The sequence below is a fragment of the Medicago truncatula genome, chromosome 7, assembly GCF_003473485.1.
Source record: "Medicago truncatula cultivar Jemalong A17 chromosome 7, MtrunA17r5.0-ANR, whole genome shotgun sequence".
Lineage (NCBI taxonomy): Eukaryota > Viridiplantae > Streptophyta > Magnoliopsida > Fabales > Fabaceae > Medicago > Medicago truncatula.
The window spans coordinates 46092732-46232211 of NC_053048.1; the positions used below are offsets into that span (position 1 = coordinate 46092732).

The 139480-nt window shown below is 33.3% G+C and overlaps 15 protein-coding genes, 1 long non-coding RNA gene, 1 other non-coding gene and 1 pseudogene across 25 annotated transcripts; 7 read left to right on the top strand and 11 right to left on the bottom strand.

Annotated features, from left to right (window-relative positions):
* Nucleotides 1–1076: 1076 nt before the first annotated feature.
* Nucleotides 1077–4261, bottom strand: LOC120575765 (protein NRT1/ PTR FAMILY 5.3). Its single transcript, XM_039828154.1, has 4 exons — nucleotides 3961–4261; nucleotides 3496–3713; nucleotides 1758–2326; nucleotides 1077–1649 (listed from the first exon to the last, which is right to left on the bottom strand). The coding sequence occupies exons 1-4, from the start codon at nucleotides 4091–4093 to the stop codon at nucleotides 1100–1102; spliced, it is 1470 nt and encodes a 489-aa protein (XP_039684088.1). The 5' UTR covers nucleotides 4094–4261; the 3' UTR covers nucleotides 1077–1099.
* Nucleotides 4262–6149: 1888 nt separating this feature from the next.
* On the bottom strand, nucleotides 6150–6954 carry LOC112416758 (uncharacterized). Its single transcript, XR_003007178.2, has 2 exons — nucleotides 6718–6954; nucleotides 6150–6356 (listed from the first exon to the last, which is right to left on the bottom strand). It is a non-coding gene; the product is annotated as an uncharacterized lncRNA (long non-coding RNA).
* Nucleotides 6955–7620: 666 nt separating this feature from the next.
* Nucleotides 7621–11345, bottom strand: LOC11440456 (protein NRT1/ PTR FAMILY 5.2). Its single transcript, XM_003625297.3, has 4 exons — nucleotides 11059–11345; nucleotides 10594–10811; nucleotides 9376–9944; nucleotides 7621–9266 (listed from the first exon to the last, which is right to left on the bottom strand). Exons 1-4 carry the CDS (start codon nucleotides 11189–11191, stop codon nucleotides 8369–8371), a joined length of 1818 nt encoding a protein of 605 aa, XP_003625345.1. The 5' UTR covers nucleotides 11192–11345; the 3' UTR covers nucleotides 7621–8368.
* A 5181-nt stretch (nucleotides 11346–16526) lies between these two features.
* On the top strand, nucleotides 16527–22829 carry LOC11444771 (BRCA1-associated RING domain protein 1). The gene is made up of 13 exons (XM_003625298.4): nucleotides 16527–16732; nucleotides 16822–16875; nucleotides 16971–17041; nucleotides 17857–17952; nucleotides 18055–18365; nucleotides 18493–18831; nucleotides 18968–19068; nucleotides 19282–19468; nucleotides 19572–19678; nucleotides 19946–20036; nucleotides 20992–21157; nucleotides 21718–21836; nucleotides 22252–22829. Exons 1-13 carry the CDS (start codon nucleotides 16629–16631, stop codon nucleotides 22567–22569), a joined length of 2064 nt encoding a protein of 687 aa, XP_003625346.1. The 5' UTR covers nucleotides 16527–16628; the 3' UTR covers nucleotides 22570–22829.
* An 883-nt stretch (nucleotides 22830–23712) lies between these two features.
* On the bottom strand, nucleotides 23713–27493 carry LOC120575761 (protein NRT1/ PTR FAMILY 5.2). The gene is made up of 4 exons (XM_039828262.1): nucleotides 26711–27493; nucleotides 26094–26311; nucleotides 25185–25756; nucleotides 23713–24933 (listed from the first exon to the last, which is right to left on the bottom strand). The coding sequence occupies exons 1-4, from the start codon at nucleotides 26835–26837 to the stop codon at nucleotides 24039–24041; spliced, it is 1812 nt and encodes a 603-aa protein (XP_039684196.1). The 5' UTR covers nucleotides 26838–27493; the 3' UTR covers nucleotides 23713–24038.
* Nucleotides 27494–29568: 2075 nt separating this feature from the next.
* On the bottom strand, nucleotides 29569–33796 carry LOC11425214 (protein NRT1/ PTR FAMILY 5.2). Its single transcript, XM_003625301.4, has 4 exons — nucleotides 33641–33796; nucleotides 32110–32327; nucleotides 31009–31577; nucleotides 29569–30732 (listed from the first exon to the last, which is right to left on the bottom strand). The coding sequence occupies exons 1-4, from the start codon at nucleotides 33759–33761 to the stop codon at nucleotides 29832–29834; spliced, it is 1809 nt and encodes a 602-aa protein (XP_003625349.2). The 5' UTR covers nucleotides 33762–33796; the 3' UTR covers nucleotides 29569–29831.
* An 8052-nt stretch (nucleotides 33797–41848) lies between these two features.
* LOC11437945 (protein NRT1/ PTR FAMILY 5.2) lies at nucleotides 41849–44427 on the bottom strand. The gene is made up of 4 exons (XM_003625303.4): nucleotides 44137–44427; nucleotides 43667–43884; nucleotides 42989–43557; nucleotides 41849–42899 (listed from the first exon to the last, which is right to left on the bottom strand). The coding sequence occupies exons 1-4, from the start codon at nucleotides 44258–44260 to the stop codon at nucleotides 42014–42016; spliced, it is 1797 nt and encodes a 598-aa protein (XP_003625351.1). The 5' UTR covers nucleotides 44261–44427; the 3' UTR covers nucleotides 41849–42013.
* A 702-nt stretch (nucleotides 44428–45129) lies between these two features.
* On the bottom strand, nucleotides 45130–48531 carry LOC11421681 (protein NRT1/ PTR FAMILY 5.2). The gene is made up of 4 exons (XM_024770565.2): nucleotides 48382–48531; nucleotides 47483–47700; nucleotides 46601–47169; nucleotides 45130–46151 (listed from the first exon to the last, which is right to left on the bottom strand). The coding sequence occupies exons 1-4, from the start codon at nucleotides 48500–48502 to the stop codon at nucleotides 45269–45271; spliced, it is 1791 nt and encodes a 596-aa protein (XP_024626333.1). The 5' UTR covers nucleotides 48503–48531; the 3' UTR covers nucleotides 45130–45268.
* Nucleotides 48532–52132: 3601 nt separating this feature from the next.
* On the top strand, nucleotides 52133–52217 carry TRNAM-CAU (transfer RNA methionine (anticodon CAU)). Its single transcript is given in 2 exon segments — nucleotides 52133–52170; nucleotides 52182–52217. It is a non-coding gene; the product is annotated as a tRNA-Met (tRNA).
* A 1118-nt stretch (nucleotides 52218–53335) lies between these two features.
* On the top strand, nucleotides 53336–55123 carry LOC11429914 (MDIS1-interacting receptor like kinase 2). Its single transcript, XM_003625305.1, has one exon. It carries the CDS (start codon nucleotides 53336–53338, stop codon nucleotides 55121–55123), a length of 1788 nt encoding a protein of 595 aa, XP_003625353.1.
* Nucleotides 55124–57262: 2139 nt separating this feature from the next.
* On the bottom strand, nucleotides 57263–63913 carry LOC11430828 (protein PHOSPHATE STARVATION RESPONSE 1). 2 transcript variants are annotated; one of them, XM_039827317.1, is made up of 9 exons: nucleotides 63701–63913; nucleotides 62761–62824; nucleotides 62016–62667; nucleotides 61705–61918; nucleotides 61538–61614; nucleotides 61419–61458; nucleotides 60597–60654; nucleotides 59229–59298; nucleotides 57263–58082 (listed from the first exon to the last, which is right to left on the bottom strand). In XM_039827317.1, exons 3-9 carry the CDS (start codon nucleotides 62658–62660, stop codon nucleotides 57717–57719), a joined length of 1470 nt encoding a protein of 489 aa, XP_039683251.1. In that variant the 5' UTR covers nucleotides 62661–62667; nucleotides 62761–62824; nucleotides 63701–63913; the 3' UTR covers nucleotides 57263–57716. The 2 variants fall into 2 exon arrangements, with proteins under 2 accessions (XP_039683251.1, XP_003625354.1); XM_003625306.3 differs by having other exon boundaries at nucleotides 62761–62831; nucleotides 63701–63912.
* An 8315-nt stretch (nucleotides 63914–72228) lies between these two features.
* LOC11446467 (cytochrome b561 and DOMON domain-containing protein At3g59070-like) lies at nucleotides 72229–73018 on the bottom strand (annotated as a pseudogene).
* A 2252-nt stretch (nucleotides 73019–75270) lies between these two features.
* LOC11437946 (60S ribosomal protein L23) lies at nucleotides 75271–76477 on the bottom strand. The gene is made up of 4 exons (XM_003625311.4): nucleotides 76357–76477; nucleotides 75978–76262; nucleotides 75837–75878; nucleotides 75271–75525 (listed from the first exon to the last, which is right to left on the bottom strand). Exons 1-4 carry the CDS (start codon nucleotides 76367–76369, stop codon nucleotides 75443–75445), a joined length of 423 nt encoding a protein of 140 aa, XP_003625359.2. The 5' UTR covers nucleotides 76370–76477; the 3' UTR covers nucleotides 75271–75442.
* A 4279-nt stretch (nucleotides 76478–80756) lies between these two features.
* LOC120575748 (pleiotropic drug resistance protein 1) lies at nucleotides 80757–89449 on the top strand. 2 transcript variants are annotated; one of them, XM_039827720.1, is made up of 24 exons: nucleotides 80757–81269; nucleotides 81378–81498; nucleotides 81616–81704; nucleotides 81800–81884; nucleotides 82003–82162; nucleotides 82563–82639; nucleotides 82748–82801; nucleotides 82897–82987; nucleotides 83070–83371; nucleotides 83477–83758; nucleotides 83991–84307; nucleotides 84611–84771; nucleotides 84860–84963; nucleotides 85166–85322; nucleotides 85406–85531; nucleotides 86039–86196; nucleotides 86705–87037; nucleotides 87117–87407; nucleotides 87512–87595; nucleotides 87715–87848; nucleotides 87939–88166; nucleotides 88246–88417; nucleotides 88521–88775; nucleotides 88976–89449. In XM_039827720.1, the coding sequence occupies exons 1-24, from the start codon at nucleotides 80959–80961 to the stop codon at nucleotides 89240–89242; spliced, it is 4359 nt and encodes a 1452-aa protein (XP_039683654.1). In that variant the 5' UTR covers nucleotides 80757–80958; the 3' UTR covers nucleotides 89243–89449. The 2 variants fall into 2 exon arrangements, with proteins under 2 accessions (XP_039683654.1, XP_039683655.1); XM_039827721.1 differs by having other exon boundaries at nucleotides 88986–89208.
* A 2612-nt stretch (nucleotides 89450–92061) lies between these two features.
* Nucleotides 92062–104263, top strand: LOC11441484 (pleiotropic drug resistance protein 1). Of its 3 annotated transcripts, XM_003625315.4 has the most exons (24): nucleotides 92062–92538; nucleotides 92646–92766; nucleotides 92885–92973; nucleotides 93068–93152; nucleotides 93281–93440; nucleotides 93826–93902; nucleotides 94010–94063; nucleotides 94160–94250; nucleotides 94327–94628; nucleotides 94734–95015; nucleotides 95255–95571; nucleotides 95888–96048; nucleotides 96156–96259; nucleotides 96465–96621; nucleotides 96705–96830; nucleotides 97215–97372; nucleotides 101547–101879; nucleotides 101959–102249; nucleotides 102356–102439; nucleotides 102555–102688; nucleotides 102759–102986; nucleotides 103065–103236; nucleotides 103342–103596; nucleotides 103784–104263. In XM_003625315.4, exons 1-24 carry the CDS (start codon nucleotides 92240–92242, stop codon nucleotides 104048–104050), a joined length of 4347 nt encoding a protein of 1448 aa, XP_003625363.2. In that variant the 5' UTR covers nucleotides 92062–92239; the 3' UTR covers nucleotides 104051–104263. The 3 variants fall into 3 exon arrangements, with proteins under 3 accessions (XP_003625363.2, XP_024625543.1, XP_039683656.1); XM_024769775.2 differs by lacking the exon at nucleotides 95255–95571 and having other exon boundaries at nucleotides 96160–96259; XM_039827722.1 differs by lacking the exon at nucleotides 92062–92538 and having other exon boundaries at nucleotides 92737–92766; nucleotides 92920–92973.
* Nucleotides 104264–106492: 2229 nt separating this feature from the next.
* LOC120575719 (pleiotropic drug resistance protein 1) lies at nucleotides 106493–116862 on the top strand. Of its 2 annotated transcripts, XM_024769774.2 has the most exons (24): nucleotides 106494–107114; nucleotides 107214–107334; nucleotides 107445–107533; nucleotides 107625–107709; nucleotides 107826–107985; nucleotides 108392–108468; nucleotides 108554–108607; nucleotides 108704–108794; nucleotides 108878–109179; nucleotides 109285–109566; nucleotides 109822–110138; nucleotides 112705–112865; nucleotides 112963–113066; nucleotides 113267–113423; nucleotides 113507–113566; nucleotides 113676–113845; nucleotides 114057–114389; nucleotides 114539–114829; nucleotides 114937–115020; nucleotides 115158–115291; nucleotides 115360–115587; nucleotides 115659–115830; nucleotides 116040–116294; nucleotides 116529–116862. In XM_024769774.2, the coding sequence occupies exons 1-24, from the start codon at nucleotides 106804–106806 to the stop codon at nucleotides 116793–116795; spliced, it is 4305 nt and encodes a 1434-aa protein (XP_024625542.1). In that variant the 5' UTR covers nucleotides 106494–106803; the 3' UTR covers nucleotides 116796–116862. The 2 variants fall into 2 exon arrangements, with proteins under 2 accessions (XP_024625544.1, XP_024625542.1); XM_024769776.2 differs by lacking the exons at nucleotides 116040–116294; nucleotides 116529–116862 and having other exon boundaries at nucleotides 106493–107114; nucleotides 115659–115894.
* A 1147-nt stretch (nucleotides 116863–118009) lies between these two features.
* LOC11437947 (probable inactive histone-lysine N-methyltransferase SUVR2) lies at nucleotides 118010–124784 on the bottom strand. 3 transcript variants are annotated; one of them, XM_003625321.3, is made up of 11 exons: nucleotides 124602–124783; nucleotides 124188–124492; nucleotides 124067–124099; nucleotides 123485–123914; nucleotides 122833–123008; nucleotides 121871–122683; nucleotides 121452–121714; nucleotides 120179–120245; nucleotides 120013–120063; nucleotides 119661–119757; nucleotides 118010–118570 (listed from the first exon to the last, which is right to left on the bottom strand). In XM_003625321.3, exons 2-11 carry the CDS (start codon nucleotides 124368–124370, stop codon nucleotides 118542–118544), a joined length of 2142 nt encoding a protein of 713 aa, XP_003625369.2. In that variant the 5' UTR covers nucleotides 124371–124492; nucleotides 124602–124783; the 3' UTR covers nucleotides 118010–118541. The 3 variants fall into 3 exon arrangements, 2 of the variants coding, with proteins under 2 accessions (XP_003625369.2, XP_039683657.1); XM_039827723.1 differs by lacking the exon at nucleotides 118010–118570 and adding an exon at nucleotides 119063–119180; XR_005643055.1 differs by lacking the exons at nucleotides 118010–118570; nucleotides 119661–119757 and adding an exon at nucleotides 120384–120488 and having other exon boundaries at nucleotides 124602–124784.
* A 5012-nt stretch (nucleotides 124785–129796) lies between these two features.
* LOC11424582 (plasmodesmata-located protein 1) lies at nucleotides 129797–131396 on the top strand. 2 transcript variants are annotated; one of them, XM_024769822.2, is made up of 2 exons: nucleotides 129797–130712; nucleotides 131003–131364. In XM_024769822.2, the coding sequence occupies exons 1-2, from the start codon at nucleotides 129986–129988 to the stop codon at nucleotides 131128–131130; spliced, it is 855 nt and encodes a 284-aa protein (XP_024625590.1). In that variant the 5' UTR covers nucleotides 129797–129985; the 3' UTR covers nucleotides 131131–131364. The 2 variants fall into 2 exon arrangements, with proteins under 2 accessions (XP_024625590.1, XP_003625371.1); XM_003625323.4 differs by having other exon boundaries at nucleotides 129831–130712; nucleotides 130997–131396.
* Nucleotides 131397–139480: the final 8084 nt, after the last annotated feature.

A 139480-nucleotide genomic window follows, 5' to 3' on the forward strand; every position in this document is an offset into this window, starting at 1 on the left:
GCCTCAAAATTTCAAAAATCCGAACGTACAAGCTTAGATCTACAAATCTTGATTCGTAACAAACTTTTCACATGTGTATATGCGCGAAAACGAGGGAAAAAAGTGTTACCGTCGTCGTGAAACGGAGGAAAAATCCGAGCCTCCTCTTCTCTCCGCCGCGCGCGCGCGTTATGCTCCGGTGGTGCCGCTTTTGCTCGAAAATCCGGTACGGATTTGGTGTTGGTGTGATGATTCGCGGTGGTTTTGAATGATTCCGGTTCGGATTTGTTGATTTTGTGATGATTTGAGTTGGTTTTGAGTGAATCCGGTTCGGATTTGTTGATTTTGTGAAGATTTGTTCTTGGTGTTCTTGGAGAATTTTTGGTGATTTTCTGTTTTGGATCTAACTGATTTTGGAGAGAGAAAGAAATTTCTGTTTTTGTGATGTGACTGATTCTTTTTTTTTTTATTTGGATCTGACACATCTATTTATAGCCTGCCATGTGTATTTGTGGGCCAATGAGAAAATGCCATCTGGACTGGGACTGAAGTGTGCGAAAATTCTGGACAAAAATGCCCCTGGGACCTTTTCTGCAAAAAAAATAATAAAAAAAAGACTGGACAGCAATTAAAAAATGGACAAAAAATAAAAATTAAAAAGTTTTGGACTAAATTGTGATTTAAAAATAAAATTGAACTAAAAAAAGTAATTTTGACAAACGTAAAGTGAAACTAAAATTAAAATCAACAAAAGGACTAAAACGAACCAATTACAAAAATGAGGTATTTTAAAATACCTCTCTGCCGAAATTTTGACAGGAAAAGACCAAAATGCCCCTAGGGACTAAACTGACTCAGACTGACTCAGATGCAATTTTTTTGAAATGATTTTTAAACAAAGACTCAACAATAATTCGTACAGACAAGTTGAAAAGACTCAGAGGCAAACACAGGGACTAAAATGGGTTCCACTGCAGGAAATGACCAAAATACCCTTTTGTATGATTTTTTGAAATAAAATGCAAGAAAAGTAATGCGACGTTTCAGAGAGTTCTTAAATGACTTGTAATGCAAGAAAAGACAGAGGCAGTAAAATTCGTTTTAAAAAGAGAGTAAAGATTCAGAGAAAAATAACAGCGAACCGACAAGTATCAGTGTTTAGAAAAGAAATTTGAACGAGTATTTTTAGGTCCAAAATCAGGGTATAACAGAGGGGAATTGTATCATGTCGGCCAAAGAGGTTGTTTTCTCTTGCAACACTGAGTCTCTTCCTTTCAGCCAAGCATGCAGTGACCATTATAGCGATGTGCAACACTAGGCCAATTCCTAGTCTCTGCAACAGTGTGATCCCTCTGGGGTTCTTTGTGTATCTCCGGATCATTGGCACAAAAGCAAGGTCATAGACTATAATGCTTATAAGCATGAAGATAGTTGTAAATGCTGTGAGACATGCTGGAGGGATATCAAAATGTGGTCCCATTCTTCTGTCTAGCGTGGTGCCTTGTTTAATGAAGAGTGTAGTTGATTGAACTATCAATGTGCTTGGGATAAGTGTTGTAATCAAAATCGGAATCATTTTTGTCATTTGTTTGGTTTCCTCAACTTGTGTCACTGTACAAAGCATCCATTGTGAAGTTTGGCCTGTCTTTGTAGCCGCTTTGTCAAGGAAACTACAAGCATAGAAGAAGTGATGCATGCAAATTAAATGATCAACACCCAATCTGTGACATGAAAAAAGATGGGGAAATTTGAAAGGATATAACTCAATTAGACCTAACCTCAAGGAAGAGCTGCGATCAATTCTATTTCTCCCGTTGCATGCATACTTTTCTATGCTTAACTCATGTAGCTCTCTTGGATTTTCTGGGACCCGTGTCATCCACTTTCTCATAGCTGCCACAAAGACTTGTAGCATTCTAGTCATAGGGCTGCCTGAGGGCAATTTATGCCTATACAATGGAGTTCCTACCAGAAATACCAATACTGAAACCGCAAGTCCAATGGTAGGAAGGCCATATCCTACGGCCCAACCCACTCTGTCTTGTATGTAGATTACGAAAGTGTTGGAGAATAGGGTACCTAGGAAAATACTGAAATACCACCAATTGAAGAAGGAAAGTTTATAGGTGCTCTCTTTGGGCTCGAACTCGTCAAATTGGTCTGCTCCCATTGTAGAAATGTTGGGCTTGGTTCCTCCTGTTCCTACAGCAATGATGTACAGGGCAAGGAAGAAAATACCCCTTTGCAATGGTGACGCTCTGGGGCAATTTTGGTCTGCAACTCCTTGTGCACATTCTGGTGGCCTCAAAGATGTTACTGAGACTGCTAGAGTCAACAAACACATTCCCTGTGGCCAAACAAAAGAATGGTATCTGTTTTTAATCACTTAAATAATATTCTAAATGACACTTTTTTGAAGCCTGAATGCATCGAGCAATAATATCTAGAAAAACACTAAATCTGATAGTAGTAAAAAATGAACTAAATGAGGATAGCATAGGAAAACATGTACTACAATAGATACTGCAAAGATTTCGGGTCTGGTATATTCCCAAGTTTAAGGTTTGAGTATGACCTATTTATCTTTTTAGGGGTAAACATTTGGAAGTCCATTACTTGCTTTTAAGATAATAATCTTAGAGTCCTTTTCATTAAAAATCACAATGCAGTCACAGTTTTATAGTTGTTGCAGTAGTGTGCCAAATTGCATCACACCATATCGAGATACGTTTACCATGGTAACAGGTTGTATCATATTGCATCAGAACTTGAAGTTCTCTAGCAAATTGTTCTTCATTCTTCTCTCTTTAGTAGATTTAGAAGTTCTCATGTGAAGGGTGGTGATATTTTAGGATAATAGTGAGTTGCTGATAAAGAATTGGTGGGATGTGGGACGGGTGAGAAAAAGTGTGGCAACTTGAAGGTGAATCAGCAGGATACATGTCACAACACAATCACAGATCCATAATACACATCACAATAGTACACAACAACAATCACAACAATTTGAAGATGAATCAGCGAGATAAATAGGATAAGTTCATGCCACAGCTCCATAATACACGTTACAACAATCACAATGTCTGCATTTGCAGTGGCTGCAACCGCAGTCACATCTGTAATTGCAGCTTCTGTTTGAAACAAAAGCTTAGCTTATTTAGCAAATAGGCTTAAGCTATGTTAGAAAATTCCTAATTCAAGTCAATTGATACAGCTCCAAGTGATAGCTTGACCATGAACCATTCCTTTCCTTGTGTGAGAAAATGTTAGAGAATCTAAATTTAAGTGAGTCTATATGGTTTGGATTCAGCTAGGATATATTCATTGTCAAGTTTTGGGTTATGATATGTGTCAAATTTGCTATTGTGAATATCTGCTAGTTACTTGTCCTAATATTTCAGCTAGCATATACTTTTGGTCCTAATATCCTTCATCCTAGTATAATGTTCATCCAATAATTTTACCTACCTCTAAGTAGCATATATTCAAATGATGAAAATAAATATCATTACATACCAAGAGATAAATGCATGATGCAATTACAAAGGTCCAATAGCGACCGAAATAAGCATCGGCTATGTAAGCTCCTACAAGTGGCATCATCCACACCAACCCCTTCCAGTTGCTAACGTTGTTTGCAGATTCCACAGTTCCCTCATGGAGCTTGTCTGTTAGATAGATCACTAAGTTTGATGCTATCCCGTAGTAAGCCATCCTCTCAAACACTTCATACCCTATAAATTACACAAAAATGCATAATGATTCATTCATGATGCGATATATGAGAACAATAAAAATGGAAAGAAAAAAATGAAACTATATGTTTAGATTGACGGTGAGTTTATCGAAACCACAGTGACATTATAATTTTGTATAAATTCTAAAGTATATGTCATTCGCCAAAAATGTAGAGGCACAATGTGATTCCACCAATCTCATAGTGTATAGTGTATCCAAATATGCACGAAGCCAAAACTTTACCTACTATGAAGGAGCAAGCTTTCCATCGTCCAGTCTTCGATCTTAAAACAGGTCTACCTTTTAGGTCTACTGTACCATCTTGAGTGTAATCTTCTTTCCCATTTGCAGGGCCTTTTTCTTCAACCACTTCCATGATGCTGGAAAGAAGAACTACGTGTGTTGTTAAGCTTTTATCTTGGAATCATGCAAGGCTGCTAGCTTATTCTTATGAGCTTTTTGGTATATTTAAGGACGGGCAATTTGATCTTAGAAGTTTGTCTTTTACCTAACTAAAATTATACATTGTCCATTTTGCATGACCTAACTAATAGATGAGTCTTGCGTCATAAAAAATAAAACTAATAGATGAGTAAATTTAAGGCCGAAAAAAAAATAAGGAATATGCCGCCGTTCATGTCTCAGTCCTATGTTCATTCTTAAATTCAGTACATTGGCCCTTCTTATTCTAACTTTACTTTGAATTCAGTATCTGCCGTTTCCCATGTGTACAAATGGCCTCAAACAGACAAAGATTTCTTCTATTAAATATGTCTATTCTTTCATTATTAATTTCAAACATTGTGTCACAAATCATACTACATATTTTATTTCCTAACATAGTATTTTCCAAGTTGTCCATTAGTTGTAACTTCTGGTTTTACACAAGTCTATCGTAGGGGTGTATTGAATTAGGATTTTAAAGGACAATTTTTGTTTAAAAAAGTCTTGAGGATTTTAAAAGACTTTGCAAGATTTTGATTACTTTGATGATTTTAAAAGACTATTAAGGATTTCAATGGATTTAATTAATAAGATTTTAAAGGATTTGAAATGATTTTATGGATTTCAAGAGATTTCAACAGATTTTATGAATTTTAAGAAATAATTGAAAAAAATATCATAACACACTCTCTTTCATAAAATCTCAATAAATACTCTTTTATTTATTTTATTTTATTTTTTACAAGAAAGCAAGAGCTACAAAATCTCAATAAAAACTCTTTTATTTATTTTATTTTTTACGGGAGAGCTAGAGAGAGAGAGTGAAGGAATCAGAGAGAGAAAGAGACGGAGAGAGATTTTTTACGGGAGAGCTAGAGAGAGGTTTTTTACGGGGAGAGAGAGAGAGAGAGAGAGAGGGAGAGATAGTAAAATCTTAAAAGAAAAAAACAATCCTAAGAAATCTCATGTTTTTATGAAAGACTTTTTCATGCTAAAATTTCACTAGAAAATCCCACAAAATCCATCAAAATCTGATTTATTAAACAATCATCAAAATTTGAATGATTTTGAATACCAATAGACTTTTTTTAAGTGATTAAGAGTCTTGATTGAATAACACAAGACTTTTTTTTAAATTGGAAAGAGTCTTGATTGAATACCACAAGACTTTTTCATGATAAAAAAGTCTTTTAAAATTCCTTAGAATTATGATCCAATACACCCTCCGTAGTTTCATTCTTGCTTGATTGGGATTTCTGGATCCAATGACATCTGATTTTCCATTTTTGAAATCTTCCATAAATGGCAGAGAATGGAATAGGCCGTGATAAATCTTGGTGGATCAAAGATAACCAAAAAATAGTGGCGCAAGAGTGGTATGGCATAAGTGATTAAAAGTAGGTGCAATCCCCAACTTACAACTCGGATTTTGTGGAGTTGTGTTATGCTGACCATAAATTCTAAAAATTTATTTTCAATTTTCTTTTTCAGTCTCAAATTCTCCGTCTTTTTTAATTCTCTCGCTTAATAATAAATCAAGGGCTTAGATTACACTAAATAATAAAACCAACTTTCTTTGACAAAACAAACCAACTCAACAATGTACCAAAAAATCTCAAAACCAATCAAAAAGGATTTGGTAAATACTGTGCTGAATACCGACTAAATCATCATCAATATTTAGTAATATTGACTATAGGTATCCGAACATCCCATAAAGATTTGCTTCCATGTTTTTTGTCCCTTCACATTTCTACCATACACTTTCATTTACATTTCTCTCTTTTTTCTTTTTATAGAAGAGGAAACACATCACATTTCTCTTGTTCAAGTGTTATTACAACTTCTTAATCTTATTAAACCAGTAAGCAGTTTAAACCAAAAAAAGTACATACACTTCCACTGTACAGAGGAAAAGCTACCATCACATGAACCTGAAAATCCAGCACCCTTGGGAAAAAATTTATGACAAGAACTCCAAAGAAAAATACAATGAAATTCATTCTATAACCGATCATAGTGGTGGGAAAAAATAATGATAATAATAATGTACACTGTCTCAATCGCCAAAAAAAGGAAGTAGGTATTAGCTATCAAGAAAATTGGGTGTCATGAGCCGTATTTGGTGGCAGATGCTATTGCTACTGCCTGTGCCCACACTTTCAGTCATGCCTTCACATCTGTTGGATCATCACCTACATAATAAAAATAAAAAAAAATGTCAAATTCTAAATTAATCCAACGCTTGTAACTTAAGCGCTTATCATATATTATAAAAATAAGCTGAAAACAACAAGTATTTCGAACACTTCGTAGATACACCACTAAGTTTGATGCTATTCCATAGAAAGCTATCCTTTCAAACACTTCGTACACTATAAATTACACAAATGCATACGCCATATTCATAAGTGTTATTAATGCATTATATACTGTATGTGAATACAATAAAATGAAAAAGGAAAAGGTGAAAGGACTATGCTATCCAAAAAATACTGCTGAAACTGGAATAACTTAATCAGCTCCAAAGTAGGCCAGCAAAAGGCTTCATTTTACCTACTATAAAGAAGCAAGCTTTCCCTTTTGCTGAGCCTTTTTCTTCTACCATTGCCATCATGATGCTGGACAAGAAAAACTACTTGGTCACTTGTGTGGGGATCAAGCAAGGTTACTAGTTTTTCTCATGAGCTTTTGATGTATTTAACAAACAAAAAGGAATCGGCCGGATTTTTTGTTTTGTAGTTCTTATGAATTCACATTTTTAACCTCTTCCTTTCTATGCTGATTCGGTTGGTGTTTTACATTTAACTTATCCACCAAGTTATTATTAGATCTTATGAAGCTGACTTGAGATTAGCATAGCAGAAAAAGTCTTGTGCTTATGAAGGAAAAAACAATTTTGTTGGTTAAATTTGCTTTCAGACCTTTCACTGAGTATATTTATATATATGCTTCAATCCCTTTCTAGTCACTGGTCATCTCAAATTCTTTGGCTCTTCTCTCTTGTCTCTATATTTGTTTCATGTTCATTTTCACTTTCAGCACCAGTACCTCTTTATTTTCAACTTGACTTTGAAACCAAAATATGAAAGTTGTCAATTTTTTATGCCAAATAGATAGGTACTAGTATCCATATGCACACGTTACTGTTAATTATTCATTATCGGTAATTAATTAGAATAACATCCTGTCAAATTATATCATATGCACTATGCAGCCGGCAAGCGCATATTTACAGAATATGCTTGTAACTGTTTCACAATTTTAATGTGGAAAAAGTTTAATAGAAAAAATAGATAAAAAAAGGAAAGTAAAACTTTTTTAACATCAGATACAGAAAAGTGAGAATAAAATAAATAAGTCACTAGTAATTGTTTTAATAAAATAAAAAAATTAAAGTGAACTATATTCTACAGTTCAGTTTCCGGTGGCTGCTACTATAGCTTTTCAGTCTTTCATGGCCTTCACATTGTCTGCCGCTGCCATTAGGAATATTCATGGCGAGATTTTTTGACGAAACAAACCTCAAATAGCAGAATTTTCTGGTCAGTCAGACGCCAAGCCGCTGTCCCCTGAATCATGCACTTTCACTCGTCGCTTCATGTATGCTTTCACTTCATCATGTACTAGTGACATGGCATGGAATATACTTAGTTGTTATCTAGGTTGTTAATATTTTGAATTAACTAGATCATAAACATTTTGAGATTAGATCATAAGAAGTCTCTTACCCAAGTCATCTGATAAACTATTAAATTATTATTTTCTTCTCTGCCTAACTTCAAGAGTTATCAGAATTTATTCTACATTCTTGGTTTTTTTTAATAAATATTTTGCCTCTTTTGCTGTAAGTATCAAATTACATACATGGAAGATATTCTAGCATATGCTGGTCCTTTTAACATATAATGGCTGAAGCCCAAAGGTTTTCTAGGAATACTTAAATGCAAAGGATAGGCTGCACTAATGTTCTTAATTATTCTGTGCAATAAAAGATGTCTTTACATAGTTTTTCTCCGTAGAAGTTCTTTATTATTGATGTAAAACTCTTTATGACAATGTTAATGTTTCTAAACAAGGAAAGACCACTGCATTCAAATTTAATCGCGAAAATGGGGATAGCAAGAGATGAACCACGGCAATACAAATATGAAGCTACTTATTTACTAAAAGGCGAATAGAAGGAAGGAATGACGGTCATGTTTCCCTACGAGTTAGCATCTTGTTGTGGAGTATTTTTGCTTATTCTAGCACTATTCTGAGATGTAGCTGGGTTCATCTCCAAACTTGATTTGTTTTGTCTGACATCAACATTATATACAAATAACTTGGCAACAACCAGAAAGCAAAGGAAGTTGAGCAAGCTTAGTACTGCCATGAACATATAATAATAATCTAAACGAGAGATGTTTAGGTTATCCAAAACCCAACCTTTGTGACCATGTCTCTGGGTGATTTTAGCGACGATTGAAAGAAGGAAAGTACTTAGAAAACTTCCTAAACCCAAGCTGGTTGTAAAATATGATGTTCCGAGACTTTTCATGCCTTCTGGTGCTTGATCATAGAAGAACTCTAACTTGGCAATTTCAACAAAGTTATCAGCAATCCCAGCCAAGGCAAACTGAGGGAGGAGAATAAAAATAGTGAGGGGAATTGTATCATGCCGGCCAAAGAGGTTGTTTTCTCTTGCAACACGGAGTCTCTTCCTCTCAGCCAAGCATGCAGTGACCATTATAGCAATGTGCAACACTAGGCCAATTCCTAGTCTCTGAAACAGTGTGATTCCTCTGGGGTTCTTTGTGTATCGCCGGATCATGGGCACAAAAGCAAGGTCATACACTACAATGCTTATAAGCATGAAGATAGTTGTAAATGCCGTGAGACATGCCGGAGGGATATCAAAATGTGGTCCCATTCTTCTGTCTAGCGTGGTGCCTTGTTTAACGAAGAGTGTTGTCGATTGAACTAGCAATGTGCTTGGGATAAGTGTTGTAATCAAAATAGGTATCATTTTTGTCATTTGTTTGGTTTCCTCAACTTGTGTCACTGTACAAAGCATCCACGGTGAAGTTTGGCCTGTCTTCGTAGCCGCTTTGTCTAGGAAACTACAAGCATAGAAGAAGTGATGCATGCAAATTAAATTTTTAACACCCAATCTTTGTGACATGAAAAAAGATGTTGAAATTTGAAAGGATAAAACGCTATTAGACTTACCTCAAGGAAGAGCTGCGATCAATTCTATTTCTCCCGTTGGATGCATACTCTTCTATTCTTAACTCATGTAGCTCTTTTGGATCTTCTGGTACCCTTGTCATCCCCTTTCTCATAGCCGCCACAAAGACTTGGAGCATTCTAGTTATAGGGCTGCCGGAGGGCAATTTATGCCTGTACAATGGAGTTCCTACCAGAAACACCAATACTGAAACTGCAAGCCCAGCGGTAGGAAGGCCATATCCTACGGTCCAACCGACTCTGTCTTGTATGTAGATTACGAAAGTGTTGGAGAAAAGGGTACCAAGGAAAATGCTAAAAAACCACCAATTGAAGAAGGAAAGCTTATAGGTCCTCTCTTTAGGCTCGAACTCGTCAAATTGGTCTGCTCCCATTGTAGAAATGTTGGGCTTGGTTCCTCCTGTTCCTACAGCAACGATGTATAGGGCAAGGAAGAATACACCCCTTTGCAAGGGTGACGCCCTGGGGCAATTTTGGTCTGCAACTCCTCGTGCACATTCTGGTGGCCTCAAAGATGTTACTGAGACAGCTAGAGTCAACGAACACATTCCCTGTAGCAAAACAAAAGAATGGCATGTCTGTTTTCAATCACATAAGTAACATACTAAATGACGCTTTTTTGAAGCCTGAGTGCATCAAGCAATAATATATAGAAAAACAATAATGCATGTGAAATCCAAGTTTGAACAATAAAATTTGACAGTAGTAAGAAATGAACTAAACGAGGATAGCATAGTAAAACATGTACTAGAAGAATAGAACTTGAAAGATTTTGGATCAGGATATATATATATTGTCAAGTATGTTGTTGTGGTTTGTCAATCGTCACACAAACTTCTTCATAAGGGGGAAGATTCTAATCTTGGGATGCACATCTAGGTAAAACTTTTCGTTTGACGAGACCTATCTGTTTCTTAAGTTTAAGACTTGAGTATGACCTATTTATCTTTTTAGGGGTAAACATTTTGGAAGTCCATGACTAGCTTTTAAGATTATAATCTTGTAGTCACTGTCTTTAAAAATCACAATGCAATCACACTTTTATAGTGGTTGCAGTAGTGTGCCCACCCACTTACATCACAAAAGATTGGGGTAAGTATACTATGGACTCCCCCATCCCAATCATAATATGCATCCAATAATTTTACCTGCTACTAAGTAGCATATACTCAAATGATGAAAATAAATATCATTACATACCAAGAGATAAATGCATGATGCAACTACAAAGGTCCAATAGCGGCCAAAATAAGCATCGGCAATGTAAGCTCCTACAAGTGGCATCATCCACACCGAACCTGCCCAGTTGCTAACGTTGTTTGAAGCTTCCACAGTACCCTGATGAAGCTTGTTTGTTAGATAAATCACTAAGTTTGATGCTATCCCGTAGTAAGCCATCCTCTCAAACACTTCATACCCTATAAATTACACAAAAATGCATAATGATTCATTCATGTTGCTATATATGAGAACAATAAAAATGGGAAGAAAAAAATGAAACTATATGTTTAGATTGACGGTGAGTTTATCGAAACCACAGTGACATTATAATTTTGTATAAATTCTAAAGTATATGTCATTCGCCAAAACTGTAGAGGCACAATGTGATTCCACCAATCTCATAGTGTATAGTGTATCCAAATATGCACGAAGCCAAAACTTTACCTACTATGAAGGAGCAAGCTTTCCATCGTCCAGTCTTCGATCTTAAAACAGGTCTACCTTTTAGGTCTACTGTACCATCTTGAGTGTAATCTTCTTTCCCATTTGCAGGGCCTTTTTCTTCAACCACTTCCATGATGCTGGAAAGAAGAACTACGTGTGTTGTTAAGCTTTTATCTTGGAATCATGCAAGGCTGCTAGCTTATTCTTATGAGCTTTTTGGTATATTTAAGGACGGGCAATTTGATCTTAGAAGTTTGTCTTTTACCTAACTAAAATTATACATTGTCCATTTTGCATGACCTAACTAATAGATGAGTATTGCGTCATAAAAAATAAAACTAATAGATGAGTAAATCTTAAGGCCGAAAAAAAAAAGAAAAGGAATCTGCCATATTTTTGTTTTGCACTTCTTGACATCTTGTGTTTTCACTTTTTTTTTTTTTTTTTTGACTCTGCTTGGTGTTTACATTTAACTTATCTTGAAGATGACATGATATTGATTTTGACATGGCACAAAATGGTGTGTGCTATGTTCCCTTTTTCAGTGACATCGTTGATCATTTGTAATTGTAAAATGTAATACTACTACTAGTACTCAACGTTCATGTCTCTATCCTATTTTCATTCTTAAATTCAGTATTGGCCCTTCTTATTCTAACTTTACTTTGAATTCAGCATCTGCCGTTTCCACGTGTACAAATGGCCTCAAACAAAGAAATATTTCTTGTATGATTGACTTTTTTTTTAAGGGCGGTCTAATTGACTATATAAATTTTAATGTATTAGTTGATGTAACAATATTCTAATAATCATATTATTTTCATTTCACTTTTGTATTTTTTTTTCTCGATTATAAATTCTATCAAGAATTCCTTCAATTTTTTTTTTTATCAAGTAATATGATATGAGAGTTTATTCTTTTCAGTCACGTCCCATCATATATATATTTCTAAGGTACATTCGAAAAATTTGAGTGTATCGGTACACATATATTTAAATTAATAGTTTAATGAGTTATTTTATTTTTTAAAATATTTTCTATCTTTTACAATTATAATAATAGTGTAAAATATTCCATTTGAACCGATATTCAAATTAATAGTTTAATGAGTTATATGTGTATCCGTACACATATCATTTGTTATAAAAAAAATATTTTACTTTTTATATTTTTGACGGTTAAAAATTCATATTTAATTTATGTTTTGTTTAAAAAATCCAATTTTTTTATGAATTATTTTTACAATATACTACACATTTCTACACAATTTCTTTAAAAAAATACAAAAATTAGTTTAAAAATGGGAACCAAAAGTAGTGATTGTAAATTTTATAGGGACTAAAAGTTGAAGGAAAATTTTAGAGGGACTAAAACAAAAAGTTGATATATTTATAAGGACCAAAACATATTTAACCCTATATTTTATTTCTCAAAAGTGTCGGCGAAGCAAAATTCAACTTTTTAAATTTTTTTATTGCTCATAATAGTGAATATTGATTATTGTTTTCGATAAAATGTAAAAAAAAATAGTATTATTCTTATAAACAATTAAATGATGTTTGTTCTTATGAAATAATATTTTTTTAAATATAAAAGTCGACAAATAATTCTTTATTACGTAAAAATGATAGTTAATTTATTGATTTATAAAACAGGTGTATAATTTATGGGTATACCGTAGAAACTCCATATATATATATATATATATATACACACACGCACCAAACCAATAGTGTTGGACATAAGGAAGTGTGTTGAAAAAATAAAAAGATAGAGCTTAATTAAAAAATATGAAAGCTTATCAGCATTATTATTGGTAATTTAATTTCTTTCCTGTAACTTAATTAAATAGAAGAACAACATCATATGCAGCCGGCAAGACGGGCAGGTACAACATATATACACTTTTTGAAAGATGGTACAATATATACACAAAACATTGGAATTGGAAATTGAAAAGAAAAAAAAGGGAGAAAAGTGATTTAAGGGTTGGGATGTGAAAAATAAGAAAACATGAGAGAGAAAAATTGAGAAAATCTCTTCTTATATCACACTTGTTGAACCAAAGTCGATTTTAGAATAATGTTTCTAAGGTTTTGAAGATAACAATATATGAAAGAACAGATTGATACTCTAAAGTGTGTTCAAGTATACATGACCATATAATTAAATTATAACTTTAAGATCAAGTTGGTTTTGATACATCAAGTTTTGAGCACAAAAAAAACATTATGGTACTAAAAAAACATTGAAAACTTCCAAAGACTTGGAACATAATTTGAAGAACGGTTAACATAAAGTCAAAGTTCTGATTAGAAGATACGTGAAGACTCTAATGAGAACAAACTCAGATGGATTGAACCTCTGAAGGAAGCAAGCTCTGATGATGTCAGCATTTTGGGTCAACCTCTGATAGTACAATTTGTTTTCTTCTGACCACGTGCAGAAATAAACAAAGAAAATTAAAGACAAGGAGAATGTAACATATCATTATATAAGAAACAAAAGATTTATCAAAGTATTGTTCACCGACATTATCCAATTGTGGCAAAGTTTTCAAAATCTGATCAAGCTTTGTAAGACGATTTTCATGAGTTGGCAAACTTAAAACAACAACTCTATTATTTCTCTCATGTATAAAGAACTAAGTAGTTTGAAGAAAGACATCTGATTGTGAATTATTACAAATGTCAAAACTCTGGCAAATTCAAAAGCCTTCACACACTTAAAAAAAATTCTTACAGGCTTATCTTATAATTTCGTAAGTGTCAGAAGTTTCTTAAACTTTAAGTTAGTTTACCACTCTCTTTAAGTTCAAAGTGTAAACACAGTCAAACTCTTTAATTAATTAAACTCTGATTGTGTAAGTTTTTTTGTGTGAGGCAAGGAAGTCTCTGACTTGTGTGTTGAAGGAATTGTAATCACGTATGGTTATGGTGAAAAGTTTCTTAGAAGTGCAAGGAGACTGGATTAAACTCAAACTGTGAGGTGAACCATGATAATTCCTTGTGTTGTCTCCCTTCTCTATCTCTTTGATTATCTCTTGTCATGCCTTTGTTAAAACTCTTAAAAAGATTTTTAGAAAAACTATCACAATTTAACCCTTCATTCTTGTGTTTTTCTCACCTTCAACACTTTTGAATTTGCTTTTTAATAAAAAAAAACTCTTGCACGTAGAAAGATAATTTAGGAGAAAAATTAGATCGAATAAATAAAAGAAAAACTCAAATAATAATTTTGTATACATTTTTCTTTTAGCTGGATAATTTAGTTTACATATTTCAACGGAGAAAAAAAAAATAGAAAGAAAAGTGTTTGATTAACTAATTATAGAAAAGTGAGAAGGAAGTGGTGTTACGTTGGATTGGTTTATTTTTTAGTTTATGCAGATAAATAATTTTTTTTTTCTTCTTTTAAATTGATAGAAAGATTTTATATATTATTCATAAGCCTGTGAAGATAGCCGGTTCTAATTTTTTAGTGAGAAAAACTTCACATCATCTATAAATTTTCATACTCCTTCATTCATCAAAGGAGGTGATTTTAGGTCATTTTTTGACCTAGAATCACCTCCTCTGCATCTTTTTCTCAAAATTTTTTAATCTAAATAAGTGGTTTTCACACATATCAAGACTTTCATTTTGTGTTTTTTGTGATTTCGTTGTCTGAGTGCGTTGTTGTGTTGTTCGTCGTCTTGTGCGGCGTTAGATTTCGCGTCTTGTTGTGATGTCGTTTGGTTTCTATTGAAAGATCAACTTCAGTCAATTACAGATTCAACCGATGACTTGGGCGTCGACGTTGCAGATCTGGAAGCATGTGTATTTCAGGGACTTAGAATTTATCATATAATTTGTAGGCATTTTTCCGTTGTATGCTTTAATTTGGATGTTGTGAGTTTGCTTGCAGATTCAACGTTTACGTTTTTAACAATGTTGAATATCGTTTTGTTTTTGTCGGAAAAAAATAAAAAAAATGATATAATTTTCATTAGTGAGAACTTATGAATTAACAATTTTTTTTTGGGTACAAATTAACATTTTTTTTGAAAGGAACTTATAAGTTTACAAAGAAGCTTATTTATTTGCATAAGATATTTTTCATAAACTCATAAATAAGTCAACTCAAACGCGGTCATACATAAACCGATATAAGACCTTATTTTGTTTTTAAAAAATACAAGGATTTTTTTAAACGACTCAATCCTAATATTATGTCTTATTCCTTGTTTATTTTTTCCCATAAATCCTCCGCTAGAGATAATTATATTTAAGACATCATTAAAATTAAAAATAAATGTGAATACCTCTCAGTTGAGATTCGAATCTTGATTCGCCTCGTTGATTCCCATGCTCCAATTATATCAACCCACTAAAACTCTCTCAAGTAAAATTGATGATTTTAGTTTTTGTATCTTTTTTTTTTTGTTACCATGATATTGGTACGAAGTTTCCATTGCCACTTAAAAGTGACTAATCTCCGTCGCATAATCTATAGGGCACATAAAATGGATTCTCCTCTCTCAACCGAATTTTATGTGCTAATTAGGGGTCTATTTGGTAAGGTTTATAAACTAGTTTATAAGTTTATATGACCAAAAAAACTCAGTTTGGTAAAGTCATTCCATTAGGAGCTTATAACCTATTTCACGAACTTATAACTTATTTTTCAGATACTATTTTAAATAGTGTTTGAGCTTATAGCTATCCGCTACAAAACAAGCTACAAGTAAGCTATAAAACTTATCATCTACAAGCTATCAGCTATCGATCACTGGTCATTCACTATTTTTACGAAAAAGAACCTAAGTAAGTCTACATATGACTTTGCTCTTGCTTGGACTGGACATCTATTTCATAGTTTATTTATTTTCATTTTTTATCAAAAAAAAAAATCTATTGTTCAATTAAGAAATTGTAAATGCAATATAATTTTTTCTCATCATCAAATCATAAACTACGTGATTTAAAACACCATTAATTTTTTAGTTAAAAAATCTAAATAATATATGCATGGCAGGAGTTCGAACTCAGGATATTTCAATTCTCCACATTTAAGATGTGTGAGCTTCAACCACCATGCTATTTGACAAAAAAAAAAAAATATAAATATGAAACCAAAACCATTTTATTTAAAAATAAGGAAATCAAAATTCATAAAATGATAATGATAAAAGCGGATGGATCAAAATTGCAACAAGAGGAACAACACTTGACTAATGTGCATGCCTCTATGCATGAGCCGGATTAGTTGTCCACTATTGGTGGATCGAAAACCGGTACAAAAGCCAACAAAAAAAAATGTTGCCAAAGCTAAGAAATTCAAACAAAAGCACATGAAAAGGTAGCGGGAAGAAAATGGCGGGACACTTTGATTGACACAAAAACGGCATCGTTTCCAAAGCGCGAATATATGAAATCCATTAAATTCCTCGCGCCTATAGTCTATTTTCAAACAAAATCTGAGCCGTCCACGTCATCTCCCAATACAGCATAAGAAAAACGAATCTACTTTCTCACCTTCCCTCTCTTCACTTCACATCGATTTCTGAGAACTGCAAAAACTCACAAAAATGGAAAATTCTGGAAAATCAATAATGAACAACAACACTAAATTATTGAATCCATGGATGCTTCATTTTCAAAAACTCGCTCTCGAACTCAAATGCCCTCTCTGGTATGTATTCACACTTTTTCCATATTTTTTTTCCTGTTATTTAGGTTTTTTTTTTAATCGTATTTGATTTTTTTTGTTGGATCTTGTAGCTTGAACTTGTTCAAGAAACCGGTTTTGTTACCATGCAATCATTTGTTCTGCAGGTTCGTTAATTCTTCATTATGTTATTCTGTTTTATTTCATTTTTAGGTTAATTTATTAATTTCATAACTTTCTTTGTTTTGTTTATAATTGACAGTTCCTGTTTGGCGGATAGTACTTCGATTCGTTCTGAATGTGCTCTCTGTAACACCAAGTGCTCTCAAAAAGGTATTTTTTTTTTTTTTTTAAGATTCACATATTTTGTTTGATTTAGATTTGTGTTTTAAGAGAACTGTTGATTTTATTCTAAAGTTTATTTATCTATCTAATTAGTTATTATTTTAGATGTTCAATGAGAGAACAATGATATATGTTAAGTTGAATTGCACCAATGATGAGTTTTATAATGTCTGATTTTTTATTATTTTTTGGATTTAAAGAGTAAGAACTGTAGGTGTAAATACTTTTACACTGTCATCCAATGAAAATCCAATATTTGTCATATCACCCTGCTTTTGTATGGTTAGTTTTGAATTGAGGAGTGTTATTTGAACAACTAATTTGGTGACAACTTATTTGACAACCATACTTTACAAAGAAAAAGGTGGTATTGGCACGGAAACCATAGCAATAGAGAGATAAAGTAAAAAATAATGTGAGTATGAGAGAGAAAGTTGTTGCAAAAGTTGTCACTAACTGGATGTTCAAATATCATTTCTCTTTTGAATGAGGATTGGTAGTGTGACATGGACGAATGGTGGTTTCTCGTTGGATGTCACACTTGCTGCGTATGTCCATTAAACTTCTTTTGAATAAAATTTAATTCAATTATGTGTATGTTCCTACTTATTTAATTTTTGGGCATATGGAAGTTTGTTAATTAATAATATGCTTGCTTTGGATTGCTCTGAAACACTTTTTTTATGATCTCAATGGTTACACGTTGATTGTGAATATGATCTTTTTATGATCTCAATGGTTACATGTTGATTGTGAATATGATCTCAATGGTTATGTGTTGAATGTGAATTTATGGGTGGCAGATATTAGGCATTTGCCTTTTGTTGAAAGTATAGTGACAATTTATAAAAGCTTGGATGCGACCTTTTGTGCAAACGCTTTTCAGCAACGTTCTTCTGGTGAGTTCGTTTCCTTTTGCATTTGTTGAGAAATGAGAAAAATCTAGCTTATTGCTTGATGATGATTTGACATGTTTTTTTTTTGTTATTTTATTAATGTAGATAATACGAGGGTTTTGGAGCAGTGCCAAACTCTTCACAATTCAGCTTTTAGTAATAAGGTTGATAAGGTTCTGCAGAATTCATGTATGTCGAATGAAGTTGGGGTTGGCAAGAATCACCAATCTGGGATTAAGATGAATGGTAAAGCCAAGGAGGTTGAAATGTCTTGCAAGAGAGGGGCTGACAACCACATTGCAGAGAAGCCCGATTCAATGAATTTGAATCAAGCGACACAATCAGAACCAGACAGCCCTCCATTTTGTGATACCAAAGGTTCTGACAATGGTTGCAGTGATCTAAACAGCGAGAAGGTAGAAATATCTTATTTATTTATAGTTTGGTCTTGATTATTCATGTAGTTTAAAGCAACTTCCCATATTTAGTAGGACAAATCCTCTTTCAGTTTGGCATCTTATTCTCTTAAATTTTTCATTTCAGCCACTCAGTCTTGGGAGGTCTGAAAGTTCGTCATTTAAAAGATCAAGCACAACAGGAAAAGGTAATTTGAAAGAAAGAATGCCTCATTTCTGGTCTGAAAGTTCTGCCTCTGAAAACGAGGATCTTACGAGAGATCTTAAGAGACAAAAGAATCTTACAAATGAAGATGGTATTGTTCAACAAAGCACCTCATATCATAACAAGCTTGTGGATTCCCGCTGTGACTTGGAAATTAAATCTGACAAGGACACTGGTGCACTCGTACCTTCAAATGCACCAAGTGACTTGTACCCAAGTACAAGCATTTGTTCGTTTTGTCAGTCCTCTAAAATTTCAGAGGTAATATATGACATGCATCAATTTTCTGCACTTAATCAGTGCCTATTGTCACCCCCTTTCCCTGAGAGCTTATTCTCTTATTTGACACTAATCTATTTGATACTATTTCCCTGGTTTTCATGGGGATTTTTTGTAGGCTACTGGGTCAATGCTGCATTATGCAAGTGGCATTTCAGTTACCGGAGAGGCTGCAATGGAACCAAATGTTGTGCATGTGCATAAAGTTTGTATTGACTGGTAAGCTAGCTTGATATCCTGTGTATGCATTGTTTATTATTGTATATTCTTGATGTATGTTTTTGGTGAAATCGATCTGAAAACGGATATTGAATCCTGATTGATCATGGATTGTTCAAATATTTCTTAACATGCATTAGTTGAACATTTTTGTTCTCTTTTAGTTCTGTTAGAATTTGGCTGATGAAGTTGGTGTTAACTTTGGGTACCCAGGGCACCACAAGTGTATTTTGTTGGTGAAACTGTTAAGAATTTGAAAGCAGAAGTGGCCCGGGGAGCAAAGCTTAAATGCACCAAATGCGGTAAAAAGGGAGCTGCTCTTGGTTGCTATGTCAAGTCATGTAGAAGAACTTATCATGTTCCTTGTGCAATGGACATCTCTGCTTGCCGCTGGGATCATGTACATCTTTCTTATATTAGTATTATTTTTTTATTTTTTTTCCTTTTCAAATTTTTGTTTCTGCGCATTAATTTAAACTTATTTGATGCATTCTCTGGTTCAGGTGGATTATCTCTTGTTGTGTCCTAGTCATTCAAATGTCAAATTTCCAAACGAGAAATCTAATCTTGATAAACAGGCAACTCAGAAGCATCCCGTTTCATCTCATCTGTATGTATTTTAAGTAATCTTCTATTTATGTTTGGTAGAATGTATTTGTATAATGGCATGCACAGCTTATTTCACAACATTTGATTAATTTATAATCCGTTTATTTACTTCGAACATTATTTGACTGCTTTTTTCAATTGAAGGTTTATTTACCATAATAGTATATGTACAGACGGAAGCTAATAAAACATTATTTTGTTATTAAAGCACACTCCTTTTTCTCGTCTTGGTTTGATACTGTTTCTAAGGTTATCTCTGGTGCTGTAGGCCATCTCAACAGTCAAACCAACTGGGAGCTGTTCAGGGTGATGGTAAAAAAATGGTTTTCTGTGGATCTGCTCTATCAAATGAAGAAAAGGTCAGTAGGAATGTTGTCTTTTTTCTGTGAAGTCTTCAGTTATCTTCATTATCATAACAGTTCCTCTGATAGACTAACGGGTGTGAGGAGGATTGGGTTATTGAGAATGTTCACGGCTTTATGCTAATGAGCCGCTGCACAACAAATTTCTGATGTGGTTAGTAGAAGGGGGGTAGTCGGCTATAAGAATGATAATATATTTGTAGAATAGTGGAATATAGAGGTATGAAGAAATTCAGGGAATTATTGGCGAGTAAGCTTCTTATAAGGGGCTTAATCTTGAATGGGATAATTTCTTTTGCAATTATACTTTCTGTTCTTGGAATCTGAAGAAATTCCTGAATCCCTTTCCAGTCAAGGAGCCAGCCCCCTTTACCTTATCAGTAAAACTAGCTCCTCACTTTTACTTGTGGACCTCTTATTACATTTCCGTTAGAGTATTACATTACAAAAGCGTAGAATGTATGCTGTGCGATTGTCCAACATGTTGAAGAGATGACCAGGGCACCTAGCTGATACTTCCATTTGGCTGAACATGAAAATGGGCACGTCCCTGCCATGGACTGGGGCACCATCCCCTCACCCAAAAATTTTGTTTAATGATGAGGGTCAACTAGGGAGTGAGAGGCCTTAAATTGATGGATGAATTAAAGGTGAAAGACATAGTTCAATAGTTAATTATCTTGTTTTTGAGGATATTGTTTTTGCAAATAAACAAGGTGTGCAAGTTGTGTAGTGATCTCTCTGTGGTTTCTTGACGAGACTCAATAATTCATTATCATAGGAAAAATGTAACACAAGTTATTTGATATGATGATAGGCATATAAATTGAGTAAAAGAATGATAGATGTATGAATCTTGATTAATGTATTTTCTGCAAACTACCTTGTTGCACCTACGTATGCTTTATCATATCATTAACTAATTAATATATTTCTCCTCTTGATGGTGCAGGTGCTATTGATTAATTTTGCAAGCAAGGTTGGTGCTACAGTGTCCAAGTGTTGGACCTCAGATGTCACACATGTGATCGCAGCAACTGATGCAAATGGAGCATGCTCCAGGACATTGAAAGTTTTGAGGGCGATTCTAAATGGACAATGGATCCTAAAAATGGACTGTATGTAATTTAGGCTTCTAACATTGATTACCTTATTTGATGCCCGTCTTTTATTTTGGTTACTGACAAATATTGATGAATTAATGGCTTCTTTCTTTGGTTTTTTTACTTTGCAAATAATGTCTTCAATTTATATTCATGTTCTTTTAAGAGTTTGGATTTGGAAGAAGACTTTCCATTTGGGGGAATAAAGAGAACTAAGTCAATTATGTTCCATTTATTGTTTTGTTTTCTTCTTGCAAACTATAAATGGGCGCCGCAATTAAATTTTATTAAAACTTGTATATTGGGACAGTGATTTCTCTACTCAGACATATCTTGAAATACTTCCAATATATTATGAAATCTTTGGAGGTGGGTGCTATTTATTGGGCCCTGAGGAATCGGTGAATATGAAATTGGGATGGAGAGCATATGTAGTGTTGAACCCTGTTAACAATATCATCATTATCGTGTGGGCCTTAACATGATTTTCATGTGTGCTTATGCATTTTGTTTTCTTATGTTCATTCATGTTTTTGTATTCATGTTATTATATTTCTACCTATCTTGTACTGTAGGGATAAGAGCATGCATGAAAGCGATGAATCTTGTAGAAGAAGAACTGTATGAAATTGATCTTGACAACCAAGGGTGTCAAGGTGGCCCAAAAGCTGGCAGACTTAGGGCATTGGCCAATGTAAGTATTTTTTCATTACATTTTATGTCCTTGCAAATATTATTTGCATTGTCAATTAGAATATCAAGTGTCTTGCTCAAGGTTTTCAATTACAGTTTACGGTTGTTGTGATTGTTGATTTTGAGAAAAGATTTAGACAAATGGGAGTGACTAAGTTTCTGTTTCAACGTGGTTATGAAAACCACAAACCTAGATGTTGCAATTTCAGTTGTGGAATTTAAAGTCATAGTGTTAATTATTGACATTATTTTCCTTTCCTTGCAGCTGAAATATCTTGATGGATAAGACCATCTTTCTTTTTAGCTCACTAGAACTTGAAATTTAGTTTTTTTTAGCCTCCATAAGTCTGTTGATATTCATTGTTAAATTACTTGGTAAATCTGTTGTGAATTTTTAATTCTGATTGTGATTGTAGGAGCCAAAGCTATTCAGTGGCTTAAAGTTTTATTTTTCTGGTGAATATGATTCGAGTTATAAGAAATATCTTGAAGATTTAGTTGAAGGGGGAGGAGGTGTTGTTTTGAAAAGCAAGGATGAATTGGAAGTTGGAAGAGATGCAAATTTGTTGGCAGTTTACAATCTTGATCCCCCAGAAGGATGTGAGCTGGAGGACGAAGTTTCAATTCTTTGGCATAGATTAACCGAAGCAGAGAATTTAACTGCCAATACTGCTGGTCACACGTGGATTCTGGAGTCAATTGCTGCATGCAAATTGCAGCCTTTTGTTAGCTAAAATGCACTCCGTAGCCGATGTTTTGTCCATCCATCCTTTAATAGGCTGTTCAACTGTTGGTCACATGTGGATTCTGGAGTCAATTAGTGCATTTAAATTGCATGCTTTTGTTAGCTAAAATGTTAGCTGATATGTTGTCCGTTTTAAATAGGGTGTTTATTTGCAGAAGATCTGGTCTATTTTGTACAGGATTTCTACTGAATTTATATTTTGTTTGGACTTTCAAGGTATATATTTTGTTTTGGCATTCAAGATATTAAGGCATGCTATGTAGCACTAATGGTTAATGAAATCCATGTGAAATTAATTAAATTGTGAGTTTTACATTTTATTTCATGGGAATATTGTGAAGTTTGTTTTAAATGAGTGCAGTAGGGAGGATGCTGAGGAACCCTGTACTTAATTGCAGAGAACTTAATGGATTCATGAGTTCTGGTGCTAATGACTGATTAGTTGCAGAAAAATGTTATGAGTTGAGAGAGAAGAGTTTGTTTTGAAATAGTGATTCTTCATTGGACATTTGGTCATGGTATAAGGGCATCTTCCCCACTCACTAGCGTCACATTAGCAGATTAGCTTAATGAAATTAGAACGTACAGCAATAAACAAAAGCATAACAGCGAGTGTCATTATTAATATAAAGTTACTCCAATAGTAACTCTTCAGTTTATTTAGTTCAATGTGGACAAGTAAGTAATATTGCATGTACAAAATCTCATCATATTCAATCTGAACCAGTGATGAGATTTATTGGTCATGTAAAAGTTATCTCTTGTGCACTAAAGAACTAACCTTTAAATTAATCTAAATCTTGACCTTTTAATTAAATTTATGAGCAGTACTATGGACATTTTCTTTCCAACACTCACTCTTTTATTGGGTGAAGTTTATGTGGGTACCACACATTGGAAATGGATCCCATATAAAGTGGTGAGACCCACATGAGTTTAAAATTATAATATATTGCTATGTTATCTAACTATATAATTTATATATAACATAAAAAACTTTTTTTTTGGTTGCGACATAAAAAAGTTTATTTTTTATTTTTTATATATACATAAAAAACTTATTTGAATGTGTAATATAATTTAGAATTTGAAAAACGAACTTTAGAAGTTATGTTAATTAGTGTAATATTTAAAAAAAAAATTAGGTGTCATGATTTCTTTCAAAATATTTTAGTGATTGGATCATACAGTTCAATTTTATAAAAACCGAGTTCAACCAATGATCCAGTGGTTCAACCAGTGACCCATTGACCCAGGGACCTTACCGAGTCAATGACCGGTCCAGTTTTTAAAACTATGGATAATCATATTATTTACATTAATTTACTTGCAGGTGTGACAAAGTTCAAAGCTCTAAAGTGAATCTTCTACTTATAAAGGATCATACACTTGTGAACCTTCCTTATCTTTGCCCACTTGATTTTGTAAACATATGAAGAAATAACAGTTATATTTCCCCTAGAACTTGGTATCTGGTTGTGAAATGCTTTGGCTTAATCCAGCATTTTCCTGAGATGAGGTAGCGTTCATTTCCAAGCCTGATTTGTTGTGTTTTACATCATTATATACAAAGAACTTAGCAACAACCACAAAGCAAAGGAAGTTAAGTAGGCTTATTACTGCAATGAATGCATAATAATAGTCAAAGTGGGAGACGTTTACATTATCCAAAATCCAACCTTTGCGACCATGTCTTTGGGTGATATCAGCAACAGCTGATAGAAAGAATGTACTGAGAAAACCTCCTAGACCATATGAGGCTGTGGAGCATGCTGTTCCGAGACTCTTCATGGTTTCTGGCGCTTGATCGTAGAAGAACTCCATCTTGGCAACTTCGACGAAGTTATCAGCAATCCCTGACAAGGCAAACTGAGGGAGGAGGATGAAAATAGTAAGAGGGATCTTATCATGCATGTCTAAGAGGTTTTTTTCTCTTGCAACATTGAGTCTCTTTCTCTCAACCAAGCATGCAATGACTAATGTAATGATGTTCAACACAAGGCCAATTCCTATTCTTTGTAGTATTGTGATTCCTCTAGGATTTTTAGTGTAGAGTCGGATCATAGGCACAAAAATACAATCATAGATTGCAATGAATATCAACATGAAGATAATTGTAATTGACGAGAGACTTCCTGGAGAGATATTAAAACGAGGTCCCATTTTGTTGTCCAGTGTCATGCCTTGTTTAACGAAGAGTGTGAAAATGTGCATTCCCAAGGTGCTTGGAATAATTGTGAAAATCGAAATAGGAACCAGTTTTGTCATTTGCTTAGTTTCCTCAATTTGTGTCACTGTACAAAGCATCCATGTTGATTTTTGTCCGGTCTTTATAGCCGCTTTGTCAAGGAAACTGCAAGCAGAGAGGAGGATGAGTATGCACAATAGCTAGTTCAAGCCAAATTTTCGTTTCATGTAAAAACAATTAAATAATGTTAGCAGTATACAGTCTTTAACAATCTATTATATTGATTGATATTCGTATGGACGCCACCAAATTTGTAAAAGACCAACAAAATTTAGCGAGACTCGTGCAGTGAAAAAAATTGTGTTGTCACCACACCATGGACACATTTTTAGGAGATAAAAGTAATTAGACTCAACCTGAAAAACGACGTGTGATCAATTCTGGTTCTACCATTACATGTATACTCTTCCATACTCAGCTCATGTAGCTCCTTTTTATCTTCTGGGACACGTGCCTTCCATTTTCTTATAGCAGCCACAAAGACTTGAAGCATCCTTGTTATAGGGCTGCCTGGAGGCAATTTGTGTCTATAATATGGTGTTCCTAATAAAAACACCAATATTGAAAATGCAAGGCCAATGGTTGGAAGGCCATATCCAAGTTCCCAACCAATATTGTCTTGTATGTAAACCAAGAAAGTGGTAGCAAAAAGGACACCAATCAAAATGCTAAAAAACCACCAATTGAAGAAGGACAACTTATCGGATTTCTCTTTGGGATCAAAGTCATCAAATTGGTCAGCTCCCATAGTAGAAATGTTGGGTTTGGTTCCACCTGTGCCTAAAACAATTATGTACAAGGCAAGGAAGAAAATACCCTTTTGCAATGGTGATGCCTTGGGGCAATTTTCGAATGCGACAACACCTATATCACATTCTGGTGGCTTCAGTGATGGTAGCGAAACCGATAGAGTCAACAAACACATACCCTAGAGCCAAAGAAAACAAGGACACATGTCCGTCAATAATTGCATTAGGTAAAATACCAAATCATAACATTGGTTCAAAACAAGTAAAATAAAGATGACATTCATAAAAGAACAATTGCATATACTTGATGTCTTAAATCTCAACGTTAGGAATGAAACAATACATGCTTATTATTTTAAGATTCTGAGTTTAGATACGATGTCAAATTTGCTATTATAATATATGTTACTTGGTCTATCTATCTATCTATATATTGATCTTTTTGTTTCTGAACTACCTTTCTATACCAGTAAAGAGGATATATTCAAATGGTGAAATATTTGTCACATATCATACCATGAGGTAAATGCATGATGCAATTACAAAGGTCCAATATCGGCCAAGATAAGCATCAGCTACATAAGCTCCTGCAAGTGGCATCAACCAAACTGATCCTCCCCAATTGCTAATATTGTTTGAAGATTCCACAGTACCCTGATGGAGCTTTTTTGTTAGATACACCACTAAGTTTGATGATATTCCATAGTAAGCCATCCTCTCAAACAATTCATAACCTATAAATTACACATGCATGCATATGTCACATTCCGGAGCGACTATTCCTTATATGGTAAATGAAACCAAAAAAACAAAGCTAAATAAAGGATGATTGAGGTATTTTTATAATTTCGATTCCTTGCAGTAATCAATTGAACTCATTCATAAGGCCAGCATATCGGTGACCATTGAATTGATACCGAATGGTTCAAATTAGAAACTCAGCATATTTTAGATTTTAAATCTAACAATCACCAATGTGCTGATTGCGTGGATTCATGCAATCGAGGAATTTAGGGAATCTGATAACACGGAGAGTCTGGAAATAGAATAGTTTTTTTTTTTTTTTTTTTCTGAGGGGAAAATAAAATAAGTTTTAGAATGCCTATATAAGGGAGTAAAATACTTCAATTTACCTACAAGGAAGGAACAAGCTTTCCATGTTCCAGTCTTTGATCTTAAAACTGGTCTGCCTTGTAAATCTACTGTTCCATCTTGAGTGTAATCTTCTTCTAGTGGCCCTTTTTCTTCAATGGCTTCCATGATATTGAACAAGAACAGCCACTTGGACTCTTCAGTGTGGAGACTAATACAAGCTTGTTTTTCCAATGAACTTTTGATATATTTAAGGAAACATTTTAAATATTTAGCTTTCCAAAACTAAAGTAGTTATACATCATGCATTTTGTATGAGCTAACATAACAAGACTACTAGGAAAAACAATGTGCCCCGTTTTTATTTTGTCCTTCTTCATGTCATTTTTTTTTTCCTTTCAATTTCATCAATTTTTTATTAGCATATTAGCTGGTGTTTACCTTCTCGACCAAGCTATTAGATCTTTGAAATTGACATGGTACAAAAGTCATGAGATTACAATAGTAAATACATCAAAATGGCTTTTCAGCCTTTTCACAATGTGTTTAATTTGTATGTAATTTTTTTCACATACATTCAATTATATATTACCATATAGATAGGAGTCTTGTTGACGAGTGTTACTGGGGGCCCTTTTAAGCATTATAAATTAAGCAATTATTCTTTAAAAATGTCATACCTTTTCAATTTCCAATGGACTGATTATACTAGCTTTCATAAAAGTTTACCATTTTAGGTCCTTAACCAGTGCCTTGGGACTGGTTAACATTTCCCTATAGATATTTATGAAACTATTTTAAGAACTAACAAAATAAAGTGTATCCTAATGTAATTTAATTGGATGCATGTGTAAAAGAACGTCAAATGCATCTAAAGGTCAAATGCATCTAATTTAATTGGGACTTTTGAAACTTAAAGGATTTGTTTGGGACTTTTGAAACTTAAAGGATCACTTTGGGAAAAATGAAAAACTTAAAGGACCTTTAGATGCATATGTGTGTTACCGTCTACTATTTTGTAGACTATTAAACTAACTTTACTTTTTTTTTAACAATAAACTAACTTTACATATAATATATTTTTTTTTCAATTGAACTGCTATATAATACATAGGGTGATTGAAAATAAATGCAAAGTTTTTCTTATAATAGTGACCAAAGAATGTTTATCATTTACTAAAAGCGTTCAAACAAGTATGCTAGGGTGCTTGACAAGCTCACAATTGACATTGCTCTGTCCAAGTTTGAGACAACAAAGTACTACTGCACTGTCATTGATGATGCCTCTGGAGACAGGGATTTCTTCCTTACCACCATGATCAACAGAACGTCCCAACCTGACTGTGTTGTTCTCGTCATTGATTCCCTACTAGTGGACTTGAAACTGGTCTGGATCGTCAGGGCCGTGCACTTGTTCATCTTTCCTTTGTTTTTGGTGTGAAGCAAAATGATCTGCTGCATCAACAAGTTATTATTTTAATAACTAGTTATCATCTACGTTGGCAGATGGATACAACTATGCCCAAAGATAGGTATATAGAAATTGTGGGGAAACTTTTACCCTTTTTGAAGAAGGTTGGCTATAACCCAGACAAAACTCGATTTGTTCCCATCTCTGGTTTTAACGGAGATAACTTGATTGAGCGCTCTACTAATATTGACTGGTACAACAGTCCCACCCTTCTTGAAGCGCTCTTGACCGATTCAACGAGCCTACGTGGCTTGAAGCTCTTGACGGAATCAACAACCCATCAAATGGGTGCTTGAAGCTCTTGACCGGATGCACGGGCCTAAGTGGCAGCCATCAATAAAGGCCAATAGAAATACTGTTTGGGAAAATGGTATATCTTCAGAGATCCTTTTTTGGAATGTTGAATATCTGGCAGTGCTTAATCTGTAACTAATTTTGTTCATTGACTGTTTCCTCTCCTTTTGTAGCTCTTGCTGTCAGAGCTAATATTGAGTCACATTGCTGGGAGTTACAGCGTCGAAATAAGTGGCTGACGGTATTCTTCTGTTACACCACTACCTCTAAAACTGATTATGTAATATATAGGATGTACAATACCTAATTATATTTTATCTGTCTGATATGCACTTATACGCCTTCATGAGGCACCCGTGTATCTAAATTCGAAAGAAGGGTAGCCTGTCCTGGCCATTTCTCATGCTTAGTTTATAACCAGCTCTAGTGCAAAGCTAACATCCTACTTACATAAGAACATTAGCTTAAGGCCTTGTGAAAGTAAAAATACTTTAGCTCTCTCGACTGAAGGATTTGATTATTATTTTCAGCCCCATTATTAGGTATTTCCCATCCTGCCAAAGTAACATTCGTTGATTTCCCCCTACTTCCTCTTTTCCATATCGTTGATTTATAAATTCTCATTTTTCATCGAAAAGAGGAAATAAACTCCACTATATTAAGGGTATAGTGGAAAACAAAGGTTAGTTTTATCTTGATTTTCTAAAACACTTTGTTTTGAAGCAAAAATGAAATGTTAAAACTACAATAGTTTTGGAATGGAGGGAGTACTTCCGAAATCTTTCTCGCTTCATATTTGCACAACTTTTTAGTTTCTTATTCACTTTTCTAATCACCCAAAAGGTTCCTTGTTGAGACACCTATTTGGATGTCCGATGACTGCCGTGAATTATTTTGACCGAGTAGATGTACTTCAACAAGATGGACTAATGACTAAGGAATAGGCCTATTGGCTTTTGAATATAAGTAATGGTTCTTGTAAAAAAAAAGAATATAACAAATGGTTGAAGTGTTTTCAGTTGTACTTAAAAGAAACTGAGAAAAGGCTACATTATTTATCTTCATATATTTGTATATTTTATATGTTAGAACATAAAGCCGGTTCAAAATAATAATATAGATAAGAAAAACACAGACAAATAACACACGATCTTTAGTAACAAAATTTGACCAACGTACGTTCTTTGTATTATACAGAGTACAAACTTACATTTAAACATTTAAGGTCAAGTTTACAATGTTACCTTGAACCGTAACTTCAACAAACGTTTGAGGCTGATTGCCCACTTATAAGTAACTATAGACCATATAGGCATATACTCAACAAAATATAACATAAGATTTTGATGTGGAAGTCTTTTTTGGAGATCATCCCAATTTTTTGATAATTTTAAGCTCTAGGACTTGACATCTAGTTGTGAGATGCTTTGACTTATTTCAGTCTTATAGCCCTTAGATGAAGCAGGGTTCATCTCTAAGTCCATTTTGGTTTGAGTTACATCATCATTATATACAAAGAATTTGGCAATAATAAGAAAGAAAAAGAAGTTGACAACACTTAACAAGGCCAAAAAAGCATAATAATAATCTAAATGTGAGATATTTAGATTATCTAAAATCCAACCTTTATGACCATGTTTACTTGTGAGACGAGCAACATTTGATAGAAGAAAAGTACTCAAAAAATTTCCCATGCTCAAGGATGTTGTAGCATATGATGATCCAAGGCTTTTCATAGATTCAGGTGCTTGATCATAGAAGAACTCTATCTTAGCAATTTCCACAAACGTATCAGCAATCCCCATCAAAGCGAATTGAGGGACGAGAATGAAAATAGAAAGAGGGGTTGTATCGAGCTTGCCTAAAAGATTGTGTTCTCTTGCAACATTGAGTCTCTTCCTCTCTATAAGACACGAAACAACCATTACGATGACGTGAAACACAAGGCCAATTCCTATTCTTTGTAGCATTGTAATTCCTCTTGGATTCTTTGTGTAGCGTCGGATAATAGGAACAAAAACACGATCATAGATTACAGTGCTTATAGCCAGGAAGATATGTACAAATGCTATGAGACTTGCTGGAGGGACTTTAAAATGAGCTCCCAGTCTCCTATCTAGAGTGGTGCCTTGTTTGACGAAGAGTGTGTTTGTTTGAGCGAAAATTATGCTTGGAATACATGTTGCAATCAATATAGGGATCATTTTTGTCATTTGTTTTGTTTCCTCAATTTGTGTCACAGTGCAAAGCATCCATGGTGAAGTTTGGTCGGTCTTCACTGCAGCTTTGTCAAGGAAACTACAGACATTTGTACATGTTTTAATTATATACTTATGATTTCACCTTAGATTGACATTACGTGATTCACACATGTTAGTATCCAACACTAACACGACATTCACATTACGTGATTACATTCAATCACTTAAATTTTTCAAAAGATCATTACTAGTGTCTTCGTGTATGTGTGTCAGACTTCGGTGGTTGATAGATAATAAATTTATGCGACATGAAAAAACAAACTAATTTATGCAGTGAAACTTTAAGTGGTAAGAAATACTACTAAAAACTAACCTCAATGAAGAACTGTGATTAATTCTATACCTTCCGTTACTAGTATACTCTTCAATGCTCACCTCATGCAGCTCTTTTTGATCATTTGGGACATTTAATTTCCACTTTCTCATAGCAGCAACAAAGACTTGAACCATTCTAGTTAAAGGACTTCCAGAAGGCAATTTATGTCTATAAATTGGTGTTCCAAACAAAAACACCAATGTTGAAAAAACAAGCAATATGGTTGGAATCCCATAACCAAGGGCAAAACCAACATTGTCTTGTATGTAGACTAATACTGTTTCGGCTAAAATGGCTCCAATTATAATGTAGAACACCCACCAATTGTAAAAGGAAAGTTTTTGAGACTTCTCTTTCGGCTCAAACTCATCAAATTGGTCGGCTCCAAGTGTGGTGATGCTGGGCTTAATTCCCCCTGTGCCTGCTGCAATGATGTACAAAGCAAAGAAGAAAATACCAATTTGTAGTGATGAAGCTTTTTGGCAATCCTGTTTTTCTATCCCTACAGCACATGGTGGTGGTCTCAGCGTTGGTAGTGATACTGAAAGAGTCAATAAACACATTCCCTACAGAAAAAAAAAAAAAAGAAGACTTATCACATCTATACTTGCTAAAGTAGAGATATGACTAAAAAGATTTGCAACTGCAATTTGAATGATGCATTGAGATTTTTTATGTCACAATGACTCTAATAACTGAGATATCATGTCCGTGAGATGTCAATTTAGTATTAAGAATTTATTCTTGTCACTTTCAATGACATAATTTATATTCCATCAAAGATGGTTTTAAAATGGATTAATGAGACTATATTAACAGTATTTAATTAAGATTTTCCACAATAACAAATATTGTATAGGAAAATACTATTTATCGCTAGTTGCAGCTTCGTGAATTTTCAGGATCGTGTATTATTTACTCAAACTGCACCATTATCCTCCCTGTTTTCCATTAAGTTAGAGTTGAATGTTTGACTCTTCTTTTATTAAAGCAGCACGTAGCGTTCACATGATATTCGTGAATAAACGTTAACTTGATATAGCAAGGCTCTATTGTATATACAGCGAAAATTCAAAACCTTAGAATTGAATATCTTACCAAAAAGTAAATGCCAGATGATACGACAAAGGTCCAATATCGGCCAAGATAGGCGTCGGCTATGTAAGCCCCAATAACTGGCAGGATCTTAACTGTACCTGCCCAGTTAGTGACATTGTTTGCAGATTTGACAGTACCCTGATGGAGCTTCTTTGTTAGATACAACACTAGATTTGATGATATCCCAAAGTATGTCAACCTTTCAATCACTTCAGAGCCTATAATAAACACATTGATTTTTCATATTTAGAAGTGACAATTGTTCTTTGTGCTACATGTGAAAACAAATGAAGTTGTTGAGCGTATTGTAAAAAATAAGTTACTAATGTACTATACTATATTTGTTGTAGATATTAAAATGCACCCAACTGTAAATATTAACAAAATTATCATTTAGCCCGTTAGATTGCTATATGCCTTTTAGGCGTGACACTCAACGGTTGTGTTCGGTACTAGGTATTCAATTTAAGGAGGACCGACCGTGGAGCAAGGTTGAGGGCTACTAATCCAAATACGCCCAACTCTAGAATGGCCGACTAGGGATCCTAGACCAAGGATTGACCATGTCATATGTTTTCTGAGTGAGACATGAACTGGGAACGAGTTAACCCAGCAAGATCGTATGCAAGCTCATACCTAGCCATGGCTATCATACTCGGTCGGTTGGATAAAGCACGGTAAAAGACCCTCTTCATTCCAATGAGCCGCACATTTGCAGTTTTTGTACTTAACTAATCATTGGCAATCATGAGATCAGAATATGTGAAGGGACCATTCACCCTACTTAGGGGTAGACCCAAACCTTTGACCTTTGAAATGAATTGCTTATAAAAAGAGGGGTAGCCACTGACTTTTGGCGACGGCAGTGACATTAACAAGAAACAAACTTTTGTTAAAAAAAACAAACAAACTTTGTTTAAAAAAATAAAGTTTATAGTTTTCCAATATATATTAATTAGTTTTATTGAAAAAATAAGAGTAATGGACAAAGGGTACAATTGACAAATCATACTCTTAAAAATACCAAAACGACAGTTAAATAGGAACGCTAAATTCGCACTAGAACGACACTTAAAAATGAACGGAACAAGTGTTTGCTTAGAAATAAAAAAAAAAAAAAAGACAAACTTTTGCCTCGAGTTAAAAATTTATATCATTCAAACATAATTTGCTTCACTCCAAATCAAATACAATTAAGTCAATTTATTAATCATTTGATTGACTTCAAATGGATAATGAGTTCTAAATTATTAACTTTTTTTTTTGGTTTGTAGAAGTTGTAGTAAACAGTTAAACACTACTGAAGCTTATAGTAATATTCAACTACAAAGTCTTAAGTTCGAACCTAACAATTTCAGCATTGATAGTTTAGCCGTACTTTACGGATCGATCATTCAACATTTTCTACTTAGAAACAGAGAATTAAGAAGAAAAAAATTGAGGGGTAACTTCACCAAATTAAACACCATTCCAAACATACATAAAAAGTTTGAGTATGGCAATAAGGGACGCAAGAGGTTGTTGTATATACCTACTATGAAGGAACAAGCTCTCCATCTTCCTGTATTTGATCTTAAAACTGGTCTACCTTTAAGGTCCACTGTCCCATCTTCAGTATAATCTTCTTTTCCATTTTCTCCTAACATTGTCATGATGTTTGAGAATAATTATGTGCTGTTTCTAACCTCTGTTGAACGTTAATTTATACATTAACTAATTGTCCAATTGCTTGCAAAAAAATAAAAATAATACTAGTTGCAATGTACGTCTTGTTTTATACTTTTGTCATTTATTCAAAATTTGTCCGTTTCTCTATTCTTTATTGGTAACATTTCCATTAAATTATTAATGTGAGATTGTCAGATCACAAAATGTGTCATAAGTTTTTTTTAACTGTATTATTGGCACGGAATTTACCACATCTTCGTCGAGGAACCTATGGAGAAACAAGTTGAGTTCTCCTTCTCAATTGAATTTTGTTTGCTACGCAAGAGTTAGATATCAAACCCCTAATCACTTATTTTAAGGGTTCAAATTTCTTACCACTTGTAACGATCCTTAAAATCTATCATAAGTTATAAGTGAACAAAAACAAATATGTGCCGATTAAATTGGATTAAGTTTTGGTCCATTATGGATCAATACTTAGACAGGTTCATACTAAACGGCACCTTTAGAGATTAAGGAGGATATGCACGACTTCCGTATAAAACAAGAGAGTAAAAGCATGTAGGGATGACGATAGAGTACTGAAATAATAAATTCATGTATGGAAATTATTATTTTTTGAAAGAAATGTACGAAAATTATTGATGAGTCATAAATTTGGTAATTTAGTCCTCACCATGTTTCATGAACATTTTTTTAATAAATCTTTCACGACCTTGAATTTGTCAAAGCATGACATTTTTCAGGAGTTATATAACTCAAGTTGTTAATAAAAGTTTCGTTAAGATAAATCGTACATGAGAACATGAGTTTGATAACAAAATAGGTTTTACTTACCTCATGTCCATTATTAGAGCCCATTTACCTTGAAAATCGTCTGATTAATAAAAATGAATGACATTTTCTACTTTTAATCACGTCTTTATTTTTTTTTTTTGTCTCTGTTTATTTGTTTTTCCTCCTTTTTTTTTTTTTTTTTTGTCTTTCTCTCTTTACATTCTTTTTTTTTATTTTTTTTTATTTTTAAATTTACTATTGTGATAGCTCTACTCTTTGATTGTTGTTTTCTAAACTTATAACTAAAAACTATGAATGAAGAGAAGTTGGCAAGTTTTGTTTGATTGCGCAAAGCGAGTTGAATTGATTGCAGGAAAATAAAATGTTTTGATTTAGATTCTTTCTTTAAAAAAAAAAATGTTTTGATTTAGATGTTTAGCGTTGATTAGGATTCTTCGAATCTCATGACTCTAAAAAACTTTATAAAAGAAGGTTAATTGTTATGAGACAGTGATGTTTCTATAGAATGCTCTTAGCATTTGTGCCTAGACGAGGGCTATACTAACAATTTTCAAAAGATAAATCATAATCTAACTATCATACTTTAAAATCCCTAATTAACTAAAGATGAGTAAGCAGCTTTCGTATTGTTCTTGTCCAGGTTAGAGCAAGGTCGTCATTCTTAACCTTAACCTAGAGAACAATATAGATACCTAGGTTTGTGAGGCCTAGAGTCGCAAAGCATTATAAAGATCTAAACATATGAAAATTAAATAAGACTTAGAACATAACTCAATAAATATGTTTGCATTAATTAAATCCAACAAATAAATAGAGGTTCATTTTAGAACCCTAATCTTAGAGTGTTTAGTTACTCATGGTAACTGAATACATAAACAAAAGAAAAGATAAACATACTCCATAATAAGTGAGAGGAGAAAATTCCTCTTTGATTCTCTTGATGCCATCCTTGTCTTGAACCATTAGGTTTATGAATGAGTTTAAATTGGAATTCTGGTTTTTTTTTCTCCCAACTCAACTTGAAAAATTAGCAAAAAACTGTTTAAGGTCCAGAGTACAAACTTACATTTAAACATTTAAGGTCCAGTTTACAATGTTACCTTGAACCGTAACCTCAACAAGTAGTCACAACTATGGACTTAATTGAACCTTCCTCAATTAAAGAACATAGAAACTTTGTTTTGTGTTTTCTCTAGGATATGACATCTAGTTGTGAGATGCTTTGACTTATTTCAGTCTTATCGTTAGATGAAGCATGGTTCATCTCTATGTCCTTTTTGGTTTAAGTTACATCATCATTATATACAAAGAATTTGGCAATAACAAGAAAGAAAAAGAAGTTGACAACACTTATCAAGGCCAAAAAAGCATAATAATAATCTAAATGTGAGATATTTAGATTATCCAAAATCCAACCTTTATGACCATGTTTACTTGTGAGACGAGCAACATTTGATAAAAGAAAAGTACTCAAGTAATTTCCCATGCTAATGGTTGTTGAATAATATGATGTTCCAAGGCTTTTCGTTGATTCAGGTGCTTGATCGTAGAAGAACTCTGTCTTAGCAATTTCCACAAACGTATCAGCAATCCCCATCAAAGCGAAATGAGGGACAAGAATGAAAATAGAAAGAGGGGTTGTAGCGAGCTTGCCTAAAAGATTGTGTTCTCTTGCAACACTGAGTCTCTTCCTCTCTATAAGACACGAAACAACCATTACAATGACGTGAAACACAACGCCAATTCCTAGTCTTTGTAGCATTGTAATTCCTCTTGGATTCTGTGTAGCGTCGGATAATAGGAACAAAAACAAAATCATAGATTACAATGCTTATAACCATGAAAATATGTACAAATGCTATGAGACTTGCTGGAGGGACTTTAAAATGAGCTCCCATTCTCCTGTCTAGAGTAGTGCCTTGTTTGACGAAGAGTGTGTTTGTTTGAGCAAAAATTGTGCTTGGAATACATGATGCAATCAATATAGGGATCATTTTTGTCATTTGTTTTGTTTCCTCAATTTGTGTCACAGTACAAAGCATCCATGGTGAAGTTTGGTCGGTCTTCACTGCAGCTTTGTCAAGGAATCTACAAACATTTGTACATGTTATAACTATATACTTATGATGATTTCACCTTAGATTGAACTCAAGTCTGGTGTCCGACACATGTTAGCATCCAACACTAACACGACATTCACATTACATGATTACATTCAATCACTTCAATTTTTCAAAAAATCATTACTAGTGTCTTTGTGTCAGAGTCGTGTTTGATATTTGTGTATGTGTGTCAGACTTTCGGTGCTTGATAGATAAATGTAAGACTTTCGGTGCTTGATAGATAATAAATTTATGTGACATGAAAAAACAAACTAATTTATGCAGTGAAACTTTAAGTGGTAAGAAATAGTACTAAAAACTAACCTCAATGAAGAGCTGTGATTAATTCTATACCTTCCTTTACTAGTATTATACTCTTCAATGCTCACCTCATGCAACTCTTTTGGATCATTTGGGACATTTAAGTTCCACTTTCTCAAGGCAGCCACAAAAACTTGAACCATATATTCTGATTAAAGGGCTTCCAGAAGGTAATCTATGTCTATAAAGTGGTGTTCCAAACAAAAACACCAATGTTGAAAAAACAAGCAAGATGGTTGGAATCCCATAACCAAGGGCAAACCAACATTGTCTTGTATGTAGACTAATCCTGTTTCGGCTAAAATGCCTCCAGTTATAATGCAGAACACCCACCAATTGAAAAAGGAAAGTTTTTGGGACCTCTCTTTAGGCTCAAACTCATCAAATTGGTCGGCTCCAGGTGTGGAGATGTTGGGCTTAATCCCCCCGTGCCTGCTGCAATGATGTACAAAGCAAAGAAGAAAATACCAATTTGTAGTGATGAAGCTTTTTGGCAATCATTGTCTTCTATCCCTTGAGAACAAGGTGGTGGTCTCAGCATTGGTAGTGACACTGCAAGAGTCAATAAACACATTCCCTGCAGGAAAAAAAAAAAAGACTTGTCACTTTTATACTTACATATATGACTAAAAAGATTTGCAACTGCAATTTGAATGATGCATTGAGATTTTTTAAGTCACATCGACTCCAATAAATGAGATATCATGTCCATGAGATGTCAATTTAGTAGTAAAAATTTATTTTTTGTCACTTTAAATGACATATTTTAAAGAGAGCTGCTATATGCAGCGAAGAAATACTTCCCGAATGTATCCTGAAGTGACGTGTACAATATATATATATATATATATATATATATATATATATATATATATATATATATATATATATATATATATATATATATATATTGAGGTGAAGATTTAAATTCCGATTTTTGTGGAATAAAGGGTGGATGGTACTTCAATTAACCAATCACAGCAATTCGCAATGAGTTTGGGAAGCGCTTCTTCGCTGTGTTTAGCATTTTTATATTTTAAATTCCATTGAAGATGGTTTTAAAAAGGATTAATGAGACTATATTAGCCGTATTTAATTAAGATTTTCTACAATATCAAATATTGTATATATGGCGAAAATTCAAAATCTTAGAATTGAATATCTTACCAAAAAATAAATGCCAGTTGATACGACAAAGGTCCAATATCGGCCAAGATAGGCGTCGGCTATGTAAGCCCCAATAACTGGCACGATCTCAACTGTACTTGCCCAGTTAGTGACATTGTTTGCAGATTTGACAGTACGTACCCTGATGGAGCTTCTTTGTTAGATACAACACTAGATTTGATGATATCCCGAAGTATGACATCCTTTCAATCAGTTCACAGCCTATAACAAACACATGGATTTTTCGTATTTAAAAGGGATAATTGTTCACAGCCTATAACAAACACTAGATTAGATTGCTTTATGCCTTCGCCTTTTAGGCTTGACACTCAAGGGCGGTGTTCGGTACTAGGTATTCAGATTTAAGGAGGACCGACTGTGGGGCAAGGTTGAGGGCTACTTGTCCAAATACAACAACTCTAGAAGCCGACTAGGGATTCTAGACCGAGGATTGACCGTATGCAAGTTCATACCTAAGCCATGGCTATCATACTCGGTCGGTTGGATAAAGCACCAACGGTAAAAGACCCTCTTCATTCCAATGAGCCACACATTTGCAGTTTTTGTTGAACGTTAATTTATACAGTTAAGACAGGGAATTATATTTTCGAATGTTAGTTTCTTCAAACTAAGGTTATACATGAACTAATTGTCCAATTGCTTGCAAAAAAAATAAAAACAATACTAGTTGCAATGTACGTCTTGTTTTATACTTTTGTCATTTATTCAAAATTTGTCCGTTTCTCTATTCTTTATTGGTTACATTTCCTTTAAATTATTAGTGTGAGATGTCAGGTCACAAAATGTGCCATAAGTTCTTTCAAAAAAAATAAAATTGTGTCAAGTTTTTTATACTGTATTATTGATATGAAATTTACCACATCTTCACCGAGGAACCTACAGAAAACACGAGATGAGTTCTTCTTTCTCAATCAAATTTTTGGTTGGTGTGCAAGCATTAGATATCAAAACCCTAACCATTTGTTTTAGTGGTTCAAATTTCTTACCACATGTAACAATCCTTAAGATCTGTCATAAGTTATAAGTGAACAAAAACAAATATGTGCCGATTAAATTGGATTTCGCCTAATATATTTAGAGATTTAGGATATGCACGACTTCCATATAAAACAAGAGAGTAACATGCATTGTGTATATGAATAGAGTCTGGGTCGAGTACTAAATAATAAATTCTTAAACTAGTAAGCTTGGTATCCTCCAAAACTTATTTAAAAATTATACATGTCAATTTTGTTTTGCTTATTTTAATTTGAAAAGTATACGGTTTAAATATTCATTTTTAAAAAAAGTCAGAACAAAATCCACGTTTCTTAAACAATTTAAAGTCGGTTAACTGACATTACAATTTTTTTTGAGAAAGAAATAGACATTATAAATTTTTTTAGTGAAAATTGAACGGATGAAATTATTTAATAAGTCTTCTTCTACGGATTATTTTTTTTTATTTAATAAGTCTTCTTCTACGGATTATTGATGAGACATAAATTTGTAATTTAGCCCCCAGTTCTCACCCTGTTCCATGAACATTTTTTTAATAAATCTTTCACGACCTTGAATTTGTCAAAGCATGACATTTTAGAGGAGTCATTGAACTCAAATTGTTAATAAGTTCTATTAAGATAAAGAGAAATGCTAGCAACATTCACTTTTCAACATTCTCTATAGCACTCACTCTTTTATTGAATAAAATTAATGTATGTTTCACCACTTTGTGTTGGTTCAATTTTTAAAATGTAGACCCACAATAATTTAAATCAATAAGAGAGTGAGTGTTAAAGAGAGTGTTCAAAAGAGAATGTTGTTAGCATTGCTCTTAGATAAATTGTATAGGAGAACTTGATTTTGATGACAAAATAGGTTTTACTTACCTTATGTTGAACTCTGCGTTATTAGAGTCCCTTTATCTTGAAAACCGGATGATTAATAGTAATAAATGACATTTTTTATTTTTAATCACATCTTTATTTTATATTTTTTTGTCTCTGTTTATTTGTTTCTCCTCCTCATTTCTTTTTTGTCTTTCTCTATTTATGTTTTTATTTTTATTTTTAAATTTGCTATTGTGATAGCTCTACTTTTTGATTGTTGTTTTCTATTCGTCAATTTACTAAACTTATAATTAAAAACTATGAATGAAGAGGAGTTGACAAGTTTTGTTTGATTGCGCAAAGCGCCCAAAATTTTACATTGGTGCACAAAATACCTCTGAAATTTAGAATAACAAAGCAGATTGGTCCTTGTGATCAACAATTTTTCTTGACTCTATTGTATAAAGTCTAGATAATTGACTTTGAATGATGGTGATGGCCTAAACTCATGTTTTCAAATGAAAACAATATCGGGGACTCGTTTATGGCTCCATCTCTGGTGGGAGATCTGAATAGGCTCCTACGGTAGGAGACATAGTTTTTTTTTTGTGTTTTTGGTAAAAATGAATATGAAATGATTGATCAACCTTTGGATTATAAAAGTCTACGAGTCTTACTATATCCTATCAACCCTCAATAATTTCTTTTATTTCATCATAATTGTCTCTCTCCTATCATCTCTGCATTTTTTCTTTTTCTCTCTTGACAATTCAGATCTGCAGCAACCACCAACAAAGGAGCTTGGATCATCGATGGTCTAGTGGCAAGAAACATGCTTGAATGGAGGGGATGTTGAAAAATCTGCACCAAACAATGTGGGATGAAGAAAAATGCTCTCATTAATTGTTGAAAGATTTGCTTTTTGGTAGTAATTTTTATGGGGTGTGTTCTTGATTGCAGATGTAATATTTTCTCTTGAGTGTATATAAAAGTGTGAATCTTGTTATTGCTTTGTTCTTTATTGGATATCAAAGATTTGTTCTTTTATTTTTTTAATTTATTTATGAAAGTGTGAATCCTTCTTTAAGTTCATGCCATATCTTGTCACTAATTTTTCAGACACATGGACAATTAGTTTAATATAATGTTAGATTGAACTAGAACAGTGAAGGCCAATATTGAATTTACATGACTGATAAATGTGCAGTGAATATTATTGATATTGTGGAGGAAAAAAACAGAGGTGGAGAATGAGATTGGAAGGGGTGAATGAACAGTGATCTGAGAGGGATTGGAATGGAAGGACCGATGTTGTGGCTGTCTCATATAACTCAACTAGTGGGAGACAAAAATAATCAAGTGCATTTTGCTTATAGTATAATCTAGTGGGCTTGATGAATCTAGTGGTTTTAAAAGGTCATGTACCGGTAGGAGATCTATTAAGGTCTCTCACCCTAGACAGAGCCCTCGTTTATTGGTCAAATGTTTAGTTTACGTTTGTCAAAAAAAAAAAAGAGTTTAGTTTACTTATTTTACCCTTTAGAGCGAACTTAAAACACGAGTCATGCTAATAATTAAGAAAAATGTTACATAGACACCCTTTATTATCATACACCCTTGTACATTCTATCCACCGGGAAGAGAGAAGAGGAGATGAAAGAGAAAGTGTTCTTGTGTGGAGTCCACGTGCCACGTGTCAGATTTTTGTATGGGTATCAAGTGGTGTATTGCCACCTAAGGTTGTCTATGTATCATAACTCAACAATTAAGGCACTTGTTAAGGAGACAGACTATAAGTAGAAATTTATTATTGGAAATAACAATTTTTAAACTTTAAAAAAGTTGAATACACACTTTCCAAAAGAATAATACAATATTGGTTTTCCTTAAAACATGATCAATATGAACTCAACAACCATTTCTATTAACTTACCTACAGGAGGACTACATTCCAAGCTCTTAAGTAAATATTACACTTTTGAAGAATCTTAAACCCGTGAACTTAATTCTTTGTCAAGTTCATATTTCCCCTAGGAGTTGACAATTTATTTTAGAATTGTTCTGAGATGGAGCAGGGTTTTTCTCCAAGCTTGGATTGTTTTGCCTTACATCATTATAAACATAGAACTTGGCAACAAATATGAAGCATATGAGGTTGAGTAAGCTTAATACTACCATGAAAGCATAATAGTAATCTAAACGAGAGATGTTTAGATTATTCAAAATCCAACCTTTGTGACCATGTCTTTGAGTGATATCAGCAACAGTTGACAGAATGAAGGCACTAACAAAACCTCCCAAACCCAAGCTTGTTGTGGAAAGTGATGCTCCAAGACTTTTCATGCCTTCTGGTGCTTGATCATAAAAAAACTCCATCTTAGCAATTTCAACAAAGCTATCAGCAACCCCTGCTAAAGCAAATTGAGGAAAGAGAGCGAAAATAGTAAGAGGTAGTGTATCATGCAGGCCTAAGAGGTTGTTTTCTCTTGCAACATTGAGTCTCTTCCTCTCAACCAAACTTGCAATAAGCATCACAATAACGTGCAATGTAAGGCCAACTCCTAGTCTCTGTAGGATTGTGATCCCTCTAGGGTTCTTTGTATAGGACCTAATCACAGGAACAAAAGCACGATCATAGACTACAATGCTTATCAGCATGAAGATAACTATAACTGCTAGGAGACTTGCCGCTGGGATTGCAAAATGGGGTCCCATTCTTCTATCAAGTGTGGTACCTTGTTTAATGAAGAGTGTGAATGATTGCATTACCATGGTGCTTGGAATAATTGTTATAATCAAAATAGGTATCAGTTTAATCATTTGCTTGGTTTCCTCAACTTGTGTCACTGTACATAGCATCCATGATGAAGTTTGGCCAGTTGTTACAGCTGCTTTGTCAAGGATTCTGCAAACACATAAATGGGAGAAATATGTAATTAAAATGAGTCCTATTGAAAACGAAACTTGAATCGATAAAAAGTAATTCGATTCAACCTCAAGAAAGATGTGTGTTCAATTTTGTTTCTAGCGTTACATGCATACTCTTCTATACTTAGCTCATGTAACAGTTTTGGATCATTTGGAACATGCGTCTTCCATTTTCTCATAGCAGCCACAAAGACTTGAAGCATCCTTGTTATAGGGCTGCCTGAGGGAAATCTATGCCTATAAAATGGCGTTCCTACAAAAAACGTTATTATTGAAACAGCAAGGCCAATGGTTGGAAGTCCGTATCCGAGGCCCCAACCCACATTGTCTTGTATGTAAACCAAGATAGTGCTGGAAAAAAGCATGCCGATTAAAATGCTAGAAAACCACCAATTGAAAAAAGAGAGCTTATAGAATCTCTCTTTGGTATCAAACTCGTCAAATTGGTCTGCTCCCAGAGTAGAAATGTTGGCCTTGGTTCCACCATTGCCTAGAGAAATGGTGTATAAGGCAAGGAAGAAAACACCCTTTTGCAATGGTGTCGCCTTGAGGCAATTCTCACCAACGATGCCTTCTGTACATGGTGGTGGGCTCAATGATGGTAGTGAAACTGCTAGAGTCAACAAACACATCCCCTGAGTGAAAAGAAAACAAAAATCATGTCAAGCATAAATAATGCATCGAGATAACATAGAATAAAGTTAGTGATGCATGTATTTCAAAATCCTTATCTCACATTCATACCAAGAGATAAATGCACGATGCAACTACAAAGGTCCAGTATCGACCAAGATATGCATCAGCTACGTAAGCTCCTACAAGTGGCATCATCCAAACTGAACCCGCCCAATTGCTAACGTTGTTTGAAGATTCCACAGTACCCTCATGATGCTGATTTGTCAAATACACCACTAAGTTTGAAGCTATCCCAAAGTAAGCCATCCTCTCAAACATTTCATACCCTATAAATTTAACTTACACATAAATGCATTATAACATATTCATAAGTGTTATAATAGGTAAAAACAATAAAATGAGAAGGTAAAATATTATGTTACTGAAAAAAGCTGAAACTCTGAAACAGTTCATACTTATTTTAAAAAACTGAAAAATCCAACACAATCAAACATATCTTAAGCATTCAAAATTATGTGTTGGTAAAAAAAACACACAATTATGTTAAGTCCCTTAAAATAATGGTTAAGTAATTTTACCTACTATAAAAGAGCAAGCTTTCCATCTTCCGGTCTTTGATCTTAAAACCGGTTTACCTTGTAGACTTACTGTGCCATCTTGCGTGTAATCATTGTCTTGTCCTTTTTCTTCAACCACTTCCATGATTCCCTAGCTAAGGTAGAAATCTTACTAATGAAATTATTTGAGTTTATTCTTGTGAAAAAACTAAGGTAGAATAGAAATCTCAAGGGATATTTGAAAGAATAATCCGCAATTTGTTTTTTGCCTCTTGCTATTTTCGTAATTCGGTGGTGTTTACCTCTTCGACCAGGCTATTGTGGTATTAGAAGTGGACGTGAGATTAATATGGTCACAAAAGGTCACTAGCTTATAAACTGAAATTAAATTATGGATCAAAATGTCTTTTTGGCTTTTGCAAGAGATCAATGTCTTTTTGGTCATTCTATATTGGAAAATAACAAGTGCTCTATGACAAAGTTTAAAATGGAAATTTTATTTTGAAATTTGTGTATTCACATATTCAAACATCAAAAAATAACTTTTTCTATATGAAAGTTATCAATTGTTAGCAAGACCCTTTTATATTCCCTTTCGGATACTCTCAATGCAATTTATGTGGGGTCCAGTTATTGCCACATGGTCATAATGCATGCAAAGACATGTTACATTTGTATATGGTGAAAAATGGAAAAATGCATGTAATAACAAGTTGCAAGATGCATGAAATGCAAATAATGTCTTGTTGCCCAATGATTTATTCATTGTTTGCATGTAACCCTTCAAAGTAGTCGATGGTCATTCTTATTTCTTAATATATGTTTGTTTTTAAGTTAGCTTTTAAATTAAAGCGTCACAATGCAAGCTAGTGTAAGAGTTCACTCCAATTTGTTGTGGTTAATGTTTATACATAATATTCATTAACCACAATTTGTGTTTAAATATATACTTAAAAATTGTGGTTAATGTTTGACAAAAAAAAATTCGTGGTTAATGACGTTTAAAATCATGGTTAATTATGTTGAGTGCATAGTTAATGAGTTGCCCCACAAGTCACAGATATGGACACTGAGGTGAACCTTTATTTGCATTTTCAATAGGCTCTTTACAAGAACAGAGAAACCTTATAGGGTTTTCTCTAGGATTTGGCATCTAGTTGTAAGATACTTGACTTATTTCAGCCTTATGTTTAGATGAATTAGGGTTCATCTCTAAGTCCATCTTGGTCCGTGTTACATCATCATTATATACAAAGAATTTGGCAATAACAAAGAAGCAAATGAAATTGACAGCACTCAACAAGGCCAAAAATGCATAATAATAATCTATACGCGAGACATTTAGATTATTCAAAATCCAACCCTTATGACCATTTTTACTTGTGAGATCAGCAACAATTGATAGAAGAAAAGTACTCAAAAAATTCCCAATGCTCAAAGTTGTTGTGGCGTATGATGTTCCAAGACTTTTCATGGATTCTGGCGCTTGATCGTAAAAAAACTCTAGCTTAGCAATATCCACAAACGTATCAGCAATCCCCATCAAAGCGAATTGAGGGACGAGAATGAAAATAGTAAGTGGTATTGTATCGAGCGGGCCTAAAAGATTGTTTTCTCTTGCAACACTGAGTCTCTTTCTCTCGATAAGGCATGCAACAATCATTACAATGACGTGCATCACAAGGCCAATTCCTAGTCTCTGTAGCATTGTGATCCCTCTAGGATTCTTCGTGTAGCGTCGGATTACTGGAACAAAGACTCGATCGTAGATTACAACACTTATCAGCATGAAGATATTTACAAATGCTATGAGACATGCTGGAGGTATTTCAAAATGAGCTCCCATTCCCCTATCTAGAGTTGTGCCTTGTCTGATGAAGAGCGTGGTTGTTTGAGATATAATGGTGCTTGGAATACATGTTGTAATCAATACAGGTAACATTTTTGTCATTTGTTTGGTTTCTTCAATTTGTGTCACAGTACAAAGCATCCATGGTGAAGTTTGGCCAGTCTTCACAGCAGCTTTGTCAAGGAATCTGCAAGAATTTGTCAATGCTATTGTTATCAGTTCAAAGAATAAAGATACAAGAAACGCAAACAAAGAACATGCAATATTTAACAACGTAGTTCAGTCAATTGTGACTACGTCTCTAATTATAGAGTGGTTGCAGTTCCTTTGTATTATTTTAAACTTAAGGTTTACATTGTATAACTTGTATTTAAATATTACGGTCTAGATTACAGCATTACCTCTATACTACACCGCTTATTAGACACCAATATGTGTCGTACACTTAACCCATCTTCAATCTATGGTGTTGGTGATACATGTGTGATAAATCATATGTCTATGTGTCAGTGCCAGGGTCGTGTCTGATATTTGTGTCTGTGCTTCGTAGTTAATAAGTTTGTGACATGAAAAAACAAATTAGTGCAATGAAATTTGAAGTGGTAAAACTAATAAAGGTTTATGAATTATACTAACCTTAGTGAAGAACTGTGATTAATTCTATACCTTCCTTTACTAGTATACTCTTCAATGCTCACCTCATGTAGCTCTTTTGAATCAATTGGGACATTTAACTTCCACTTTCTCATAGCAGCAACAAAGACTTGAACCATTCTAGTTAAAGGACTTCCAGAAGGTAATCTATGCCTATAAAGTGGAGTACCTAACACAAACACCAATATGGAAACAACAAGCAATATGGTTGGAATCCCATAGCCAAGGGCAAAACCAACATTGTCTTGTATGTAAACCAATATTGTTTGAGCTGAAATGGTTCCAATTAAAATGTAAAACACCCACCAATTGTAGAATGAAAGTTTTTGGGACCTCTCTTTAGGCTCAAACTCATCAAATTGGTCTGCTCCAATGGTGGAAATGTTGGGCTTAGTTCCCCCTGTGCCTGCTGCAATGATGTACAAAGCAAAGAAGAAAATACCAATTTGTAGCGATGAAGCTTTTTGGCAATCCTTGTCTGCTATCCCTTGAGCACATGCTGGTGGTCTCAACATTGGTAGTGATACTGTTAGAGTTAATAAACACATACCCTACATAAAAAAAATCAAAGACATGTCATGTTTACTTGCTAAAATACAAAATAAGACTAAAACAAAAATTTCTAGTGGAGTTGAACAAAGCTTTATTAGAAGGTTGCAACCGGATTCGAGTGTTTCAAAATGATTTTTGATGTCGTTTTAACGTCAATTAATTTGATCTTGTAATTTCAAAGGATGGAATTCAAATTCATAGTTGTAAAATAGATCAAAGAAACGATAATAACCGTATTTAGTTATGATATGTTACAATATCAAAGATCACTTGTACAACAGAAATTCAAAACCTTGGAGTTGAATATCTTACCAGAAAGTAAATGCCTGATGATATAACAAAGGTCCAATATCGACCGAGATAAGCATCAGCTATGTAAGCTCCAATAGCTGGCATGATCCAAACTGTACCGACCCAATTGGTGACATGGTTTGAAGATTTGACAGTACCCTCATGGAGCTTCTTTGTTAGATACAACACTAGATTTGATGCTATCCCATAGTATGCCATCCTTTCAATCATTTCATACCCTAAAATAAACACATGAATTTTCCATATTAAGAAATGATAATCGTTCTTTGTACTAATGTATTATACATTATTGTTCAGGGGAATTATCGAACATTTACTTTTGTTATACATAATAATTTTTTTTATTAAATATAGCTTGTGTTTGGTATCAAGTATTAAGTCACTCAGTTAATTGAAGCGTATTTTGCCTTCACCATTTAGGTATGACGCTCGAAAGCTGTGTTCGATACCCATTCGGACTTTAGAAGGGCTGATTGTCGAGCTAGGTTGATGATCACTAGGGGTCCTAGACCAAGAACTGCCCATATGGTGTGTTTGTTGAGTGAGACATGAACAAGGGGACAAGTTGAGTGAGCAAGACCGATACAAGCTTAGAACTTCCCATGCCTGTCATACCCCGGTCAATTGGATAAAGCTCCAATGGTACAAAAATCTTGTTCATACGTACACAAGGATTCTGTAAATGACTTGCCAATCATGAGAGAATATTTGATGGGACATGCACTGAAAAAGGGATGTGCCCAAATCTTAAAATTGAAATGCTTATAAAGGGTTAAAATAAAATGAAATGACTTGCCAGTCACGAGAATATTGATTTTCTTCATTTCTGCCTAAAGATACTTGTTCACATTTTCTTAAATAAAATAAAATTTTACATGGACTTCAAAATTTGTATATACCTACTATGAAGGAACAAGCTCTCCATCTTCCTGTATTTGATCTTAAAACTGGTCTACCTTTAAGGTCCACTGTCCCATCTTCAGTATAATCTTCTTTTCCATTTTCTCCTAACATTGTCATGATGTTTGAGAATAATTATGTGCTGTTTCTAACCTCTGTTGAACGTTAATTTATATAGTTAAGACAGGGAATTATATTCTTCAAACTAATGGGGTGTATTGGATTGAGATTTTAAAAGACTATTTTGACAAAAAAAAGTCTTGAAGATTTTAAAAGATTGTGGAGGAATGTATTAACTTTCAAAGGATTTTAAATGACTTTTAAGATTTTGAGGGATTTTAGCTCATAGACTTTTAAAGATTTGAAAGTATTTTATGAGAATTCATAAGATTTGAAATGACTATCAAATTTTAGCAATAATTCAAAATCAAAGATTTGCTAGACCAAAAAATAAATAAAAAATCAAAGGTTTGCATGATAAAAAATAAAATCGATACAATTTTTATGGAATTGACTACTAATAATAATATATCATAATAATAATTACTTAATAAAATCAAACTTACTCCTTGAAAAAAAAACTTATTGATAATAATAAAATAAACATGTAAGAGCACGAAAAAGAAAACATGAAGTAATAATGTGATCAACAACAACCAATTCGTGAAGAAAATAAAAATGACGAGAATAAAAAAAATTAAAACCTGGAAAAAGAAAACAAACATGAAATAATGATACTGAGAGAAACAAAAAACTGAAGTGGGAGAAGGAGTAAAAAGTCTCAAGAAATCTCAAGGCTATATGTGGGAGACAAAAAAAGTCTCAAGGTTAGGTGTGAGATTGTTAGTAGGTACATTTTACATTAAAATCCATTACTCACAACAATCTATTAAAATCCTTACAATTTTGAATACCAATAGACAATTTTTAAGTTGTGCAAAATCTCAATTGAATACCACTGGAATTTATTGGACTCATTAAAAAATTCTGAAAATCCTAATTGAATACCACAAGAATGTTTTAGATTCCTTAAAAGTCTTGATTAAATACCTAAAGACTTTTTTAAAACAAAAAAAGTCTTTTAAAATCTTTTGAAATCTCAATTGAATACACCTCTAAGGTTATACATTAACTAATTGTCCAATTGCTTGCAAAAAAAATAACTAGTTGTTATGTACGTCTTGTTTTATCTTTTGTTATTTGTTTAAAATTTGTCTCATTATCTCCTTCCTATCTCTCTGTTTTTTTATGGTAGCATATGTTTCCTTTAAAATATTAATGTGAAATTGACAAGTCACAAAATGTCATTAATTAGCTATGAGTGAGCAAAACAAATTTTGTGGTGATTGGTTTTCAGGAATATATTTAAAGATCAAGAGCATCCAGAGTAGAACATTGTATTTTAGGGGTTTAAGCGAGTCTCATATATACATCAATATTTTAAATCGGATCGATCATCGATCGGTAAAGTCATGATTTATTGGCTTAATAGTCAAAACACTGAGTCATTGGTTGAAATCACATGAATGAACGGAATAAAACCATCTGACTTGGTATAACATACTCCGATCTCTATAATGAATTTGTATGTGGACTAAACCGGATTGAACTAAATGACTAGTGTCTAAAATATTCTAAAAAAAACTCATCACACCTATAAAACATTGATGAGTACACATCATTGATTTTGTAATTTTTTTAATATCAATAACTAATAAACATCAAATTTTTCAAATCCAACACCTTAAGAATACTTATTAAATGAGTTTCACCAATAATTTTAAATCGTTATATTTCAACAAAAGTCATTTATTATATTTAATCAATTTATTAAGGGCAGTTCACAAAAGAGTACTGTCTAATTGATATATGAATATAAATTTGCGAATGACTACTGCATAATGAGGATCGAAGGATTGGAACATGGGGGTGGTAAAGCAAAGTGTATTGTTAGAGTGTAATTTGAAGACTTAGCGGCAACAACATGGAATTGTTTGGTTTATGTTTGATTAATTTATGATATTTGCATTTTTTTGGGAACGATTCAATTTTTTTTAAGGATTAGGTAATGATTGCAAGCTAGGAACAATGGATAAGACAACTAATTTGTATTATATATAGTTTTATGGTTATGTTTTGATTATTACTCTATATAATTTTGTTGCATAGATATATTTTAAATACTGGCTGACATATGAAACAAGTGTATGGTATGGGCGGATATTCTGGATTTATGCAGGGAAAAAAAACATGCTTCTTAGATCGGTTGAAAATTATCTGACTTAAGAAACTCTTTTCTTAAGTCGGGTTTATATTTGATTGAAGTTCCTAGGCAAACACTTCTTAAATCGGTTGTTATTTAGCTGACATAACAAGATATCTTGAGTCGGCTCAAAATTAAACTTTACACGTCAAAACTTCTTATGTCGCAAATGCCTACTATCAAGTCGGTGCAAAATCGACTTAAAGGATATTTTTATATGACTTAAGAAGTGTTTTCTGCACTAATGAGTGAAGAGAAATATGATCTTTTCATAGACACTTTTTTGAGAACCCAAAATATCTACTTCACAATGGAGTTTCTGTTTTAACTTGGTGTTAAAAGATGAAGCACCCACTTTTGTGGAGGTTCAAGGGAATGCACTGTGTGATGTAAATTGTCAAGCAATGAAAACTCATTATTTTATCATTGGTTAAATATATTTTCGATGTCTCTAAATATACCAATCATCATTTTTAATAAAGTCGATTAATTTTCATCAAACTTTTGGTCCCTCTAAATTTATATTGCTAATTTTAACCTCTTCTTTTTAATAATAGTTCTCGTGGCATGTTCAAATGGACTTTATTTCATAATCTTTCATTGATAAGACCTTAAAATATAACTAGTTGATAATTTAGCTATTTAATCCTTAAAATATACTATCTTTTTTTTATTTTATTTTTTTCTCCTTCATTCACCGGAAATAATCTTTGTTATGAGACATACTGAACATTAAATATAGGTATATTGTCTTGTCGAAATTCAAACTCAACCTTCTTAAGAGCTCTTTTTTTGTGTTAACATGATAATGGTACAAAGTTTTCACTGTCGCTTAACAATGACAAATCTACATTCAGAAACATATGGAGCACACAAAGTGAGTTATCTCCTTCCAACCGGTTTTTTCATTATCATGAGATGGAAATCGAACCATTGACCACATGCTTAAAGGACTCAAATGCCTTACTACTTAGGTAAATCCATTGTTGGTTCAACCTTCTTAGCAACTCTTTTATAGTTTTTCTGTAATACCATATTTTAACTTTCTTTAACGTAAAGACATGTCTTTTTTTAATTTTTTTGGTGTACGCATGTCTTTTTATTAGATTTAGAGAGCATATCTATCGCTGCAAAAGGAATATAACTTCAAATATTGTGTGAAGCTAACTTTCTTGTTAAGTAAAATCATTATACCAAAAAATGGCTTTGTCATGACTGGGGTTCGAACCCCGGTACCTCCACTTATGTGTATAAATTTATAATAGCTTTGTCATTTTGTCTATCTATCAAAAAAAAATCATTATACAAAGCCTGTTGTTCATTTACTCAGATTATGAAAAGCCAAGTCATAAGATATTAGAAATTTATTTTGAAATAATTACGTCTGTGCATATGATGCATGCATTAATTATTTGTCAATTTTTCCATTAATCGTTCACTATTTCTTGCTATATAAATTTAGAATAGCTACGGAATTAAACATCAACGGGGTGGTGGCGCAGTTGGCTAGCGCGTAGGTCTCATAGCTTCTGAGTAATCCTGAGGTCGAGAGTTCGAGCCTCTCTCACCCCAAACATTTTTTTTTTTTACTTTTTTTTACTTCTTTTTCTTTGCCAGACTAAGATGCAGCAATTTAAATTAGCTCGTTTTTTTTGTTGATGCAAATATGATATGATCATTTTAATTATTCAACAAAATAACAAGACCATTTTACATTTCTTTCGTGTTATATGCATGCATTAATTTTGACTCTCTTATGTCATCGAAACCTGACTCACGTAAATCTTAATCTTCAAAAGAAAATATTAAAAGTAAACCCGTTCATTTACAATTATTTTTTATTTGGTTCTTTTCACCGTGTACAATATATTAGAATAAAAACTCAATTTTCTTCACAATTTTTCTACCAACAAATTTCATCCCTATAAAAAATAATATTCAAATTGATCACTAACAAGTTTCTATGGAGAACGTATTAGTATCTTTATTTATAATTAAAATAAAAAATCAACTGAGACTAATTTGTACCTGTATATGAAATTGTGAGGAGTGCCAATCATTTAACAATCATTGATCTATTTCCTCCTTAACAATGAACGAGCAAGATCAAGTGGGACACCGTATTCTTAACAAATGAGATGAACCATAGCCTTCTACACTGATAACAGATTTTGGGTGTAAATTCTAGATTTTGTTTGAATGCAAGAAGAGAAAAAATTTCACTCAAGTGTATTATTTTATTGTTTTCTGTTTTTTATATGAATTGAAAAATGTTTTGATTGGTGTCCATATCCTTCATTGTGTTTAATATTGATCTTCATGGAATGATATAGTTATGTTTATGAGAACGTTGTAAACATTTTGACGTCCTTAAGCTTGATGATGGGAGCATGGCTATGACATGGTAGAGTAAGTTTTTCTGAGGGGGTGGTAAGAGTATGATAGATTTACTCTTATTCGATCATTAATTTATCATGATAGATTAAAGGTCAAATACCTTCATGGGTCCTTTAAGTTTCACGTTTGTTTCAGATAGATTCTTTAAGTTTTTAAGGTTTCATATAGATCCTTTAAGTTTCGAGTTTGTTTCGGATAGATCCTTTACGTTTCTAAGGTTTGAGATAGGTCTTTAAGTTTCGAGTTTGTTCAGATAGATCCTTTCTATCAACCTTCACTAAACAAAAGTTGATATGTCCTTTCTCAGTGCTAACTTTTTGAACTCTAAAGTTCCTTCTGAGCTTGGCCTATGCACAAATCTAACTTTCTTGAGCTTAGCAGTAAATAACCTGACAGGTTCTTTGCCTTTGTCATTAGCAAATTTGACTAAACTATCAGAACTAGGATTATCGGATAATTCTTTTTCTGGTCAAATTTCAGCTTCATTGGTATCTAATTGGACCAAGTTAACTTCCTTGCAACTCCAAAACAATAGTTTAACTGGAAAGCTACCTCCACAGATTGGCTTACTGAAAAAAATTATAATCTTACTTCTGTACAATAATATGTTGTCTGGTCCAATCCCTGATGAGATAGGAAACTTGAAGGTAATGACAGGGTTAGACCTTTCAGGAAACCACTTCTCTGGTCCAATTCCATCAACCATATGGAATCTCACAAACATAACCGTCATAAATCTTTTCTTCAACAACCTCTCTGGAAATATTCCAATGGATATTGGAAACTTAACTTCACTGCAAATTTTTGATGTCGACAATAATAACTTGGAAGGAGAATTGCCAGACACAATTGCTCATCTAACTGCCTTAACTTCTTTTTCTGTGTTCACCAATAACTTCTCAGGAAGCATTTCCAGAGATTTTGGAAAGAACAGTCCTTCTTTGACTCATGTCTACTTTTCAAACAATAGTTTCTCAGGAGAACTTCCTTCTGAATTATGCAGTGGCCACAATCTAGTTGTTTTGGCCGTAAATAACAACAGCTTTTCAGGATCATTGCCAAACTCCTTGAGAAATTGTTCATCCTTAACAAGAGTTAGGCTTGATGATAACAAGTTCAGTGGAAACATCACAGAATCATTTGGGATTCATACAAATCTTATTTTCATCTCGCTAAGTCGAAATCATCGTGTTGGCCATCTCTCTCCAATGTGGGGTAAATGTATCAGCTTAACTGCGATGGAAATGAGTGGAAACAAACTTTCTGGAAAAATCCCATCCGAGCTAAGTAAGTTGAGTAAATTACAGTTTCTTAGCTTGCACTCCAACGAATTCTCCGGAAATATCCCACCTGAAATTGAAAATCTCAGTCTGCTCTTCATGTTGAACTTGAGCAGGAACCATTTATCAGGAGAAATTCCAAAGATTATTGGAAGATTAGCTCAACTTAATATTGTTGATTTATCAGATAATAACTTCAGTGGAAGCATTCCTAAAGAGCTTAGTAATTGTAATCGGTTACTAAGCCTGAACTTAAGTCATAACAATCTATCTGGTGTGATACCATATGAACTTGGCAATCTATTCTCCCTCCAATACCTGTTAGACCTTAGCAGCAACAATCTTTCAGGAGAAATTCCTCAAAACCTTCAAAAGTTAGCAACATTGGAGATTCTCAATGTCTCACACAACAATCTATCTGGAACAATCCCACAATCCTTTTCAAGTATGATCAGCCTTCAATCTGTGGATTTTTCTTACAACCACTTGTCAGGTTTGATACCAACAGGTGGTGTTTTCCAGACAGAAACCGCTGAAGCTTTTGTTGGGAACCCAGGTTTGTGTGGTGATGTAAAAGGATTAAGATGTGCCACTGTATCGTCTCAAAAAGGTTCTGGAGGAGCCAACAGAAAGGTACTTCTTGGTGTTACTATATCAGTTGGTGGAGTACTATTTATAGGGATGATTTGTGCTGGAATCTTAATATTTCGAAGGCAAGCCAAAAAACACGGTGAAGAATCCAAAAACATTGAAGATAATGATCAATCTATTTGCATGATAATGATCAACCTAAATAACTAGTAACCTCAAAAAGTGGAATTCGTAGCAGTTATAAAATCACTAGTTGGCGCAAGAGGCAATTGGCTACAATTTAGAATGGAAGTTAAGGATATAGAGAAGAAGTTGTAAAAATCAAAGATGGAGAATGTAGTTGCACAGAAAAGTAAATAAAGATAAAAAGAAGGAAATCATTATTAATGGAAGCACATTGAGTATTATTGGAAATAGCCTTTAGCGTAATCTTTCAAACACGCCATAGAAATGAATCCACATCGACACGGTCTAAAAAGTTGAGAGGCAGATTCTCTATAAATAAAAAGTGTGACAGCGAAACCATACAATCAAACTTGGTTATGCTTGTAAATTAGTCGTAATTCAAGATCTACTCAAATAAACCGTACAATCAAACTTTTGCCCACTAATGAGATGCAGATAGATCTCCGACACCCTAATTATATTAAAATATTTTTGTTTGTAAGAAAGAAGACTGGGGGACATGGTAACCAAGTTAAACCAAGAAGCTAACCAGCCATATGATAATACAATACATGACAATCTAATGGATAAATAAACAAATTCGAATGTATTCGAACTATTTTTTGACTCAACCACATGGTTTGGATTGGTTTATGGTGGTGGCTTGAGGACTATCTCCCGCTGCGAGGGCTTTAATTCTCAAATTACAACGCACAATCGAGAATTTGCATCTGTAATTGGTTTGTTGTTCATGATATTTTGAATTGGATATGTCAACATAACATTTTATTATATGTACCACCAGTACTGGTGTAAATTTTCAAACAAATACATATTTCATTACTTTGGAAAAAGAAATCAAGTTTGAGATACATTCTAATGTTGGCTGGTTATTAAATGCTTGACATTTAACAATATTATCAAAATGTGTTTGTGTCTATGCTTTGCTGCACTTATTAGTAATGGTTTTTCCCAATCTATGTTTATATCCTTCTATATCAGATTACTTGCCAGAAAACAAGTCAGATAATCATCTCAAGCCGTTAGTTTTACCATAGTGAGTGGGAGGGAGAAGAAGAAATATTTAGTGTTGAGTGTGCACTATTAAGATTGGTGAGGTTTACTAAGTTTTTCATGCAATAATGGGATTTCTCAAACTCAACTTCTGACTTCATCAACTCTAATGCCTCTTTCTCTTTGGGCAAACCAGGTTGCTTCATAGCTTATTAGAGTTGAAAAAACAGTTTATTAAAGACAATCATTAAAGAAGCGTTATAGAAGTCTCCATGAATAAGCGTTATATATAGGATCAAAAAATATTCAAAAAAAAAAAAAAATCTTATAATAAGGACCAGGTGTTAGTTAGCTAAATAGTTAGATTTTTTTTTACCAAATAATCCAGTGGTGTTAGTTTTTTATATATCAAATAACAAAGTGATCAGAGTTTCGCCTTTTAAAATGTATAAATGAAAAATATGATGTTTGAACTTTGACCCGACATGTGAAAATGAGTTATTCCTACCAACTAAGTTATATTCATGGAAACAACGAAGCGGTTAGATTGGTTGTGATATAATAAAGATATACTCCCTATGTTTCATTTTAATTTTAACATTTTTCTGTCACAAGATAATTGTCACTTTATAATATCAATGTAGTAATTATATTTTTTTTCCATTAATATATCTTTATCTATTGAATTTCACTCAACTTAACTACTTACATGTAATAGGGGTGTTTTAGTAAATAATATTAATTTTACTATTAAAATCAACTCATCTAATCATTTTCTTAAAAACCACGCACAGTTCTTAAAAGACAATTATAACGAGACAGAAGGTAAAATAATAATGCTTTCTTAATGTGTAGGGTGCATGTTAAGCTACCAAAGATAAAAGTTATGTGCCCGAAATTATGCCAATTTATTTCTAAGGAGATTGAAATTTAATGTTTCTCAATAAATATTTGCTCTTATAAAAACCTTAACATGTGTCCCAAGGATACATGTTAGCATGACCTATCGTTATTAACTGTTTTTATTTAGATAGTTAAATGAGATACAATAAATAAAAATATATTAGCGAGGAATAAAATGATTAATGCTTTATTTTATGCCATCTTGGCTGCTTAGCCTACATGTTATAATGGAAAGATATGACTCTAATCCAACAAACGGACAGTGAATTCAAAACACAAGTATGTCTTCCACGCCATAATTGGTGAGAAAAAACAACTTAAGAACTAGAATTGTACCTTTTTTTATTTTGATACAGTTAAAACAGACAGTTCATATTAGAAATCTAGTACATACCACATTGAAATTTAGGTCGTAGGATGTTGATAAGATATTGTCCTAATAAGATAAGGTGAAGCCATTATCTGCACTGTACACTAGAATCTCATCCTAACCAGGATACCAAATAAGATAAGGTGTTGAAGAATGTCATGGTCAAAACTGACTTAAAACTAAATGAAAGGTAAACATACAAGCCCTCATTGAACACAACAGGACATGAGAAACCCGTTAAGTTATAGAGCTCTAGGCATTAATCAATCAAGCCTTCCTTGCTAAAATTATAACTCAAATGAATCAGTATTGTGTTGTCGGTTCAATGCTGATTCAGAAAGATCACAAGGTTCACTCATCTGTCCTTTGACGCTTAGGGGCTTGAGGGCTATCTTCATTTTCATTTTGCTCAAGATCCTTAGAAGCTTGTTGAGATTTGGAGGTATCCAACTTCTCAACTGCTTCCAGTGAGCTTTCCTCAACCGTGGTACTACCATTAGCTTGATCAGGTCCTGACTTGCAATGGTCCATTTTGGATGCTTCCAATTCATTTTTGGTAGGAGAGTCTTTCATGGTATCAGAAGACACTCCAGATGGATTCTCAATGGCTGACGATGATGCCTTAAATGGTTCAACACCAGATTTGCATTGCTTCTCAAACATCATCTGGAGATACCTGCCTTGCTCTTCTATTCGCAACTGTAGATTTCTTTGAATCTAACACAAAAAGGGGGAGTTATAAGAGGAACAAGTGAAATGCCTTGGACAGTTCATGCATGTGACTCACAGATGCAACATAACCCTAAATGCCATATGCATAAAGCTTCGTATCAAATAATATTACGGAAATTAATTCCATGACCCAAGAAGCAAATAAACAAATCCTAATCAGTATCAGTATAGCCAAAAATGTCCGGATTCCAAAAGGGGAAAAAAGAAAGTATTCAAGGTTTAGATATTTTGCAAAAATAAAAATAAAAAATGTCTTGAAGAGCATAGATCATTCTCTTTTCCAAGTCAAGAAATGGGCATCACCTATAAATTAACATGTTTTGTGTATGGTCGGTATCTGATTTTTAATTCATACTCCACAGCAAAGAGAGACGACCGAATTTCAATTGACAAGTGCAAAAAAGAAAAATTAGCATCAGCTACCTTTGCTCTGAGGTACGACAAGTATCTACGATGATACATGACACTAATCCAACGATTGCAAAGATGTTCATATTTTTGCAGTGCCTGTTAATCTTATCATATATTAAGCTGTAAAGATGCTCCCAGATTAAGTGACACCTTATTTTTCAATAAAACTTGATTTTTATTTAGTTATTCCCCCAAATAAATGCAATGTGCATCGCTCTCAAATCATTATACTTCACTATGCATTTAGGACAATAGTTAACAAGGATGATTTAGAAAAATTGTTACGCTCATCCACTATTTATTGTTTTTATAGATCCTTCTGAAAAAACCTTAAACAGCACTTAATGTGGGACAGAGGGAGCATAATCTTGCCACTAAGACACTGCATTTAGACAACTACCTACCCATTTTTTTATTAAAGAATGAACAAAAGTACATAATAATATTAACTACTTCCTATACAGGCTAGTTACATTCCAATTTCCTTGAATTTCTTCACTAAGCTTATAAACACCAGTTGTAAGTACAGAATCCCAATAAATCCTAAATAGTTTATTCACACTAATTTCATTAAGTTATAGATGAAAATTTTCTAAAAGTCATGGCAATTGCAACAGAGATAGAGCTTGCTTACAAGTCTTCAATTCACATTTCTAATCTTTTAACAATCAAATGAGCATATCAGAAAAAAAAAAATCACAAAAAGAATAAAATTCAAACCTCAAGCTGTTCATGCAACCGTTTCTGGACCTCCATCTGCAGTCGTAGAGCTTCCGTGATCTCAATACCACTGTCAACGATGGAATGGTAAAGTCAGCATACCAATAACTCTATCCATGCCTGTGCATGTCTATGTACGAAATATGACCAAAAGCTTACATAGAGACATTCAATATTAAATCTGCACTTTTGCGTTGCTCTAAAAAAGTACCTTCCTGATCCATATAACTGAGAACCTTGCTCTAGATGGATTATCTTAAAACCCCCTACTTCTCTAGCATTTTATTCATATATTCAATCTTGAAAATATACATAACTTTTTGTTTATCTGTTACCTTATCAGATTAAGAGATGATATATGCATAATTACAAGGTACATGCCCCAACTAGGAAAAGACACATCAGATTGGTCAAGGAGTTAATTAGACACGCTTCTCAGGAAAGTTGTTGTAGTAGTTACTAGTAATCCCTTTAAAGATAGAGACAGAATATAAGAGAAGGCAGTTAGTTGACTATCAGATTTAGTATGGCACGGTTCAGGCTCTTGACTTCCTATAAAAGATACCACTGTAAGATGTTTTTGTTCTTGACCGTGGATACCCACTGATCCAGAGTTGGAAGATGGTGGGTAAGATTTCCTATTTTCTTTCTGTTAATCTCGATACCTGAATCAGTATCTTTCATGATGCCAGCAGATAAGTTTACAGCGCTAATTTTCTATACATGTCAGTGTTGTGCGCGTTAGTGACTTAGTGTCAATATCTACAATGATATTACTAACTAATATAATCGACAGGCAACTTTTTCCCACCAAACAAAACAGATGACCGACATCAATGATGAATGGAAAATATTTGTCCGCATGTCATGTTTCAAAAGCTATATTATCCTTTACCTTTAGATTGATTAGATTAGATGTTGGTAATAGATCAGGAACAATATATAAAATGTTTAGGATTTGACTTCTCTAAAGTGGGGTGCAATTTACTCATCTAACCCACAACAACACAACCAAATATTTTCCCCTAAAAAAAAACACTACTAAATATTTTAGCTGCTGTTGCAAAATTATAACCGTTGATTGGAAAATTAATGGCCTAGATTTTAATAACTTAATTGTTGTTTTTATGCACATACATATGCTTTATCATAATCTTTTATTTATTTCTAATCATCAACAGTTATCACTCTAAAGAAGTCAAATTCAAATATTTCAAATTTGGAGAATATTTGTAATTTTGTATTGGCAAAGTCATATTAGAGAACCAAAAAGTTGTCTAAGAAATTGATGAATCAGTAGTCCTAGAAATACAACAATGCATAACAAAATAGAGGTTAGAATCAAATAAAAGTTTATAGTTTACTTACGTTTTCAAATCTAGAGATGAAATATCTTCAATGGGGCTTAATTTTTTCTCTCCAGCTCCTGCCAAGTGCCAACAGTATTCAACAAATTGTACATCGTGTGATTACACAAAGAAAGGGCATTACTCTATATTTCTAGGAAGATAATAAAGACACGCTACTTAGAACATCAAATGCAGAAAATCAGGTCAATAATAGAGTTCACAGTTAGGTCTCATAACATCTCCAATATGCAAATCTAATAAAAAAATTACAATGAAGGAAATTATAGTTAATACTTAACTAATCATTTGAAAATCCAAAACTCTTTCATCCTCTTCGGATTTCATATAAAGAGATGATTTACATTTAGCAACGTCACAAATAATTATGCAGAATGTACGAAAAATTCCATGGAAACTTGCATCTTAAATGGTTTCCTCTTACATGAGGATGGTGAAGGGACAAAGAAAGGAAACAATGTCATAAGAAAACAGATAACCAAAATATTGTATACAAAGGGCTAAGAGCCATAGACAACAATTTAAGACTTCACGCACTTGCACCATTCAAATACTTTTTTAAATAGGTTCTTATGTTCGAAAAGCATACTTGACATAAATTCCAAGTTTCTTGATATGGAACGAAGTAAGTTTCCAAATAACAGGAAATTTGACAAGAGCCATCTGCTTAATAAAATCAATTCTCCAGTAAACTTTACAGGTCATAGTTCATACTTTAATAAGTTATTTAATAACCAGTGGTCACCTCATCCTAAGTCCTAACTGATATGCAAAAATTTGTCCATACAAAAGGCATGCATAATACAATCCATATCTTATGTACCTTCAGATGACTCTGGTCTATATCTAGCTGTCCTGTATTTCTGCATTTCATGAGGCAACTTATTTGAATATAAATATTCAAGGAAACAATCCTTGGAAGATAAAGCAAATTGTACATACCTGTAAGTGGCTTTTAACATGATATATAGTTAATCCTTCAACTTTCATGAGCTTCAACACACCCTTAGGGGTAGCTCCTGTAGAAAGAAGCACGTAAAAAAATAATTGAGGCAGAAGTTTAACAAATTAAGATTTTACTTTGGAGTGAGAAAGAGAAACTGACATACTTTCACTCCCACCAAGTTGGTTGACAGCCTCCACAAATGCTTCGTGAAGCTCAGGAGTCCAACGCATCCGTGGCTTGGTGGTTGCAGAATTTGCTGAGGAAGATGGAGCGACGCCAACATGGTTTTCTCCAGATAGAGCAGGAAGTTGTTGGTGGTCTTGAGATTGGTGTCCTGCTGGAAATTGTGAAGATGACTTTGAAATGGATTCCACCGCCTAAAGAAACAAAATGAGTTCCCAACATGTTCCTTAAATAAATTGCTATTCATTTACTCTGCAAGCTAATACTGATTTGAGTAATGAAAACCTTAACCTTTGGCTCAAGATCTTGAATATTATCAGCAAGAAGATCATTCCAATTAGAAGTCAAAGTATCGTCATCACTGATTAGCTGGTCAGCCCACTCCTGCCAATCATTTCGCTTAGAAAATTCCTCGGTGGCCATAATATTGCAGGCACCACTCTCTACTTGGTTATTATCAATTGAGGCATTTGCAGAGAAATCAAGAAAACTAGGCAGGGGATCTGCATGCCATGAAGCACTGTTTCCATTGGAATAATGAGTTGATGTTGTAGAAGGTACCGGTCCATTATTTGAAGAATACGGTAATGGCACGGAAGCCATGTTACTCAATGACTGTGAAATAAAATGAGCACTTCTAGAGTGTTTTTCATGAGGTGAAAGGGATGAGTGATGAAGATCGGTTGAGTATCCAGGGGAAGATGAAAACATATGCCCAACTGCTCCACTGGAACTTATATGACTTGAATGATTAAAAGTTTTTGTCTTAAGATCTTTTTCCACATAAGTCGGCTGCGAATCAGAAAATCTGGGGTATGTCTCCTCTAGGGGTGTTGGATGGACAGACAACGATGAAGGAAGTGCTCCAGACATCCCTATGTTATTCAGTTGCTGGGAACTTGATCTTTCAATTGAGAAAGCAGGACGAGCTTCCATTACTTCCCTAAATTGTTAATTGAAAAAGAAAAAGGTATCAGCTGTCTAGTCAACTGATAAAAGCTGAGATTCGCATTATCTATCAGATGGTAAAGCTTACCAGCAAAATACTACAAATGTCGCTTTTTGTTCTTGATGCCCAAACCAGACAAGTTGTCATCAATCTACAAACTTGTGAAAGAAAAATGACCGTTTAGTTTAGTGTCAAAAATTAACCAAAAGAAAGAAGCTCACTTGTGAGAATGTTGCTTCTGAAGGTCATAAAATCCCGTCACGAAAGTAAAAACTATATGAATAAAATGACAAGCTTGAAAACAAGGCTAAACTTGATAGAATGAAAATGTTAACGTCATATAAAAACTTTACAACGTTATAGCTGTTGGTCACACAAATCTCGAAATATACAATGTTTAGCCGACCCCACTTAGTAGGATAAGGCTAAGTTGTTGTTGCTGTAAATATACAATGCCCTTTATTGCAATTTTTGTCCAGAAATACATAACAATCCCTTTATTTTCAAATCAAGAGGTAAGCACAATCAGAGATATGAAAAAGATTAAACATCAAGCTTCACTTTAAATATATACTATTCATGATAAAAAAAAATAAAAAATAAACAGTTCAAAAGGTTTGTATACAAGCATCAAATGCAAGTTCATACTGCAGGAAGCAAAAACCATCATTTTTTCATGAAAACAAAAATTAAAAAAAAAATGGTCAAATACAAATACTTTTCCTTAGTTAATAATTCATTCAAAAAAATGAATAAACACACAAAAATTGAAAAAAAAAAATCATGAAAAAGCAATTCACACTCCATGATCAAATCTTAACATGATATACCTAACAACATGCAAAATATAAATAAATTAAACATCAAATAGCAGAGAAAAAAATTAACATGAACAAATCAATTTACTGAATTAGGTAGGTCCCTACCAAAAAAAAAACAAATAGCGAATGAAATCGACAAGAATCATTAACAAAAAAGAGGAAACACATGAAGAAATCGATTATGAGGTGAATAATCGAATAGTTACCTGAAAAAGGAGAATTTCACGGGAAAATGAGAATTGAAAGTACCGTCACCGGGAAAGGGAAGTGAATTGGATTTGAGGGAGTGGAACGGCAACGAACGGATGCGCTTTGCACCTTCTTTTGGTTATGGACCAAATCTCTTACTTCATATCCTACGCACCATCGCAGCGCGTGAGTGATACTCTCGGTTACGAAACACTCACCAGCGTGTAAGAGTTTTCGTTACGTTGCTGTGATTGGTTTCTAACATTAAATATCTAACGGTGTGCACGTGAGCTTTCTATTTGCACCACATGATTAGGAAAAATGTTCTTTCATTTACCTCAATGTGTAAAATTATGTACTCCATAAGGTTTACAAATCAAAACTAAACAAAAGTTGTTAAACTTTTTTTATTAAAAATTAAAACTGTATGTAAAATTAGTTCAACTGACTAAGTTGATACTACTCATGTGGAGAACTTTATCTAAGTTTGAATATTGAACGTTGTATTTGTGTATATAAATTTTATGAATCTTATTAATGATTATCTCTGGGGTATTCTTTAAGCATTCTAAAATAAGTAATTATTCTTTATTGAAGTCAAATATTTCGATTTTCAAGATAATAAGTACATACATTTTTAAAAATATTTATTGTTTGTGGGTCTTAAAGAGTGCATCAAAGACACTTGTTAAAATTTCTCAAATTTTATATGGTGTTTATCATTTTGTATAGTGAAATGTTAGTGCTCCCAAGTCCTAGGACATTAGTTAAAACTTAAAAACTTTAAATTATAACTTTTTATGAAAGCTTGTGTAACCAGTACAGTAAAAATTGAAAATTTTGACATTATTGAAGAATAATTACTTAATTTAATATGCTTAAAGAGTGTCATGGAAGTACCCATTAACAATACTCTTTTGTCATAGAACAAAAAAATTTCATATTACATATATTTGTATATCAATGAATGTCAACGTCGTGTTCACAAGGAGATAAAACAATCACTTAAACGGATAGTAGAAAGAAGAAAAAACAATACAAGTACATTGTTTGTGTGAAAAAAAGAAGAAAAAAAAATTGCAATAAAATACAACTTGTCCCTAGGCATGGCAATGGAGCGGGGTGGGGATGGGTTTTACCTTCCCCATTCCCATACCCGATTCTCATATATTTACCCGTTACCCTACCCATACCCAACGGGATGAGAAATTGAATCCATTTCTCGTCCCCGACGGGTTCGGGTATCCCCGCCCCATCCCCTTCCCCGCATCGAATATTTTTTTTTAATAAAAAATAAAAGTTTTTTTTGCATCCCCATGAGCAACGTTGTAATACATTATCCACCAATATGCTCACTTTAACATTTGTTAGACGTAATGATTTAATCGATCCTTCAAATATCAATGGTAGTTTTTATTAACATGACAATTATCAAACAAAATAACATGACATATCAACATAAAATAATTTTTTACATTTGAGACGGATATGGGTATGAGTTCAGGATGGATACATATATACCCGCTACCCGTCCCATACCCGTGTTTTGAAATCGAGGAAAACTCATACTCATATCCAAACCCAGTCAAAACGGGGAAAACCCGTCAAATTGAGTTTGGTTCGGGCGGATAACCGCGAGTATGAATTTTGTTGCCATGCCTACTTGTCCTCCAAAGAGTTAAATAAAACCGTCTTTTAGAAAAATATATTTTATTTACATATTTAATTTTAAGTTTATTATTTGTTAGAAAAGCAAGTAGTAAAAAGAAGATTAAATAAATAAATGATAACAAACACGATTGTTATTTGTTCACATAGTCAAATCAATTGTATATGCTTATATGACTATAAAATAGTTTTTTTTTTTTTTAAACATGACTTTAAAATAGTTATAGTTTCTTTTGACTAACCAAATATACAATCAATGACTATTTTAAATTTTTGATGCATTATGGAATTAGATGATACTTCACATGGAAAAGGAGAATCTTTTTCTATTATGATTTTTTTTTTTTAAACTATTAGATTGAAATGGAACATTGATATTACTATATAGACTATCCACACAGTATATTTTTTCTCACTGTCATCAACCTCTCTCTTAATGTTATTGACCGGGGCTTAGCTTTTTGCTTCCATTCCTGCCATAGTATCAATACGACTCAACCAACAAATTCAATGGAAAATGATAGAGATAATAAAATCATCTTCAAGGTTAGGATCAGATCTTCACCATTTACTACAGAAATATAAAATGGACAAAAACATAAATGTTTTAACCTTATAAATTCTATACAGAAATATAAAATGGACAAAAACATAAATGTTTTAACCTTATAAATTCTATTGAAAATGTAATGCAACATTTGATTATCTACGCCATCATGTGTTGAAAGCTTAAAAAAAATTCACTTTTTTTTACTCCATTGATTTGGCCCCTTTTTTTGCAATTCTGAAATATATTTTTTAATAATTAAATGTTGAAGCTTCAGTGAATTCAAGATGAAGCTTGTTGGAATCAGGAATATGGGTTAAAGATAACTCGATTTAGAAAATGGGTTAAAGCTCATTTGATTTTGGGACAATAGCCAAGATACATGCTATTTAACTTTTGGATTTGAGAAGATAATGGAATATTTTTTTTTTTGGGTGGGGGATGAGAATAGGATAAAGATGATGAGCATAAAAGATTTAGGCTGAATTCAATTGTTAAAGGCTAGCTCTTGGAGTCGATGGTGGTGGTTGTGGGTATATTGGTGTCGTATGAGAGGTTGAAGACAATGAGAAGAAAGATAAAATATGGAAAGTCTGTAGCAAAATCAGTGTTCCCTATCAATCTAACTGTTTAAAAAAACATTCCCATTGTGGGAAAGGATTCCCCTTTCCCATGTAAAATGTCACCATGGAACTATTATAACTACTTTTATACATTCAAAAATCAAAATGAATACGGCCCCAATTATCGTAAAAAAGTAAAACTTTGTTGAAAAAGAAGTCAGCAAGCATGTGATACACGATCATGCTTTTGTAGGACACTAGTCGAGACACCTGTGCTACAGCACGGGTAGCTCGGCTTCCCCGCGCCTATTGACAGGTACGTTGCAAAAGTAATTACTTTTATTGTGGATAGTGAAAAAATGAGTTGTATTTAAATGAGAGTATTAATTAAAAAGAATAAATATATAACAGTAGTAATAATAAAAAAGAAAAGGCAATATAAATTTATTGTAAGAAGTACAAGGAAAATATTTGATAGTCAAAGTTACGGAATAAATATAATAATAAGAATAGTAGATTTTTAGTATCGTCTAGTTAATCTAAATATAATAATGATGTTTTTTTGCCATGACAGAGTCACACTTGAATTCTAGAAGAGTCTCAGGAGCAATGCGATTGCATGAGCAAAATCTTCTCCATCCACTTCCAATTATAACAATTGTGGTATTTGTCTGCGGATCATTTATGAATAGCAATTTGCATATTATGACGTTGTTAGCTGTTCCACATAATCTAATATATTCGTGGTTTTTAGATTGTAAAAAGTTCCCAAGATCAGTTGGTAAAATCTGCAACACCAATGAAATTATATAAAATAGTGAAATATTTATAGAGTTGTATAAAATGGAAACTGTAATAAGTAATATTACAAAATTAAATTTAAATATTAAAAGGCTTATCAATTTTGAATTAATTATTGAATTTTCTGGAACTGTGAGTTGAAATGTTACATCTCGTGTAATGCAAGTAGTCAATCTATGGTAACGTCGATATTCATTTTTTGGTGTAGAACCATCGAATATTTTGATTTGAAATTTACTATCAGCTAAATATGTGAAAGACATAAGTGAATTCATTGTGATATGATAAAAATCTCTAAATTGATGCCAACCGGTAGTAAGTATTGGTGTAGTGAGGATTTTGTTAAATTCAGCTTGATGACAATTGCCAATACCATCTTGATGCACATATGATCGGACTAAAAGACAACAAACCAAAAAAGACATGAAAAAGGAAAGGAAAATTGTTGCAAGGTTTTGGTTGATGCCTTTGAGTGGTAAAATGTAAATTTGAGTGTTCTTTAAATTGTTTCTCTATCTTTAAATGGACATTGCTCTTCGCTCTAAAAAAATTCTATAATAAAATCAATGAAATGAATACCATGTGATGTGATGTGATGTGATGCTTTTAAAAAATAGTAAAACTCTTTTCTTCCTCATAAAAGTGCATTTGTTTTGATATGGATGGGGCAATAGAGTAATAAAATGAATATAATTACAAACTAAGTCTTTGAGCTCAGATGAGCAATGACTTTTTTCTATAACGAATTTACTGTCGAACTCTTATTATAAGAATCTCTTTCTTTAGAAATTGAGTTAACTTAATTTTGTTTCCACATGAGCACCCCTAAAAAAATTGAATTATTATAACCTTTGACATCGATGAAGTGCTAGTGGTACCCTTAGACAAAGGAGACATCAGCATGATTGTGGGCATGCTATTCTAATAAAATTAAAAGTACATGTTCATACAATGTAGGTAAACAATGAGAAATGCATGTTATTTAGTACATGGAATTGGGTAGTTTGAATGTTATCTTTGCAATTGTGACCTTCATATAATTGGGTAACCTCCCTCAAAAAAACAAAAAAATATAATTGGGTAACATGGCCTTCATCAACCAATGGTTGTCTCACCCTAGAATAGTACCTCCTCACTTCCATCAATTCATCATCTAAACCCCTGAGAACATATATAATTCAATTATAGCTGAGAGAACTTGTGCTCAAAGAAACCTCAAAGAAATATTTCATGAGTGGAAATTAAAAAGAGGAAATTATATACGTCACATAACCACAATATTAAACCAGTTTCCTCTTATCTTTTTTTAACTATAAATGACAAAAGACGATTTTTGTGCCACTTGGATCCAAGTTGGAGCAATTAAACCTACTCCACATCCTAAAAGAAACAGTCTAGACATTATTCCAATTCCAACTAGTAAACAACAATGTGAGGTTTTTCATATGAAAAAGATGATTTCCATATCATGAGCTAATGCATTATGTGGACACCTAGTCATAAATAATTATATGTAGAACAGCATTAATAATTATAGTTTTGTAGAGGAGTAACAATTATAGTTAGATATGCACTATTGTATAATAAAACAGAAAAGTACGCCATTGGGCACTAACCCAAAACCATGATCAATATCAAAAATCTAGGAATCTTTGCCTTCACCTTTCAAAGTGTAGCATCCACTCAAATAGAGCCTAACCTCTTCCACGTGCTCCACACTTTCTTCAAGCACAAGTACAACAATGAACCCCTTAATTTTTTATTTTTTTTAAGAAAGTGTGGTGTGGAGCAATAATGTGTAGAATGGATGGAATAGAAAGGGTTTCAAAATAAATCCCCTTAATATTTGTTGAGAAATGTTAACGAGTGTCTTTGAGACACTCTTTAAGCACTTTAATTAGTAAGTTTTTTATTAAAAGTTGTGTATTGAATACATTGAAAATTGTAATAGTTGACTTTTTAAAAGAATAATTGTTAAATTTGGTATGCTTAAAGAGTGCCTCATATCTGTTAAGTTTAATTATAGGGTCTTGCTAACCATTGCTCAGGGCAATGGTTAAGGTAACCAAAATTAGTAGCTTTACATTGGAAACAACAATTTATAAACTTTTTACAAGTTGATTTGACTATTTTTTTTATCATTTTCCAACACAAAATTTATATTTTTGTTCCTTTATCCAATGCTGCAATGGTTAACATTTCCCTTAATTATATTGCAGGTATCAATTCAAGATTCTATTACAAAATATGGAAAAGTCTAATTATACATTACCACTTGGATGACATTCTAGTTAGTGATATTGGTCAACCACAATGTCGTATGTGTATAAAAAACTTATAAAAAGAGAGAAGAAAACGACTTGTAACATTGTAGTTGACCAATATCATAAATGTCACCAACATTAAGGATATGTGGCTCGCAGCATATTAATCATGTGTAGAACAATACAAAATATGTTAAATAATTTGGGTTGCATATAAATTTATAGGAAAATGTAATGGTATACTTTTTCCGTCTCAAAATAAATGTATAGTATTATCTACATTGACCTCTTCTTTGGACTACTGTTCATTACTTCCTGAACACAGATCATGGACTTCTTAACATGACATCTTGAAAAAGACAAACATTTATCATTGAAATAGCTAGTTAGCGCACCATTCAGATAGTCTGTTCAAAAAGTTACATTGGTTGTCTTCCTTCTTCTCAACATTTTTGTTATCCCTTCGATTCGGCTTTTGTAATTTAAAATTTGATCCAAGGATAAGAAAAATTTGATTCATAATCTCGTAAACAATCATATTTTTTTTTTTTAACAAATCAAAATGGGATATATTGCTCAAAAGAAAGGTGAATCACCCTCCATAAGATGTGCAAAAGTGAAAGAACACCTAAAGTCTGTTACAAACAAAAGCACCTAAAAGTGATGCCAAAAAAGTATTTTACTTAATCTTGTTCTTATTTATTATTAGCCTCAAATTTATTACTCAAAACATTTTTATGTAAATATATTTAAACCAAAATGAAACACTTTTAGTTTTATTCGTTTAAGTATTATATTTGTTTTTTGGTTAATTGCTTTCAAAATTATATTCTGAAAGGTGTTTTTTTCCTTCTATTTGTTTACTGCTTGAATGTAGCATTAGTTGTTGGTGGCAACGATGACTTGTTTCAATTGTATAATAAACTTAAAATTAAAATATGCACTAGCTAGGTTGATAATTTAGTTGAGTTTAATAATAGTTGATAAACAATTTCCCCTTCAAGAATTTCAAAGTAGCGTATTATATTAATATGCAAATTCCTGTTCGAAAAAATAAAATCATTCACATATTATGGTCAGTGTACAAATAATTTACAAATAAGCAAAAGTAAAGTTCCAGGATGGCACACAGGTACGTAACGAAACCAATTAACCAATAATTAAACAGATAGCAAGAATGAAGTTCACCAAACATAAAACAATCAACACAAATTAAATTCTATATATGAAATTATAATAGTACATTAACATAAAATTATTTTATAAATAAACAGATAGCAGTTGTTTTCTTCCAATAAATAAAAGTAGAGATTTTTCAACAATCAACCATATTTTGATTTCAATCACCACCTAATCCAAGTAGCAACTTCTAATTACACAAGCATATGATATTACCCTCCTCTATATGGCTAAGACAATGGTTGTGTAACCAACTAAGAAATGAAAAATGTTCCACCATATTATTCTATACTTGTGGTATTTCTTTGGCCTATAGGTTTCCCATATATAAAACCTATAGTGCCAAATAATAATGCTATGGATTGACTGACAAGCTCTATGTAAAATATTTAAACCATGTTGTCCTTCAACTGGCATTAGTGCCTTCACCTAGTCAATCCACCATACCTATTAAGCATTAAGCGTTTCATCTTCTCCATTTTCTGCAACTTTTTCTACCAGCAAATAAAATCAAACCCAAACTCAGGCCAAATTAAAGAAAACAAAATTCAAAATTCTACTCAGTTTGTTCGTTTTTTAATCTAGATCTAGAATTATTATGAAATTATTAAAACTTGACAATCTTTTTTGAAATTAACCACGACTGATTCATGACTGGTTTGAGAGGTTATTATTTTGTGACCTTAAACTTCTGAGTTGTATCTATTTTATGAATCAAAATTCTAGATCTAGATGAATTTGACAAAATTGAAAAATGAACCCACAACCAACTACTCCCTAATTTTGTTTCTTTTTTGTTGTCAATTGAAGCCATAGCCCATTGAATCTCGCTGCACAGGTTAATGGCAGAAGTGAAATAAATGGCAGTGGAAAAACTAATGGGTTGGAGAAGATGAATGCGAATTGATATGAGTCACATGGGTTGTTTAAAGTGATGTTTATTAATCTGGCGGTGGTGGAAGTTGGAGACGGCGGGCTTCGCGCCGAAAGAGTTAACGCAGTCAACGCACACGTAAAAGGAATTGAGTGAAATTTGGAAATATAATAGACTATAGAGAGACATATGGGTTTTTAAATGGGTTTTTTCTAAATTACCTTTGAAGAATGGTGGGTAATTTACCCACCAACCAATTAAAATGAACAATTTATTTGTGGGGTCAAGATAGTTCATGAATATGTGGCTAATGTGTATTGGTTGGGTAAATTACCCATCATTCTTTCATGAGTAGCCTAGTTGTCACCTTTTAAATGATATTTTTTAATCTCAGCCATATATTTTTAATCTAATAGCTGATAAATCATTCTCATATTCTCACATAACAAATTCATTCTTATTGGATATGTCCTATATATATATATATATATATATATATATATATATATATATTGCTTACCAATATTGCTTATCCAAAACCCCTTCAAAAAAAAAAATATTGCTTATCCAAAACCATTTCAAAAACAAATATTAAGAATTGCTTACGGCAATTTAACCTTTTCAAGCAAGAAACTACAGTTTTAATATGTTAAAAATCCTGAATAAAAACTTTTAGAATATACTAAAATTTACGCATAGTTTTGTAGTTCAACAGGAAACAAAACAAGGATGATCACCTAAACTAAAATGTAGATATAAAATAGCGATTTGTATAAAAAATAATGAAAAGAAAAGGAGTATGTTACTTACGATTCTTAGCATCATTTTAGACTTCAATTTTGCACCAACGTTTTGAGAAATTATATTACCAGATGTAAAATCCAAAGTTCCAAAACTTTGAATATTAGGTCCCCTCAAAGCATGAGACTTCAAACTTCCATCATTAGAAACCAATCCTTCTTGCCAAGCATGATTAACCAAAGTGACGTTTTGAGGAAGTTGTAAACTTGCGAATATCATCATGCTCCCATTTACGAACATTCCCGAGAGATTGTAAACCGGAAAACTTAAATTATCCTCTTGTAACATAGTTTGATAACTTGTTATTGACGAAGTATAAGCTTTGAAACTTCCATCAAAATTTTGATAACCGATCAAGGCTTGTGATCCTAACATGCCCTTTGAAGTAGGGTTTATGGCCCAAGCAATCCAACTAGAATCTTTTACGTTATTTTTCTTGAATGCAACGTCGATTATAGTATAGTAGTTTTTGGATTGTAGTTCCAATACAAAGAGGATTCTAAAACATGTAAATCACTGCATCTTGCATAGTTAAGGTTGTTTGGGAAAGTGTATGAATTGCATGATTGTGAGGTTGTAGGGTTAATGAATGATGTGAAGAGGGTGAGAATCAAGAGAAGAACTTGAATCGAAGGCATGGTTGAATTTGTATGTTTTTAACACTATGGTTGTCTATATTTATAGGAGGATACGTTTAAAAATTTGTTTTATTCTTATCTTTTTTGACTGATTAATCTTGTTAGGATTAGGATAGGAAAGAGGTAACAAACAAAACAAAAAATGTAACAAACTTCTTTGGTAGCATAGGCGGCACTTGAAATATTCAAAATGAAACAAACTTCGCATGCTTAATTTGCAATCTCTTTTCTTAAGGTTTTACATATAGAACCATAGAATTACAACAAGAGTTATCATACTTCAACATAAGTCGGTTTCCAAAAGTAATATCGCGATATGATAAAATGAAAAAAAATGGTTCAACATCTATATAGACCTTATTCATAATACTGATTTACATTAATACATAAAAGAGAAGGTTAAAAATAAAAAAATCATCAACCAATACAATGTGTATGATCGTTCAAATGAGTATCATTGAAGTTCAGACAATAACTGCGAAGATCATAGCTATACTGTGGACTGTACCTATGCCATTTCATAGCTTTTTTCCAGCTACTCTTCAACTTGCAAACCATCTTCCTGAGAACTTTTGATGCAGGGCCAAAACCAAGTTGTCTTCTTCTGTGGACATTACCAAGTGTCACTAAAGGGCTAACTCTCAATTTTCTCTTAAGTCTCATGAGTTAACTACTGAGATATATAAACCTATGATGTTTTCATTTTGTAGTGTTTTCACCATACAAAAAAGTCAACTAAAACTTGTATTGCTATCTGAAATGCATCATGAGAAATATGACTGGAAGAAAGCATGATAGGTGTTTTTTCATGTGCCAACCACACAAAGCTGGCATCAAATCAAATTTTGATTTGTGGTACATGTTAGACATTATCATGAATAGTAGTATATCAGGTGATCAAACTTTAGTTTGGTGGCTTCACACAAATTAATAATGGTTCCAACATGGAGTATGGATTGAAAATTGGACTATAGTGATGTAACATCAATGGGGTACATTTATAAGAAGAGTCTTTTATACGAGTAACTATTAACCATATATTGCTCTAAACAATTTCCTGGGATGATACTAGGTCCCCAGACATATAGGTGCAATCCAAGTTATCCAACCTAAGCTTGAAAGCAACATGATAAGAAATCACTAAGTTTTTTCTTTGATTCATAAGTGAGGAAAAGACTGGACTGAACTACCTCAAAGCAAATTAAGGTCTTGGCATGCTCATTACCATTCTTGAATAAAGGCATCATGCCATGCTTACTATAAAATAAAATAAAATCGCAAGTGTTTTTACACTAATTAAAATAAATTGTGCGTGTTTTTACGCTAGTTAAAATAAAATAAAATTATCGTATAGAATAATGTTTTTACTTAACATGTTTTTACTTAACCGTTTTATGTTACCATATCCGTATACTACAGCAGAATCATGACAAACAGTTGTTTGACCTGTACTGCTGTGTATATTCATGTACATTGGCAGCACAGGAATTTTGTTAAGAGTAAGGAAAAGCTTAGGAAAATTGGGACCATGGTTGTACAAAGACAGTCAAGGGAAAACAATCTGGGTCATAAAAAGTTTACAAATTACCGATAAACATTGGTTTGCCTCTACTTCAGGAAACGAAAAACCATCCAGACATATGCCAGCTCGTTAAACTCAATTCCTCATTGGTTTTTCAATCAACCAGTCCAAATGCAATGAGATTGTAACATTCGAAATTGACGAATGCAGAATTGGTGATAAAAAAATATGTAGATGACTAGCCAAATTCCAATCAACCAGTCTAAATGCAATGAAAATTGACGCTGAACGAAATATTGTTTAGACAAAATGGAACCAAATATGGAAAAGAAGGGGCAAGTATTGTTTAAGACGAGCCAAATATACTTGTAAAATGTCATATATGCTAGAATACTAGCAACAAAACAAAAGAGAATTTGCATTCGAGCAACAAAACAAACATTGTCATTGAATAACAAATATGACAAACAATAATATCAATAAGAATACTAGCAAAATAAAATTGTCAAACGAGAAACCAGCTAAGCTTATGAAAAACTTGTCTTGAGTTAGACAAAAACACAAACTTTAAAACATCACAACCCAAATTCAGGTTAAGACTCTGCAAGAACATTTGGTTAATCACAGATTAATACTCTGCAAAACCAATCATTGTTAATCACAGATTAAGACTCTAGAACATTTGTTTCTGATTTCAAGATGATGCATTGATATGCAAATGGCACAAGAATAAACACAAACAACTCTTTAGAACTAGAAATTAATATCTTTCAAAGACTTTGCAGTACAACAAAATTCAAAACTTTTAAGCTATCCTCAATCATTTCAAAATCCATTCAATCTAAAACAGGACAACATCAAATAGCAAAAAACAAAATCCTTATCAATACTAGAAATACAACTTAAACGATAGCATTAGCAGCACTTGCAATCCTAGGCCATAGATCAGCACACTCCTTCGCAATTGGACCAGTAATAGCAGATCCTACAATTACAATCAACACAAAATCAAGAGAAGAACCAAAAAGCACAACACCAAAACCAAAAAACGGCACATCAATTTAACAATTGAAATCGTTGATTAATCCCAAACTATTGAACTATAATTTCAATTTTAACATCAAGTTACTAAACTCTAATTCCAATTATTGAAGACACAGCAGTGTTATTAATTCTAAACTATTGAACTCTAATTTCAATTTAAATAGTAAGTTACTAAACTCTAATTCCAATTATTAAACAACATGGTTTAATAATATAGAATCAAAACTAACAAGAGATATATAGAAATTTTACCTTTCATTTCTCCTTTGGGATTAACAATAACACCAGCATTATCTGCATATTCCAAACCAGAAACATTGAGTAAGAATCATTCACAATAAAATTAAAATTAATTTCAATTTTAAAACAAATAAATGAAGAACATGAATATACCTTCGAAGTACATGAAAACACCGTCCTTTCGGCGCCATGGTTTACGCTGACGAACGATGACGGCAGGAAGCACCTTCTTACGGAGATCAGGCTTTCCCTTCTTCACGGTGGCCATCACCATGTCACCAGCGCAAGCTGAAGGCAAACGGTTCAACCTTCCCTTAATACCTTTGACGGAAATGATGTAGAGATTCTTAGCTCCGGTGTTATCGGCGCAGTTCACCGTCGCCGCCACAGGTAGACCCAGTGACATCCTGAATTTGTTACCGGCGGATCCTCCGCGACCTGAGAATCAAAATGAATGGAAAATCGATTATTAAAACGCGCAATAGAAGATAAAAGTGATTAATTGATATAAGAATCTGAAAATGGAACGAACCTCTCTTCGACATTGCTGCTGCAGCTCGATCACACTCAACAAAACAAACCCTAACTCAACCCTTTTTCGTTTATATATTCATCACTCTGAATGTTATGGGCTTTCATTTCTTATATCCGGCCCATTACTGTACGTTAGATCGCCAAATAGATCCATCTTTTTATTGTAAAAAATGCTCCTTAGTTATTTATTTTATATTTTTTACAAAATTAAAACAAGTTTTTTTATTTAATTTAATTCATAGTAAAAATCAAATTCTTATAAGACTCTGATAAATTTCAGTTTGTTAGTAGTTGATAAAGTGTTTGATAGCGGATAATTTTTAGCTAATAATGAATAAATTAATAATTAATTGATGTGTTTGTTAAAATGAATAGTTCAATTAGATTTTTTTTGACAAAAACAAAACGATATTCATTCATTCAAATCGATGGATTACATCAAATACAAACATCGCTAAAACGTAAAAGGTAAATCTGCGAACAAATTCACAGCACCCAAGTTAATAGCATAAAACGGCAAAATGCCTACAAATATGATAAAACCTAAGTCACCGAGATTCACATGCTTTCGGATCTTCAACGTTGACGCCCAAATCATTGGTTGAATTTGTAATTGACTGATGCCGATCTTTCAATAGGAAATAAACAAACACCGCGACAAAACGCGAAATCAAACGCCGCACAAGACGACGAACAACACAACGCCGTACTTAGACGACGAAATCACAAAAAAAGAAAAAAAAGAAAAAACTTGATATGTGTGAAAACCACTTATTTAAATTGAAAGAAAAGGGAAAAAAGATGCAGATGGGTAATTCTAGGTAAAAAAAAAGACCTAAACCCACTCCTCCTCGATGAACAAAGGAGAAAGAAAGTTTAGAAAAAAGTTTGAGTTTCTCTCACTAGAAAATTAGGGCCGGCTAAATCAGAATTTTTTTTTTGTTAATTAGATGATAAGTATAATTTAGGTTTTGTTTTTTTGACAAGAATAAATTATGTTTTGTTAATTATTAATTTTCATTCGTTTAAATATTATTTTTTATTTAATTCTTCATAATGTATAAAAAATTGATTATTGTACAATACAATTACACACAAACAATCCTTAAAAAAAAAAGTTTACACACCAAATAATGCCACCGCTCTCTAAAGGTCATATTTTACGTCAAAAATAACAAATACGTAGACCAAAACTTCCAATGTTGCATTCCCCTCAAATAAGCATCCAATACATCTCACTCAAACTACCAATATGTTGACAAACCATTGAGAAATTGAATTGTTGCATGGTTGTATTAGATACAAAGTTTGATCTTTCATATGTTGCATTTAAAATATACCTATTTTATTTGAATTTATAATATAATAAATTATAAAAGATAAACATGAATTTTAGTTTAAAAAAATAAGGGGTGAAAATGGAAGAAAAAGCAATAAATTGTAAATTCAAACAATACTTAAAATAATGTCTAAAAATTAAGATATAAGTGTGTGATTAAATAATAGTTATCAAACAAATTCTTTTATTCATGTAAGAATATAAGTATAAGCTGCTTATTAGTCTTGTGAAACAGATCTTGAGATTTATATTTGTAAAATTAATTTTTATAATAGAATGAAAGTGCTTCTAATTTTTAATTTACATCATGTGCGATTGGGTTTTGTTTCCAACAATTTCATGTAATTCAATGAATTTAAAAATGAACTCACTTAATAAGATGTATGTCCCGCCTAGGGGCGGACCTGTATGAGGCTTGATGTGTCTATAGTCACACCATCCCACCCTAAACCATATTTTTTTTTAATATCCTAAGATATTATATATTTTTGAATATGCTAAATGGAGTCATTCCCAGAAGCAAGCTGGGACAAATTCCTTGCTCCTAAATTGAATATTTTGAACAGTATCATAAATGTCGGTCACACAGTTTTGGAAAAAAAAAAAAAAGTTATTTCTAATCATCCAAGTGCACTCCAAAGTTACCACAAATGTGACCAATTTATATCTTTCTCTTTTCTACCTGTTATATTGAACTCAAGTCATTTCATGAAATTACTATTTAAAAAAATTGGATGAGTGTAGCAGTTCATATATATACCAATTTGACATTCTCTAAATACATGATGAGAGGTGGATTCTGGACAGTTACTACACATTTGACAGTTTGGATTGGTTGACATGTATGGGCGGGCTCTTTCAAGGTTGGTAAGCAAAGCGCCTCTCGTTAACCTCCAAATGATAGCGAAGAAGGACGATTTATTGTGTCCAGAAAAGTACACTTCCAGAAACATGGCAAGTGTTTTAGTAGCAAAGCCTCATAAATATAAATTCTCAAGTTCAGTATGAGCAAAGCCTTTTAAACTATCAATTAAGAAAATTGCAATGAACATAAAGAAGTTATATCTGCAAAAATGCTTTTTAAAAGGCTCTTAAACTACATAAGCTGCTCATCCTGCTCAAATAAGCTTATAATCCTGGATAAACACTGCACAAATAAGCTGTCACAGAAAAATCAAATCAAAACCTCAACAACTAAACAATCAAGGAAAGTGAATTACAAAATAAAAGAAGGCTATGGAGATGTTCAGTAACGAATATGGTAGGCCAAAAGCCAACTTACTAGTGTACATGGCATTTTACAATTCAGTAGCCAAGTACCACATAAAAGTTTATATCAATCATGATTCACTCAAATTATCTCAACTTGTTTATGTTGCCAATCCATCCCCTACTTGAGAAATAGTTAAGATTTTTCTTTGATTCATGAGTGAGAGCAGGATTGAACTGAACTACCTCAAAGCAAATTAAGGTCTTGCCATGCTCATTATTTTTCTTGAATATATCATTGATAAGTTCCAGTATAAATACATTGAATTGGAGATTATGGTATAAAAAAGATGTCCACTCGCTTAACCTTTATATGTTCAAAGAAATTCATATTCTAATTTGAGGGAGTTCATGTCAAGCTTACATATATCAAAAGGTAAAAATTAAATATGCATATCTTCGCCAAACAAAAGTTATAATCCTATTCCTATCGACATGTGTATTTATACACTAGCTAAATCTTATTTCAAAAGTAGAGGCCCCTGAATTTTGTTTTTACAATTTAATTGTTTTCGTTTGAATATTTGGAATTGCTTTGACCGAGTACTCTTAACTCTATAAGTCGTCACGTTGCATGATTTAAATAACTGCTATTCTCTAGCTTGCTACTGAGATATTCACAAATTCAGTTTTGGAACGTTGCACACAACATAAATACATTTTCCTCTCAAACAAGAATAACAAAATAATAAGGCTACCGGCGTGTTTGTTTCAGATTTTCAAAGCCACAATAAAATTGGCCAAACGAGCTCCAAGGAAGCTTTAGAAAAACTTGTGTTGCATACAAAATACATGGTTTGAGGTTGTAAACGGGAACTGCAAAAAAAGTTACCATCATTGTTGATCACCAATAAGACTCTCCGAGAATGTTAGTTACAGATTTTCACTATTGCAAAACCCATAGCATATCTATCTTTTGGTGATCAGTATCAATTCATTCACAACATCGATAAATCTACCTTTCCACACACACATACAAAATGAAACACGAAAAGCACAATAAATTGAAACACAAGCATAACATAAGCAACTTCAATAACCAAAAATTAATATTCAAAATACTTCTCAGTACGGAGAGGTTAACTTAACTTTCAATTATTTCCTCATAGTTTGCTATAACTACAAAAAGTGTATTTGATGTTAAAAACCATAGGAAAAGCACCTAAGTTTTGTGCTTAAAAAATGAGAAATGATATTTGAACATCCATTTAGTGACAACTTTTGTAACAACTTTCTCTCTTATACTCACATTACTTTTTACTTTATCTCTCTATTGCTATGATTTCCGTGCCAATACCACTTTTTTCTTTGTAAAATATGGTTGTCATCAAATTGGTTGTTCAAATAACACTCCTCTTAAAAAATATACTTATAGAGAGTGATTTGTTGAATGAAATCATAAATGAAGGAAACCAACCATGAGTTGGAGTATGCAGTTTTTTTTTTTTTTTTTTTTTAATTTACTAATAGACAGTGATTTATACCATTTTTTCTTAAAATAAAAAGACTATTGTCTTGGTCTTTGTACCAAATAAAAAAAAGACCACTGGACTAACACAAGCAGCATCTAGGAAAGTCAACTTAATTGGTCTATTATATTTTGTTTAGTATTTTAAACTTCTCAAGACAAAATCAGTGATCTCAGTTAGACAATTAGGCCATTATTTATCCTAAGACTGATACTACTAGTCTACTATTATAGTGTTACAGTACTATGATTTTATTTTGTTGACAAAAGTACTATGATGATTCATTATTTATTTGAGGTTGTTTTTCCTTATACAAAGTAAAAATAATTAATAATAATATGTAGCATAAACATATGAACATTAATTAGTAGTGATGATGGAGGTTGGAGGTACTTTCAGGATTAGTAGTTAGCAAATAGCAAATGATTTTGAATACCCTTTTCTCCAATTTTGTTGTTAGTTACTAGGACTAATGAGATTTTAACTGGGGTATCGTAAAGGATAAAACTTTTTCCTGTTATTGATGGAGGTTGGAGGTAGTTTCAGGATTGGCAGTTCATCAATATGGAGGAACAGTGATGCAGCTGAGATTTTTTCAAATTCTTTCCACCAAGAAGATGATGAAGAAGCTCTTAAATGGGCTGCAATTCAGAAACTTCCTACTTTTGAACGTTTGAGGAAAGGTTTGCTCACTTCACTTCAAGGTGGAACCATCGAGATTGATGTTGAGAACCTTGGGATGCAAGAAAAGAAAGATTTGCTCGAAAGACTTGTTAGACTTGCTGAAGAGGACAATGAAAAGTTTCTGCTCAAACTTAAGGATCGAATAGACAGGTTCGGATTCAAAAAATATTTTGTCCTTGTGATTTTAAAAGAAATGCTTTTGAAATACACTGATTTCTTTGCTTCTCCTCCTTTTTTTTGTTCATTGGATGATGTCAGAGTTGGAATTGATCTTCCTACAATAGAAGTTCGATTCGAGCACCTCAATATTGAAGCAGAAGCTCGTGTAGGAAGCAGATCTTTGCCTACCTTCACTAACTTCATGGTTAATATAGTAGAGGTAAAGTACTAAAATTTGAAAATAGTACTAACTTGCTATGTGATTTTTTATATTGAAGGGGATTCTAACTAAACATTTTGGTTTTTTTTTTTTTTTTTTTTTTAATTACCTTTGAAGAGAATATTCAACTCTCTTCTTGTACTTCCAAGTAGAAAACAACATCTAAATATTCTCAAGGATGTTAGCGGAATAATCAAGCCTTCAAGGTATCAATACATTTACTGTTTTATTCATTGATTTCTCTAGGTACCTTTCAAACAAATATAACTTATTTCAATTTGCTTTTTTTCTTCTTCTTCAGAATGACGTTGCTTTTGGGTCCTCCGAGTTCTGGAAAAACAACACTCCTATTGGCTTTGGCCGGGAAACTTGATCAGAAATTGAAGGTTAGAACATTAATAAGATAAACCCACCTCTTATCTACGTTTTCGATTTTATCTCTAGTTTCCAATCTTAGATCTATAGCTAAAATGCTAATATAGTGTGACTTGACTTCATGATCAGTTTTCTGGAAGGGTGACTTATAATGGTCATGAGATGAGTGAATTTGTCCCCCAAAGAACTGCTGCATATGTGGATCAAAATGATCTTCACATTGGAGAATTGACTGTTAGAGAAACACTGGCCTTCTCGGCAAGAGTCCAAGGAGTTGGACCTCAATATGGTTGGTCTACAAGATTTCTTTATGCTTATATTCATTATTGAATACACAAGCTGAAGTATTAAGGCTTTCTTTCGATAAACAGCTTAATTAATTGCTTATAAAATAAACATTTAATATTGTAAAAAATTAAGCTTAGCATGTAAGTGATTAAATATAAGCTATTTTAGTAACAAATTATAGAGTCAAACGGTTTCCATATAAGCTGTTTTCAAAAGCTATCCTGGCGAGCTTATGGAAATAAGCTGAATGCAACTTATGGACATGTCATAAATTGTTTCCATAAACTCTACCAAACAGTCTCACGAGTAATTATTCCAGTAGATAAGTTCAAACAAGCCAGTTCAAACAAGCCCTAAATTAGAAAGTTTTGACCACGTGTAATATTGTTGACATTCTGCAGACTTGCTAGCAGAATTGTCCAGAAGAGAAAAAGATGCAAATATCAAGCCTGATCCAGATATTGATGTGTACATGAAGGTAATATAGAGGTTCTTTTAATACTTAGTGAATCTTAGACTTATTTTCCACTCAAATAGAACTGACTGATAATGAAGTGGCTGTCATTTTTATTCATAATGCTCACAGGCTGTAGCAACTGAAGGCCAGAAGGCAAATTTGATAACAGATTATGTCCTAAGGGTAAAGTAATTTATACTTTCATATGTAATCTCACCATAACTACATTGTAATATTGTGTTATGAAGTCTCTTGTTTCTTTTTCTATACATTTGTAGGTTTTGGGACTAGAGATATGTGCTGATACTGTTGTGGGAAATGCAATGATAAGAGGTATCTCTGGCGGACAAAAGAAACGCCTTACAACAGGTAAAACAAATCTGATTTAAATCTAACACGCGTTGTGATTAATTACCTCAATAAACTGATTATTAGGAATCTATAAATGTAGGGGAGATGTTGGTTGGACCAACTAAAGCTTTATTCATGGATGAAATATCTACTGGTTTGGATAGCTCAACAACTTTTCAAATTGTGAATTCAATGAAGCAATATGTCCACATTCTCAAAGGAACCGCGGTGATCTCACTCCTGCAGCCGCCACCAGAAACTTACAATCTATTTGACAGCATTATTCTACTCTCTGATAGTCATATTATATACCAAGGTCCTCGGGAACACGTGCTTGAATTTTTCGAATCAATTGGTTTTAAATGTCCAAATAGGAAAGGAGTGGCGGATTTTTTGCAAGAAGTGAGTTTCATTGCGTCTTCTCTCATTTTTGCATAAACAAAGTTTTATTTATTTTTACTATATAGTAGCAATTTAAATTTTTCCATGAAAACTATTATGTTATAGGTGACATCAGTGAAAGACCAAGAGCAATTCTGGGAACACAAAGACCAACCTTATAAATTTGTTACAGCTGAAGAGTTTTCTGAAGCATTTCAAACATTTCATGTTGGCAGAAGACTTGGTGATGAACTTGGTACTGAATTTGACAAGTCTAAGAGCCACCCAGCTGCTTTGACAACAAAGAAATATGGAGTTGGAAAAATTGAACTGTTAAAAGCTTGCTCATCAAGAGAATATTTACTTATGAAGCGCAATTCATTTGTCTACATCTTCAAGCTTTGCCAAGTAAGTTTGGAAATGAGACATTTTCATTTTTAACATTACGTTCCGAACTAAAGTCCGTTGTATTGTTTTATTTATTTATACTTTTTATAACAAACTTGCTCATAAAGAGTATCGACTTTGGGAATTGTGTATGCCCTCTATCCCCAAGTATTGCAGGACATTTTTGGTGTATGGATCACATTAAATAATACAATGTTAAAATCCATTACTGATGACTTCCTTCTCGTTTTAGCTCGCTGTAATGGCAATGATAACCATGACTGTCTTCCTCCGAACTGAAATGCGCAAAGATTCAGTGGTGCATGGAGGTATATATGTAGGTGCATTGTTCTTTGGCGTTACTGTGATCATGTTTATTGGAATGGCTGAACTTTCCATGGTAGTTTCAAGGCTTCCTGTTTTCTACAAGCAAAGGGGGTGCCTTTTTTTCCCTCCATGGGCATATTCTCTTCCTTCATGGATCCTAAAAATCCCCTTGACTTGTGTGGAAGTGGCTGTTTGGGTATTTCTCACTTACTATGTCATTGGTTTTGATCCATATATTGGAAGGTAAGGGTGATATGAGTTTATAAGTCCTAAGCGTACTTGTGATTTGTGCCCAGTATGGAAAAACAGTTTAATTAAGCCATTAAAGCATAAGCACTTATGTATAAGCTATTTCAACAATAAAAGATTAAATAAATAAAAGTCAAATTGTTTTCAGAAGCTCTTCCAAAGAGTCTCTCGTATGTGTTTATGTCCGTAGATAAACTCTAATAAGCTAATACAATCAAACCTTTGATATATTATTTGTCCCTTATATCACTGTCTATTCTAAACCCAAATAAGCTAATACAATCAAACCTAATGCAGATTTTTCAGACAATACCTTATTCTTGTACTAGTACACCAGATGGCTGCTGCATTATTCAGATTCATTGCAGCAGTTGGGAGGGACATGACAGTGGCTCTAACATTTGGATCATTTGCAATTGCCATCCTTTTTTCAATGAGTGGTTTTGTTCTATCAAAAGGTACTATAAATACGGATACAAAACAAATAAACAATCACAGTGTTTGTCCCACTAAGATTTCTTTCTTTTCTTTGCTTTATGCTCATAGACGGTATAAAAAAATGGTGGATATGGGCATTTTGGATATCACCTTTGATGTATGGACAAAATGCCATGGTAAATAATGAGTTCCTTGGGAATAAATGGAAACATGTAAGCTTTCTTTTACTATTTCATATGTTCATTTTCTATGAATTCCATATCATATAAATAATCTGGTGTACTACCGAGGTCTGGTGCAAGTGCTTGGTGTATTGTGTGTGTGAGTGTTGTAAACTCCGGAGTACCGAATTTGATTCTTACTCATCAAAAAATATAAATAGTCTGATGATTTTGATATGTTTTCCTATGAAAGGTTCTTCCTAACTCAACCGAATCACTTGGAGTTGAAGTTTTGAAATCTCGCAGTTTCTTTACTGAGACATATTGGTACTGGATATGTGTTGGTGCTTTGATTGGATATACATTACTTTTCAACTTTGGATATATCCTTGCCCTCACTTTCTTGAATCGTGAGTATCTTCACCTTAGATGTATGATAAAACAGATGAGACTACAGTTCGTGTACTGATAATCTTCAAAATTGATCATGTAGCACTTGGGAAGCATCAAGCTGTTATACCAGATGAATCTCAAAGCAATGAGCAAATTGGTGGTAGCCAGAAAAGAACTAATGCATTGAAATTCATAAAGGATGGTTTTTCTAAGCTCTCAAATAAAGGTACTTTCATCTCATAACTACCGACAATGTAGTAAGGTCTACTCCCTCCGTCCCAAATTACAATCAAAAAAATCTCAGTTTCTTTGTCCCAAAATATAAGCAAAAAATACCAACTTTTATGCTATTATTGTGTTGTTTCAAAAAAAAAATCATCTTTTCCAAATTAAAACTAAATGCAAATTGCATTCAAATTGTTCTCCTTTCTATTTTCTCCATAATGTGAATTGGTGATTTTTGCTTATAATTGGGACGGAGGGAGTATGTTGGAAATTTCGCCCAATATAAAATCTAAGGGTGCGTTTGATTTGCTAAACACGAAGTATTGAACAGAACAACATACCACAAACATTGTTGGTATTGAATGATTTTCGGTCTTGTACGGTTTCTTGTTGTCCAGTGCTTCATTTTTTAGCAGATCAAATCAAATGCACCCTAAGAGTCTAGATGAGTAATTTTTTATTTTCAATTCACATAACACCTTATGGATAAAATTGGACCACTTCACAGTGAAAAAAGGAGAAAGTAGAAGAGGAAGCATCTCTCCTAGTAGACAAGAAATAGTTGCTGCAGCAACAAATCATAGTAGGAAAAAGGGAATGGTTCTTCCTTTTGAACCACATTCTATAACCTTTGATGAAGTTACATATTCTGTAGACATGCCACAGGTAATGTAGAAACCAATTGAATAAAAAGTTAAATTTCGATACACTGTCAGTGTAAAAAGCAAATCACACTCAATTACATGTGTGACTTTAGGAATAGTTATTGTTAACAATGCAGCTACAAAATAAAGAAACAATACAAAATAAATAAAGAGAATGGGAACGACAACGGAGACAAGGGTTTCATAGAATAGCATTAACTTGACATTACAAAAGGTTACGAGAGAATATACATACATACATATATATATATATATAACCTAATGGGCTGCTAACCTAGTAATATAAAGGTCCAAATACTTAAGCTTAATACTTTATTATCTAACAGTTATAATTAATGTTAAATGTTTCTAATGATTTGACGATTATAATTGATTGATAGTATAAAATGTTTTAAACGAATGATGTTTACAAATTGGATCCCAAAATAAATTGGAAAAAATTATCATATTAAACTTTAAAACCATTGTTGTGAAGTAGATATTATTAAATACTTGGACTGGATTTGCAGGAAATGAGAAACAGAGGTGTTCTTGAGGATAAGTTAGTTCTTTTGAAGGGTGTAAGTGGAGCTTTCAGACCAGGTGTTCTCACCGCTCTGATGGGCATCACCGGTGCTGGGAAAACAACTCTGATGGATGTGCTTTCTGGTAGAAAAACTGGTGGATATATTGGTGGGAACATCAAAATTTCCGGCTTTCCAAAGAAGCAAGAAACCTTTGCAAGAATTTCTGGATACTGTGAGCAAACTGATATCCATTCTCCTCATGTTACTGTCTATGAATCTTTGCTCTATTCAGCATGGCTCCGATTGTCCCCTGACATCAATGCTGAAACCAGAAAGGTTAGTATTTTAATCACTTGAGATTTTACCATTAACTGGAATTATTAAGTTTAAGTTTGAAAATGACTTATGCTTGAAGATGTTCATTGAGGAAGTCATGGAACTTGTGGAACTGAAACCACTGCAAAACGCAATAGTAGGACTACCTGGTGTTAGCGGTCTCTCAACGGAGCAGCGCAAAAGGCTGACTGTTGCAGTTGAGTTGGTTGCTAATCCTTCAATAATATTCATGGATGAGCCAACTTCTGGGCTAGATGCAAGGGCTGCAGCTATTGTTATGAGAACAGTTAGGAACACAGTAGACACTGGAAGAACAGTTGTTTGTACAATCCACCAGCCTAGCATTGATATATTTGAATCTTTTGATGAGGTGAAAAATAAAAAGTTGAAAACTCAAGAAATTAAAAACAAATTGTTTGTTCTCTTGCATTACAATATATTAAATTTCTAATATTTTCTCAAAATGAAATGCAGCTTTTACTACTTAAGCAAGGAGGGCAAGAGATATATGTAGGGCCACTTGGACATAATTCTTCCAATTTAATCAATCACTTTGAGGTAGGTAGAATATATACACACACACACACACAATGAAAAGTATGAAATTGATTTCGATTTTATGCTTCAAACTATTATCTTCTTCTTAACATTTCAAACTGTAAGCACTTGTCATGAAGGGAATCCAAGGTGTTAGCAAGATCAAAGACGGTTATAATCCAGCAACATGGATGTTGGAAGTCACAAATTCATCTAAAGAAGTGGAATTGGGGATTGATTTTGTAGAGTTGTACAAAAATTCAGAGTTATACAGGTATTTTCACTGGTATACACAATCTAATCAAACTATAGAACCAGAAAATTCAGAGTTATACAGGTATTTTCACTACTATAATTGTTTCAGGATAAACAAAGCACTTATCAAGGAATTGGGTAGTCCAGCACCTTGTTCAAAAGATCTTTATTTTCCTACTCAGTACTCGAGATCCTTTTTTACACAATGTATGGCTTGCTTATGGAAACAACATTGGTCTTATTGGCGCAATCCTGAATATAATGCCATAAGATTTCTGTACTCAACCGCAGTGGCTGTTTTGCTAGGAAGCATGTTTTGGGACCTTAGCTCCAAAATGTAAAATCAAATTGGAAAACTAGAAATTTTTTACGGCTTCAAACTCTTGAATTTGTAAAATTTCATTTCATTATTGCAGTGAAAAGGAGCAAGATCTTTTTAATGCCATGGGGTCCATGTATGCTGCTGTTATCCTTATTGGCGTCATGAATGGTAATTCAGTGCAGCCGGTGGTTGCTGTTGAAAGAACGGTCTTTTATAGAGAAAGAGCGGCCGGAATGTATTCAGCTTTTCCATATGCTTTTGGGCAGGCAAGTATCCATACCAATTTATAAAATATCTTCTGGTACCAAGTTTGATGACTTTAATATCGTAAGAACATAACAAAAAACAGTTAATTAGCTTGCATTGCAGGTTGTAATAGAGCTCCCATATGTTTTTGTACAAGCTGTGGTCTATGGCATTATAGTGTATGCGATGATTGGTTTTGAGTGGTCTATGGTTAAAGTTTTGTGGTGCCTATTCTTCTTGTTTTTCACCTTTCTCTACTACACTTACTATGGGATGATGTCAGTGGCCTTGACCCCAAACAATCACATTTCCATTATAGTTTCCTCAGCATTCTACTCAATATGGAATCTCTTCTCAGGATTCATAGTCCCAAGACCAGTAAGTTTTTACTTCCTCAAATTCTTGGTGCATTTTAATTTCATAGTTTTTGTTTTTAAGGTTTCAGTTCATTAGTAAGAGTTTGACATTGTAAACTCAGAGGATAGTCAGAGATGGTTGTAAAATAGTAATTAGTGTCATTTTAATTAATAATAGTCTGATTTTGTAAAAAAAAAAATCTTGGTGCCTTTGGCTAACAGAGTATTCCAGTGTGGTGGAGGTGGTACAGTTGGGCAAATCCAATGGCATGGAGTTTGTATGGATTGGCGGCTTCACAATATGGAGATTTAAAAAAAAACATTGAATCCAATGATGGAAGCCAAACCGTGGAAGAATTTTTGAGAAACTACTTTGGTTTCAAGCCTGATTTTCTAGGAGTGGTTGCTCTTGTCAATGTTGCATTTCCAATAGCATTTGCTTTGGTGTTTTCCATAGCAATTAAGATGTTTAATTTCCAAAGGCGTTAAGAACATTCGGATTTTTCTTTTTGTATAGGAGTTCCATCTAAAGAAGAAAATATCCCACAACCATTATTATATTTTCTTTATTACTAATTAAATATTGTATCATAGTTCGAGATTAGATAATCTAAGTGACATGTGATACGGCTTCGATAAAGTTGCATATGTTGTTTATCCTTATGAAATTAGGATCTTTTCACAAGAGCTTTGTTAGAATGTCTGCCTATTGATCTCGTTGATAACATTTTCCCTTACATTTATACTGCATGTGTGTAGAATTGGATTGTGTGTGTGAGAGAGAGAGCACACCTAAATGATCACAGAGAAACCTTGGAGTTTGATGTTTGACCCTTAATTCTCGTAATAATGAATGAAGCAATAGAATTTCTGCATTATAGCATGTTCTAAATTCCTAATCTCTGCTTTAACACTTGACCTTGCAACTATTGTCTAATACTTTTAAACCTTGGTAAAAATCATCAAGTAGGCCTTATGATCAAATTTTCCAGCAATGACATAGGCACATCAAAGAGAACAAACCAACAACAAAAAACAAATGCAAGAGAAAAAACAAACCAAAAGGTTAGTATACATTTTGCTCTTGTCAAACAGTGTTGGAAGCCAAACTGTGGAAGGTTTTCTGAGAAATTACTTTGGTTTCAAGAATGATTTTCTAGGAGTAGTTGCTCTTGTCAATGTTGCATTTCCAATAGTTTTTGCTTTGTTTTTTCCTATATCAATAAAGATGTTTAGTTTCCAAAGGCGTTAAGAACATTCAATTTTTGTATTTTCTTTATTTACCAGTTAATATTGTATCATAGCTCGAGATTGGATAGTCTAAGTGACATTTGATACGGCTGTTATACGATTAAATATGTTATTTGTCCTTATGAAATTAGTATATTTAGTTTGTTAAAAGGATCATGAGCATATTTTTTTTAAACAAGGGCTTTGTTAGCATGTCTGCCTATTGATCTGGAGCTGATATATGAGTGTTTAAGAAAGTCTCGTGGATTTTAATATACTTTGCACGATTTTAATGAAGGATTTGAAATCAATTTATAGATTCATAAGATTTCAAAAGACTTAGAGTGTGTTTGGATGAGGTAATTGAGAAATTTTAAAGAATTTAGAATTCTAGGCAATTTAAATGATTCAATTAAATTACTTTCATTTTTCAATTCTTTTGTTTGGATGAAGTAATAAAAAAAATTCATTGTCATATTTTTGGGCAACTTTTATAAATTTTAATTTTTTTGGGCCAAATTTGAAAATTGAAATTAGGGGTCAAAATGTAAATTTCAAAAAATTGAGGGGTCAAATTATAATTTTTGAAAATTTTGAGGGACCAATTTGCAATTTTTTGGAAATTTATTGGGGTCAATTTGAAATTTTTGGAAAATTTGAGGACCAAAATGAAAAATAACAACAATGAATAAATTTGAAATTCTTAGCTTTTAGGTGTTATTTGAAATTCTCTAAATTTAACTTGAACAAAATACTTCATAAATTTCCATCATTTTGAAAATGCTTCAAATTATTATCCAAACAATGGAATTCACCCCAAAGTATTTGAATTCCCTTAAAACAATACATTCCCTCAAAACATTCCCCCATCCAAACACACTCTTAAGGAATAAGAGAAATTTCGACAGAAGCTATAATTAGTCATTTGTAATAGCTACTGCATGAATGAGCTTCTTTCTTAGAAGATTCGACAGAAGCAACCTGATCCTTCAAAATTTTATGCTCTTCCTGGAATACTATAGACTTGAAAATAATTTGATTTTCACATATTTAATCCCAACAATTGAATTTTTAATTGCCACCATGTACATCTGAGCAGGACTAAATAAAATTTTGATTTTTTTTTTGTTTGGAAAATGTGTGCCTAAGGATATATTTTAATGAAACAAAAAAAAAAGTAATTCTGTATAAAAAAATTATATAATTATTATTTGAGAATAATTTAATTTGTATTTTTAAGATAGAACTTTCTATTATGGATTTCTTAAGTACTGCTTAGCATTACATTTTGTTTTTTTCTTTTCTTTTCATGTTCCTTAGATACGGCATGATTTTCCCCCACAACAGCAAGATATTGAAATCTCATTGATAGAGAAAGATATTGAAACTCTACATTAGATCTAAATTTAAAAATTAACAAATCTTATGAAAAGCACCTAAATAAAATGTGTCTAAGTTTTATCCTTTAAAAAAATATAATAGACAAGATCTGCTGATTGAAACCATATGAAGGAAACCAATGCATTTTTTATTTTTTATTATTATTACGTGTGCACGTATACCTTATTTTTGTCTTAAAATAAAAATAAAAATAAAACTATGTCTATTGGTCTTTGTACCAAGTAAACAAAAAGGACTATTGGACTAACACAAGCAGAACCTAAGAAAGTCAACTTAAGTGGTTCCATATTTTGTTTAGTATTTTAAGCTTCTCAAGACATAATCAATGATGTCAGTTAGGTAATTAGACCATTGTTTTTCCTAAAATTGATACTCCCTTCGTCCCAGTTTAACTGAGTTAGTTGACTATTTTACACAGATAAAGAAAAGTGTATAAATGAAAGAGAGAACAATCGTTTTGAGTGCATTTGTCAAGTATTTGTGTATTCTTCTTTATCATAAATGTAAAGTAGAATATATTGAATTTGGAGTGGTGAAAATAGTATTAATTAGAGTTATAATTGAAAAAGGGTAATTAATATTGTATTGAAAAGTGAAATGGTTAAATATTTTTGAGACAATATTTTTTACAAATGGCTCAGTTATTATAATGTTACCTACAGGAACAAAAAACATATGAACATCAGCTATGTCACTCCAACATGTAAAAAAGGAAAAGGGTCATTTTTGACTGCAGAAAACAACACCAACAGAAATAAACTGAAGCAACTTTAGCAAATAGCTGATGATTTTTAATACCATTTTCTCCAAATTTGTTGTTAGTTACTAGGACCAATTGGATTTTGACTAGTGGTAATGATGGGGGGTGGAGGTAGTTCATCAATTTGGAGGAACAGTGATGCTGCTCAGATTTTTTCAAATTCTTTTCACCAAGAAGATGATGAAGAAGCTCTTAAATGGGCTGCAATTCAGAAACTTCCTACTTTTGAACGTTTGAGGAAAGGTTTGCTTACTTCACTTCAAGGGGAAGCCACCGAGGTTGATGTTGAGAAGCTTGGGTTGCAAGTAAGAAAAGATTTGCTTGAAAGACTTGTTAGACTTGCTGAAGAGGACAATGAGAAGTTTCTGCTCAAACTTAAGGATCGCATGGACAGGTTCAAATTCAATTTTATTTTGTTCCTCAGGGGATGTTAAAAGAGTGCTTTTAAAATACACTAATTTCTTTGCTTATCATTCTTTTCTTGTTCATTGATGATATCAGAGTTGGAATTGATCTTCCTACCATAGAGGTTCGATTCGAGCATTTGAATATCGAAGCAGAAGCTCATGTAGGAAGCATATCTTTGCCTACCTTCACTAACTTCATGGTTAATATAGTAGAGGTAAAGTACTAAAATTTGAAAATAGTACTAACTTGCTATGTGATTTTTTTTATATTGAAGGGGATTCTAACTAAACATTTTGGTTTCTGTTTTTTTTACATTTTAATTAACTTTAAAGAGTCTATTGAACTCTCTTCATGTACTTCCAAGTAGAAAGCAACGTCTAAATATTCTCAAGGATGTTAGTGGAATAATAAAGCCTTCAAGGTATCAATACATTTACTGTTCCATTCATTGATTTCTCTAGGCACCTTTTGAACAAATATAACTAATTTCAATTTGCTTTTTTTTTTTCCTTCAGAATGACGTTGCTTTTGGGCCCTCCAAGTTCTGGAAAAACGACACTCCTTTTGGCTTTGGCCGGAAAACTTGATCCAAAATTGAAGGTTAGAACATTAAAACGAAGATGAACACACCTCTCTCTTATCTATGTTTTCTATTTTATCTATAGTTTCCAATCTAACTAGATCTATAGCTAAAATACTAATAATGTGTGACTTGACTTCATGATCAGTTTTCTGGAAGGGTGACTTATAATGGTCATGAGATGAGTGAATTTGTCCCCCAAAGAACTGCTGCTTATGTGGATCAAAATGATCTTCACATTGGAGAATTGACTGTTAGAGAAACATTGGCCTTCTCGGCAAGAGTCCAAGGAGTTGGACCTCAATATGGTTGGTCTACAAGATTTCTTTATACTTATATTCATTATTGAATACACAAGCTGAAGTATTAAGGCTTTCTTTCAATAAACAGCTTAATTAATCGCTTATATAATAAATGTTTAATATTGTAAAAAATAATCTTAGCATGTAATCGATTATGTATAAGCTATTTCAGTAACAAAAGATAGAGTCAAACTGTTTTCATATAAGCTGTTTTCAAAAGCTATCCTGACGACCTTATGGAAATAAGCTGAAAGCAACTTATGGACATGTCATAAACTGTTTCCATGAACTCTACCAAACAGTCTCACAAGTAATTATTCCAGTAGATAAGTTCAAACAAGCCCTAAATTAGAAAGTTTTGACCACGTGTAATATTGTTGACATTCTGCAGACTTGCTAGCAGAATTGTCCAGAAGAGAAAAAGATGCAAATATCAAGCCTGATCCAGATATTGATGTGTACATGAAAGTAATATAAAATTTCTTTTCAACTCAGTGGATCATTTATTTATTTTCCATACAGATATATATTACTGATATTAAAGTGGCTGTCATTATGATTCATAATGCTCACAGGTTGTAGCAATTGAAGGCCAGAAGGAAAATTTGATAACAGATTATGTCCTAAGGGTAAAGTAATTTATACTTTCATATCTAATCTCACCATAACTACATTTTAATATTATGTTTTGAAGTCTCTCTTGTTTCTTTGCTATACATTTGTAGGTTTTGGGACTAGAGATATGTGCTGATACTGTTGTGGGAAATGCAATGATAAGAGGTATCTCTGGCGGACAAAAGAAACGCCTTACAACAGGTAAAACAAATCTGATTTAAATCTAACACGCGTTGTGATTAATTACGTCAATAAACTGATTATTAGGAATCTATAGGGGAGATGTTGGTTGGACCAACTAAAGCTTTATTCATGGATGAAATATCTACTGGTTTGGATAGCTCAACAACTTTTCAAATTGTGAATTCAATGAAGCAATATGTCCACATTCTCAAAGGAACCGCGGTGATCTCACTCCTGCAGCCGCCACCAGAAACTTACAATCTATTCGACGACATTATTCTACTCTCTGATAGTCACATTATATACCAAGGTCCTCGGGAACACGTGCTTGAATTTTTCAAATCAATTGGTTTTAAATGTCCAAATAGGAAAGGAGTGGCAGATTTTTTGCAAGAAGTGAGTGTCATTGTGTCTTCTCTCATTTTTATATAAACAAAGTTTCATTTATCTATAATATACGATAGCAATTTAAATTTTTCTATGGAAATTATTATGTTATAGGTGACATCAAGGAAAGATCAAGAGCAGTACTGGCAACACAAAGATCAACAATATAGATTTGTCACAGCTGAAGAGTTTTCTGAGGCATTTCAATCATTTCATGTTTGCAGAAGACTTGGTGATGAACTTGGTACTGAATTTGACAAGTCTAAGAGCCACCCAGCCGCTTTGACAACAAAGAAATATGGAGTTGGAAAATTTGAACTGTTAAAAGCTTGTTCATCAAGAGAATATTTACTTATGAAGCGCAATTCATTTGTCTACATCTTCCAGCTTTGCCAAGTAAGTTTGGAAATGAGAAATTTCCATTTTTAACATTATGTTCTGACCTCAAATCTGTTGTATTGTTTTATTTATTTAAAATATATACAGCAAGCTTGTTCATCAAGAGAATATCGACTGTGGGAATTGTGTATGCCCTCTATCCCCAAGTCATGCGGGGCATTTTTGGTGTATGGATCACATTAAATATCATATAATACTACTAAAATCCATCATTGATGACTTCCTTCTCATTTTAGCTTGCTGTAATGGCAATGATAGCCATGACCGTCTTCCTCCGAACAGAAATGCGCAAAGATTCTGTGGCGCATGGAGGTATATATGTAGGTGCGTTGTTCTTTGGCGTCGTTGTGATCATGTTTATTGGAATGGCTGAACTTTCCATGGTAGTTTCAAGGCTTCCTATTTTCTACAAGCAAAGGGGGTGCCTTTTTTTCCCTCCATGGGCATATTCTCTTCCTTCGTGGATCCTAAAAATCCCCTTGACTTGTTTGGAAGTGGCTGTTTGGGTATTTCTCACTTACTATGTCATTGGTTTTGATCCATATATTGGAAGGTAAGGGTCATATGTGTTTATAAGTCCCAGTGTACTTGTGATTTGTGCCGAGTATGGATAAACAGTTTAATTAAGCACTTAAAGCATAAGCGCTAATGTATAAGCTATTTCTACAATAAGATTAAATAAATAGAAGTCAAATTGTTTTCGTAAGCTCTTCTAAAGAGTCTCTTGTATGTGTTTATGTCAGTAGATAAACTCAAATAAGCCAATACAATCAAGCCCTTGATATATTATTTTTCCCTTGTATCATTGTCTATTCTTATCTTACTAAACAAATAATGATATGCATTTGTCTATATACTTCCTAATGCAGATTTTTCAGACAATACCTTATTCTTGTACTAGTACACCAGATGGCTGCTGCATTGTTCAGATTCGTTGCAGCAGTTGGGAGGGACATGACAGTGGCTCTAACATTTGTATCATTTGCAATTGCCATCCTTTTTTCAATGAGTGGTTTTGTTCTATCAAAAGGTACTATAATAATTACGGATACAAAACAAAAAAAACAATCACAGTGTTTGTCTCACTATGTTCTATACTAAGATTTCTCTCTTTTCTTTGCTTTATGCTGCTCATAGACAGTATAAAAAAATGGTGGATTTGGGGATTTTGGATATCACCTTTGATGTATGGACAAAATGCCATGGTAATTAATGAGTTCCTTGGGAATAAATGGAAACATGTAAGTCTTTTACTATTTCATATTCATATGTTCATTTTCTCTGACTTCCTTATCATATAAATCATCTTGTGTACCACCAAGGTCTGGTGCAAGTGCTTGGTTCGTTGTGTGTGTGAGTGTTGTAAACTCCAGAGTACCGAATTTAATTCTTACTCATCAAAAAATATAAATAGTCTGATGATTTTGATATGATTTCTTATGAAAGGTTCTTCCTAACTCAACCGAATCACTAGGAGTTGAAGTTTTGAAATCTCGCAGTTTCTTTACTGAGACATATTGGTATTGGATATGTGTTGGTGCTTTGATTGGATATACATTACTTTTCAACTTTGGATATATCCTTGCTCTCACTTTCTTGAATCGTGAGTATCTTCACCTTAGATGTATGATAAAACAGATGAGACTACAGTTCGTGTACTGATAATCTTCAAAATTGATCATGTAGCACTTGGGAAGCATCAAACTGTTATTCCAGATGAATCTCAAAGCAATGAGCAAATTGGTGGTAGCCGGAAAAGAACTAATGTATTGAAATTCATAAAGGAAAGTTTTTCAAAGCTCTCAAACAAAGGTACTTTCATCTCATAACTACCGACAATGTAGTAAGGTCTACTCTTTGTACCAAAATATAAGCAAAAAAGACCAACTTTTATGCTATTATTGTGTTGTTTCAAAAAATTAATCTTTTCCAAAGTAAAATTAAATGCAAATTGTATTCAATTTGTTCTCCTTTCTATTTTCTCGATAATGTGAATTTCTTAACATGAAGTATTGAACATAACAACACACCACAAACTTTGATGGTATTGAATGATTTTCGGTCTTATACGGTTTTTTGTTGTCCAGTCCTTCATTTTTTAGCAGATCAAATCAAACGCACCCTAAGAGTCTAGATGAGTAATTTTTTATTTTCAATTCACATAACATTATGGATAACATTGGAGCTACTTCACAGTGAAAAAAGGAGAAAGTAGAAGTGGAAGCATCTCTCCTAGTAGACAAGAAATAATTGCTGCGGAAACAAATCATAGTAGGAAAAAGGGAATGGTTCTTCCTTTTGAACCACATTCTATAACCTTTGATGAAGTTACATATTCTATAGACATGCCGCAGGTAATCTAGAAACCAATTGAATAAAAAGTTAAATTTCGATACACTGTCAATGTAAAAAGCAAATCACACTCAATTACATGAGTAACTTTAGGAATAGTTATTGTTAACAATATAGCTACAAAATAAAGAAAGAATGCAAAATAAATAAAGAGAGAATGGGAACAACAATGGAGGCAAGGGTTTCATAGAATAGCATTAACTTGACATTACAAAAGGTTACAGGAGAATATATATATAAATCCTAATGGGCTGCTAACTTAAGAGAATATATATAAAAAACAATGGGCTCTGTTATCATGGTTTTTGGGTGCCAAGCCATTAATTGGACTTGAACCTTTTGACCGTTGATATCTCTCTTTTTTCTTGGGAAGGGCAAAATTGAGAAAAAACCCTTAGATTCTAAGTTCGGGGGTCGTTTTCGCTACGGGAAGGTGTTAGGCACCCGGAGCGATTATGGTATTCCATAAGAACCGTTCTCCTAAGCTTATTTCTACGCTTTATTTTTATTGCCTACTTTATTGAAAGAAGTTTTATTTGAGTGAAGAATGGAGGTGAGAAGAAGTAGAATTTTATTTTATTTCGGCTTGGAGGGGTTAAAGTCCCTTGCCTACGTACCGTTTTACGGGATCAAAACCGGCGTAGTTCTTGCTAAAAAGACTTGTTGTTTTTTTGTTTTAATTGTTTGATTTTAAATTTTGAAAATGATTTTGAAGAAGGGGATTGAGAGGCTTCATGAGCATTAGAGTATGAAAAAGTGAGGGTTTGTTTAGTGATTTTGCAAAAAGGTCTAAATGATTAGACTTATTTGAGAATTTTATTAAGAAAATAAAAGGTGAAAAGTTGTTGGAGTTTTGACTCCATTTTTATGAAAAATATTTGAAGCGAGTTTGTTTGCATATTTTTTGGAAAAAAGTTGAATTTTCTCTAAGTGTTTAAACCTAAGCATTCATCTAACCGTGCAATCCTAGGCATACATCTACACACGCAATCCTAGGCATACATCTAGGGTGAGTGTGTGCGTGCCGGTGCGCCATAGTGTCCATAGTCCATATTACAAGAATTGCCTAAATACATTCTATGGCCTCTTTGCCAAGCTACAAACCAATGATAACAAATTACATCACCGAATGAATTAAAACTTGCAAAAATAAAGGCTAAGCTAAAAAAAGTGGTGGAGATAGTGAAATGCTATGAAATGTATGGCACATGAAATGAAATGGTTAGTAATCATAAAGCACAAAATAGTAGGAAATAAACAACAAGAAATTGCATAAGAATGGCAAAAAGGAAGTAATAAAGTGGTAAAAACCTAAGAAAATTTGATATGATACCTAAATGTGCTTGTGACCCATAATTCTCACATTATGGCAATTTTGAAAGAGATTTTGTTTCAAATCATGATGTGAAATTAATAGAGACACATGCAAGCAAAGTATCACACCAAATTCATAGAGGAATTTGACACTTTATTCCTTAAGACAAACACTTGTTGCTTGCAAAACAAGAAATTTACAAAATCATATCCAAAAACAGCAAAAAAGGGCACATGACCAGAGGCATATTCATCACAAGATTGGGTATCATTTATTCATGTCACATATCAAAGTGTCAAGAATAAAAACATAACCAAAATAATACCAAAAATGTAAAAACACATGGAAATTAATTCATGCCATTTTACCATTTTTTTTACATGCAAAACACCATAGAAATACCAAAAATATATCAAGAAACAACTAGGATTTTTAGGAATTTTTGTAAAAAAATGTGAGCAAGCAACAGGTTCAGATAGCAAGGAAAACAGTGCAAATAGCAAAAAAAACAAAAACGTAGAAAGAAACTTAAGCCCAACCCAAAACCCACTGGGCCTGGATCATCCAAAGGCCTCAGGGGCGTTAGATTGATCCAGACCTAGATCTGACGGTTCAAAGCAAGCAGCGCATGGTAACACAGATCAAGCACACGGAAGCAGAGCATCACAGCCATTCAAACGTAAAAACCCTAGATCCTACGGTCCAGGATGAAAACAAAATGAACCGGACCGGTTCAGGCGTCTATATAAGCATATGGACACCGGTCCAGTTCATTTCTTCCATCTCCCTCTCTCTCTAAACTTCTCTCTTCTCTCGCCTCTCTCTAAAAACTCACCGCCGGTGAGGATGAAGCTACGGCGGAGACCTTGAAGGTCCGCCGGAAACTTCATCTTCTCCGGCGAGCCTATGAACTCTCCGGTGACCTAACTTTCCAGAATTCAAAGATTTTCACATCAAACGATTCGTCCTTTAACCCTAAACACGAATCCAGCAAAGATTTTCTCAAACACAGCTTGAAACGACGTAGATCTGAAAATCTTCGTACGGTTTTGAAACTAATTTTTTGATCTTTTTTGAAAGAAAACGTTTATACCTTTAAGGATCTACATCGTTTCGTCGTTCATCACTTCTCTGGTGCTTGTTCTTGCTTTCAAAACTTGGATCCTTATGGATCTAGGTTTTGGTGTTTACGGTTATGACTTTATCTTTGTGATTCTGGAAAATTTAGATCTGTTTGTTCGTTTTCATGCAGGTTTAACCGTGATTATAACTTTTTAAAGAGAAAAATGAGTTTTACCTGAGTTTTGGTTGAAACTTTTGATAGAGAAAATCTTCGGAAAACTTGAATGTTCTTTGACGAATCTTTGATTTTCTCTGGACCGAAAATAAATCGGTTTACCGGTTCTGTTTCTTCATCTTCTCCGATTCCTTCTCTACTTCTCTCTCTGTGATTACGTGCTTGAGCTTGCTTCTTGCTTCTTAGATCCGCGTGAGAGAATTCCTGTGATCAGTGCTTGAGCTTGCTTCAATGTGAGCTCGCACTTAGAATTGCAGGAGAATCTTCAATCCAGTGATGAAGATTCACACGAATCTCTGAGGATTGATGTGAAATTCGTTGATTTCTGATGAACTTTTGAGTTTCTGGAAACGGTTAGGGTTTTGTGTTCTTGGTGTTCTTGAGGAATTCTGGGGAAATTTTCTGTTTTGATTCAATTGCTGAGAGAGAAAAATTGGATTTGTGTTTATGAGTTGGCGTGTGATTAATGGATCTCCGAATTATGTGGCACTGTGAACAGTATTTATAGCTGATGTGTGAGTGATTGGACCATTAGAAAGCTGACATGTGGCATTGGACTGAAAAAGGGGCGCTGCCCTGTAATTTGACTTGAAGGACCTGTTTGCAAATTTGAAAAATATATGGACTGGACTGAAAAATGAAAGTAAGGACTGAAATGAAATTAAAAACTGTTTGGACAAAAAATGCAATTTTGGGACCTCAATTGAGGGACCAAAATGCAATTAAAAATAAGATTGAATAAAAACGTAATTTGACCAAACGTAAAGCGAAACAAAAAATAAAATTGACAAAACGGACTAAAACGAACCAATGGCTTAAATGAGGTACTTCAAAGTAACCTCTCTATGCCGAAAATTTTGTGTGAAATGACCAAAATGCCCCTAGGGCTAAAAATGACCTAAACAGATTCAAATTGACTTGACACTGACTCAGATGCAAGTTTGAAATGAATTTAACAAGGTTTACTGATGAAATGTTAAAAAAAAAAAATCAATCTGAAAAGACTCAGAGACAGTCACAAGGATGAAAATGGGTCCCACTGCAGGAAATGACCAAAATACCCTTCTGTACGACTTTTTGCAAATTTTGAAATAAACTGTAGAAAAATCAGTGTAATGATTGAGAGACACTTTTGAATGACTTACAAGACAAGTAAAGACATTTCGAAAGGTTTTATGCAAGAAAAACATAGGTAAAATGGTGATTGAAAATACTGCGAGGCAGAGACAATTTGAACTGTGCAGTTGAAATTTGATAATTGACAAAGTTTGAAATGAAATTGGGCCCAGTATTTTTAGGTCCAAAAACAGGGTATAACAGGCTCCTAACTTAGTAATATAAAAGTCCAAAGACTTAAGCTCAATACTTTATTATCTAACAGTTATAATTAAAGTTAAATATTTCTAATGGTCTGACAGTTATAATTGATTGATAGTAAAAAATGTTTCAAACGAATTATGTTTAGGAATTGAATCCCAAAATAAATTGGAAAAAATTATCATATTGAACTTTCAAACCACTGTTGTGAAGTAGATATTATCAAATACTTGGACTGGATTTGCAGGAAATGAAAAACCGAGGCGTTCTTGAAGATAAGTTAGTTCTTTTAAAGGGTGTAAGTGGAGCTTTCAGACCAGGTGTTCTCACGGCTCTGATGGGCATCACTGGTGCTGGAAAAACAACTCTAATGGATGTGCTTTCTGGTAGAAAAACCGGTGGATATATTGGTGGGAACATCACAATTTCCGGCTATCCAAAAAAGCAAGAAACCTTTGCAAGAATTTCTGGATACTGTGAGCAAACTGATATCCATTCTCCTTATGTTACTGTCTATGAATCTTTGCTCTATCCAACATGGCTCCGGTTGTCCCCAGACATCAATGCTGAAACCAGAAAGGTTAGTACTTTAATCACTTGAGATTTTACCATTCATTGGAATTATTATGTTTAAGTTTGAAAATGACTTATACTTGAAGATGTTCGTTGAGGAAGTCATGGAACTTGTGGAACTGAAACCACTGCGAAATGCATTAGTAGGACTTCCTGGTGTTTGCGGTCTCTCAATGGAGCAGCGCAAAAGGCTGACTGTTGCAGTTGAGTTGGTTGCTAATCCTTCAATAATATTCATGGATGAACCAACTTCTGGGCTAGATGCAAGGGCTGCAGCAGTTGTGATGAGAACAGTTAGAAACACAGTAGATACAGGAAGAACAGTTGTTTGTACAATCCACCAGCCTAGCATTGATATATTTGAATCTTTTGATGAGGTGAAAAATAAAAAGTTGAAAACTCAAAGAAATTAAAAAAAAAATTGTCTGTTCTCTTCCATTACAATATATCAAGTTTCTAATTTTTTCTCATAATAAAATGCAGCTTTTGCTACTTAAGCAAGGAGGGCAAGAGATATATGTGGGCCCACTTGGACATAATTCTTCCAATTTAATCAATCACTTTGAGGTAGGTAGAATATATATGTATATAGACAATGATAAGTATGGAATTGATTTCAATTTTATGCTTCAAATTATTATCTTCTTGTTAACATTTCAAAATGTACACACTTGTCTTGAAGGGAATCCAAGGTGTTAGAAAGATCAAAGACGGTTATAATCCAGCAACATGGATGTTGGAAGTCACAACTTCATCTAAAGAAAGGGAATTGGGGATTGATTTTGCAGAGTTGTACAAAAATTCAGAGTTATACAGGTATTTTCACTGGTACCCACAATCTAATCAAACTATAGAAATGGAAAATAATCTACTATAATTGTTTCAGGATAAACAAAGCACTTGTCAAAGAATTGAGTGCTCCAGCACCTTGTTCAAAAGATCTCTATTTTCCTTCACAGTACTCGAGATCCTTTTTTACACAATGTATGGCTTGCTTATGGAAACAACATTGGTCTTATTGGCGCAATCCTGAATATAATGCCATAAGATTTCTGTACTCAACCGCCGTGGCTGTTTTGCTTGGAAGCATGTTTTGGGACCTTGGCTCCAAAATGTAAATTCAAATTGGAAAACTAGAATTTTTTACGGCTTCAAACTCTTGAATTTGTAAAATTTCATTTCATTATTGCAGTGAAAAGGAGCAAGATCTTTTTAATGCCATGGGGTCCATGTATTCTGCTGTTATCCTAATTGGCGTCATGAATTGTAATTCAGTGCAGCCGGTGGTTGTTGTTGAAAGAACGGTCTTTTATAGAGAAAGAGCAGCCGGAATGTATTCTACTTTTCCATATGCGTTTGGGCAGGCAAGTATCCTTACCAATTTATAAAATATATCTTCTGGTACCAAGATTAATGACTTTAATATCGTAAGAACATAACAAAAAACAGTTAATTATCTTGCATTGCAGGTTTTGATAGAGCTCCCATATGTTTTTGTACAAGCTGTGGTCTATGGCATTATAGTGTATGCGATGATTGGTTTGGAGTGGTCTGTGGTTAAATTTTCGTATTTCCTATTCTTCATGTATTTCACCTTCCTCTACTACACCTACTATGGGATGATGTCGGTGGCCTTGACCCCAAACAATCACATATCCATTATAGTTTCCTCAGCATTCTACTCAATATGGAATCTCTTCTCAGGATTCATAGTCCCAAGACCAGTAAGTTTTTACTTCCTCAAATTCTTAGTGCATTTTAATTTCATATTTTTTATTTTTAAGGTTTCAGTTCAATAGTAAGAGTCTGACTTTGTAACCTCAAAGGATAGTCAGAGATGGTTGTAAAATAGTAATTAGTGTCATTTTAATTAATAATAGTCTGATTTTTCTTGGTGAGTTTGGTTAACAGAGTATTCCAGTGTGGTGGAGGTGGTACAGTTGGGCAAATCCAATAGCGTGGAGTTTGTATGGATTGGTGGCTTCACAATATGGAGATGTAAAACAAAACATTGAAACCAGTGATGGAAGACAAACAGTGGAAGAATTTTTGAGAAATTACTTTGGTTTCAAGCATGATTTTCTAGGAGTGGTTGCTCTTGTCAATGTTGCATTTCCAATAGCATTTGCTTTGGTGTTTGCCATAGCAATCAAGATGTTTAATTTCCAAAGGCGTTAAGAACATTCGGATTTTTCTTTTTGTATAGGAGTTCCATCTAAAGAAGAAAATATCCCACAACCATTATTATATTTTCTTTATTACTAATTAAATATTGTATCATAGCTCGAGATTGGATAGTCTAAGTGACATGTGGTATGGCTTTTATACAGTTACATATGAAATTAGGATCTTTAGTTTGGTAAAAATATGGTATGCTGCATATTTTCACAAGGGCTTTGTTATCATGTCTGCCTGTTGATCTCGTTAATAACATTTTCCCTTACAATTATACTGCATGAGAGTAGAATTGGATTGTGTGTGTGAGAGAGCGCACTTAAATGATCACAGAGAAACTTGGAGTTTGATGTTTGATTCTTAATTCTCGTAATAATGAATGAAGCCATAAAATTTCTGCAGTATAGCATGTTCTAAACTCCTAATCTCTGCTTTAACACTTGACCTTGCAACCAATGTCTGATACTTTTAAACCTTGGTAAGAATCATCAAGTAGGCCTTATGGTCAAATTTTACAGAAATGAAATAGGTACACCAAAGAGAACAAACCAACAACAAAAAACAAATGCAAGAGAACAGACAAACCAAAAGGTTAGTATACAAACCCTTGTTTGGATTTGTCACACTCTTACTTAGCAGATGTTGTTCCCCCTAATGCGGTCAGCACGTCTCTACTTTTCTAAAACTTTGAGAAAACATGAGAAAATCAGGAAAATACATGAGAAATCAGCAATGCTACAAATCTGTGTAATTTTTTTATTCTAAAATTCGAACAAATGAAACAAAATTTCATATTTTAAAATCTAAACAATACTAGTGGTATAGAAAGAAAAGAAGAAAACAACTTGAAAACAAAATAATAGAGTAAATGTGTACTAGCTTCTTGCTTATATGTTCAAAATTTGTTAAATGATATGAATTAGATGTGGATTTGATGAAAAATGAAGGACTGTAGGTTTTGGGGTTATTTTTTCATGTTTAAATTATATGGGTTTAAACCACACAAATGGATTGTCCTGATTCTATAATCCGAAACATGACAGATTATAGAATTCAAAAAAGGTAATTTTGTTTAAAACAGAATTTTAAATCCGTAAATTTTATTATAAATATTAAATAATTGATTCTTCTTATGCTTGCAGGGAGGTGTGACAGTCCTATTTTAGTTACACTTTTCCGGTAAAAAAAGAAGGATAACACCAAAGTTTATCTACCAAAATCCATTAGGATTAGGGCCTTACCTATATTTCATTTCATTTCATTTTTCCATTTGTGCATCAACTTGAAAGTTATACACTTAAAATGGTGAGGCAGCGAAACTTTCTAAGACACCGTTATAGCGAGATGGCAAGGCAGCAAAACAACGTGACGGTGAGACAGAGAAAGTAATGAAAAATGCTAACAAGTGTTCTAAAATATTCTTTAAAGAGAAGAGAAAAAAAAAACTTATGTCTAGAAAAATAATGTAATTATCAATTAAGGTACTTGTTAGCATCAGCATCAATCTTGCTACCTGTTCCATAGATACGACATGACTTTACCCCATGGCGGCAAGATATTGAAATCTCAGTAATAGAGAAAGATATACAATGATTTGAAAGAACCATACTGAAAATAGGATATACAATGATTTGTTGAATGAAACCATTTTTCGCTTGAAATAAGGGTCATGCTAACCAGTATTCTTGTCTCCGGCACACTGGTTAAGGAAGTCAAAAAATTAAGTTTTGAGTTGAAAATTGGACTTTTTAAACTTTTCAATGCATATACTACTATATTTGATTCCTTAACCGGTGCCTCTGGGACACTTGTTAGCATTTTCTTTAAAATAAATAGACTATTGTATTGGTCTTTGTACCAAATAAAAAAAATTAAAAAAAAGAACACTGGATTAACACAAGCAGCATCTAAGAAAGTCAACTTAATTGATTATGTTTAGTACATTTTAAATTTCCAAGACAAAATCAATGATGTCAGTGCTATGTTACTACTATTATAGTGTTACAGTACTATGATGATTCATTATTTATTTGAGGTTGTTGGAAGTTAAAAAGTTAATACAAATATGTAGAGTTGGCATGTCCGTGCCAACCTTTCCTCAAACTGTATGGAACATAAACATATTAACATTAGCTATGTCACTCCAACATGGAAAAATAGAAAAGGGTCATTTTGACTGCAGAAAACAACACCAACAGAAATAAACTGAAGCAACTTTAGCAAATAGCTAAAGATTTTTAATACCATTTTCTCCAAATTTGTTGTTAGTTATTACGACCAATTGGATTTTGACTAGTGCGGAGGTAGTTTATCAATAAACTGATAGTATTATATTATTATAGTATTATATCATTACGATGGTTCATTATTTATTTGAGGCTGCTTTACCTTAAAGGATGTCAAAAGGAAAATAATAGTAATATGTGCAATGTATATCTAGCCGGCATGTTTATGATGGCCACCTTGTCTAAGATTATATGGAATTTGAACATATGAACATGAGCTATATGTCCCTCCAACTTTTACGGCATTGAAAATCCAATGCATCCATGTTACTCTCTCTCTCTCTCAATATATATACATACACACACACATCACCATTGTTTATTTTTGTTTCACGTTCATTCAAACTCCAAAGACTACACAAAGCAACACCATAATGAAATTAAGTTAGCAAGTAGCCAGTGATTTTTTTAATATCCTTTTCTCCAAATTTGTTGTTAGTAACTCGGACTAATTGTATTTGTTGAGGTGGGATGGAGGGTGGAGGTAGTTTCAGGATTGGCAATTCATCAATTTGGAGGAACAGTGATGCTGCTGAGATCTTTTCAAATTCTTTTCACCAAGAAGATGATGAAGAATCTCTTAAATGGGCTGCAATTCAGAAGCTTCCTACTTTTGAACGTTTGAGGAAAGGTTTGCTTACTTCACTTCAAGGGGAAGCCACCGAGGTTGATGTTGAGAAGCTTGGGTTGCAAGAAAGAAAAGATTTACTTGAAAGACTTGTTAGACTTGCTGAAGAGGACAATGAGAAGTTTCTGCTCAAACTTAAGGATCGAATGGATAGGTTCGAATTCAAAAAAAAAATTGTTTCTCTTGTGATTTTAAAAGAGTTGTGCTGATTTCTATGCTTATCATTCTTTTCTTGTTCATTGGATGAAATCAGAGTTGGAATTGATCTTCCTACGATAGAGGTTCGATTTGAGCGTTTGAATATCAATGCAGAAGCTCGTGTAGGAAGCAGATCTTTGCCTACCTTCACTAACTTCATGGTTAATATAGTAGAGGTAAAGTACTAAAATTTGAAAATAATACTAACTTGCTATGTGATTTTTTATATTGAAGGGGATTCTAACTAAACATTTTGGTTTATTTCTTTTACATTTTAATTTTAAAGGGCATGTTGAACTCTCTTCATGTACTTCCAAGTAGAAAACAACATCTAAATATTCTCAAGGATGTTAGTGGAATAATAAAGCCATCAAGGTATCATTAGAAATACATTTCTATTCACTGATTTCTCTAGGGACTTTTGAACCAATATAATTTAATTCAATTTTCTCTCTTTTTTCTTCAGAATGACATTGCTTTTGGGCCCTCCAAGTTCTGGAAAAACGACGCTCCTGTTGGCTTTAGCTGGAAAACTTGATCAGAAATTGAAGGTTAGAAAATTAAAAAGAAGATAAACACACCTCTTATCTATGTTTGCAATTCTATCACAAGTTTCCAATCTTAAATATATAGCTAGATTACTAATATAGTGTGACTTCATGATCAGGTTTCAGGAAAGGTGACTTATAATGGTCATGAGATGAGTGAGTTTGTACCCCAAAGAACTGCTGCTTATGTGGATCAAAATGATCTTCACATTGGAGAAATGACTGTTAGAGAAACCTTGGCCTTCTCAGCTAGAGTCCAAGGAGTTGGACCTCGTTATGGTTAGTCTACAAGATTTCTTTATGCTTATATTCATTATTGAATACACAAGCTAAGTATTAAGGCCTTGTTTGGATAACCAGCTTAATTAATCACTTATAACATAAACGTTTATTAATGGAAGGAAAAAAAAAACACTTATCATGTAAGTGCTCATGTATAAGCTATTTCAATAACAAAAGATAGAGAGTCAAACTGTTTTCATATAAGATGTTTTCAAAAGCTATCCTGGCGAGCTTATTGAAATAAGCTGAAAGCAACTTATGGATATGTCATAAGTTGTTTCCATAAACTCTATCAAACAGTCTCACGAGTAATTATTCCAGTAGATAAGTTCAAACAAGCCAGTTCAAACAAGCCCTAAATTAGAAAGTTTTGACCACGTGTAATATTGTTGACATTGTGCAGACTTGCTAGCAGAATTGTCCAGAAGAGAAAAAGATGCAAATATCAAGCCTGATCCAGATATTGATGTGTACATGAAAGTAATATCAAATTTCTTTTGTACTCAGTGGATCACTACATTACTGATAATAAAGTGGCAGTCATTTTGATTCATAATGTTCACAGGCTGTAGCAACTGAAGGCCAGAAGGAAAATTTGATAACAGATTATGTCCTAAGGGTAAAGTAATATTTACTTTCACATCTAATGTCACCATAAATACATTTTAGTATTACGTTTTGAAGTCTCTCTTGTTTCTTTGCTATACATTTGTAGGTTTTGGGACTAGAGATATGTGCTGATACTGTTGTGGGAAATGCAATGATAAGAGCTATCTCTGGCGGACAAAAGAAACGCCTTACAACAGGTAAAACTAATCTGATTTCAATCTTAACATGAATTGTGATTAATTAACTCAATAAATTGATTGTTATGAATCTATAAATGTAGGAGAGATGTTGGTTGGACCGACTAAAGCTTTATTCATGGATGAAATATCTACTGGTTTGGATAGCTCAACAACTTTTCAAATTGTGAATTCAATGAGGCAATATGTTCACATTCTCAAAGGAACCGTGGTGATCTCACTCCTGCAGCCTCCACCAGAGACTTACAATCTTTTTGACGACATTATACTACTCTCTGATAGTCACATTATTTACCAAGGTCCCCGGGAACACGTGCTTGAATTTTTCGAATCAATTGGTTTTAAATGTCCAAATAGGAAAGGAGTGGCAGATTTTTTGCAAGAAGTGTGTGTCATTGTGTCTTCTCTCATTTTTATATAAACAAAGTTTCATTTATTAATATTATATGATAGAAACTTAAGTTTTGCTATGAAAATTATTATGTTATAGGTGACATCAAGGAAAGATCAAGAGCAGTACTGGGAACACAAAGATCGACCATATAGATTTATCACGGCTGAAGAGTTTTCTGAGGCATTTCAAACATTTCATGTCGGCAGAAGACTTGGTGATGAACTTGGTACTGAATTTGACAAGTCTAAGAGCCACCCAGCTGCTTTGACAACAAAGAAATATGGAGTTGGAAAAATTGAACTGTTAAAAGCTTGCTCATCAAGAGAATATTTACTTATGAAGCGTAATTCATTTGTCTACATCTTCAAGCTTTGCCAAGTAAGTTTGGAAATTAGACATTTTCATTTTAACATCATGTTCCAAACGCAAGCCATCACAATTTTGCCTTTAGTTAAAAGGCACATCGTCAGGCTGACTCTCTACATATATGTTATGAAGAACTAGTCAATATTTCCAAAATCTGTTATAATGCTTTTAGTTAATATTTCGTGTGGTGAATAATGAAGAACACGACAGCAATTATGGAACACAATATTCAAATCCATATTACTGATGACTTCCCTCTCGTTTTAGCTTGCTATAATGGCAATGATTGCCATGACCATCTTCCTCCGGACTGAGATGCACAGAGATTCAGTGGCTCATGGAGATATATATGTAGGTGCATTGTTCTATGGCTGTATTGTAATCCTGTTTATTGGAGTGGCTGAACTTTCCATGGTAGTTTCAAGGCTTCCTGTTTTCTACAAGCAAAGGGGATACCTCTTTTTCCCTCCATGGGCATATGCTCTTCCTGCTTGGATCCTTAAAATTCCCTTGACTTTTGTTGAAGTGGCTGTTTGGGTAATCCTCACCTATTACGTCATTGGTTTTGATCCATATATTGGAAGGTATGAGTGATATGTGTTTATAAGTCCTAAGTGTACTTGTGAATTGTGCCAAGTTTGGATAAACATTTTAATTAAGCACTTATAGCATAAGCACTTATGTATAAGCTATTTTCATAATAAAAGTCAAATTGTTTTCATGTAAGTTATCTTTGAGATCTTATAAAGTTTCCATTGGTTTTTATTGAGTGCCTCCATTTCCAAGTTCATGGCTTGTTTCCATTTTCTGTCGGTCAATGCCTCAGATAAAGAGGTAGGTATTGTGGTAGTGTTTAGACTTGTGAGGAAGGCTTTATGGGTGGTTGATAACTGTTCAAAGCATAGGAAGTTGGATAGAGGATAGAGTGTCTTGCTGGTACAGGTTCTGATATCTTTCATTAGGGCAATTGGAAGATATAAATCTTTATAGTGTAGTGGTGGTCTTTCTTTGGATTTTGGTTTCTTATGCTTTATTAGGCTGGATTTTGGTTTCTTATGCTTTATTAGGCTGGATTCTGGTTCCTTATGTAACAATGAGTCACTAGAAAATTTAGAAATTGAATCACTAGAATTTATAGGGTCAAGTGAAGTTACATCGTGTAATGTCGGATCGCAGAGTGACCGGCTTGCTGCCCCGTGATTGACTCACTGGACAAAGAGTCGATCCTCCACTAATTATGGTATCTTGGATATGATTAGATTCAGGAATGAACTTTTTTCTAGTATATACCAAATTCTTTTCATATCTTACATCAACTTCAACATTTCCATCTTTTTCATAATCAACTTTGGTCTCAACATTGTTACCTCTAGTTTCAGCCTCAATTTTGGCCTGAAAGTAAGGTCGGGAAGTAGAAGAAACTCATTTCCTTACTTATAGTCTCCCCCAGAAGATGAGTTTGAACAAAGTAACTTTCTTGTTCATGGAAGGTGACATCTCAACAGACAAAATACTTATGAGATGGTGGATGATAACATATGTAACCTTTTTGAGTGGAGGAATACCCTATAAAGACACACTTTAAGGCTCTAGGATCAAGTTTGCTTCTACCATCACTTTGGATATAGACAAACGACGTACACCCAAATATTTTATGTGTGAAATTATTAGAGGTGGGCATATAAGGATATAATGACGATAAAACTTCCATGAGTTTTGGAGTCAAGGGCATTAGAAAGTAAACGACTTATGAGATAAGATGCAGTTAAAACCGTCTCCCCCCAAAATTTCTTGGGAACCTTACTTTGGAATGACATTACTCGAGTTTGATCTCACAAATGGCCATTTTTCCTCCGAGTAACCTCATTTTGTTAAGGGGGGTGGTACAGGAAGACTCGTGAATAATAATACCCTCTTTTGACAAAAAGAATAACTTGTGATTCAAGTAATCTTTGGTATTATCAAACCTAACTCTCTCAATACTCACTCCAAAATGATTTTTTACAATTGAGAAGAAATGTAGAAACGCAGAGGTAACTTCAGACTTTTGTTTTAGTAAGTAGACCCAAGTAACTTAAGTACATCAATCATTGTTCCGAACCATCGACTATCCAATATATTTGAAACATTAAAGGGACCCCACACACAGTATGAATTAAATAAAACGGAGAAGTGCTAATTTTATTACTTATTGGAAAAGAGAGTTGTTGTTGGAGCTAAGGAAATTCTGGTTTTGAAAATAATAAAGACCATTCCATTCTCTAGCATTTCCAACCGTCCTCCCCGAATCCTTGTCCTGGAAAACATAGGCATTGTTGTAGAAAACAACATTACATGATAGCTCTTTGTGAGTTTTTGTGCGGAAATTAGGCTAGTGGGCAGTTTTAGAATATGAAAGACGTTTTGTAGGATTATAGATGGGCTTATTTGGACATTTCCTTTACCTGCTACAGTTATAAGGGAACCAATTGTTGTGGATGTTTTCTTGTTGATAAGACAATGTGAATAAGTGGAGAAGTGTCATGTGGTTAGTGGCTCTTGAATCTAGTATCCAATATTGCTTATATGGTTTATCTGAAGCATTCAATCCAACAAAACCAAGTGGAAGTGGAGAAAGAGATGTACAGAAATGCATGTTGGTTTATCCAATTCCCTAAGAAAATATCTCCCTTTAGTAAATAGGTTCAAATATGCTCGGATTGAAAAGCAAACACAACCTATCAAAAAAAAATTGATGATGATCAGTAGTCAGTACCGACGCGATAAACAGTATTGCACAATGAACAGTCAGGAAACAGTAGTCGCAGATGAACGGTGTTTTCTGATGAACGGTGTTAGCGGTGAATAGTGTTTTTAAGATCTCAAAGAGGCAACAATAAAGGAGGGAAAATAAAAGAATCGGCAATGAAGGCAGAAAAACAAAAGTAACCGCAAAGATGGCGGCTGGGTTTATGCGGAAGCAAGGCCCCTCAAGATCAGGAGCTCTGATATCATGTGAAAACTGAATGTTATATTTCAAAGATAAATAATGTACGACCACTTTTGTTTTTATATAGACTGTTCTAACATAATGGGCATGACTAATGGACCAATTAGAAATTACTAATAATAATAGTAAAACTTCATTGTTTACAACATTTCCTAATGCAGATTTTTCAGACAATACCTTATCCTTGTACTAGTACACCAGATGGCTACTGCATTGTTCAGATTCATTGCAGCAGTTGGGAGGGACATGACAGTGACTCTAACACTTGGATCATTTGCACTTGCCATCCTTTTTTCTATGAGTGGTTTTGTCCTAACAAAAGGTACCGATATGGATCCAAAAAAAATAAACAATCAAAGTGCTTGTTTCATTATGTTCTATGCTAAGAGTTCTCTCTTTTCTTTGCTTTATGCTCACAGGTAGTACAAAAAAATGGTGGATATGGGGATTTTGGATATCACCTTTGATGTATGGACAAAATGCCGTGGTAATTAATGAGTTCCTTGGAAATAAATGGAAACATGTAAGATTTTTTTACTATTTTATATGTTCATTTTCTATGACTTCCTTATCATTTAAATAATTTGATGTATCACTGAGGTCTAGTGCAAGTGGTTGGTGTGCAGCGTGTGTGAGTGTTGTAAGCTCCGGAGTACCGAATTTGATTGTAATCGTCAAAAAATATAAATAGTCAAATGATTTTGATATGTTTTCTTGTGAAAGGTTCTTCCTAACTCAACCGGATCACTAGGAGTTGAAGTTTTGAAATCTCGCAGTTTCTTTACTGAGACATATTGGTATTGGATATGTGTTGGTGCTTTGATTGGATATACATTACTTTTCAACTTTGGATATATCCTTGCTCTCACTTTCTTGAATCGTGAGTATCTTCACCTTAGATGTATAATTAAACCGATGAGACTATAGTTTATGTACTGATATACTACAAAATTGATCATGCAGCACTTGGGAAGCATAAAACTGTTATACGAGAAGATAGCTTTTCACAACACTCAAATAGATGTACTTTCATCTCATAAATAACTACTGAAAATTTAGTAATGTATTGATGAGTAATTTTTTATTTCAATTCACATAACAACTTATGAATAACATTGGAACTACTTCACAGTGCGAAACGGCGAAAGTAGAAGTGGAAGCATCTCTCCAAGTACTTTATCCGATAGGCAAGAAACAGTTGGTGTAGAGACAAACCATAGAAGGAAAAGAGGAATGGTTCTTCCATTTGAACCACATTCAATCACCTTTGATGAAGTTTCATATTCTGTAGACATGCCACAGGTAATCTACAAACCGAATAAAAAAAGAGTTAAGTCTTGATACACTGTTAGTGTTAAAAGTTTTACACTCTCAACACATCACAGCCATGTGTTTGACTTTAGATGTAGTTCTAGTTTAATTCAAACATTTCTAATGATTTGATGGTTATAATTGATCGACAGTGGCACTATTTTGAAGTAAAGTTTATCAAATACTTGAACTGAAATTACAGGAAATGAGAAACCGAGGTGTTATTGAGGATAAGTTAGTTCTTCTGAAGGGTCTTAGTGGAGCTTTCAGACCAGGTGTTCTCACGGCTCTGATGGGTGTGACCGGTGCTGGCAAAACAACTCTGATGGATGTGCTTTCTGGTAGAAAAACTGGTGGATATATTGGTGGGAACATCACAATATCTGGCTATCCAAAGAAGCAAGAAACCTTTGCAAGAATTTCTGGATACTGCGAGCAAACTGATATCCATTCTCCTCATGTTACTGTCTATGAATCTTTACTCTATTCAGCATGGCTCCGATTGTCCCCTGACATCAATGCTGAAACCAGAAAGGTTAGCATCAGAATCACTTGATATGTTTCCATCATATTGCATTCATGTACTTACGTTATTTAGTAATCAATTACAATTCATTGGTTGGGATTATTACATTATCAGAAAACATGAGAATAAAAATGTTTGAAACTGACTAATGCTTGCAGATGTTTATTGAGGAAGTCATGGAACTTGTGGAACTGAAACCGCTACGATATGCATTAGTAGGACTGCCTGGTGTTAGTGGTCTCTCGACAGAGCAGCGCAAAAGGCTAACTGTTGCAGTTGAATTGGTAGCTAATCCTTCAATAATATTCATGGATGAGCCAACTTCTGGGCTAGATGCGAGGGCTGCAGCTATAGTGATGAGAGCAGTTAGGAACACAGTTGACACCGGAAGAACTGTTGTTTGTACCATCCACCAGCCTAGCATTGATATATTTGAATCTTTTGATGAGGTGAAAAACAAAATTTAAAACTCAAGAAATTAAAAAAATAAAAATTGGTTGTTCTATTCCATTGCAATTTACCAAGTCTCTAATATCTTTCTCATAATAAAATGCAGCTTTTGCTACTTAAGCAAGGAGGTCAAGAGATATATGTGGGGCCACTTGGACATAATTCTTCCAATTTAATCAATTACTTTGAGGTAGGTAGAAAATATGTATGTATGTATAGTGTATCTATGCGTGTGTGTAATTAAAGTATGGAATATTGATTTCATTTTTATGTTTCAAATTATTATCTACTTGTTAACGTTTCATAGTGTACACACTTGTCTTGAAGGGAGTACAAGGTGTTAGCAAGATTAAAGACGGTTATAATCCAGCAACATGGATGTTGGAAGTCACAACTTCATCCAAAGAAGTGGAGTTACGGATTGATTATGCAGAGGTGTACAAAAATTCAGAGTTATACAGGTATTTTCACTTGTATGAAATCAAATCAAATTATAGAACTAGAAAATAATCTACTACAACTGTTTCAGGAGAAACAAAGCACTTATCAAAGAACTGAGTGCTCCAGCACCTTGTTCAAAAGATCTCTATTTTCCTTCACGGTACTCGAGATCCTTCTTTACACAATGTATAGCCTGCTTATGGAAACAACATTGGTCTTATTGGCGCAATCCTGAATATAATGCCATAAGATTTCTGTATTCAACTGCGGTGGCTGTTTTGCTTGGAAGCATGTTTTGGAACCTTGGCTCCAAAATGTAAGATCAAATTGTAAAACTAGAAATTTTTTATGGCTTCAAGTTTGTAAAATTTCATTTCATCATTGCAGTGAAAAAGACCAAGATCTTTTTAATGCCATGGGATCCATGTATGCTGCTGTTATCCTAATTGGCGCCATGAATAGTAATTCAGTGCAGCCAGTGGTTGGTGTCGAAAGAACGGTCTTTTATAGAGAAAGAGCAGCCCGAATGTACTCAGCTTTTCCATATGCTTTAGCTCAGGCAAGAATCCAAACCAATTTATAAAATACAGGTTCTGATACCATCATCATAGATGTCTTTAATATCTTAAAGAAAATAACAAAAAATAGTTAATAATTTAATCATTTAGTAATTTCTAAGGTTATTAGGAAGATTTAAAACAACTACTTTTATTTACTTCATTACATGTAAGTAATTCTTCTTTTTATATTTCGTCTTTTGCATTGCAGGTTGTAATAGAGCTCCCATATGTTTTTGTGCAAGCTGTGGTCTATGGCATTGTAGTGTATGTTATGATTGGTTTTGAGTGGACTTTGGTTAAAGTTGTGTGGTGCCTATTCTTCATGTATTTCACCTTCCTCTACTTCACCTTCTATGGTATGATGTCAGTGGCTATGACCCCAAACAATCACATTTCCATTATTGTTTCATCTGCATTCTATTCAGTATGGAATCTTTTCTCAGGATTCGTAGTCCCAAGACCAGTAAGTTTTTGACTTCCTCGAATTCTTTGTGCATTTTAATTTCATCATTTTAGCAGTAAGAGTCTGACTTTGTAAGCTCGAGGGAAAATAGTAATTAATTAGTGTCATTTTAGTTAATAATAGTTTTCTCTTTCACATTTTTTTATTTTAAATTTAATGCATTTTTAAGCATAGCAATAGTAGCATATAACTAATTTATAGGTCATTTTTTCCCTTGGTGGCTTTGGCTAACAGAGTATTCCAGTGTGGTGGAGGTGGTACAGTTGGGCAAATCCAGTGGCATGGAGTTTATACGGATTGGTGACTTCACAATATGGAGATGTAAAACAAAACATTGAAACCAGTGATGGAAGACAAACAGTGGAAGATTTTCTGAGAAATTACTTTGGTTTCAAGCATGATTTTCTAGGAGTGGTTGCTCTTGTCAATATTGCATTTCCAATAGTTTTTGCTTTGGTCTTTGCCATAGCAATCAAGATGTTTAATTTCCAAAGGCGTTGAGAACATTCAATTTTTACATTTTGTATCCCACAACCATTATTGTATTTTCTTTATTTACCAAATAAATAGTGTCATAGCTCGAGATTAGATAGTGCGAGTGATATGTGGTACCGCTGTTATACGGTTACATATGTTATTTATCCTTATGAGATTAGGATCTTTAGTTTGTTAAAAATATGCTATGCTCGTGTATATTTTCACAAGGTCTTTGTTAGCATGTTTGTCCGATGATCTTGAGCTGACATGAGACAATTATGCTTTTGTTGATAACATTTTCCCTTACAAAGAATATGTTTAATTCCATATGTTTACAGCGTCAGTGTAGAACTGGACTGTGTGTGTGTGTGTGTGTGAGAGAGAGAGAGAGAGAGTACTTGAATCATCACAAAGAACTCTTGGAGTTTGATGTTTTCCCCTTAATTCTCACAATAATGACTGAAGCCTTAGAATTTCTGCAGCATAAGCATGTTCTGAACTCTTACTCTACTTCAACAATTGACCTTGCAACAAAAAATTAATAACACTTGCTTAATTCACACAATGTGGATTCTCTTCTCCCTTCCCAACCAAATTTTATTCATACGCAAGAGTCGGAGATCAAACCCCGGCCACTTGCTTAATGGGTCCAAGTCCCTTGACACTTATCAATTTTTTTGTTGGGTAAAAAAAATGAGAAATGATATTTGTACAACCCTTTTGTAACAACTTTTTGATAACTTTTTCTCCCATACTCACAAGATTTTCTTATTCTCTCTCTTCCTTTTTCTCTCTCCATTGTTTTTAACCAATAAGAAAAGAGAAAAACAAAGTTGTCACTAAAGTTGTCCTTAAATGGATGTCAAAATATCATTGCTCAAAAAAAATACCAAACTTTATCTATCAAAATCTATTAGGATCAGGCCTTACCTATAGCCACAACGTAACGTGTTTCCTGAGCCATTGACTCCAATTCCATTAGCGCCTCGACTTTAACGTTACACTGGCATATCAAAATGGTTGAAGATTCAATACTCTGGATGATTATATCCCCACTAGGTGGTAAGTGGTAACCTAGTTCTGCACTTGTTTGCCCCATGTTAGCCTCGAACATGATTGTCTCCTATGTGAGAATATTTTTGGCTAATTAGCTTCATCTTTGGGGACATTAGTTGACTTTCTATCAGTTAATACCCGTTATTACTTTTTAAAAGGATCCCAGTTGTTCCGATTGTTGATCATAGCAAAATGGACATTTCACATTTTCATATATCAACCAAAAAATACCATAAAGTTTTCTTTGTCAACAGTCTCGTGCATTCAGCAGAGAATAAATTTTGACATGAATGATGCACTAAAACATCAAAGATTCAGATTTGCTAGTGCCCAAAGGTTATTTTCACTTTTGGGCCATGAATGCCTAATAGTTTTTTGGAAACACTTTCTCCAACTCACAACATGAGTTTGGATGCACGTATCCGAAAAAACACCAACTTTGTGCTGTCTGGAAGTACACTTCTAGACCATTTATGTTGTCCGGAAACTACACTTCCAGAAACATGTGCAATTTTTTAATAGCGACAGGGATGGAAAAATAGAGTCCATAGTTTTCGGATGGCTGTAGAAATACTATCCAACCTGACAGAACAACAAAAAAAATAAAAAATAAAACAGAAGAGGCTGATTCAGTAGCCTGGGCCTTGTTGGTCATTACTAATCAGCAACATGGATCTCTGACAGCAAATTAGTTTGGCAAAGAATGCCTATCTATCACCCAGTAACTGACGATCTAATGCTTCCTGCATTATGAGGGTAAAACGAATTAACAACATTGTAATGCAAGCAGGAAACTTATCTTGTGTGAACCGTAACGTGATTAAGTTTCATGGAATAGAGCACGACAGATGTGACTCGGTGATGACTAAACACTAAACCATAAGCACAAGATTGTGAATTTGTAACAAGCAAAGAACACAATCAAGCAAGAAAAGTGATATGTGTACAAAGTACAAAAGAACAACTATAGTTAACTTACAATATCTACGAGAAAGCAAGCAATTGAGGGAGCATTTGGGTAAACAACTTAGTTAAGTGCTTATATTCAATGAAAGTTTGTTGTAAAAGTGTTTACGTATAAATCATTTCTGCAATTGAAATGGGGATGAAGCAAAACTCTGCATTAGCTGTGTAAGCTGCTTGTATAAGTTATTTTTGGAGCTAATGAAAATAAGTTGAAAACAGTTTATGGACATATGCATATGTTATAATAAATCCAGGTAAGATCTTCCAAATAACTCGTAAATTTAAAACCTCAAGTTCGGTATGAGCAAAGCCTTTTAAACTAGCAATTAAGCCAATGGGATGAAGAGTTTATCAAGTGTAGAGCACGGTAAGACAGTCAAAGATCGCCTGTAATTAACAATTACAAGTTTACAGCTACCATGTGATTCTTTTGAATTAATTCAACATTTTTACAAATTATTGTTGTGATTTCAAAATTTCGCTATTAATCAGGTATTTGATATGCTAAAGAAGAATAGCTGCTAAGTCTAACTAACATAATCATGGACCAATTTGGAAGTGGATGCAGTATATCTCATAAGCATGAACCATAAGTCGTAAGGGAAGCTGAAACCCAAAATTCACAATCCAAAACGAATTTTTAAACAACATAGAGAATGCCACAGTGTAGGAATTGAATAATCTTAAAAGGTAACAGGTCATACCTTTTATGTTGAAAGTAAAACAAACTTATGGACATTTTTAAACAACATAGAGAATGCCACAGTGTAGGAATTGAATAATCTTAAAAGGTAACAGGTCATATCTTTTATGTTGAAAGTAAAACAAACTTATGGACATTACATACAAATGGAAGATTAAACTTACTATTTGAGCGCTTCATATTCCTGCAGAATTTACTGCCGCATTTGCACCGAAACAGCTCCACAGACTGATCATCGTCATCAAAATCGATACCATAATCCTGCAAAAACACTATGCACATAAGCTTTTCTAGAGACGAAAAATCAAGTCCTGCATATGTAAACAATCCAAAGAAAGTGAATTACACAAAAATGAGAAGCAATGAAGATGTCCACTGACAGATGGCCGGCCAAGAGCCAACTAACCATTGTACATGGCATTTTTCAATTCAGTAGCCAAGTACCAAATAAAAAGCTTTATATCAATCATGATTCACTAAATACACCAAACATATTACAGAACCAAATCGACATACCCAGGTCAACTCTTCCTGTGCTGCAATTTTTCTGGATGTGAAGAAGGCAAACTGCATGTTTCAACATTCAAAGACATCAGTTAGCAAGGTTTCTAAAAGGTCAACCTACGCAACAAAGGTAATTATAAATGACAACTTGAATTTTGAGAATTTGCCAACTTCTCACATGATAATAGTGATGAGATGGACCCTCGACTTCAACCGGGATCTCAATCAAGTTTGCATCTAAACATCTGCCATAACGGGATAGAATTACTGAGAATCTTCTAATTTACAATTGCAAATTATGATTTAAGTATCTGCCTGGCCACCCAGAAATACAGTTAACAGTAAAATAAGCATATCATCAATAGCATGCAAATGGAACGAACCTTGGTCTACAGAAATGCTGCCACTAATTTCCCAATCTGTACATTATTAAACTGAACCATTTTCACCCTAATTATGCTTCATATTTTATGTTAGGTACTTTTTGTCTGGGAAATTTAAAAACAACACTCTTAGAATTTGGTTTGGCCTAACTCAACTATGCAAAACCAAAAGCCTTATTCAAAAATTAAAAACCAAGTACAGTCACGTCTAGCCCCCCGAGTATACTGACCGATTCCATGTTCCCCCGATTTTATCAGTTTCAGGCTTTCATCTAATCAGTCAACACTAGAATAGTGAACATCTTCCACTTTCTCAAATAAATTATTTATCTTATTACACACACACACACAAAAAACAGATATATATATATATATATATATATATATATATATATATATATAAAAATTATTTTCCCTGGAATGATTCCCTCCCTCCTTATCACATAGCTTGTTTAAGTTGAATCGTTTTTGGCCTGACATTTTGTCTTCTTACATTATGCATGAGTTTATTCTATGAAAGAAAAAAAAATTCCTTATTCATAATCTACGCCTGCCGATATGTCAAAACAAGCAAAGTGTGTGAAGAACAGAACAATTGTTAAAAAATTGTAATGACGAACACAATACATACCATAGAAACGACAAAGGTTCACACCACAAGGACAGCGTGGAAAAATTTAGTTATAAGACGAGTTTCACTCCATGGTTGAAAAAGTTGACAAGTCACTTGCTTACACAATATTGAAACCAAAGTATTCAAATCTTTACAAGTTATTCTCTAAAATGATTGAGTTGTTCTTTGCTCAATTTGATATTTTGACACGGTGGTCACTTGTTTGAGTTGAAATTTATTATAAAGGTTGATGAACTAAACCGGGAAGCAAAATGTGTTGTACTATTCTAAGATCATTAATCAGAAGAAAACACTGATGCAAACGCAATCAACATCAACAATACTAAATTGCTAAGGATTCATTCATTTTATTAAATAAAATCAATAATCCAAGTAATTATTTTTCAAAAAATAATCACAAAAAACTTCTGTTAAAACATGCGAAATTGTAATACCTGTGATTGATAAACCTAGCAGCATTTCCATATGATGCCGCGTATAAGCAAAGAGCTTGGTTATCCTTTACAACTCCCGAGTCCCATTCTGCTTCCAATAAAATTGGGAACGTATGTTTCCCATTTTTGGGATATTTCAAGTTCCTCTCATGCAACTCTTCGACGGTTAAAATTTCTCCAACAAACTCGCATACAAATGCACCTTTTGGAAGATCCTCTAAGGTACGAAGACCCCACCCTTTTCCGTTTGAAGTTAAAAACACCTGAGTAGCACATAATCATTAGAGAAAAGATGTCTAAATATGTTAAGGGAAATGTGTTTAAGAACAGAAAGAAACCCATAGTGTTGCCTCAATGACATCAACATTGAAAAATATATATATTTGTTTACAAGTAGTGAAGATTACTCAAACAATCACCTGCAAGTTGCAAGTTATTCCACGTTGGACAATCCGATTGCCACAATATTTCCCACAGCCACATTTGCTCCAGCACTCTTTAATAAACTTCCGCTTCAAGTGTCCTTTACATGGTTCTAAACAACCATCATTCTTTGATATTTCAAGTGGGCATTCTGTGCAATAGGAATGATTTTGTGGATCACGGCTGATGGCAATACACTCTTCCAAGAACGCTTCCTTTAGTACACCTTGTGCAGTGTAGGCAAAATCCCCTCCAGTTTTATTTGCACAAGAACATGGTTTAGATGATAACACACAATTGCCCATACAGGTAGAACAACAATCTTCACTCCCAATACGAGATAGAGACATATTAACATATGCATCTCGGAACACCAAGTTTCGGGGTATGTAGTGGAACGGAGGTGGGATATCATTATTAGAATCATTCACCCATGAAATTTTCACCTTTTCTTCTCCCTTTGTTAGGTCATTGGTAGCACAAACAGCCCTTGTATCATCAATTGTATGATGGTTTGGAGCATTCATTACATTGCAGGAATTTTGAGGCATAGGTTCCCCTGACTCCTTCCCACCGCCATTTTCCGATAAATCATTCATTACATCCTTGGTAACTAGTACAGCATCATCTGGACCACTTGGGCAGGGTGGAGAAACGAGAACTCGAGGTGCGACCGAGGCAGGAGAAGACTTGACAGAGATTGATCCATTTGCAGCAGAAGAATATTTATTTCCTCCGTCAATTAGTGTGCCATTTGCCTCAGATTCTTTTGAAAGGACAACTATTGGCATTATCTTTACAGATGCTTCCTGCAAAGTATTATTCAAATCAGTTCCAAATTCCACCAAGCAGACACACATATATCTCAACATTGTCGGTTTTTAGACTTGGATCATGACTAGGCAAAAAAAATATCCGGTCCCCAAAGAACTGAGGTGCAGCTTAGAGAAAATGTTACCTCTCCCGTAGACGATGAGGCTAGCTCGGCATTAAAAGGCACTTCTTCATATGAGGAAGGAAAAATATCTTCGCCTTCAACATTTTCGTTTCTGTATGGTGATGCCACAGTGTTGTTGCCATCTTGATCTCCGGCTGTGTCATTCTTCGTTGAAGAGTCTGGAACACTTGATGGTTCTTTTGAAGGAAAATAAATCAAAAGAAAACTGATCAAACAATCATTAATACATATATGTATGCAGAGACCGCAGTAGAATATGTAGAAGAAAGATAAATGGCACAAAGGTAACATTTTTTTGGTAGATCACAAAAAAAGACCATTTCTGATGCAACAGAAAACAGAAACTGTCTTAAGATGAGCTTTCTGGAAATGCAGAAGTAGTGCAATATGCAAGTGGAGAATTGCATATAACATAAGCCAAGGAATCACATGGTGGGATGCCATGAAATGCCGGAATTTAAAGGGCAAAAAATCAATCAGGTTCATCGCCACTATAATTAATTCAAAGTTGAGCCAAAATTTGAACAAGCAATATACAATACTTATTATTGTGGATTTAACATACGCAAAATTTGACATGTCAATATTACACCGAAGGCTAAAAACCGTGAAAAGGAAAAAACTTCTTTTGAAGGCATGGTCAGTCAATTACCAGGAAGAATCACTGAAAGTGGAATCGTGTAATCATCTTCCACTTCATCAACAGGCTCATCCTTGGGGGTGATAAAAGGGTAAGCATGAGGCGTTTTGCTTTTTGACAACGAAGAGGCTCCTTGTTCAACAGCCGGTTCTCTAAACGTGACTGCTGGTTGAGCTCTGTCAGATATAGATCTTCTCCCTCTTAGAGGTTCTTCAGGTGATAAAGGCTTCTTTCCCTTGTCAACAACGGCATTTCCATTGGATAGCAGTCTGGAACTACTTTCGGGTACTGTACCAGGTTCTGGTTTCGGTGTTTTCAATGCAAAGGCAGCTGTACTTGAGCCACCGCTATTCAGAAGGCGCCCGTCTTGGCCTCTTAATTTCAGCCTCTTCAAAGGCCGCACTCGCTCTTCTGGATGAGCTTCCTCATCCACCTCCCCTACCTGTATGTTTGAAAAACCCTAAGACATTTCAGCAGCCATAGAATTAACAGTAACAAAGAAACACAGACAAATTCTTTTTTTCAGGTTCATTAAATAACTACTGTAGACCGGAGGGAGTAACAATTAAATTAACAAGTTTTGCGAACGTCAACCTTGTTTTTCTTTTCCTGCTCGGGCTCCAACGCCTGTTAAATGATATAAAACAGTGAATAAATTAAACAAACAAAACCAGATACATAACATATTAATGCAGGAGATGGTATAGTTATAAACCTGATTATCATCTTCGTCGAAAATAGCATCAGCAAGAGCCCGATAATTCTCTTCTTCAATAAGCTCCCAGTTTTTATCATACAATTTAAGCAGTTTCTTCAACACAGGTTTGACTTTGTGTTCCTCAATCCCAAGGCACGACATTGCACGGAAAGCAGCTACAACTTTGGGATTGGGTGCCATTGTTGATCAGACAATAGTTAATTTACCCTAACCAACAATGTTTCAATTATTACACGAAAACCGAGGACAGAAACTGAGGTTGTTAATTTTGAAGATTGATGGATCATGCAAACAATTGAAACCTAGAAATGAACAAGGACGAAACAAAAACGTAGATTAATTGGTGAAGAAAGTAATTGAAAAAAAGACAAAATTGAAGTCAAAGCAAGAAACGGTGCATAAAGAACGAACCTTGGAGAGTAGAAGAGCGTGATAATGTGGTCAAGAATCTTGAGGGTTTTGAGTGACGAAAATTGCCTGCGTATTTTTTTATTTTTTTTATTTTTTTTGTGAGAAAAGGGAATGGAGGGAATGAGTTTTTGAGAGTGAAGAAGAAATGAAAAGAAAAAGAAATTTGAGTGAAGAGAGAGAGAGTGTTATGGTAGGTTTGTTTGTTTGATTTTACTTGTGTTGTTGTTGAACTGTGAAGTGATTACGCTATAGCCAAACACTGTGAACAGTGTGAAAGTACGCTTTTTGACAGTAATGTAATAATCGATGATCACTTCACTTCCAACGGAAGCGCGTTTCCTCACGCGGCCCAAATTCTTATTTACTGGACAAAATCCAGCCCGGCCCAATACATTTGGCCTTTGGGTACCAGTATTGGTGTGATGTTGGTAATTTAAGAAATAAAATAACATGATGGGTATTGTATGTATATTATGTGCTCTATGTGTTTGATGAAATGTTTCAAATAATGTTTAATTAATTTTATTATGTCGATTGTTTTGTAGATATGGCTAAAGAAGTTAGTAAGCTCGTACTCAGTAGGCCCACCAAGCGCAACTTAGTACGTCGAGCGAACGATGCAGCTAATCATGTCCCTAAATAGAACCAACTTAGGCATCTAACTAAGAACGATGGTAGGTCAGGTACCTCACAGGTGCTTGACCCTACGCCTATTGTGCATGAGGCGCATTTGAAGTAGCGATAAACATCACAATAAAGGGGGATTTGAATTGTGACCATTTTTAAATTTAATTCTGGAACTTTAACAAATTTACATACCAAGAACTTTTTTGAACGTTGACGGGTGTCTGAAAGTGTTTAAGTGTGTGTGCGTATCTAATTGCTAATCGAAATAATTTAATGGTTGACTATCTGTATTGTTCATATGAACGGTGTATGTTGTGCGCATCTAATTGTTTCTTCCTGTAGGTGCATCTTAACTACTATTCCTGTGAACGATTGTTAATTCTCGTCTCAATAAACGGTTTACAACCATCGCTCAACATCTAACGATAGCTATTTATCGTTGGGGTATTTTTTTATAGCATGAGGTGCTTGTGAGCAAATGATAGGTGTCTAAAGAGCTTTTTGTGTGACCTCCTAATTAGAAAAATGAACTAAATATTTTAAGTATTAGTTAAATATGAATTTTTAAACGATAATGATTAAAAAAAATATAATCCATCCCTTCTTAAAAAATAATAATTTTTCAAAAGATATTTTTATAATGTATCAAACAAAACTGCAAAAGAGCAATTAAAACTTTTGAATAATACACGTGGATATACTTAAGAGTAAAGACCAGGAGATATTTGGAGAAAGTTGATGAAAAGTATTAGAGTAACTAAAAATTAAAATTTGAAAATTTCACAAGGATCAAAAACCTACTTAAACATAATTTTAAATTGAAAAACAATTCTTAATATTATATAAATCGCAAGCGTTTGATTTTCTCTTTTTTCATGAATTAAATGTGACCTAACGAGTCATGTATTATAACTACAGAACATCACCAACTACATACGCGACACCAACGGCGTATCTTGCTAAAGAATATCACATATTATTTATTCTTAATGTATCTATTTAATCTGAGTCATGCAAGTTATATGAAAATGAATATCACATGCGTTTGAAGTATAAAGTAATTGTAAACTTCAAATTCTATTACATGTATGTATTATGTATATAGTATCTATCAAATAGCTATTTCTTTTTAATTATAAAAAAAATAGCATAAAAGTTTATAATGTACCACTATTTATAGACTATATAAGTTATCAATTTACGAGAAGTATCATCAATATTAGTAATTATTTGCTTGCTCTCTCATTCATCTTAATAAATTCTTTTGTATTCTCTCTCTTTTATTTTCCTTTTTTTTTTTTTTTGCATGCATGCGTAAAAAGAAAATACAATTTTGCAAACACATAATCACAAAAAAAAATTGTTTTTTTTTTTACAAAAAATTGTTATACTTGAAGCTATTAACATGTAGTGTTATTAAAAAAAAAAAAATCAGCAGCACTCTAAATATTTTTACATAATTGGCTTTCAAACGGGAGCTATGTGTTCGTTTGTCTGTTCTTTTTATTGCGTTAATACATATAAATTGCGAACAGTCATTTTTATGAGATTTTGATTTAGATTAAAGTTATTTTGATTTTGCTTATCTTTTTAATGTAATAAACTAAACTTATCTTTTTTAATGACACAAAAAATATAATAAATATAATATCAATTCTTATATTATTAAATAACATTAATAGTATAACATTCTTTTAGACAACTTAGTTAAAAAATATAATTGGAAGAGATAAAACTAACTCAAAACCATGTGTTTCTTGATATATAGTATAGATATATGTATTACTCCAGAAATGGTGCCTCTAAATGTGGGGCTCTGGGCGGTCGTTTATCCCAAACATACTCAGAGCCACCACTATGCACAAAGACATATAAGTATCATACATGAACTAAAACAATATTTAATGATATATTATTTTTACTATTATTATTTTAAGTGTATTGTTTGTTATCTTATTATGTTATTTACTATTAAAAAAAGGTAACTTTCAAATGGCGTACAATTCACTTGGTTGTCTTATATTTTTTTATGTTTTTTGTATTGCTTATTAAGACTTAGAGGTCTATGATTAAAAATTAATTCATTTTAACATGTGTTTTAACGACATTTTACAATGCTTATTAAGAATTTAAAAGATGGCGTTTTTACATTGAAAATGACCTTTTGATTTTTCTTTAAAGAACTTTTTGTATATTTTTAAAAGTTGACCGGAGACATTCCAATAAATTATATTAACCTTGATTCCTTAAAGAGCATCCTTAGGTATTTGTTATTATTTTCCTTAGAAATTAACCAGTTTAATAGTTCACGTGACCCTAAACTTTTCATGTAGCAACAACCACATAATTGTTGATTGCCCTGTGTTTTTTTTTTTTATATATATAAAAAATACCAACCAATTTCAACAAATTTTTAGTATGAAATGTATGACCAAACACAAAATAGGATATGCTGATTACAATGATGCCTCTAACACTCGATCCTGAATCATGGGATTGTGACAATCAATTTTGACTACCTCTAATAGAAAGTGTTGTATATGGGCGTACGAGATTATGGCAATGATTATGATGCTATTAAGTATCATTATCAGGTTGAGCTTAGAAACAGGTTCCCTAACGCATGTCGTAACAAGGTGATCAACGACAAAAAACGATATGTCAAGAGGCAACTTTTGTTGCAAGAACTGCAACCTGTGCTTCACATGGATGTCGGGAACCATGTAGTTGTCGAACAGATCCATACTTTTCAGCATGGTTGCAGAAGGTTTTCCACAGGAAGCCGTCCCAAACCATGAGGAGGTAGTTTTACAGGAAATGAATCAATTGTTGCAATCGATCAATGATCGATTTAGAGCTATTCAGACTAGGGTATTGACAAAGTTTTGTTGGCTTTATTGTCTGACAAAAATAAAATAAAAGTAGAGTGGGTAAAAGTACATCATGCCCCATATTACTCTACTTAGATAATAGCAATTAAACATATATGCTTGTAGTATTTCATTTAAGCATAGTATTTCATTTAGACTCGCACACACTTATACACGCACACCCTACTTACAGTAGAAAAGAAAATGAAAATACAACATACCTCTAAACAGAGATGTCAGAAAAACTAGTTTACGACGAGGGAGAACAAGCGACGGTTAAGCAATCACTCACATATTTTTCCAAATTTGATATTCTATCTTAGAGCTTATACATATGCTTAAGATTAGCTTATGATTATTGTATCATAAATATTTTTAATGGAATGAACAACGTCTACCTTTTTTGTTATATGTATCAATTGTTATTTAATGCTTGAATGAAATTGAAATATCTTGAATGTTGATTAAGTGTACTACGCATTATCTGACCCTTGATTGATTATGTGTCTATCTATCCATATATAAGTTTCATAGAAGTTGTTTAATTTGTCTATTATTAGAGCAAATGATGCTCGAGTTGCATAAGTTTGTAACGTCCTTAGGAAAAGGTGAAAGCCACTTAATAATGGTTTACAACTTCCAATTGAAGACACCGTTAAGATAATACACTGTTTAGTTACTATTATAAACAAAATTTTATATTTTAGATTCATTTAATAAATAATATATGTAGTTTATATATAAATATGATTTTTGCTTATAATATTTATTGGAAGGTGCACGTGTTAAGAAAATAACTATAGATCTATTTTCTAAAAAATGGTGCGTTCTATTCCTTTAAAATTTAAGAATTATTATTTTTAACAACAAAAAATTACTAGTATTTTAAAATTATTTAACAAGGGTCTTTACTACAAAAATTAACATTAACAAGACACAATTTAAAAATTAATAACGAGTGTTCTTAAACATTCATTACAGATTCTAAAATAACAAACAAAATGTATAAAAAATTATTATTCAAAGGACTTCAAGAATGCCTTTAAGTATTTGTTAGTATTTTCCTTTGAAAACATTGCTTTAGAAAAAGAAAGAAAATAAATTTAAAACAATAAATATACACAAATATTTCATGACTCAAAGCCTTAAATTAATGGTAATTCAATACTAAGATGATGTCCCACACGTTACAACCGGGACCACACATGAAAGGGGTCCACTTTTTTGACTGCAAAAATTATTACTCGTTCAATTTTTTTTGCTTTCTGGTCAAAATAATCTCACAGACCTTACTAATGTAAAAAAGTTTGCAACAAAAAGAGGCATCATTCCTTTTCAGACCATAATCAGTAATCACTTCCCAATTTTTAATTAAAATTAAAATTAAAATTAAAACCCCCAATAACTCAAGACGAACACGCTCCTTTTCAGATTAAAAAGTTCCATATTTTAATCTCATCTCTCAGTCAAACATAGATTTAAATACTTTTAGCATATCCATTCTTTTATTAAACGAATGTTATTAAATCAAGTAGATCTCCTGTTCAAAAAAAAGTCATGTAGATTTCATGTTTATTTGGTAGATTTTACATAAATGTCAATAAATAAAAGTGTGCGTGTGTTTTTTTCTTTAAAAAAAGGAAGAAAAGAAAAAGAATGGAAATGCTAATGAAAACCATAACGGCACTTAATTATGATGCAAGTAGTACAAGGTGGTTGCATATAAAACAAGAAAACAAACTCTTTAAAAACAAACTTGAGTTTTTGTTTTTTTCTTTCTTCTTCTTCTTCTTCTTCTTCAATAGGATACATACAGCCTACAAATTACTCATCAAAGTAAGTGAAAACCTAACAAAAAAAAACGTCACTTTCTTTCCAATCTCACAAATGGGTATCCTTAGAACAAAACAAACACTTTCATTTCTCATTCTGCTCAATTTTTCATCACTTGTTTTCACCACCGATAACACCAACGTTGTCTACAAAGGTTGTTCAGAGCAAAAACTAGGACAACAATCTTCAGTGAATCTTCAAACGTTGTTATCTTCTCTTGTTGCAGCATCAGGACAGAAAACTTTCGCGGCCACAACCACCGGTGACGGCCAGAACGCAGTCACCGGAGTTTACCAATGCAGAGGTGACCTTTCAGCTTCTGATTGTTATCTTTGTATCAGCAAGATTCCAAGCAAGATAAGCAAGCTTTGTGGTGATGTCGCAGCAGCCAGGATTCAGCTCAATGGTTGTTATTTAAGGTACGAGGTTGTTGGGTTTAGACAAGTTCCGCAGACACAATTGTTGTACAAGGTTTGTGGCTCGAAGAAGGTGAATGATGGTGTTGGGTTTGAAGCTAAGAGGGATTCAGCGTTTGGAATGGTGGAGAATGGTGTGAAGAGTGGGAATTTGTTCTATACGGGTAGTTATTCATCTTTGTATGTTTTGGGACAGTGTGAGAGTAGTTTGGGAAATGATGATTGTGGTAATTGTGTTAAGAGTGCTGAAGAACAAGCTAAATTGGAGTGTGGTGATTCAATTTCTGCTCAGATTTATCTTTTTAGTTGCTTTATCAGTTATAGCTTTTATCCTAATGGAGTTTCCACCACTTCTTCCTCTTCAGGTAAATTATCCATCTGCATGTTTGGATTGCTATATATATATATATGATAGCTGTGTGTCAAAGTAATTTTGTTAAATTGATGATTTCGTCAAACATGCATTATGGATTGTGTTCAATAATTAAGAAAAAAGTGGATTTTCATTAATTTTTTAATCGTGGGAGAAATTATGCTGATATTTAAATATTGGACCAAATGGCATTATGTGATTTGAGAATGAATCTAGGATATGGGTAGGTGGGTTTGTTTAATATAAAGATTGAAATATAATTTTGTTGTTGATTAGGATCAGGAGGGAATCCACACACAGAGAGGACAGTTGCTCTTGCTGTGGGAGGAGTTGCAGCTTTTGGATTCTTGATTGTTTGTTTGATGTTTCTGAAATCAGTACTCAAGAAAAGAAATCATGGGAAGTATTGAGGTTGAATTGGGTTGTATATACCTCATGAATGATTCATAAATCTAATATTAGAATCTTATTAGGTGAAAAAATATACCTTGAGACCTTTGTATAGTTATGATCAAAGGAATTAAAAAGGGAATTCTTATGATGAGTACTGAATGTATGAATGAAGAGAAAAGTTCAAGACTTTAAAGTGTGTGTGTGCGATACATCTTTTGTCCGCACACCATATGACTTTAGTCTTTAGCAAATGAGATTATGACCGACATCTCTATCTTTACAAGTTGTAGTTGTTACTGACCAGAGAAAGTGAAAGTTTAACGAAAACCTAAACAGACGGTCACTAAAAATGGTTTAAAGACTCTATTATATTTTGATACTTAAGATCAGATTTCTATATTTAAGATAATAAAAAAATATAGAGAAACCAAATTGAAAGTTCATTAAAAATTATCAAATTTTGAATAGACCCCTACACTGTACTTTGTTCTTTTGTTTGCCAATTGCAATGCATATCCTCTCCCAAAGTTCTGCGTCCTGTTTATCTGATACGGGGCAAGACAAGTGAAACTTAAATGGAAAATCAATTAATATTAATAATAATATATCTAAGTCCATAAATACTATATGGTTGGTGTATGTTATCGATTGTTAGCTGCAAAAGGGGGAAATAATCTTATTTTTCTCCCTTTACATAAGCATCTGTTTATGATATGGAACTTACTCAACTTAGCAATCACATAGTAATATACTAATATAGTATAATAGTACATGGAGTAATGTTCTTGCATCACCTCACTTGTTTCAATAAATGCTCTAGGTTTTTTATACATTAGATTAATAAAAAAAATGGCTTAATTACTCTTTTGGTCCCTTAACTTATTTTTTGGTTTCGTTTTGGTCCCTTAATTATTAAAAGTTTCGTTTTGGTCCCTTAACTTACTTTTTGGTTTCGTTTTGGTCCTTTAACTTACTTTTTGCTTTCGTTTTGGTCCCTTAACTCTTCATCCGTCAACCACTTTGGTCCTTTATGTTAGGATGAATGTATTAGAGTTAAGGGACCAAAATGAAACAAAAAAAATAAGTTAAGGGACCAAAACGAAACCCAAAAATAAGTTAAGGGACCAAAACGAAACTTTTAATAGTTAAGGGATCAAAAGAAAACCCGAAAATAAGTTATGGGATCGAAACGAAACTTTTAATAGTTAAGAAACCAAAACGAAACCAAAAAATAAGTTAAGGGATCAAAATAGTAATTAAACCCAAAAAAACGTACCTCAACAAAACACAACCGAGGAATCCAAATTTGCTACAGAAAAAAAAAAAAAAAGACACAATCACTTCAACTAGTGACTCGGAGTCTATTGGAAGAAGACATGTTTGAGTTACTAGACTTACTTAACTTGCAATATTTTCTTAGTCATTAAGAAATACAAGTGCTTTTAAAAGGTGTGACCAAGATTACATGTTGATCCATTAGATCTTATCTCCTTTTCTATGTGCCTAATAAATCATAAGAAACATCAAAAGTACTGGTAAAGAAAGAAGAAAGTGAGTGAAAAAAATATCCAAATCGGTATTATTAAAGGACGTAATGTCCACTATAAATGTAACAAAAGTTATTCTTTATAATGACGATTTCTTTTGTAAAATAAACACACTGGAATTTAAAATGAAAAGTAAAAATATATATTTCAGCCACCTGAAATGAAAATAAAATTAGTGCTAGTAATGGGGACATTGCTTAATATATAAAAGGTTTGAATGTGTCATTGGTCCCTGCACTTTCATCAGATTTTGGCATTAGTCCCTGCACTTTTTTTGTTTGGCATTGGTCCTTGCACTTTGTAAAAATATTGGTATTGGTTCATCTGTTAATTTTTTGTTAAAAAAAAAACACAAAACCAACGGAGTGCCACGTGACCCAATCATTTCACGCCACGTGGCACCAATATCAATATTTTTACAAAGTGCAGGGACCAATACCAATATTTTTACAAAGTGCAGGGACCAATACCGATAGTTTTGTGTTTTTTTTTTAACAGAAAGTTAATAGAGGGACCAATACCAATATTTTTACAAAGTGCAGGGACCAATTCCAAACAAAAAAAGTTTAGGTGATGAAAGTGCAAAGACTAAAGAGATATTTAAACCTATAGAAAATAAGTGAAGAATAGGTTTACTTGGAAGGCTTAGCCGTGTGCTAATGATTAATGCAGTGGAGGTCTCTTTCAGGGCAGCACATAAAGAAGACAGGTGTAAATCTGCTTCAGTTGCAATAGTTGTGGCCAGCCATCAAAACAAGAGAAGAATGATGTTATTAATTTAATTAGTACGAATCAAATCAATAGCTATAATAAACTAAAACAATACAGAGAATATTCTTGGTCAAAGGGAACAAATAAATTTGTAACTTTGATGCCAATGCAGCAATTCTTGCTTGGTGTCATTATTTATATCAACATCAAGCAATAGCAGAACGGGGTGTATTACATATGAAGAAATGGTTAAGAGGAGAGAGTTTATCAAAGATGGTCAATTAAATTAGTGGTTACATACAAAAAAGTACTACTACCATCAATCATTTGCGAAGACAATAACATGAAGTCCAATTCGAGAAAAATGTGAATGAAATAACCTTTAAGTGTGTGTATAGACACACATGACTAAAAAGCGTGGCAATTCCATTTTATTTGCTGGATTTTTATTGCATCTTTTAACATATGAAGCTATTGTATCAGTTATATTTTAATATACTCTGTGTGTGGGTGGTTATATTCTTTAACTCAAAAGTTTCGGATTAGATGGTTTATATCTCTTCTAACTTAATTGGAAGTTTTGATTTGAATTCAACATCAAAGAAATGCAGCTACACCTTAAAATTTTGAAAAGAGAGCTTTGTTGCTCGTTGCGGCCATTCAGCTTGGCCATTCTCTAATTAATATGTTTCGGTTTTTGTTTGATGGCCATTTGGCTTTTTTGTTTGTGGCCATTATGTAGAGGTATCCAATTTTTTTAAAAAAAAATCATATTCTGTTACAATTCGTAATTCTCCACTAGCGTATGGAAACAAACCTCTCATCACCTACCAAATGTTCGACTTAAAACACATATTTTGACGTATCATTAGGGGTGAGAAAAAAAAAGCATGTTTAAATGCATAAGTTTTAGCAGATTTAAATATTTAACACAAAGTACAGATTTAATAATATAATAATGATAGTAAATCTCTCATATATTACATTCTAGTTCTCTCTTGTGTTTAAATATACAAAAAAAAATTGTTACGAGGACAATCAAACAATAACCGAAATAAAATATACTCTCTTAAAAAAAAATGGTTGGTCGTATCATTCTTAAGAAGATTGATGATGTTATTTGAAAAAGAAGGTATGTATTCTCAAAAGTTAATTCATTTAACTTAATATTGTTGGACATATTTTTTAAAAATAAAAAACTATATTTTTCAATTAAAATATATACTTAATTATTTAAATTGACAATATAACCCTTTCTATTCTCCCGCATTTTCCCTAATCTTTTTTACCGTACATGATTAGTCGTCCTTTAGAACTGTGAGGGTCGACATGTATCTGAATTGTTTGAAAACATTGGGTACATTATTGACATTTGTTGTTAAGTAAAAAAAAGAGATTACGCAACAAGTGATATGTCCGATATTGTCAAAACAAAAAAAAAAAGTGATATGTCCGATATGAAATTAACATTCATGGCAGAAGACTTGCGAAAAACAAAAATTATGAAACAAAAAGAGGTACCATTAGGTACAAGTTAGAAGGTTGCTTTACAAATTTAAGGTATGGGGAAGAAATACGTAACGAGGCATTTGTTTTGCTGCTTAAAAAAATATTGGAGAATATTAGACAATGCCCTCACGGCATTGGTTGGATAAACAAAACAACTAATTTTTTATGAAAAGTTGTATGATTATGTTGGATAAACAAAACAAGTAATTTTTTAATGAAAAGTTGTATGATTATTACTTGATCAAAAGTTAAAATTTATATTTTTAGGATAAATTTTTTATTTATAGTTTCTTTAACCATTACCTTGAGAGCACCGGTTAGCAAAATCCAAAAATATTTTATGAGTCTGATACCAAAATTTATACATTAAAAATAGCGATAAATTGACTAATATTGTTGATAGTGGTGTTGAGATAAATTCACAAGTCCTTCTTAAGTTCATGTTTTAATGACGACAAACTTATTTGAATTAAATAGATCAATATGATTCTGATCCGTGTTGAATTCTAGCAAATTTATTTGAGCGTTCTTTATAACAATATAAATTAGGATTTTTCTTGGTTTCCGAGACATGTTACATACCTGAAACATGTCTTGAAAATTATGATTTTTCTTGGTTTGTGTGCCGAACAAACTAGATTCCTTGTACCCATATGTTTTTTATGAGTCATTTATTGACTATTTTAATATGTTTTTTAGTTTAGTTTTATTTAGATTTTATTTGATTTTATATTAGTATTATTTCCTTTTTAGGATAGTTTACTTTAAATTGCATTTTATTATATTTCAGGAAAGAATATTCGATGGATTGAATCTTGGAGCAAAAGAAAGGGACTTGGAGCCGATTGGATGCAAAAATATGAAGATTGAGAGACAAAAATATGTCTCCCACAAGTCAGAAGCTTGGCACGGCCCGTGCTAGCCTTGGCACGGCCGTGCCACCCTCCAGAGTGCCTTTTGCTGCTTTTGCTTAGATTTTAAGCTACTCTATTTTTAGCCCAAATGTAATAGCTTAGATTTTAAGTCGATCGAATGCTATAAATAGAGTAGCCATCCATCACAAATATTCATCTTTACTTGGAATACAATAAGTGATAATTGTTTTTCTAATAAAAGTTCTTTTCTTTTCCTTTACTTTCTTGTCATTTACTTTTATGCTTTCTCTCTTCTCCCCCATGTCTACGATGAACATGAGTGAGTAGACTTCTCCTTGTCTTGGGATTGTTGGATAAGTTTAAATGACATAATCCTAATCAAACCAAGCTCTAAGCCTTAATCTTATGTAACCCTAATTTCTTATCTGAAGTCACCGTCTTAACATGGATCAACCATTATCAAACTGTGGAAACGAAAGTGGAGGGTTTGATAATTGTTTATCCATTATTCCAAATATCAATTCATAAAACGAAAGTGGAGCTTTGATATTCGAACAAGTGAATTCAGACAAGGATTGCAAAGTCAGCGAAATAGGCTTTGCAATCTTTGAGACATATAGTTTCGATCTTCAAGGGAACTAATAACAATCAAGTCAGCGAAATAGGCTTGGTTGTTAGAGGAACCAAAATCTAATAGTAATCAAGTCAGCGAAATAGGCTTGGTTGCTAGAGGAACATAAGAGAAACTGTTTTGAGAAATTAGGTCTAACATAACATTATAAGCTTATAGTTTTGGTCTGAGAAGGACTTGTCATTTAGAGGAAACCAACGATCCCAAGGCTCTTTTTATTATTTTTATTTTTCAAACGCTTGAAAACCCCCAACTTACAATTCTCTTCTCTCTTCTAATCATCTCTAAAAAGTTAATTGAATTGAACTACTCCCTGTCGGAACGATACTCTTTTATACTACTTCGGTAAGACCGTGCACTTGCGGTTTTATCTCATCAAGTTTTATTCTTTGTTTATTTCATGGTTGAGCATATGTGGTTGGACTAAAACTGTCATTTTTTGTGCGTTTTTGGAGTTGAAAATAGGGAGATAGGACTAAAACTGCAAAAAAACATATAGTTTAGAGACGATTTTGTTCGATTTAAAAGAGGTAGGACAAATTTCGTGAGTTGGTCAAAATGCAAGGACCAAAAGTGTAATTAAGCATATTTACTTTTATGTTTTTCTTCTTATTCTCCATGTCTACGATGAACATGAGTGAGTAGACTCTTCTTGTCTTGGGATTGTTGGATAAGTCTAATGACGTAATCCTAATCAAACCAAACCATAAACCCTAGTTTTATATAAATCAACTTTCTAATATAATTTCACCGGTTTTATAATGAATTAGCAATTACTAAGCTAAGAAGCGAACACGAAGAGTTTAGTAATTGTTAATTCATCATCACAAATATTGGGCGAAGGATCGAAAGATGAAGTTTTAATATTGGAACAAGTGAAATTAGACAAGGGTTGCGAAACATGAGAATAGTCTAGCAAACCTTGAGACATATAAAGTTTCGTTCTTCAAGGATTCTAATAGCAATCAACCATGAGAATAGGCATGGTTGCTAGAGGAACACACTCACTGAGACCGAAAGGAGATGTGATAGGCTAAAGAGAAACTTGTCTTTAGAAAGTAGGTCAAATATAAAGTTAGAGGTTTAGGGTTTGTTTGTGAAGGATTCGTTGTTATGATGAACCAATAATTCCAAGACTTCTTTTATTATTAATTTCTTCCGTTAAAAATCAAACCTTTTTCAACTGAACCTTCTTCTAATCATTCTCTAAAAGTTAGTTAAATTAAACAACTCCCTGTCAGAACGATACTCTTTTATTACTACTTTGGTACTTGCGATTTTATCCCATCACCCTTAAACAACAATTTTTCTATAATAAAGATTGTTGTTTGTGTCATTAAAAAAAATAAGAATTTAGATTATATTTTTTTTGTTATATTGTTGGTTTCATTGAAATGGATAATCATGGTTAATTTGATTTGATATAATTTGAAAGGAAAAAACATTTATATTTTTACTTTTAATCAAAATTAAAATTTTCATAAAAAAACATCGTTCATAATTTTCAAACGTTAGCGCAATAAAAAAACGAAAAGACGGGCAATCTTTTCGCTAGCGTATATATAATGACAGTTTCCAAGTGCTATTTAATGATTAATGTGAAAATGTATTATGTTCAAATGGATTGATTTCTCTTCCCCGATTAGGGAGTAGAATAAAAAACATACATCGTTAGACGTTCACAACCTCTTTTGATTACCTAGAGGTCGACGACGTGGCCTTAAATTCCCACAACAAACATAGTGAGACGTGTTCGTTCGACGACATACATTGGTACTTCAGTTGGATATAGTACAACCACAAGATGATTTATCACCCTTTCTCGGAGCATGTGATGAGGCAGTTTGGACGTCTTCAGACTATTACAAGGCATCCCTCCATCACACCATGTCAGAATATCTTACAGATGAACTAAACATTCAAACTAAGTATTCAGATTATTACGAGGCATCCATCCATGTTACACCTGAGAACATGCAGGGTCTATTTCTAGAGGCACCATGACAGTCCATACTGGGTTACATTGTATGGTTGATAGGGTACCTCGTCATAAATTAGTGGCTCAGACTGAGAGAAATTCGCCTAAACCAACAAATGTGGAGGTTATGGTAGAGGATGAGCATGCCAGAGATGCTTTGGATACGTTGCAGCTAGTCAATAGGTTAGAACATTTTGCTTGGTTGGATAGGAAATTGGTACCACATACGAGGATATATATATATATATATTGTACTATGCATTAGATTGTCGAGAAACAAAGTTGACCGATCAGAATCGAGCCGCATGTGATAAGAGGGCATCTCGATGACTTTTATGGGTGCGTTTGTTTAAGATATTTTTAGAAAAAAATATATTTTTTGTGTAAAAATAACCACTTTTGTCATTTTCAAGTGTTTGTTTAGGATTTAAAAAAAAAACATTTTATCAAAAAAGTCTATTTTGACTCTAAAATGAAAAGCTATTAGGATTAACTTTTCTCAAAATCCATCTTTTCAAAAACAAAGAGAGAACACATAAACTAATTAAAAATATATATATTTTTTTTAAAAATCATTTTTTTTGTGTAGTTGACAAACACAAATAGCTTTAGATTTTCTTTAAAAATCTCTAAAAAAAAATCTTTAAATTCTTGTAACACAAAATCTATTTTTTCTTTTAAGATAAAACAAACGCAACTTATATATACTTTGATTTTTCTTTTTTATCCTGAATAATGTATATTGGTAATATCACAATAATTGGTAATATGTCAATAATTATGCATAATTTTATGTCATTTTGAATGTTGAATTTAAAGTGTATTTAAAAATGTTTAAGCGTGATCTCATTTGCTACAGTAAAACAATTGTGTTTAGTGTGTTTGGTATGGCGGTGGCGAAAATTGATTTTGATAGAATTGATTTTTTTAGAATTGATTTTGGTTAAAAGTGAGTTTGAGGTGAATTGATTTATGTTTGGATACACTTTCTTACAAGTGATTCTTATGAATTGATGTTGTTTGAATAGTTTGAATCAAAATTGATTTTGAACGTGTAATGACCTAACTATCCTTTTAATTGTATTTAAAAGTAAATATCTTATTCTCATTAGATAA

Excerpts from the sequence above, each read along its gene's own strand:
- LOC120575765 (XM_039828154.1), bottom strand. The coding sequence starts at position 4,093 with ATGGAAGTGGTTGAAGAAAAAGGCCCTGCAAATGGGAAAGAAGATTAC. Across the intron at positions 2,327-3,495 it reads CATCATGCATTTATCTCTTG|GGAATGTGTTTGTTGACTCT; the intron begins GTATGTAATGAT and ends GTTTGGCCACAG. Across the intron at positions 1,650-1,757 it reads GATCGCAGCTCTTCCTTGAG|TTTCCTTGACAAAGCGGCTA; the intron begins GTTAGGTCTAAT and ends CTATGCTTGTAG.
- LOC11440456 (XM_003625297.3), bottom strand. The coding sequence starts at position 11,191 with ATGGAAGTGGTTGAAGAAAAAGGCCCTGCAAATGGGAAAGAAGATTAC. Across the intron at positions 10,812-11,058 it reads AGCTTGCTCCTTCATAGTAG|GGTATGAAGTGTTTGAGAGG; the intron begins GTAAAGTTTTGG and ends TGTAATTTATAG. Across the intron at positions 9,267-9,375 it reads GATCGCAGCTCTTCCTTGAG|TTTCCTAGACAAAGCGGCTA; the intron begins GTAAGTCTAATA and ends CTATGCTTGTAG.
- LOC11444771 (XM_003625298.4), top strand. The coding sequence starts at position 16,629 with ATGGAAAATTCTGGAAAATCAATAATGAACAACAACACTAAATTATTG. Across the intron at positions 18,366-18,492 it reads GTGATCTAAACAGCGAGAAG|CCACTCAGTCTTGGGAGGTC; the intron begins GTAGAAATATCT and ends TTTTCATTTCAG. Across the intron at positions 21,158-21,717 it reads ATGGATCCTAAAAATGGACT|GGATAAGAGCATGCATGAAA; the intron begins GTATGTAATTTA and ends CTTGTACTGTAG.
- LOC120575761 (XM_039828262.1), bottom strand. The coding sequence starts at position 26,837 with ATGGAAGCCATTGAAGAAAAAGGGCCACTAGAAGAAGATTACACTCAA. Across the intron at positions 25,757-26,093 it reads CATCATGCATTTACCTCATG|GGTATGTGTTTGTTGACTCT; the intron begins GTATGATATGTG and ends CTTTGGCTCTAG. Across the intron at positions 24,934-25,184 it reads GATCACACGTCGTTTTTCAG|TTTCCTTGACAAAGCGGCTA; the intron begins GTTGAGTCTAAT and ends CTCTGCTTGCAG.
- LOC11425214 (XM_003625301.4), bottom strand. The coding sequence starts at position 33,761 with ATGACAATGTTAGGAGAAAATGGAAAAGAAGATTATACTGAAGATGGG. Across the intron at positions 32,328-33,640 it reads AGCTTGTTCCTTCATAGTAG|GCTCTGAAGTGATTGAAAGG; the intron begins GTATATACAACA and ends TGTTTATTATAG. Across the intron at positions 31,578-32,109 it reads CATCTGGCATTTACTTTTTG|GGAATGTGTTTATTGACTCT; the intron begins GTAAGATATTCA and ends TTTTTTCTGTAG.
- LOC11437945 (XM_003625303.4), bottom strand. The coding sequence starts at position 44,260 with ATGGAAGTGGTTGAAGAAAAAGGACAAGACAATGATTACACGCAAGAT. Across the intron at positions 43,885-44,136 it reads AGCTTGCTCTTTTATAGTAG|GGTATGAAATGTTTGAGAGG; the intron begins GTAAAATTACTT and ends TTAAATTTATAG. Across the intron at positions 42,900-42,988 it reads GAACACACATCTTTCTTGAG|AATCCTTGACAAAGCAGCTG; the intron begins GTTGAATCGAAT and ends ATGTGTTTGCAG.
- LOC11421681 (XM_024770565.2), bottom strand. The coding sequence starts at position 48,502 with ATGACAATGTTAGGAGAAAATGGAAAAGAAGATTATACTGAAGATGGG. Across the intron at positions 47,701-48,381 it reads AGCTTGTTCCTTCATAGTAG|GGTATGAAATGATTGAAAGG; the intron begins GTATATACAAAT and ends TGTTTATTTTAG. Across the intron at positions 46,152-46,600 it reads AATCACAGTTCTTCACTAAG|ATTCCTTGACAAAGCTGCTG; the intron begins GTTAGTATAATT and ends AAATTCTTGCAG.
- LOC11429914 (XM_003625305.1), top strand. The coding sequence starts at position 53,336 with ATGTCCTTTCTCAGTGCTAACTTTTTGAACTCTAAAGTTCCTTCTGAG.
- LOC11430828 (XM_039827317.1), bottom strand. The coding sequence starts at position 62,660 with ATGGAAGCTCGTCCTGCTTTCTCAATTGAAAGATCAAGTTCCCAGCAA. Across the intron at positions 61,919-62,015 it reads TTCAAGATCTTGAGCCAAAG|GCGGTGGAATCCATTTCAAA; the intron begins GTTAAGGTTTTC and ends TTGTTTCTTTAG. Across the intron at positions 61,615-61,704 it reads CCAACTTGGTGGGAGTGAAA|GAGCTACCCCTAAGGGTGTG; the intron begins GTATGTCAGTTT and ends TTCTTTCTACAG.
- LOC11437946 (XM_003625311.4), bottom strand. Across the intron at positions 75,879-75,977 it reads TGTTTTCATGTACTTCGAAG|ATAATGCTGGTGTTATTGTT; the intron begins GTATATTCATGT and ends TGGAATATGCAG. Across the intron at positions 75,526-75,836 it reads TCCCAAAGGAGAAATGAAAG|GATCTGCTATTACTGGTCCA; the intron begins GTAAAATTTCTA and ends TTGTAATTGTAG.
- LOC120575748 (XM_039827720.1), top strand. The coding sequence starts at position 80,959 with ATGGAGGTTGGAGGTAGTTTCAGGATTGGCAGTTCATCAATATGGAGG. Across the intron at positions 81,270-81,377 it reads CTTAAGGATCGAATAGACAG|AGTTGGAATTGATCTTCCTA; the intron begins GTTCGGATTCAA and ends GGATGATGTCAG. Across the intron at positions 87,596-87,714 it reads ATTTAATCAATCACTTTGAG|GGAATCCAAGGTGTTAGCAA; the intron begins GTAGGTAGAATA and ends CTTGTCATGAAG.
- LOC11441484 (XM_003625315.4), top strand. The coding sequence starts at position 92,240 with ATGATGGGGGGTGGAGGTAGTTCATCAATTTGGAGGAACAGTGATGCT. Across the intron at positions 93,903-94,009 it reads ATATTGATGTGTACATGAAA|GTTGTAGCAATTGAAGGCCA; the intron begins GTAATATAAAAT and ends TAATGCTCACAG. Across the intron at positions 101,880-101,958 it reads TCAATGCTGAAACCAGAAAG|ATGTTCGTTGAGGAAGTCAT; the intron begins GTTAGTACTTTA and ends TTATACTTGAAG.
- LOC120575719 (XM_024769774.2), top strand. The coding sequence starts at position 106,804 with ATGGAGGGTGGAGGTAGTTTCAGGATTGGCAATTCATCAATTTGGAGG. Across the intron at positions 114,390-114,538 it reads TCAATGCTGAAACCAGAAAG|ATGTTTATTGAGGAAGTCAT; the intron begins GTTAGCATCAGA and ends TAATGCTTGCAG. Across the intron at positions 116,295-116,528 it reads GATTCGTAGTCCCAAGACCA|AGTATTCCAGTGTGGTGGAG; the intron begins GTAAGTTTTTGA and ends TTTGGCTAACAG.
- LOC11437947 (XM_003625321.3), bottom strand. The coding sequence starts at position 124,370 with ATGGCACCCAATCCCAAAGTTGTAGCTGCTTTCCGTGCAATGTCGTGC. Across the intron at positions 122,684-122,832 it reads CCTCATCGTCTACGGGAGAG|GAAGCATCTGTAAAGATAAT; the intron begins GTAACATTTTCT and ends AATACTTTGCAG. Across the intron at positions 121,715-121,870 it reads GAATAACTTGCAACTTGCAG|GTGTTTTTAACTTCAAACGG; the intron begins GTGATTGTTTGA and ends TGTGCTACTCAG.
- LOC11424582 (XM_003625323.4), top strand. The coding sequence starts at position 129,986 with ATGGGTATCCTTAGAACAAAACAAACACTTTCATTTCTCATTCTGCTC. Across the intron at positions 130,713-130,996 it reads CACCACTTCTTCCTCTTCAG|GATCAGGAGGGAATCCACAC; the intron begins GTAAATTATCCA and ends GTTGTTGATTAG.